This window comes from Engystomops pustulosus, chromosome 9, assembly GCF_040894005.1.
Source record: "Engystomops pustulosus chromosome 9, aEngPut4.maternal, whole genome shotgun sequence".
Classification (NCBI taxonomy): domain Eukaryota; kingdom Metazoa; phylum Chordata; class Amphibia; order Anura; family Leptodactylidae; genus Engystomops; species Engystomops pustulosus.
Genome location: NC_092419.1, coordinates 74,676,206 through 74,820,384, shown reverse-complemented (window position 1 = coordinate 74,820,384; position 144,179 = coordinate 74,676,206). Strand labels below are relative to the sequence as shown.

The 144,179-nt window shown below is 44.7% G+C and overlaps 1 protein-coding gene across 4 annotated transcripts; it reads left to right on the top strand.

Moving 5' to 3' along the window:
• The first annotated feature begins 56,031 nt into the window (after positions 1–56,031).
• KLF8 (KLF transcription factor 8) lies at positions 56,032–125,614 on the top strand. Of its 4 annotated transcripts, none has more exons than XM_072123898.1 (7): positions 56,032–56,520; positions 91,306–91,819; positions 100,159–100,206; positions 100,811–100,924; positions 103,583–103,682; positions 117,528–117,670; positions 124,895–125,614. In XM_072123898.1, exons 1-7 carry the CDS (start codon positions 56,500–56,502, stop codon positions 125,074–125,076), a joined length of 1,122 nt encoding a protein of 373 aa, XP_071979999.1. In that variant the 5' UTR covers positions 56,032–56,499; the 3' UTR covers positions 125,077–125,614. The 4 variants fall into 4 exon arrangements, with proteins under 4 accessions (XP_071979999.1, XP_071979996.1, XP_071979997.1 ...); XM_072123895.1 differs by lacking the exon at positions 56,032–56,520 and adding an exon at positions 56,530–56,614; XM_072123899.1 differs by lacking the exon at positions 56,032–56,520 and adding an exon at positions 56,728–57,243.
• The last annotated feature ends 18,565 nt before the right edge of the window (positions 125,615–144,179 follow it).

The following is a 144,179-nucleotide window of genomic DNA, read 5'->3' as shown; positions in this document are numbered from 1 at the left end:
GCGGCGGCCGCCCCTCGGTATTCGGTACCCAGCCGCCACTACTTTTCCCGATGTGCCGTCCCAGCCCTGCACCAGCACGTGTCAGACAACATAATCCGTGCCCTGACCAACGCCGTTTCTGACAAGGTCCACCTGACCACGGACACGTGGACGAGTGCTGCCGGGCAGGGCCACTATATATCGCTGACGGCACATTGGGTTAACTTGGTGGAGGCTGGGACCGAGTCTGACCCTGCGGCTGGTCATATACTGCCGACGCCGAGGATTGCGGGGCCTACCTCGGTCCAGGTGTTTCAGGCCTACTATGCCTCCTCCTCCTCCCACCCCTCCTCCACCTCCTCCTCCGAACGACCGTCCGTGGGCATGGCGCCATCAGTCGGTAGCTCTAGGCACAGCAGCAGTGCCGTCGCTAAGCAGGCGGTGCTCAAACTGCTGAGCCTAGGTGATAAAAAGCACACCGCCCAAGAGCTATTACAGGGCATTCCACATCAAACTTGTTAACTTTGTCGCCACCGTGCTGTGTAAGCCACAAAATATACTGGAAAACTTTTTTCATTTACGGATATTATTTCAGCGCTTCTTGCGCAGATGTTTACATTCCCCTCACCCGCCATATCCCAAACTTATAAGAACGCTACTACACTTGATCTTATACAAAAGGTTCTTAGAAGTGCTGTTTGGGGAGTAGCCTAGAGACAGGGGCTTGGATTGGCGAAAGCTCGCCTGGCAGCGGAGCGCCAGCTCCATGCCAAGATCCAACTAACATAGTTTTAACTGCAGCACCTTTAATCTACTACTAGTTCACTGCCTCCATACATGGTCCCCTTATCAAACGAGCTGTGTCAGGCAGAATTTTGGATTGTTTTCATGGCTTCCATGTTAACTTTGTCGCCACCCTGCTGTGTAATCCACAAAATATACTGCCAAACTTTTATCATGTACCGATATTATTTGAGCGCTTCTTGCTCACCTCCTTTGGTTCCTCTCTGCCACCCATTGGTTTGAAGCCTGAGTCCATTTAGGGTATGTTGCCATGACACTCTCTAGCCTGCCGCTGCTGCCGCTGCCGCTGCCTCTGCATGCCGTCCCCTATAGTGTCAGGGTCAATTATTTGATGTTTTAGATGCTATCTAGCCTCATTCGGTCACTCTGTCATGGCCATGCTGTTGCCCATAATTTTGGCATAATGGTGCGATTAAGCAGCCTCAGAGGCATCCATGCATGCTGCCCCTGCTGTTTCCTGTCCATTTCCGTGGTGTTTCCATCCTTTTCTGAGGTTCCCAGGTGTTTGGCCAAGCTTCCCTGTGCAGAGCCTTGGTCCCCTTGAAAAATGCTCGAGTCTCCCATTGACTTCAATGGGGCTCGTTACTCGAAACGAGCACTCGAGCATCGGGAAAAGTTCGTCTCGAATAACGAGTACCCGAGCATTTTAGTGCTCGCTCATCTCTAATAGCAAGTAATATAAACAAGATATATGATCAGGAGGAAGCTATATCTTATAAGAAAATGCAAGATCCCAAAAAGATGGAACCCTGTCACATACAAAAAAACCTAATCGTAGGCAACACATATGAAAAAATTTCATGAAAAAATGCACTGGAAACATTTGTCATGTAGCACCAAATAACAGTTCTTTATTGAAGTTCATGTATATACACAAAAACATCAACTGGACATAACACAGTTAAAGGCAACAAGAAAAGTGGTTTGCAAAAAAGAGACAGAGTGGAGCACTAATAGTAGTATTTACCCAATATTTTGAAAATATACCAATACAAATGCCAATTAATTCAATTCAAATAGCTAATTTATTAGAACTTAAAAAAATATATATAAAAATATATAAAAAAAAGGGGTTTATACCAATTGAAAAGTCCAAATAACGTGTTTCGGGTCGCAGACCCTTTATCAAATTCAGGACATAAATAAATCAATGCATAAATACAGAGAGATAGAGAGATATTTATAATAGAGTGTAAGACCTTTACTTACAATTAGAGGCTGTGGTGAAGTGTAAGAATGGCGCCAAAAGGGAAATTGGCGCACCATCGGCAATTGGCGGGTAGCGCATGTGCAGTCCCGCAACAGATACCGGAGATACCTGGGGGCAGGCTGAGGTGGCTGTATACTACTGGGGGCAGGCTGTATACTACCAGGGGCAGGCTGTATACTACCGGGGGCAGGCTGTATACTACTGGGGGCAGGCTGTATACTACCGGGGGCAGGCTGTATACTACTGGGGGCAAGCTGTATACTACTGGGGGCAAGCTGTATACTACTGGGGGCTAGCTGTATACTACATGGGGCTAGCTGTATACTACATGGGGCTTGCTGTATACTACATGGGGCTGGCTGTATACTACTGGGGGCAAGATGGGGTGGCTGTATACTACTGGGGGCAGGCTGTATACTACTGGGGGCAGGCTGGGGTGGCTGTATACTACTGGGGGCAGGCTGTATAGTATATTAATACTAAAATTAATTAATTAAAAATGCATATGCCATCAATAGGAATAAATGAATATACAAATAGATAAGTAAAAAAATGGGGATGAGGTACATAATGGATTGTATTATAAAATGTATACATCATAACTTGCAGCCACTAAGTATTAAAAATCTTATGTTTAAACTCAAGATGAAGATAGGGTGTATAAAGGCAGGGTACCTGGTGGCTTTATATTGTATCAGAATTAGGTGTATAGACTTTGATATAAAATCATATAACAATATATAGATAAATAAATAAATAAATAGCAAACTGTAAAGAATATATATATATATATATATATATATATATATATATATATATATATCTGAGAAGAATAACATGATTATAATGTACAAATGGGATACATTAGTGCATTAAAGGGGTATTCTGGGAATATGAATGTCTGACACAAAAACCCATGATGCTATAAATAAATGAATATAACAATACTCAATGTTATTAGTCACAAAACGGAGCTTAAATCATTTGATTTTATGATTTACAAAATTTATGGCCTCTGTAAAGTAGGTGGAGTTATCACTAAGATGGCTGCCACTGGAAACTACAAGTTCCATGATCCTTTAGTTCTCAGTAACTCCTCCTCCCTCTTATCCTCTGCTCACGGTGATAATATAACAGGTTTTATTGCTCTGTTACCATAGTAATGATGTGTAACTGCCATCACCAAAACACTGTCCATACTGGATACACTTCAACCAACCGACTACAGCCAAACCTAGTGGTGATCACTATATTTTGTCTTTCTCTCAAAAGTAGGATAGTACGTCCTATATATTGGAGTTTGCACCTGCATTCAATTAGATATATAATGTATTTGGAACTGCAATTTAAAAAGTTTTTTATGGGAAACACTTCTTTAGTGACAGGGGAAGTAAAGTTCATTTGTCTGTGTGTTATTGACTCACAACATTTACACCTATTGTGTCCACATCTGAAGCTACCTAAGGGAAAAAGGTTGATTTCACGTTCTTAGCGGCTTCTACTGGTCGAAGCCGACTTGGTGCTAGGATGTTTTTTAAGGTTTCGGATCTCCTGAAGATTAGTTGTGGTTTTTTGGGTATGGATTCTCTTAAGTATGGATCATGCATCCCAATGTTTACTTAGAATAGTCCGAATTTATTGTCAGTTGAAAAAGTTGTAATAAAATTAACATTGCATGGGTTAATCTCTTTATTTTTGTCTCTTGGGAGTATACATGTTTCTTGCGTTAACGAACCTGCTTTTTTAACTGCTGTCTGGATAAGAGAAGACGGGTATTTTTTAGCTCTAAAACGTTTAGTTCACAGTTAACACAGTTAAAAACATTTAAAAGGGGATACAAACCAACTGCACCCATATTCAAAATCCCAGTAGGGCCCTGGCACCTGATAATGTCAGAAAGTCCTACTAAAGAGCACTTAACACCCCAAGAACACTGTCTAATATCCAAAAATGAAACACTTGCAGAGAGTGTGTAGCAGATGTGTATGCAGTACAAGTGTACCTATGCAGGAGAATACAGCACCAAGAATATAAGGTGAAATGTTCAACACTCTAAATGGCAATACTGGCACTGAGCTGTAAGCAACCAGTTAACTGCATATGCCTAAAAAACTGGTGATGATGCTGCCGACCAACGGGAGTAGTAAACAACAGCTCATGGAGGTTTAACCAATTGATGCGCAGTGTGAGGAAAGGAGCCCGAAAAGCACCCCGCTCTCAGGTTTGCCCAAGGGGTACCCTTCCTCAGGGGTGCCCAAGAGATGCAGTGCCCGCATTTAAATACCTGCGGGATGGATCACTAACACAGTACAGGTGTGCATGTGTCATGGCAGTGCCCTAGCTGGCCACGCCGAGGACAGGAAACAGCTTGAGGCGGTGGGACGTCATTTCATGCGCGCTACATTCCTATGTATATATAAATGAGAAAATTTTAGGGGTGATGGGTGCCTATATGAGCCCTATCTAGTATTCCTCATGAGTGGTACACTTGAATAAGTTAATAAATGGTGATGACCTATGCCCATTAGATTCTCGTGAACATGAAAATTAAAAAAAAAATAATAATTATATACTTAAATCCATGTGCTTAAGCCAGTGTCTATAGAAAATATAAATGGTAAATATATGTATATAGGGGGGGAGTGGCTAGCAGTCAACATGGCCAGACGTGCCTGAGAGCACTCCGCACAGAGAGAGCTAAGTGACCGGTGGGAGAATCGGAGCAGCGGGCGAGGGGAGCCGGAGCTTGAGGCCTGCAGTACAACTGCGGAGCAGAGCCTGACCGGAAGCTGCATTACATCGCGGCGGACACTGCACACAGGAGTTGAGTGGCGCTGAGCAGGAGCCAGGAGCGAGAGGGTGTAGAGGAGGCACTGCAGCACCAGCAGAGGCGCTTGGGGATAACCCGTTAAGCGGGAGAGCGCAGCACAGGCATACTGAGCGTAGCGCCTGCCATCTGAAGAGGCCGGAAACCGCGCCACAACACAGCACCCACCTTGTGCAAAGCACAGCAGCATTCACTGATTCAGATACTGAGTGAACCGCATAAAAACCCCTGAAATATTAGGCAACTTAGCTCAGGGTGACAGTGCACATTTGCACATATACTGATATACAGACTCTTGGCAGTAGCCTTGACATCGTATACAATGAGCCCCCCAAAAGCAAATGCGGCTGAAAGACTGCAAGAATTTTCACGCACCGAGCAGGGGGAAACATCCCACACCCCACAACCGCAGCGTGCGACTCAGACCAGAAGCAAACAAAGCTCAAGTGGCCAAACGGCTAATGATGAGGACACAGAAGAACCTACTTTAAAACAAGTTACGTCTCAGGTCCTGGCTACCATTGACGCCTGTAAAAGCTCTCTTACTGGGAAGCTAGACGAAGTCTGAGTGGATGTCAGCCTGCTTAGGCAAGACCTGCAAAACCTGAGGGAGAGAGTACATAATGCGGAGGAGAGGATATCTCAAATTGAGGATAGAAATGCTAATGTATCCAGAACAATTACCACTCTAAAATCAGACTCTGAGGCCCTGAGGCAGAAAGCGGATGACATGGAAAACCACCTACGCCGCAACAATATAAGAGTCATTGGACTTCCAGAGCATACTGAGGGTCGCTCTCCTGAAGCTTATGTGGAGAGATGGATAAAGGAACTATTTCCAGAGGTACACTTTTCCGCAGTATATGCGGTTGAAAGGGCGCACAGAGTCCCTGCCAGAGTCCCGCCTCTGGGAGCCCCTCCAAGACCACTGCTTGCTAGATTTCTGAACAGCAGAGACCGGGATCTCATCCTGCAGCATGCCCGCAAAAAGTCTGACATTAGAGTGGACAATGCAAGGATATCTATTTTCTCGGACTTTTCGCTGGAGTTGCAGAAGAAGAGAGCGACGTTTATGGACGTTAAGAGAAGACTCCGGGACAAGAACCTCCCATACCCTGCACGCCTCAGGGTGGTGGACGGCGACAGAGTATTGTTGTTCGTGACCCTGAGTGAAGCCAATGATTGGCTAGAACAGCATAGAAGATCTCCACCCCGCTGATGAGACTCTCTAATATCCTTTATGCTACTTATCAGACCATAGAATCACACTTGTGATCCATTCAATGCATTCTTTGTTAAACCGAAGTTTGGGGGGGAAACCTAATGGGATTTAAGTGTAACATTTGTTGACTGCTCTTAGACGCCTTTGTGTAATACTCGGTCCCCCGAGAACACTTGACAAACAAAGGGGTCCACGGGAAGGAGTGCATACTACATGCCTATGTTACACACTATGAGGCATGAGTATCCCTTTTTGCTGGCCGAACATGCTCCGATCAGCCCCATTCTAGGAGAGCAGCAGATTAGCTGTGTCCAGAGTGGTGGAAGAGAGAGAGCATACACGTCAATCATAGGATCCGCAGATATAATCCCACATATACAGGACGTAAAATACCTTCCCAGGGGAATATCTGACCACTCACCTGTGACATGTGTCAAATATAAAGACCTGAAAAATATAAAGACCTTCTAGCACCTCGTTTACTAAAAATGTATGCTGACTCATTTGAGGACAGGGCACTGCCTCCTTCTCCTAACAAAGCCACAATAGTATTGATCCTTAAGCCTGGGAAGGAGCCCACAGACTGGGGTTGCTACCGTCTCATAGCATTGCTTAACAAAATACTAACTAGGATCCTTGCTACAAGGTTAAATACTGTAATCCTGGCATTGATCCACCCAGACCAATGCGGATTCATGCCTGGTAAATCCACGTTGGATAATATAAGGAGAGTACAAGTAGCAGCTCAGATAGGGCAAGTGACAGGCAGTGGTCGGGCCCTGGCCTCCCTAGACACGGCCAAGGCATTCGACTCCATTGAATGGGCCTTCCTCAAACAATGTTTAAGCAGATTTGGTCCAAGGTTTGCTACATGGATTGGTATCCTATATGCTTCCCCAGTCAGTAGGCTCTTAATCAACGGGGAGTTATCGACTCAATTTGCCTTACACAGGGGAACTCGACAGGGCTGCCCTCTTTCTCCGTTACTATTTGCCTTGGCAATAGAGGCATTGAGGCTCATACAGGATACAACCTTTCGGGGCATACGGGCAGGAGAGAGGGAGGACCGAGTTGGCCTTTATGCCGACGACATGGTGCTATTTATGACGGATGCAAGGGTTACACTGCCGCGTGCTATTTCCCTCATAAATGAATTTGGAAAATACTCTGGACTTCAGGTAAATTGGTCCAAATCGGTGTTCATGCCACTAGGGACAGCCCCATGGACAGAACCAGATGTATTCGAAAGACTGAAGGTGGTTTCTGATTTTACCTATCTAGGGGTCACTATATTCAAGACATACCAAAACACAAGCAAAAGGGTAACGGATCCGCTTCTATCATTCGTCAGAGACAAATGTAAACATTACCACTCTCAACACCCGGGAGAATTAATTTAGTAAAACTTATAATTCTCCCAAAATGCTTATACCTTTTACAGCATGCTGCGGTCCCGATCCCGAAAAGGTTCTTTAAAGCATTACACTCCCTCATAGGCACCTTTATATGGGGGACGTCTAGAGCTAAGTTAAGCCTCACCACGCTACAACGTCCCAAAGATGAGGGGGGAATGGCTCTTCCAGATCTATACCTCTACTATATTGCGGGCCAACTTAAGTATCTTAGTCACTGGGTCATGGAGCAAACATTGCCAAATGGGACCTCTGGGCACACATGGTCTACGGTGGGTGTTGGTACCTAACCCTAACCTTGATCTCCCTCTGCTCCCACTTCACAGATTAGCTAGACAAGTCTGGCAGTATAGCAGAGACTCCATTATGGAATAACTCCACGCTACCTCATCTACAACAATTGGAGGGGGGCCCCCTCTGGGAGAGCAAGGGAGTTCGCACACTAGCGGACTTGTATAACACAAACATACTACATTCATTCCAAGAACTGCAGCAGAAATTTGACTTAGGAAGAAATTTCTTCTATAGATACTTACAACTGCGACATGCACTAGAGTCTCAGTTCCCTCCGCCCCGAACACCTATATCCTCATTCCCATTAATGGGAATCTGTAGGACGCAGGGTCCTAGAGGTATTATATCCGTCTTATACACCCATCTCACTCAAGGGAAGATGAGTAGTAATAAATTACCGGTACTGATAGATGGAAGACACTTATACCATCCTTAGAGGACGAGTCCATTGATGATTTACTAGCTTCTCACACCAAAGTATCCCCATCAGTAAACAATAAAATGATACAGTTATATTTCACTCACCAGGCTTACTTGACACCGGTGCGCATGGCAAGGATGGGCCGGATTCCCACTGCCTGCCACAGATGCTGTGAGCTGGGGGCAGACTTCTGGCCCTGCCCACCGATACACAAGTTTTGGAATGATATCACCAACTTCTTATCCACACTAATGCGTATCCCCATCTTCAAATCCCCTGAAGGATGCTTATTGGGCCTACTTTCTGAAGAAGATTGGTCTCTTTACCAAATTATATTCCTAAGGGAAACTTTATGCATAGCCCTAAGATGGTATGATCCTAATGTCCCAAACTTAAATATGTGGAAAACCCAAATTAATCAAATCTTATCCTACGAAAAACTGGTATATAAAAACCGCAAGCAACCTGACAAGTTCGACCGTATCTGGGAAGGCTGGTGTGAGTCAGGGGAAACTAATTACTCTGTACGTAGACTTAGACGTAGACTTAGACAGGAGCTCAGAGATATTACCGATATGACTTAATATGATATTAAGCGATATGAGTGAACTATACTCTGCGGTAGCAGAATACCCCATCCCATCATTGCAATGGGGCTAAGGCGGAATAATAACCAAATACGAGGGAAATGGAAAAAGAGAATCCAGAGCTAGGAGAAGGGAGAAAAAAAAAACAATGGAGGGTGCTGACGTGTTATCCATCTCAAGTTACTTAACAGTTACAACCTGAAAGGTTGAGTTTAATTTAGACCTTGCTTTTGCCTGTTTTATATATGTTCACTAACCTATGTCATAGTATAGTTACATAAAGAATTGAAACGAGTCATTGCTCAGATGTATGTAAGAATCGTATCTTTATTCAACAAGACTCAATGGGGGTCATTTACTAAGGGCCCGATTCGCGTTTTCCCGACGTGTTACCCGAATATTTCCGATTTGCGCCGCTTGTACATGAATTGCCCCGGGTTTTTGGCGCACGGCGATCGGATTGTGGCGCATCGGGGCCGGCATGCGCGCGACAGAAATCGGGGGGGCGTGGCCGAACGAAAACCCGACGTATTCGGAAAAACCGCCGCATTTAAAAACCGAAAATGTGTCGCTTGGGGAGCGCTTACCTTCACCTTCTATGGGATGGTGCATTCCGGGGCGTTAAGATTATTTTCGGCGCTGCAGCGCCACCTGGTGGACGGCGGAGGAACTACCATCTTAAATCCCAGCCGGACCCGAATCCTGTGCAGAGAACGCGCCGCTGGATCGCGAATGGGCCGGGTAAGTAAATGTGCCCCAATGTATAACATGCAATGCAATATCCAACTTCGACTGCTGTACACATACGTTGATATAATTAATGCACGATAATTGTATGCAGTGAACATGTTTATTAATAAAACCAGTTTAAAAACATATATACATATATGTATATATATAAGCCAAATAATTATTCCCAAGGCCTTTATGTGGGCAAATCAAACTCCGAGGAGAGACACATTTATCCCAAAGAAAAAATCCTCGGATGGCAAGCCTTGCATAAGATATTTACAAACTGTTGCAAAAGAACTAAGGTATCCTAAAAAGTGATCCACAACTTGAAATACACATTCCCCCAGAGCCCAGGATGATTGCTAGACGGGTCAAAAACTTACGTGACTGCCTAACTAGTTATCATTTTCAGCGACCTACCCGTTCACTAGGACATGGACAAAGATTGCTTGGGTCATACCCATGTAGAGATTGCACGGTATGCCCTTTGGTCTTTCAGAATCCAGCACATCTATAGAATATTCCACTTTGATCCTATATTAACTGCCGGACACGAAACATCATATATGGCCTAGTGTGTCCATGCCCAAAATTATGGGCCAAAATTGTGGGCCAAACTGGTCAGGAATTACACAAAAGAGTTCAAAAGCATATTTTCACAATCTAAAATGCCAAACAAGGGAAGAATGAAATTAGTTTTCCAAGGTGTTAAATGGAAAACAATACCTCCTTTTGCTACCTTGAAAGGCAGCCCCCTTAACATCAAGTATGACCTACAAGAAGTCTAAAAACATGATGTGGGATTAAGCCAAACCAGTATATCTATTCCACAAGGGAAGATTTGCATAGCTCCGCCCCCTTCTTGGAAGCCGAGCAAAGCAATTCTCCCTGGAATTACTTCACACCTCCAGAGCAAGCCTGAAAGAAGCCATGGCCTCTTCAAGCAAAGCCACCGCAACAAAGAAGCAAAAGAAGACCAAGCACACCCATGAAGAGAGGATGGAAGAGGAACCCCAGGCCCCAGCAGCTGCTTCTACCCCTGAAGCCTCCTCCTCTGAGCAGCAGCCACCAGCGGCTAAGCAGACCAGCCAGGAGCCCCCCAAGCTCCCGCCCTACATGAGGGACACGGTGGCGTTGCGACTGAAGGAGGTAGACGTAAGGGTGCCGGACATGACCAAGGAACTGTTCTGCAAGAAAATGCTGCTGGACCAGGGGGTGAAAGTCTTGGACATCTTCGGAATCCAGGCCATGGTCACCGGACTCTTCTACGTGACGTTCATCTTGGTGAACGTCTGCAGAAGGTACTGGGAAGCGATCAAGCGGCCCCGGACTCTCCCTTCTCCAACTTTGTCGGCAACTGCTTGCTGCAGAGGGAAGAGAGGAAGATTACGGTGTCCATGTGGAACCTGCGGACCCCCGGAAGCGACATCAACACCCTCCTCTCGAGGTACTGCATAGTGGTGAAGGAACCGACCTAGATCCTGAACTGCTACGGCCTCTGGATGGGTAAGTGGACGGCGACCCTCCGGCTCCTGCCAGACCCGGAAGCCAAGGACGGACTCAAGCACCTGTCCCAGTCCTTCACGCTGGGGAACTCCTACGGCCTGATTTACTACCCGGACATGCCGCGGACCTGCCGGAAATGCGGACAAGAAGGGCACGTGATCAAGGCCTGCAGAGAGGAGGCATGCAAGAACTGCCGGGTGATGGGTCACGTCTTTAAGGATTGCCCGAGAAGAACCACATGTAACCTCTGCGGACTAGCTGGACATCTCTACAAGGATTGTTCAGAGAGGAAAAGGACCTGGGCAGACGTAGCTGCACTGGCTCTGGCCAAGGGCTTTGAAGCTCGGACGCCCGCTGTGTCGACACCTCAGCCCAGGAAGAAGGCGTCAAAGAATGCAAACAAGCAGTCAGAGGCGTCAAAACCCAAGTCTGGTAAGACAAAGATGGTGACACCTTCCACCTCCCAACCCTCCCTGACCTCCCATAACATTTCCTCCCACCTCTCCCCAGCTGAGAATGCCACCCTCCCTCTAGCAAGCATCTCCTTTGGAGAGGCGGCACTAATGACCTCCTCCCCCGCTACCTCTTCTCTTGCCATGACAGAGACAAACTTCCCCTACCTCCCCCAAGCCCTTGTCTCCGACCCTGTCTCCCTAGAGCCAAGGCGAAGGAAGAGGAAACAGAGGGACAGCCCCGTCAGCGACTCCACCAGCAAGAAACTGCTGGAGGAGGCGACGGAGCCACCCCAGGAGGCCGAACAGGACGCAGAGAAGGAGGAGCTCTTCGAGGAGCTGGAAGCCGGTTTCAGGGAACACGGCCCCCTCTCCAGCTCCATCGACCTGACTGCGGAGGAACAGCATCTGGACGAGGTGCTGGAGAACCTCAAAAAGGTTCCGGACAAAACTGAAGGCAAGCAGCCCGACCGGACAGGTAACTAAGGGGGTATCGTCCCAACCTAACCCGACTTCTGGTCGTCGACGGCTCCTGGGCGGGTGAGCCCATGCAGCTCATCAGCGTGTACGCTTCCCCTGACAGGGGTGAGCGACTGGAGCTTTTCCAGAATCTCAGTCTGCAACTCGCCACCACTATGGCGGTAGTGTTGGCCAGCGATTTCAACTGCGTCATAGAGGAAGAGTGGCACAAGCTGGACGCCACGTCCAAACTGCTGATAGAGGTAGTGACGGAAGCATCCCTGAGGGACTCCGTTCTAGGATTGACTTTGTGTTCACCTCCAAGGTGATCAGGCAGTGCGGGTCCTCCACGGTCCCCTGCTTCTTCTCCGACCACAGGGCCCTGCAGGTAAGGTGCGCCCTGGGCCACGGGTTCCCGCCGGCCTGGGCTCCTGGAAGCGGAACTGCACCCTGCTGGCTGAGGAGGGAGTGCAGGCGGAGCTGAGAGACATCTACATGGTCCTGAGAAACAACAAATGTTTATTTGAAACCGTAAGCAAATGGTGGGAATATGCTAAAGTTGAAATCCGTTCTTTCTTTCAGGACAAAGGCAGGCGGCAGGCGGCCGCGGCCAAGAGAGGCCTCAGAGACCTCCAGCGTTAGTTGAGATCCTTGCAGGACCTCCAGCGCTGCGACTGGGACATCAGAGAGGAGCTGGAGGACACCAAGAAGGGCCAGAAGAGGCACTTTGAGGAGGAATCCAGGCGAATCATCTTTCTTGCCAAAGTGGACAACCTGGAGAAGGGTGAGAAGTGTAACTCTTTCTTTTTCAGGAAAGTCCACGCCGGCCACACGCCCCTGAACGAACTACGAGATGAAAGCGGATGCATGCAGAGGGGGAAGAGCGCCGTCATGGGAGTCGTCAGCGACTTCTACGGCGACCTCTACTCCCGCAAGCTCATGGACGACAAAGCCGCCGAGAGGTTCCTGTCAGGTATCGCTAACACCCTCGATCCTGCACGTGCCGAGGCCACGGACGCCCCTCTGACGGCGGCTGAACTGCTCTCTGCCGCTAAATCCCTCAGACCCGGCAGGACTCCGGGCAGTGACGGTCTCCCAGCCGAGCTCTACGTAGCGCTGGGGGACCTCATCTGCCCGGACCTGCTGGAGCTCTACGAGAAGATGGTGGTGGAGGGCAGGATGTTGCCGTCCCTGAGGCAAGGACTGATCACGGTCTTGTACAAGCACAAGGGAGAGAGATGCGACCTGAAGAACTGGCATCCCATCTCTCTGCTCAACGTGGACTAAAAGATCCTGGCCAAGGTGCTCGCCAACAGGCTGAAGGGAGTCATTGGAGAGATCGTTCACCCGGACCAGACCTGCGGCATCCCGGGCCGCCGGATCGCGAACAACCTGGCCCTGGTGAGGGACACCCTGCACTACGTCGAAAGCCGCCACGTCCGCGCGGCCCTTGTCAGCCTGGACCAGGAGAAGGCCTTCAACCGCTTCTCTCACCGCTTCATGAGCCAGGCCCTGCGCAGGTTCGGGTTGGGTATGACGTTCTGCTTGTACGTTGACCTAATGTACCTTGATATCCACAGCTCGGTGTTGGTGAACGGCTGGAAGACTGACCTGTGCTTTCGGGGGTCAGGCAAGGCTGCCCTCTTTCACCCCTTCTTTTTGTTTGCATTATAGAGCTGTTCACAGAGTCTATCAGAGGGATCAGAGGGATCACCGCACCGGGACCCAGACGCGACGAGGTCAAGTGCTCGCTGTACATGGACGACGTGACAGTCTTCTGCTCCGGCCGGAGCTCGGTGATGGCGCTCGTCCAGACCTGCGAGGAGTTCGGACAGGCTTCGGGGGCAAAAGTCAACTGAAGGAAGTCGGAGGCCATGCTTTTCGGAGACTGGCAGCTTGCTTCTTCTGCCCCCTTCACTATTCAGCAGGACTTCATGAAGGTTCTGGGAGTCTGGTTTGGGAAGGAAGGCGCAGCCCTGAAGACCTTGCAAGAACGCTTGGCCAAAGTCAACACCAGAGTCACCCTGTGGAGCCTCAGACAGCTCTCCTTGGAGGAGAAGACGCTCGTCCTGCGTAAAGAGATGCTGCCCATACTACAGTACACGGCTCAGGCATGGCCGCCCCCGGACCCTATCTGCAGGGCTGTTACCAGGACCGTTTTTCATTTTGTTTGGGGCTCAAAGATGGACCGGGTCAAGCGAGCGGTCATGTTCAAGGAGCCAAGCAAGGAGGGCAAAGGTGTCCCCGACATCTCCACTTTGTTCTGGATCTTCGTTGTTTGTGACTGCGTGCACAGGACCCTGAGGAACTCTGCAAGATCTGCGGGAAAGTCCATGTCCCATTTTTTCCTCCTGCCCCTCTGGAGGGGGCTCTGCTGGGACAAGTGGGACAGCTTCACATATGTCTGAAGACTGAGCAACACCCCCTATTGCCCCAGGTGCCCCTGGATGGAGGAGACTCCTCTGCACCTGTTTTGAAGGTGCCCCTTTGCCCAGAGCCTGTTCAAAACTCTGTTCCAAGGAGCTCCATGACGCACCATGTGGTGCTTTATGGGCTGTTCCAGGGCACTCATGCCATAGAGCAGTGGTGGCAGACCTATGGCACGGGTGCCTGAGGTGGCACCCGGAGCCCTTTCTGTGGGCACCCAGGCCTTCACCCCAACACAGAGTTTGCCAGCTACGACTCAAGGCTTTCTCCTTTGATCCAATACAGCCCAGGACGTGCCTTTTAAAGCAACATCCTTGGCTGCCAGGACTACAGGAGAAGCGAGAAGGTATGGATAGAGATGGATTGTCATTGAAGCTACTGCTCTGGGGCCCCTGATTCTCTCTCTTCAGGGGTCCCTGGAGGGAAGCTACAATCCAAATTTCTCCATCTTCTTTCTATTGTAATGGTGAATTCAGAAGGCCAATACGATTAAAAGCTGTGTTACAGTAAGAAGCAATAAATAACTGCTTAAATTGTCATGTTGGCACTTTGCGACATATACAAGGGTTTTGGTTGAAGCTTGAACACTCTGTCTCCGAAAGGTTTGCCATCACTGCCATAAAGGATATCCAGGCAGCCTGGATCCTTATAAATTTCTATAAGGATGCCATCTGGTATGCCAGGAGACTCTTCACTTAGCACAAGATTGCTACAGGCTTGCCCTCAACAGCCTGCTGGATTATTCACTAGCAGGGAGACAAGAAGGAGAGACTCCACTCACGAAGCTTCTACCCTCTGCAAAGGTTTACTGAGTGGCAGCAAAGACAACACTGTAGTACTAAGCAGGAATCTATGTCTTATCTGTGAGGTCACAGTAAGAACAAGCCAAGCTAGCACCTAACTGGATTTGGATGCATTGCTGTGAGCTAGGCACGCCTCGCTCAAGGAGAATCCAGACAGAAGCCGTTTTTTTGGACTTTACAAGACATCTACGCTTTGCACAAGTTCAGGACTTTTGTATGAAATGCTGGACTTTGCTTAGATTAGGTGTGTTAGGAGTTACAGGCTGTGTTTATCTGGCAAACGCCAGGAAACACTCACTTTTCACTTGATTTGGACTTTTGCAGGGGACTGTGGGCCATGCATACATTAACCAGGAAGTGTACTTTTGCTAGGTTCCCTTCCTTATTTTTCCCCTTCTGTTTCTGTCTTTCAATAAAGCTGCAGGCAATTGTTACCCCCACCCTCTCCCCTTTTCACCCCACACCCTTTTCCGTTTTTACACTTTGTCGTCGCCGTAATTGAAATGCAATGCGTTTTTAGTTAGGTCAATTGACCGAGCAGTGTGCTAGTATAATGGTGCAACACCCTCGCCGATGCAATGGCGAGGTAGGGTTTGCGAATACGTCCCACCTGCATGTAATCCCATTACATTACATGGTCCTTATAGGACATAGCGGTATTGCAGTGGTGAATCCTGCCTGGCAAGGCAGAGGTTAAGTATTTTGTATAATGCAAGATGCTGTTGTCCAATGATATGTGTTACATCCTGTGCTTTGTGAGCTGAGATGTGATTGGAGGAGCAGCCACCACCTGACCAAAGGGAGGTAATAAAACCTCTGGCCAGGAATGTTCTGGAGGATTATTCTAGTGTGGAATCCTAGGAGAATCAGTGAGTGATTGAGTAATCTCTGTCTAGCCCATACCAGAGCAGGAAGAGCCTAGCCCCTGCCTCTGAAGAGTGGAGTATTAGACTAGAGTTAGTGTAGTGAGGAAAAGGGGTATCATCTTACCTTTAAAGGTGATACCTGAAGCCCTACAGGACAAGCTGAAGCTTCCTACCAGGACACAGCTGCCCCCCAGCCTGCCCTCTACATCCAGGCTGGTGAACTATCTCCTGAGGCTCCCTCCAATTCACATCTCAGCACTCCATCTACCTGTTAAAGGCACGTTGCTGCGGTTCCTGCCGGTTCAAATAAAGAACTGTAAGTTGTTTTCTTCAACTTCTGTCTCCGTCTGGTCCCTGCTAATACGGCTGCCTTCATCACCGGCACCCTGTCCATCACACAGAGACTCACACTCGGGACATTAAGGGGTTGCCCCAGGGAGATCCGCTATAGCAGCCTCTCCCTCATCATTTCTTGCCAACACCACCCTGCTGGAGACCTGCCAGGCTGTAGGACAGCCCTCCGGTTCCCCCGTACCAAGCACCGTGACAATAGCGTGCTTAGGCCGCAACCGCCAGCCACTCCGGTACCGCGGGCCCCGGCTGTCACCAGGCCTCACCTCAAGGGCTAGGCCCCGGTGGGGGATGTTGCAAGTGGCGTCACGAACAGGATATTCACTTCTGTGCCTTATCCTGGCACTAAAGACTGTACTTTATTATTAAAAAGACTGTGCTGCCTAACCCTGCTGCCATCCGGGTTTAGGCCCAAGTATTTGTGTGTTTCTACATTGAACTTTATACTGCTGCCACGTGCTGTCGAGCGCCGCTCCAGCACTCAAGAGGTTAATTCCTGCAAGAACTGTGTCAGCTCTGCTACATCCGGCGCTGCTGCGCCTGAAGCATTTACCTAAGAGGCGTGTGGCGCAGCAAGTATTTCAAGCCCGCCAAATCTTCACTGGCGGGAACTCCAGAGGCGTCACTAGGCTCCGCCCCCTGCGCGAGTGGCGCGAAGCACCGTGGAGGAGGAGCTGGAGCGTGTGTGGCCGGCAACGAAGAGGGTTAATCGGCCATCTTGGATTTCGGCGCAGGCCGTGCCTGAAGCCTGCCAGCAGTGTGCGCCTCATCCGGAGGTCCGGCGTACGTGTCCTGCAACCAGAGAACACCGCGGAGCATCACTGAGCCCTGCTGCCTGCCGGACATCGGGAACGGAGACTTTCGTGCACCAGAGCTGTCCTGTCACCGCGGCTGATCCTGAGTGAGTACCGCTGGGGAAGTTAAAAGGGGGTAGAGATTGTTTCCGACGCTAGGTTATTGGCTCACCTCCCAGGGAATAGTGACTGTGTCTTAAAGTGCCCACGTCCCATTCTAGCCATCGCCCATAGCAACGGACATTGTGTAACCCTACAGACTTCCCTCAGCTAGGCCAGTCATGTCCGCCCAGGACGAAGATACGGGACTGGCGCAAGTCCCGTCCCCTGGTCCCTCCTCAGGGTACCGGAGCATGTTAAGTCCTCCAGAGAGTCCTTTCAGCCCTGCTACAACTAGTGTCCCTGGGACTCCCACCATGATGCCTCTGACTATGCTCTACTATCCGGGGGCCCCCTGGTTACCCCACTACGAGGGAGAATCACACACTCTCTCTGAATTCAGAGACAAATTGTTAGCCACCTTCGCCCTGTGTCCGTTTACAGAGGAACAGAAAGTGGGCATCCTCATCGGGCAGTTGAAAGGACCCGCTCTCCGGGAAGTTAAGTCTTGGCCCCGAGAACAGTGTCAGAATGTGGTCCAGATTCTTGATAGGCTACGCAATACCTTTGACAAGTGTACTGTCTCCGAGTTGAAGCAGAAATTCTTCGGGAAAAGACAGAAGCCCCAAGAGTCCCTCCGAGACTTTGCCCTCTCCCTACAGGAGACATGGAAGGCCATCACTTGCCTTGAGCCCAAAGACGCTGAAACCTCTGATCAAACCTTAAGGGAACAATTTATTAATGGACTTGTTGATAGAAATCAAAGGTGTCAACTAAAGATCATCTCTTCTCAACATGCCCAGGCCTCTTTCCTTGAGTTTAAGGAAATTGCCATTGACATATTAGGAGACCGACCACCTACTGGACCGCAGAAAGAGCCTGAATCCGTGGAAATGGAAGAATCTGCTCTCGCTTGCCATCCCATGCAGTCAGCATCACCTACTCCTGCGGCTATGGAAGTTACTGGCATAACAGGACCGGTCCCTAATCTGGCGGACACCCTGCATCAAATTCTCGATCGGTTGACCCAGTTGGAAGTAACTGTCTCCGCTATGAGGAGGAAACCTCCAGAGAACCCGGTACGGTCAGCTACTCCTCGTGAATCTCCGACTAAACAGCGCCCAAAAGAAGCGAAGTCGTTAAGCACCTGGAGTCAGAAGAAACCCCGTCAGCGGTGCAGCTACTGCCATAAATATGGGCATGAAGAGAATGACTGTCGTCAGTTAAACGACAAACCCTTGGAGCTAAGGGACGACCTCCAAGGGAAGAACTTGTAAGTCCCCGAGATGCTAACTGGATGCCCAGGTTCGTGGGGACTCGCCCCATGGTTCATGTAACCATCAATGGAGTTACCCTACCGGCCTTAATTGATACCGGCTCTCAAGTGACCACCCTCCGGAGTGCTGCCTTCGAGGAATGCCGAGGAAAAGCATCCTTAATCCAGCCTCCCAAGGCTTACTTGAACATTATTGCTACGAACGGAAAACCCGTACCCATCCGCGGCTACTGGGAGCCCACGCTAACCATTGGAGACACTGAGTTAACCAGACAGGGCGTAGTGGTGACACGTGTGCCCGAAAACGGTAACTTCTCCCTGGTACTGGGTACCAATGTCCTCCGCAACTGCTACCCTGAAGTGCTGAAGGCTCTCCACGACTCCCTGCCAACAGTGCCCAATGGTTCCCGGAAGGTAATTCAGGAGACTATGCAGGTTCTAGCGGCGCAACAGAAGTTTGCTGGCCCTAATGGAGAAATCTGCAGAGCCCGGATCAAGGATCCCCAACCTGTCCGCCTTCAACCTGGGACTGAGACGCTAGTATGGTGTCGAGCCTGCATGGGCGTCCAAGGTCAAGACTACCAGGCGATAGTAGAACCTCTACCAGCTGATGAAGACCTGCCCATTCTAGCCGCCAGGAGCCTAGTCACTGTATCCCGAGGACAAGTACCCATTCGATTACTAAATGTGGGAGACTCCCCAGTGGATCTGAGAAAGTACCAAGCCGTAGCCACTCTCTTCAGTGTCCATCCTGAAGACTTGGTGGAAACCTCTCTGTCTGCCTCCCAACAGTTGGAAGTGAAGCCAGGTGCTGAAGATGAGCCTGCCGAGCAATCCTGGTGGCTTGAGCTCAATATTGGAGATGACGATTTTACTCCTGCAGACCAAGTACAAGGTGTCCTGGATGTCGTTATGAAGCACCACCAGGCCTTCAGCAAACACCCACTGGATTTTGGGCAGACTACTCTGATCCAACACACCATCCCTACTGGCTCTCATCCTCCTATCAAGGAACGGTACCGGCCCATCCCTCCAGCCCGCTACCAAGAGGTGAAAAAGCTGGTACAAGAGATGAAGACAGCCAACGTTATCCGGGAGAGTCACAGCCCATGGGCTGCCCCGCTGGTCCTTGTGAAGAAGAAGGATGGAACCCTTCGATTCTGTGTTGACTATAGGAAGATCAACAATATCACCCACAAGGACGCCTATCCTCTGCCTCGAATCGAGGAATCCCTCGCAGCCCTAGGGTCAGCTGCCTACTTCTCTACCCTGGACCTGACCAGTGGCTACTGGCAAGTGGCCATGGCACCGGAAGACAGAGAGAAGACGGCTTTCACCACCCCAATGGGCTTGTTCGAGTTCAACAACATGCCGTTTGGGCTATGCAACGCCCCAGGCACATTTCAACGGCTGATGGAGAGATGTTTGGGTCATCGCAACTTCGAGACCGTCCTGCTATATTTGGACGACATCATCATCTACTCCAAGACTTATGAAGACCACCTCCACCATCTGGCGGAAGTCTTCCAAATCCTGACCCAACATGGGTTGAAGGTCAAGCCAGCCAAGTGCCACCTGCTACAACCTAGCGTCAAGTACCTGGGACATGTGGTGAGCGCTCATGGAATTGAGCCAGATCCAGAGAAGATTGCAGCTGTCCACGACTGGCCTACCCCATCAACCGTACGGGACATCAAAAGCTTCCTGGGATTTGCCAGTTACTACAGGCGTTTCATCCCGAAGTTTGCCCAGCTGGCGGCTCCCCTGCAAGAGCTTCTAAGGGGCCTGCCAAAAGAGAGCCAACGTTCCCGAGTATCCATTGAGTGGACGGCCGAACGAGAAGCTGCCTTCCAGATGCTCAAGCAACGGCTGACTGAACCTCCGGTGTTGGGATATCCAGACTATAGTCTGCCTTTCACCCTATACACTGATGCCAGCAAGCAAGGTCTAGGGGCGGTATTATCCCAGCTCCAAAACGGAACTGAAAGGGTCATAGCCTACGCCAGCCGTTCCCTCCGAGAACCGGAGCAAAACGACCAGAACTATAGTTCCTTCAAGTTGGAGTTTCTGGCGTTAGTCTGGGCTGTGACCGAAAAGTTCAAGGACTATCTAGCTGCATCATCTTTCACTGTCTTCACAGACAATAATCCTTTGGCGCATCTGAAAACCGCACGTCTTGGAGCACTGGAACAACGGTGGGCCTCCAGACTTGCCAATTTCAGCTTTACCATCAAGTACCGGGCTGGTAAGACCAATGACAACGCCGACGCTCTGTCCCGTCTCCCTGACCAGTGGGAGGGACCCTCCACGGATGCTCAGTGGGAAGATGTCGAGATGCCAGCATTCTATGCCCGGTTTGTGCGTCAAGATGCCCAGAGAGTTTACTCCCTACCGACAGAGGCAGCGCCAGCTACTCCTCAAGAAGAGTCAGAGCCCCCTGCGGAAAAGGACCTCTGGATGAGTCTTCAGGCTGATAGCCGTGCCATAGGAGAAGTAATGGACTATCTCTCTAGTGGGCGAGTGCCTGAAAGAATCCGGCGCAGAAGAGCTGATGGAGAACTGTCTCAATTGTGGCGCCAGAGAAAGACTCTGAGCATGCACCAGGGTCTGTTAAAGAGAAGAACTCTGGACCCTATCACTTATGACCGGCTGTACCAGATTGTGATTCCCAGGAGGGACGCCAAGATAGTACTGGAAATGTACCATGACCAGTCCGGACACTTTGGCGCTCAGAAGACTGAAGCCACCCTCCGAAGGCGATTCTTCTGGGTCAACATGAAGTCCGACATTGAAGCCTGGTGTCGAGAATGCCCAGCCTGCGCCATCGCTCGAGGAGAGCGACACAATCAAAGGGCCCCTCTACGTCCCATTGTGAGCCAACGGCCCTTGGAGATCCTGGCATTGGACCACGTGAAGTTGGAGCCCAGCAGATCCGGTCACAGTTATGCTCTTACGATCATCGACCACTATACCAAATTTGTGGTTGCAGTACCTGTCAGAGACCTGTCTGCAAGGACCACCGCAGCGGCCCTGTGGAAGAGCTTCATCCTCCCCTATGGCTGTCCAGACCAGATCCTTACAGACCAAGGAACAGCATTTGAGTCCCAAGTCTTCCAGGAGCTGTGCACTCTATATGGCTGCAAGAAGCTGAGGACCACAGCCTATCATCCCCAAGGCAACGGGCTGTGTGAAAAGATGAACCAGACTCTAATCAATATGCTGAGGACTCTGACCCCTGCAAAAAGGGCTGACTGGCCAAAACTGTTGCCCGAATTAGTGTACCTGTACAACAATACCAATCATTGCTCCACAGGGTACACCCCGTACTATCTGATGTTCGGGAGACACGGACATCTCCCTGCGGATATGACCTGGGACATGGAGTCCCCTGATTCCCAGTCTTTACTCCCCCAGACTGACTGGGTTCACGAACACCAGAGGCGCCTGGCGGATGCCAGAGAAGTTGTGGATCTGCGGTTAGAAGAGGCCCGGGAGAAACAAAAAAGGGACTTTGATCGTAATGCCTGTGCTGAGCCTTTTGCCCCAGGAGATCGAGTGTGGCTGCGCAACAACCATCCCACCAGTAAGCTAGATGGGCGTTGGGAGCGTGAGCCATACCTAGTTAGGGACAGTCTCTCCCCTGAAGTCTACGAGATTTCAAGAGGAGACCGTCCACCACTCCGGGTACATAGGAACCGGCTGAAGAGATGTCTTCGTCCTTTTGCCCCTATGTCTACACCTCTCACCTCGACCCCCAACTTACAGACCTCCTTGTGTTCACCTACCCCCAGTTTCTTGGAACTTGTGACTGTGCCTCAATTCTGTTTTGTTTCCACTCCAGTAAGAGGTACCTCGGAGAGACCATCATCCCCACCGCAGTCTCCAATACTGCTGCCTGTGGAGGATGATCCGGCTCCAGTGTCTGCAACCCCTGAAGCATCAGAGGCAGCTGAGACTCCGACTCCAGCACCTGACTCAGAGGAGGACGATGAGGAGGTTGTTATCTTCTCCAGGCCGGAACTTCGAAGGTCTCAAAGGGAGACAAAAGGTAAAGCTCCTGCGTACCTGCAGGAGTATCAGCTGGTGTCACGCAGAAGCAGGAGGCAGGTACGTTTTTCTGACACCGAAGTACTTACCACCGAAGAAGATGCAGAGTAACCCCTGAAGGGCTGTAGCCCACTTCAGGTACTGTACATATTGTATATTTCTGTCCTTTCCCTAAAGAGCCAGAGACTTTCCTGAGACTCTTACCCTTATGTATCTCAGTCAAGAGATTATACACTGTCATGTGCTATGATAGCACCCCTTCCTCTGCCACAGCAGAGATTCTTACCCAAAGGACTCTGTCCCTCTCCAAAAAGAGGAGACCCTTTGCTTCTTCATTGCACTTTTCCCCCACATCAAGGGCTGTACCCAGAAGATGGACTTTGTCATTAGAGACCTTCTGAGAGACTTTTGCCAAATACTCCAGGGAAAAGTTGCTATGTCTATTGACTTATTATTTTGCACTTAATGCCTTCCTTTTTAGGTATGGACATTCTGTTTGCACTTTTTATGCCTTTTCTTTGCAGGAAAGAGACATTTACTATCGTGCTACCCTGAGTAGCCTATCCACCTCTGTAACGTTTGCAATGTTATAAGATGTGTACCCATTGGGCTGCTAAGCCAATGTGATTTTGCCAAACGTTTGCACACTGTCATATCTGCCAGTAGTCTGCATTAACCCTTTCATAGGCTTTTCAGGTTGTAGAGTGGCTGTGTCGGACCGTCTCTATGTAGTACAATGTTTTATTGTGTCACATATGCCAATGTATGCATATATACACTATATAATTGCCGCCAGGGAAGAAGTGTTGATAAAACAAATATACAGGCCTTGGTGCAAGGAGTGGATTACAGGACATGACACCACACCTTTCCTACTGTACAGTTCGGTTTAATGGCGTCAGCGACCAACTGTCATACAGCTACATGTTTTTTTGTCTTAGTCCGACACCAACCCAGGTGCCTGTCTCCAGGACCATGGGCGGTTTGTCCCTACACCTCACATAGCCTGCACTTCCCAGAAGTGTCCTTAGCCCCCTCTGTGCCCCAAAACCATCTGTAGTCGAGCCGAGGGCGGCTCTTTCAATTGCCCCCGGGGTATGCAACACCCTCGCCGATGCAATGGCGAGGTAGGGTTTGCGAATACGTCCCACCTGCATGTAATCCCATTACATTACATGGTCCTTATAGGACATAGCGGTATTGCAGTGGTGAATCCTGCCTGGCAAGGCAGAGGTTAAGTATTTTGTATAATGCAAGATGCTGTTGTCCAATGATATGTGTTACATCCTGTGCTTTGTGAGCTGAGATGTGATTGGAGGAGCAGCCACCACCTGACCAAAGGGAGGTAATAAAACCTCTGGCCAGGAATGTTCTGGAGGATTATTCTAGTGTGGAATCCTAGGAGAATCAGTGAGTGAGTGAGTAATCTCTGTCTAGCCCATACCAGAGCAGGAAGAGCCTAGCCCCTGCCTCTGAAGAGTGGAGTATTAGACTAGAGTTAGTGTAGTGAGGAAAAGGGGTATCATCTTACCTTTAAAGGTGATACCTGAAGCCCTACAGGACAAGCTGAAGCTTCCTACCAGGACACAGCTGCCCCCCAGCCTGCCCTCTACATCCAGGCTGGTGAACTATCTCCTGAGGCTCCCTCCAATTCACATCTCAGCACTCCATCTACCTGTTAAAGGCACGTTGCTGCGGTTCCTGCCGGTTCAAATAAAGAACTGTAAGTTGTTTTCTTCAACTTCTGTCTCCGTCTGGTCCCTGCTAATACGGCTGCCTTCATCACCGGCACCCTGTCCATCACACAGAGACTCACACTCAGGACATTAAGGGGTTGCCCCAGGGAGATCCGCTATAGCAGCCTCTCCCTCATCATTTCTTGCCAACACCACCCTGCTGGAGACCTGCCAGGCTGTAGGACAGCCCTCCGGTTCCCCCGTACCAAGCACCGTGACAATAGCGTGCTTAGGCCGCAACCGCCAGCCACTCCGGTACCGCGGGCCCTGGCTGTCACCAGGCCTCACCTCAAGGGCTAGGCCCCGGTGGGGGATGTTGCAATGGTTTCATGACATAGTTAAGGATTACACTCCTGTGTGCTGTAAACACTATGGGGGTCATTTACTAAGGGCCCAATTCACGTTTTCCCGACGTGTTACCTCAATATTTCCGATTTGCGCCGATTGTACCGGAATTGCCCCGGGATTTTGGTGCACGCAATCAGATTGTGGCACATCGGCGCTGGCATGCGCATGACGGAAATGGGGGTGTGTGGCCGAACGAAAACCCGACGTAGTCGGAAAAACTGCCGCATTTAAAAACCGAAAATGTGTCGCTTGGGACACGCTTACCTTCACTTGGTCCAGCTCGGTGTATTGAAGTGCGTTCAGATGCTTTTCAGCGCAGCAGCTCCACCTGGTGGGCGGCGGAGGAACTACCTTCATAAATCCCGGCCGGACCCGAATCCAGCGCAGAGAACGCACCGCTGGATCGCGAATGGGCCGGGTAAGTAAATCTGCCCCCATGTATGAATTTTAGTGTATTATATAATTTGTGTTGCAGTCTATTCTGTGATACAGTATAAGCTTTATGTCTGTGCAAGTGCATGTAAACTTTGACTTATGCTCATTAAAGACTCCTGGTTTTACATATATTGTTTGTACTAATTGGGGTATTATCTAGCATGAATATTTTCAATTTATACTTTGTATAGACACTGGCTTAAGCACATGAAATTAATTAACAAATTTTTATCAATTTTTATGTTCATAAGAATCTATTGGGCATAGGTCATCACCATTTATTAACTTATTCATATAAGTGTACTACTCACGAGGAATACTAGATAGGCTTCTTATAGGCACTCATCACCCCTAAGGAAGGGAACCCCTTGAGCAAACCTGAGGTAGGGGTGCTTATCGGGCTCATATCCCCACACTGCACATCATTTGGGTATACTTCCATGCAGGGGTGCACCTAGCCTTTCTGCTGCCTGAAGCGAACTATAGAAAAACGACCCCCCCCCCTTTTACATGTAAAATATCAAGGAGTGTCAGGACCAGACCCAATCATATTGGTTGAATGTGAAAATACAGCAATGCAAAATACATAGAGCTTCCCTCCATGTACTATATAATACACACAGCGAGCTACCACAAAGAACAATATACATAAAACAATCCGCCATATAATATAAAATCAATACAGCGTGCCGCCATATATCATATAATACATACAGCATGCCACCATATACCATATAATACATACAGCGTGCCGCCATATACCATATACTACATACAGCGTGCCACCATATACCATACAATACATACAGCATGCCTCCATATACCCTACTATGCATACAGCGTGCCGCCATATAGCATATAATACCTACAGCGTGCTGCCATATACCATATAATACATACAGTGTGCCGCCATATACCATATAATACATACAGCGTGCCGGCATATAGCATATAATACCTACAGTGTGCTGCCATATACCATACAATACACACAGCGTGCCGCCATATACCATATACTACATACAGTGTGCCGCCATATACCATATAATACATACAGTGTGCCGCCATATACCATATAATACATACAGCGTGCCGCCATATACCATATAATACATACAGTGTGCTGTTATATACCATATAATGCATACAGTGTGCCCCCATATACCATATACTACATACAGCGTGCCGCCATATAGCATATAATACATACAGCATGCCTCCATATACCCTACTATGCATACAGCGTGCCGCCATATAGCATATAATACCTACAGCGTACTGCCATATACCATATAATACATACAGCGTGCCACTAAACTATATAATACATACAGCGTGCCCCAATATACCATATAATAGATAAAGCGTGCCACCATATAATACATACAGCGTGCCACCATATACCATATAATACATACAGCCTGCCCCCATATACCTTATAATACATACAGTGTGCCGCCATATACCATATAAAACATATAGCGTACCGCCATATAGTGTATTTTACATGGTGACACACTGAATGTACACACATACATACAGAATATATATATATATATATATACACACTCACCGGCCACTTTATTAGGTACATGGTAGTAACGGGTTGGACCCCCTTTTGCCTTCAGAACTGCCTCAATTCTTCGTGGCATAGATTCAACAAGGTGCTGGAAGCATTCCTCAGAGATTTTGGTCCATATTGACATGATGGCATCACACAGTTGCCGCAGATTTGTCGGCTGCACATCCATGATGCGGATCTCCCGTTCCACCACATCCCAAAGATGCTCTATTGGATTGAGATCTGGTGACTGTGGAGGCCATTTGAGTACAGTGAACTCATTGTCATGTTCAAGAAACCAGTCTGAGATGATTATAGCTTTATGACATGGCGCATTATCCTGCTGAAAGTAGCCATCAGATGTTGGGTACATTGTGGTCATAAAGGGATGGACATCGTCAGCAACAATACTCAGGTAGGTTGTGGCGTTGCAACGATGCTCAATTGGTACCAAGGGGCCCAAAGAGTGCCCAGAAAATATTCCCCACACCATGACACCACCACCACCAGCCTGAACCGTTGATACAAGGCAGGATGGATCCATGCTTTTATGTTGTTGACGCCAAATTCTGACCCTACCATCCGAATGTCGCAGCAAAAATCAAGACTCATCAGACCAGGCAACGTTTTTCCAATCTTCTAGTGTCCAATTTCGATGAGCTTGTGCAAATTGTAGCCTCAGTTTCCTGTTCTTAGCTGAAAGGAGTGGCACCCGGTGTAGTCTTCTGCTGCTGTAGCCCATCTGCCTCAAAGTTCGGCGTTCGACCAGCGTGGACATTGGGCTGGGGCGGGGAGTGGTACTTGTGCCGGGGCGGTGGATGAGTAGGGTGGGAAGTGTAGGGTGGCGCGCAGGGGGACGTTTCTGTGGGCGCGCCGCCCTACACTTGTGCCGGCCGCGCTCGTGTTGAATGGATGGGCTGTGGGGGGAAGTGTCGGCCCGCGCGTAGGTACACGTGCCGCCCACGGGCAGGTGGATGTGATGGGTGGAGAAATGTGCGGGGGGTCGGGGAGATGTACCGACGCCGCCCCCTAGTGTTGCAAGAAGCGCGCCGCCTGAGGCGAGAATCTCAACTCGCCTCATGGCAGGTGCACCCTTGCCTCTATGAGCTGTTGATTACTACTCCCGTTGGTCGGCAGCATCTTCACCAGTTTTTTAGGCATATACAGTTGATTGGTTGCTTACAGCTCAGTGCCAGTATTGCCATTTAGAGTGTTGAACATTTCACCTTATATTCTTGGTGCTGTATTCTCCTGCATAGATACACTTGTACTGCATACACATCTGCTACACATTCTCTGCAAGTGTTTGATACATTTTTGTATATTAGACAGTGTTCTTGGGGTGTTAAGTGCTCTTTAGTAGGACTTTCTGACATTATCAGGTGCCAGGGCCCTACTGTGATTTTGAATGTGGGGTGAGCTGGTGACGGAGCATATTTTCGTTATTGTCATAAACCGCTGTATTGTGGTTTAAACACCTTTTAATCTTTATATGTGAAGCAGCTTCGGCGCACCAAGCGCACGATCTACATAGGAAGTGCCGGAGAACCGGTGACGTCACTCGCGCACGGTCGCATGCATGGTACGCCGAAGCTGCTTTGCACATATAGTTTAAAAAGTGTTTAAATACAATGGTTTATGACAATAACGAAAATATGCTCCGGCAGTAGCTCACCCTGAACTGGTGCTCGGTATTTGAAGCTTACAACTACAATTTCACGTGGTAGGTTTCCTTTAATGTAATGTCTCCTGCAAAGTCCCCCTGTAATGGAATGCCCCCTGCAGAGCCCCCTTTCAATGTATTGTTCACAGCTGAGACCCCCTTTAATGTTATGTGCCCTGCAGAGCCCTCCAACTTTAATGATATGTTCCCTGTAGAGCCCTCAGCTTTAATGTTATGTGCACTGCAGAGTTGTTTTTGCATTTTCATTTTTCACTCCCCACCTTCAAAAATCTATAACTTTTTTATTTTTCCTTGTGTGAGGGCTTGTTTGCTGCATAACAAATTACACTTCATAGTGATTGTATTTAATATTCCATGCTGTGTACTGGGAAGCGGGAAAAAAATTCCAAATGCAATGAAACTGGTGAAAAAATGCATTTGCACCGTTTTCTTGTGTGGTTTTCTTGATTTCTCCAGATGGAGACAGTGCCCCTCGTCTTTTGATTTGATTTAATCTGGAACAACTTACCACCATATTTTTTGTATGGACCATTCATATATTTATATAAATTAATCATGTCCCCTCGTAGTGGTCTCTTTTCCAGACTAAATAAATCTAGTTGTTTTAATCTTTCCTCATAACTAAGACCCCCTATACCTCTTATCATTTTTGTGGCTCAACGTTGAACCCTCTCCAGCTCCAGGGCATCCTTTTTATGGACCGGTGCCCAAAACTGGACAGCATATTCCAGGTGTGGCCGAACCAGTGCCTTGTATAGTGGTAATATTACATCCCTATCACGAGAGTCCATACCACTTTTGATACATGACAAGATCCTACTGGCTTTAGAGGCAGCTGATTGCATGATGTTATTCAATTTATGATCTACTAGTACCCCAGGTCCTTCTTAACAAGGGACTCTCCCAGATTTTTTCTCCCAAGGACATATTTTGTCATTGGATTATTAGCCCCCAGGTGCATAAGCTTACATTTATCCACATTAAACCTCATTTGCCAAGTGGATGAACAAACATTCCCAGCCTGACCTAACTGTTCTATCCCCACAAATCCTGTAGACATCAGACACTGCTAATACAGGGTTACCTGTGCTGTCAATGTTAAAGAAGTTCATTGCCTGCACCAACCGTAGGTAAAGTCTCCTACCCTGGGGGTATCCTGGTCACCCCTATAGATAGAGTGATAGTCATGGTTGGGGTGTCCCTGAAAATACAGTCAGTCAAAAGACTGCATGAAGAATAAGTTTGCAATAGAAAGAGTCGAAGCATGTTGGCTTCCCTCTAGTTTCACAGATGTGGTGCTGGTCAGCAGGACTTGGAAAGGACCGCTGTAGCGAGGCTCCAGACTCTTTCTCTCTGGTATCTCATTACCACCACGTAGTCTCCAGGCTTCAGGTTATGCGTCCTGAGGTCTCTGTCTGGATCTGAAAAAGGAATCAGAAACACTTTTGCCGACTTTTTTCAAGGCCTGGCTCAACTGTATGGCATGTTCCACCTGGTTTCCTGCCATCAGCTATAGGGTCTGTTGAAAGTAAGGGCCTTCTGTGGGGCCTTTACCACCTTACCCGGGTTGTGGCGGGTACAGACTATAAAGCCACTCACTACAGTCACTTCAGTCATGTCTCCTCCCCGCAGTTGAAGCACGCCCCCTTGATCTGGGCTAGTCAAGGACCGGAAGTGTTGTTAGAGTCACTTTAGCAGCGGTCTGTGAAACTACCGATCCTGGTCTCTGTTTCCTCCTGGCTGTCCCTCTGTACATCAAGTCTGGCAGAGATGTCTCTAGTCCATTAACATTGGTCTCCGCTTTATCTCGCTTAGACATATGGGATTCTCTTAACTATCTATAAACTTCTGGCCAGACTCCAACGTCTCAACAAAATCCAGGTACACTTATGTTAGTTTTTGGTCATAAAGGAATAAAAGTCAGTCATAGGCTCTGTAATACAGTTGGGGGGCACATTGTAATGAGTGGGTTAAAACGAGACAGCCACGGGTCTTCGGAAGACCTGAGGCTGTCATTGCAACCGATCGCCGCCCCGTGATGACGTCACGAGGGGAAACGATCTTCGCCAAGATGGGAGCCACCAATTTTCTGCAGCCTCTGGCGATGGACGGGGGTTGTTTAACCCCCTTAAGGATACAGCCTGTTTGTAAGTTAAGGCTCCGTCCTTTTTTTTAAATTTGACCTGTGTCTCGTCCTGTGGACATAATCACTTTCTTTTTTGGGGGGCAACAATTCGAGAATTTAGGAAAAATTTGAAAAAAATGACATATTTCAAAGTTTCAAATGTTCTACCTTTTGTGCAAAAAGGCAAATCACAATTTTTTTTTTTGTAGAAACCTTTTGCCATTGGTCTTCATTTTATTTCCATAATTTGTTTTACGTTTTGTGGCTTAACCCTTTCAGGACCTGGCCCTTTTTTGTTTTTTCATTTTCATTTTTTACTCCCCATGATCAAAAATCCATAACTTTTTTATTTTTCCATGTACAGAGCTGTGTGACGGCTTATTTTCTGCGTAACAAATTGCACTTCATAAAGATGGTATTAAATATTCCATGCCGTGTACTAGGAAGCGGGAAAAAAATTCCAAATGCAGTGAAATTGGTAAAAAAATGCATTTGTGCCGCCTTCTTGTGGGCTTGGATCTTATGGATTTCACTGTGCGCCCCAAATGACATGTCTACTTTATTCTTTGGGTCGGTACGATTACGGGGATACCAAATTTGTATAGGTTTTATAATGTTTTCATACATTTAAAAAAATTAAAGCCTCCTGTACAAAAATTTTTTGGGGGATTTTGCCATCTTCTGGCGCTAATAACTTTTTTATACTTTGGTGTACTGAGCTGTGGGTGGTGTAGTTTTTTGCGGATTTTGGTGACATTTACAATGTTATCAATTTTAGGACTGATCGACCTTGTGATCACTTTTTATAGAATTTTTTAATTTTTTTAAATGACAAAAAAAGTGCCATTTTCGACTTTGGGCGCGATTTTCCGTTACGGGATTAAACGCAGTGAAAAACCGTTATCATATTTTGATAGATCGGGCATTTTCGGACGCGGCGATACCTAATGTGTTTATGATTTTTACTGTTTATTTATATCAGTTCTAGGGAAAGGGGGGTGATTTGAGTTTTTAGGGGGTTTTTTTATAATTTTTTTTTTTTAACTTTTTTTTATTTTTATTTTTAGTACTTTTCAGACTCCCTAGGGTACTTTAACCCTAGGGGGTCTGCACGATCCTATCATATACTGCCATACTACAGTATGGCAGTATATGGGGATTTTACTACTCATACATTACAATGTGCTGATAGCACATTGTAATGCATGGGTTAACCTGAAGTAGCCTCGGGTCTTCGCGAGACCCGAGGTTACCATGGCGACGGATCGCCGCTCCCCGATGACGTCACGGGGAGCGGCGATCCTCGAAAAGATCCATCCTTTTGATCGAGGTGAAAACACCCGCGATCGGTGCTAGCACCGATCGCGGGTGTTACCGGTAAGCCTTTGCTGCAATATGCAGCAAAGACTTACCGGCTATGGAGAGGGCTCAGCGCGTGAGCCCTCTCCATGCACCCGCGGCCGACCCGTGACGTGCTATTACGTCACGGGTCGTGAAAGGGTTAAAGCTCAGCCCATTTATTGGATTCTGACTTGCATCGCTTTATATGGTTATAACTTTTGAAGACTGTTGCTTATCAAAACGATTCTGAGATTGTTTTTTCCCCACATATTGTACTTCATTTTAGTGGTAAATGTCGGCTGCTAAGTTTTGCGTTTATTTACAAAAAAAAAAGAAAAAATGATGAATTTTTTAAAAATGTTGCCATTTTCCAAATCATTGCGTTTTCAGGCAGATAGATTTAACATCTAAATAATTAGGTGAATAACATTTCCCATTTGTCTACTTTACATTTTCATAATTTTTGAAATGTCTGGATAATTTATTTTGACGTCACACGGCTTACAAATTAGAATATCACTTTCCCGGATTTTCAGAATTAACTATTTTGGGGATAAATACAGTTTTGAATTAAATTTTACAAACTTAGCATCAAAACCCCCTAAATAACCAACCCATTTTCAAATCTGCACCCCCCCCCCAAACGATCAGAAACAGCTTTTAGGAGATCTTCATAGCAATTGAATCAAAATGGAGGTGAAATTTTGACGGTTATACGTTCATTTAGCCCTAAAATTTACACATTTCCAAAAGAGAAAACCCACCATACAATTTGTTCTGCAATTTCTCCCGAGTACAGAGACCCCCCACATGTGGCCGTTACTTGTTTTATGGGCGCACAGCGAGGCGCAGAAGGGAAGGTGCGCCCTGCAGCTTCCAGGATTTTAGTTTCCTCATTGGCGCCTTTTGTAGGCTATAAAATTTTAGCTTTTGCGTTATTGGGGCCATGTGACAAGAAAAGTAGATAATTTTTCCAGTTTTACCATTTTAGGGTTGGTTTCCCCTACTGTTGAAAATTTAGGAACTCTGAGGGCAGGAGTAGAAAAGCATCAATTCTGTACTAGATTTTTTTACTTTTTTGGTGTTCACCGTAAAGCCTAATAATCATGTTATCTTTATTCTATAGGTCGATACGATTACAAGGATACCAGACATGAATATTTTTTCTTACGTTTTACTGAATTTGTCAAATAAAACCCTAATGTGGGAAAAATCTATAATTTTTGTATTGCCGTCTTCCAAGTGGCATAACATTTTTACTTTTTTGGCTACGGAGCTGGTTGATGTCTTTTTTTTTTGCGGCACATGTTGGCCTTTGTACCAGTATCATTCTGGAGTACATATGTTTTCTATCACTTTTTATTGCATTTTTTGTCAGATTGATTGGGTAAAAATCATAATTTTTGGAGGGTTTATAACAGTTTTTTTTAACGGAGTCCATCGCGCGGGTTCAATAATTATTTAGGGTTATTCTACGGGTTGTTACGGATGCGGTGATACTATATATGTGGGGTTTGTTTTATGATTTAGACTTTTTTTTGCTGTTATATGTCTCTTTATATGTTATGGGGCTTATGGGCATTTTTATTGATTTCTTACTTTATTTTTTTATTGAATAACCTTTTTTTACACTTTTTTCACCATGGGACGTGAACAAGCAATCACCTGATTGCTTGTTCATGATAATACTCTGCAATACTGATGTATTGCAGGGTATTAGCAGTGTCAGCCTGTGCACATGCATAGGCTGACACTCTGGCTGTAAGATGACGTAGCTGACCCTGAGGTACCAGTACAATAGAAACCCCCAAGTAGTGACCCCATTTTGGAAAGGGCACCCTCAAAGAATGTATGTAGGGTTGTATTAGCATTTTAACCCCTAAGATTCTGGCTCAAATGTAATACCAACTGAATAGTGCAGAGTAAAAATTGTATTGCAATTTATCAAAAATGCCATGGTATTGACAAAAGCATTTTGCCCAACTCATGGCACTGGGGAAAAACAATACAAGGTTGCTGCATAGTGCCCTGCAATCGTGCCTTTTAAGTTTTTGCCCTAGCAGCGACTTAGGGAGACCTCTCTGATTTCTGCGTACAGTCCGGCATGCCGCAGTTTTTCTGGAAGTGAGGCACTTGAACAGGGTGGTGCTGGTGTAGAAATTGTCCAGGTAGAGGTGGTAGCCCTGGTCCAGCAGTGGGTGCACCAAATTCCACACTATCTTCCCTGTAACACCCAGGAAGGGGGGGGGGGGCATTCTGGGGGCACAATATTGGAGCCCTTCACTTCATATACCATGAACTTGTAGGTACTTTCGCACAGCTTATACATCTTCATGCAATACCTTGCCCTCTTATTGGGCGGAATTGATGTCTCCCTTTAAATTGTACCAGGGACTCGTCTATGCTCACATGTTTGGTACATCTTCTTAGGCCGCGGTCACACGTACCACTGGGCGTCCGTCATAACGCGACGCTAGCGCACAGGGGGAGGTCCTTGGCCCGAATGCACATGCTTTTCCAGGTAAACGCATGCGATTGATAAGCCGATCGCATGCGTTTCTCTGGAAACGCATGTGCGTTCGGGCCGAGGACCGCCCCCTGTGCGCTAGCGTCGCGTTAGGAACGGACGCCTAGCAGCCCGTGTGACCGCGGCCCTAGACATTGCACACACAAAAAAAACAATAAGAATGTGCCTCAGAAAAAAAAACTAGAGAACGTACACCAGAAAAATGAGATGATGTGCACCAACTACCGGCACACAAAAAAATTATGAAATAATGTGCACTAAACCACACGGACAAGCTGCAAAGATGGCACACACACAAAAAAAAAATAATAATGCGCACCAAAGTACACGGACAAGCCGCACAGATGGTACGTTTTTTGCTGCGTTTCTGATGCATTCCAAAGGCTTCAGCCTTGATCACATGCTGAGGTTACATTGCGTTTTAGCAAATGCAGTGGAAACACAATATAAACTTAGCATGTGATCAAGGCTGAAGACTTTGGTATGTGTCAAAAACGCATTGTGTGAACGTGCCCTGAGGGCGCGTTCACACGTTGCGTTTTGGTTGCGTTTTCATTGCGTTTGAAACGCATATACAACAGCTGATGTGAGGTAATTTGCCTAATTACATTACCGTTTACGTTTTTAAACGCAATGTTAACGCATGTGTTAACATCACGTTTACGATGCGTTTTGTAAACGGAAATGTTAGCAGCGATGTAATTAGGCAAATCACCTCTCCTCAGCTGTTGTGTATGCCTTTCAAATGCAATGAAAACGCGACCAAAATGCAACGTGTGAACGCGCCCTTAGGGTACATTCACACGGCGGTGTGTCCTCCCTTCCCCTACATGTAACTCTCTGCTGACTGAGGGCTCCACAGGGAGGAAACATCAATAAATTACTGCCACTTATATCACAGAGTGTAAAATGTCAGTGTATGTTGGAGCACATGTGTGAATAAATGTGTGTGAACAACAATGTATTTATATGGTTATGTGCAGGGCCGATTCTAGCATATTTGCTGCCTGAGGCGAATATTAACCCCTTAAGGACGCAGCCATTTTGTAGCTTAAGGCTCATCCCGATTTTTTGGATTCTGACCTGCGTCGCTTTATATGGTTATAACTTTTGAACACTGTTACTTATCAAAACGATTCTGAGATTGTTTTTTCCCCACATGTTGTACTTCATTTTAGTGGTAAATTCTGGCAGATAAGTTTTGCGTTTATTTACAAAAAAAAGAAAATTTTTTGAAAAATTTGCCATTTTCGAAATTCTAAATCATTGCGTTTTCAGGCAGATAGATTTACCACCTAAATAAGTTGCTGAATAACATTTCCCATTTGTCTACTTTACATTTTCATAATTTCTGAAATATCTGGATAATTTATTTTGATGTCACGCGGCTTACAAATAGAATATCGCTTTTCCGGATTTTCAGAATTGACTATTTTGGGGATAAATACAGTTTTGAATGAAATTTTACATATTTAGCATCAAAACCCCCCATATAACCAACTCAATTTCAAATCTGCACCCCTCAAGCTATCAGAAACAGATTTTACGAAGATTGTTAACCCCTTGAGATCTTCATAGTAATTGAATCAAAATGGAGGTGAAATTTAGAATGGTCATATTGTTCCCTTATACGTTCATTTAGCCCTAAAATTTACACATTTCCAAAATATAAAAAGAGAAAACCCACCATACAATTTGTTCTGCAATTTCTCCTGAGTGCAGCGACCCCCCACGTGTGGCTGTGATTTGTTTTATGGGGGCACAGCGAGGTGCAGAAGGGAAGGAGGGCGCTGCAGCTGCCAGGATTTTAGTTTCCTCATTGGCCCCTTTTGAAGGCTATAAATTTTCGCTTTTTCGTTATTGGGGCCATGTGACGGCATTTTTTTTGCGGGATGAGATGCTTTTTCCATTGTTACCATTTTGGGGTTGGTATCACCTATTGTTGAAAATTTAGGAACTTTTTTTGAGGGCAGGAGTAGAAAAGCATCAATTCTGTACTGGATTTTTTACTTTTTTTTTTTTGGTGTTCACCGTATAGACTAATAATCATGTTATCTTTATTCTATGGGTTGATACGATTACGGGGATACCAGACATGAATATATTTTCTTACGTTTTACTAAATTTGTCAAACAAAACCCTAATGTGGGGAAAAATCTATCATTTATGTATTGCCATCTTCCAAGTGGCATAACATTGTTACTTTTTTGGCTACGGAGCTGGTTGATGGCTTGTTTTTTGCGGGACATGTTGTACTTTGCACCAGTATCATGTCTGAGTACATATGGTTTTTTGATCGCATTTTATAGCATTTTTTGTGGGATTGAAAAGGTAAAAATCATAATTTTTGGAGGGTTTATAACAGTTTTTTTTTACGGCGTTTATCGTGGGGGTTCAATAATGATTTACTTTTATTCTACGGGTTGTTACGGACGCGGTGATACTATATATGTGGGGTTTGTGTTATGATTTAGACTTTTTTTGAGTTATATGTCTCTTTATATGTTTTGGGGGTTTGGGGCATTTTTAGTGATTTATGACTTTATTTTTTTATTGAATAACTTTTTTTTTTACTTTTTCACTTTTATACCATGGGATATGAACAAGCAATCTTCTGATTGCTTCTTCATGATAATATTCTGCAATACTCATGTATTGCAGAGTATTATCAGTGTCAGCCTATGCACTTGCATAGGCTGGCACTGTGCCAGTAAGATGACGTCACAGACGCCATCTTACTGGCAATTCTTGCAAGTAACTCTGGGGTCCAGATCGGACCCCAGAGTTGCTATAGCAACGATCGGCGCCCCCCGAAAACGGTTCGGGGGGGCCGATCGTGGGGGAAAGACCCCCCAGATGCTTGTTAGATGCCGCGGTCGCGCTGACCGCGGCATTTAACGGGTTAAGCACCCGCGATCGGAGACAACTCCGATCGCGGGTGTTACACTGGGGTGCCGGCTATTAGTTACAGCCGGCACCCCGTGTTTCCCGATGCCGGTTCGGCTCTGATCCAGAGCCGAGCCGGCATAAGCGCCGTGGCGGATATATCCGCCACTGAGCGCTAAGTCACTGCGCTCCGTTAAAATGCTGCCCCCCTACCCCCGCTCCCTGTTTAGTAAATGCTGAAAACTTTACTAACAATTAACATCCCCACAGACAGCGCACTGACACTGTGACTGACTGCAGGTTCTGAGAGTCATTAGTGGCATCTAGTACCTTATAGATGACAATCTCTTCCATCAGGAGGACTTTATTACCTATCACTGCTGAGTTCACGGCCAGATATATTCAGCTCCGTGCAGCATATCCACCCGGCGTCCCTAAAAATACCACAGTCACTTACGGTATAAAGTCTCCTGGATAACAACACTGCACTCCTAAATAATATATACCCCTCACAACACAACTGACCGCACTCTCCCCATATATAACACATTGCTTCATATATACTTATATATATATATACCGTATATTCCAGCGTATAAGGCGACCTGGTGTATAAGATGACCCCCCTACTTTCCTGTTTAAAATATAGAGTTTAAGATATATTCGCCGTATAAGACTACCCCTTTTCCAATGCATACAAAACACCGGTAAAAATTTAAAAAAAAACAGATTTGAATTTAACATGGTCCTTTTTTTAACCCCTTAATGACCGCCCTTTCGGGATTCTACGTCGGTCATTAAGGGTACTTCTTCTGACGCGACGCCTTTCTACGGCGCAGCGTCAGAAGAAGATTTCGGGACATCGGGTCAGTATAGTGCCGGTGTCGGGCTGTGATATCACAGCCCAGACCCGGCACTAACACCCGGGATCGGAAAAACTCCGATCCCGGGTGTTTAACCCCTTACACGCCGCGGTCAAGCATGACCGCGGCGTGCAAGTGTGTCCCCCGTGGATCGGACCCCCCGGTGTGCTTACCGGGGGATCCGATCCCTCCTGCCGCTGCCCCGGGTCCCGACGAGTGACTCGAGGCTGTCGGCTCCTCTTCTCACCGGGTCCTGGCAGGACCCGGCTGTAAGTAACTGAGCATGCGCAGCATGCTCAGTTACTTACACTATACACTGCAATACAAGTGTATTGCAGTGTAGAGGCTTGAATAAGTGATCGGATGATCGCTTATTCAAGCCAAAATGTGGAAAATATTTGAAAGTAAAAAAAAAAAGATTAACTCATTTTATAATAATAATTAAATAAATAAAATAAAGTCCCATAATCTCCCCAGTTACACATATAATGCAAATACAGTATATAAAACACAAAAACACATGAAAAATGTGTATCACCGCGTCAGTATTAATCTGTACAATAAATCTAAATCAATATTGAACCCGCTCGGTGAACGATGAAAAAAAAAACTACGAAAAACTTCCCGTAATATACAATTTTTCATCAAACACCATCACAAAAAATGTTCTAAAAAGTGATCAAAAAAAGCTACGTTCCTTAATATGATACGACTGAAAAGAACAACTCTTTTCGCAAAAAATAAGCCCTCAACCAGGTCTGACAACATAAAAATACAGAAGTTATGGCAATAAAAAGTTGTCAATAGTAAAAACAATGCGATATTCTCCAATATTGGTTTTGCTCAGGAAAATTGAGCAAAGATAAGAAAAACTATATAAATGAGGTATCACCGCAATCGTAGTGAACCAGAGAATAAAGATAAAATATTATTTTTACACTACGGTGAGCGGGGGAAAAAAAATGCTAAAAATCCAAAATAAAAATTGATGATTTTGTTTGTGTCCCCCTTGAAATAGTTAATAAAATCTCATGAATAAGCTATAGACCCCCTAAATGAATTATCTATACATTGTATCTCATTCCGTAAAAAATAAGCCCTCATATGTTTGCATTACCAAAAAAAATAAAAATGTATAGGTAGTACAATGTGACAATACAAATCTGCAGTGAATGGCGCCTCCATTCATTCTATACTTGGCTGTGCGCCCGTACAGAAGGTTACCACCAAATATGTGGTATCAGTACACTCTGGAGGAATTGGGCATCAAGCGTTGCAGTGCGTTTCATCATTTAATTTATTCTGAAACTGTCAGTTTGGCCTAAATGAATGTATTTTCCAAAAAAATTCCATAGTTTCTAAATCGCAGGTCCATATTGTTTTAACCCATGTGAAACACTTAAAGGGTTAATGGACTTAATAGAAGTTGTTTTACATACGTTGAGGGGTGAAGTTTCTATAGTGGCGTAATTTATGGGGTTTTACTATTATTTAGGCCTTTCAAAGTCACTTGGAAGCTGAGTTGTCCCTCAAAATGTGAGTTTTGGGGATTTTCATGAAAATGAGAAAAATGGCACCTAAAGTTCTGCGCCTCATAACATCCTAGAAAAGTGAGAGGATGCATAAAATATCATCCCAACATAAAGCAGACATTACGTAAATGTAATTTATCAAGCTTTTTGGGTAGTTTTACTTCCTGTCTGGAAAGCAGAACATTTCAAACTTGGAAAATGAAGAATTTTCACAAACTTTTGCCAAATTTTCACTTTTTTTCAGAACGAATCGCAAAACATATCACTTAAATTTTATAACTAACATGAAGTACAATGTGTCACGAGAAAACATTCTCAAAATCACCGGGATATGTTAAAGCGTTCCGAAGTTATAACCAATTATCGTGAGACATGTCAGATTTGAAAAATCGAGTCTGGTCATTGAGCTGAAAACTAGTGTCGGTGATAAGGGGTTAATTTAAATTCTTATGACATGCAGGTATATAGCAGGAAAACTGTCGCTCATAAACATAAGACATACAACAACAACATTACCATCGTCCATTTTACTGTAAATGTTACCATACTGTACCTTAAATTTTTATTTGATTAAATATTCCATGCCATGTACTCAGAAGCGGAAAAAAAATTCCAAATGCAATAAAAATGGTGAAAAAAAGCATTTGCGCCATTTTCTTGTGGGCTTGGATATTACGTCTTTCACTGACCGCCCCAAATTACAGGTCTACTTTATTCTTTGGGTCGGTACGATTAAGGGGATACCAAATTTGTATAGGTTTTATAATGTTTTCATACATTTACAAAAATTAAAACCTCCTGTACAAAAATTATTTTTTTGATTTTGCCAACTTCTAGCGCTAATAACTTTTTTATACGGAGCTGTGGGTGGTGTCATTTTTTGCGAAATTTGATAATATTTTCAATGATATCATTTTTAGGACTGTACGACCTTTTTATCACTTTTTATAGATTTTTTTATATTTTTCAAAATGGCAAAAAAGTGCCATTTTCGACTTTGGGCGCTATTTTCCGTTACGGAGTTAAACGCATTGAAAAAACGTTATCATATTTCGATAGATCGGGCATTTTCGGACGCGTCGATACCTGATGTGTTTATGATTTTTACTGTTTATTTATATTTATGTCAGTTCTGGGGAAAGGGGGGTGATTTGAAATTTTAGGGTTTTTTATTATCATTTTTTTTTTTTAACTTTTTTTATTTTTATTTATACTATTTTTCAGACCCCCTAGGGTACTTTAACCCTAAGTTGTCTGATCGATCCTACCATATAGTATGGCAGTATATGGGGATTTTCCTCATTCATTACAATGTGCTATCAGCACATTGTAATGAAGGGGTTAAAACGAAATAGCCTCGGGTCGTCGGAAGACCCGAGGCTACCATGGAGACGAATCGCCGCCCCGATGACGTCACGGGGAGCGGCGATCCCAGGTAAGATGGCGCCCATGTGCCGCTATCTTTTTGAGGCTGCCGGCAGCTTTGCCGGCAGCCTACGCTGTGAAAACGCCCGCGATCGGTGCTAGCAATATGCAGCAAAGACTTACCGGCTATGGAGAGGGCTCAGCCCGTGAGCCCTCTCCATGCAGCGCGACCCGACCGCCGCCGTGAATACACGGCGGGCGGGATTACCGGCGTATAAGACGACCCCAGAGAAGACAGAAGATTTTTCTGTCTTCAAAAGTCGTCTTATACGCCGGAATATACGGTATATATATATATATATATATATATATATATATATATTGTGAGACACTGAAGGGGTTAACTGTGGCGGTATGTTTCCCCTAGGTTTTCATACTATGCGAGGCCTGAGTGCTGAGGTTGTGTTGTCCAGCACCTTGGACACAGGTGGTGGGAACAGCCTAATCAGTCTGCATAAAGCTGCTCAGCAGAGCTGAGAGTGTGGTCTCTCTGAAAGGAGGCCGGAGAGCACACAGCCCTGACCTCTGTGCCTGGAGCAGCGACTTATTTTATGTACTAGTGGTGAGTTAGAGAAACTCTGTTTAGTTAGCACCCTGACGGGTAGGATTTTGTTTGTTTAATGCCTGAATGTAAAGGCTGTTTTATTTTGCTGCTGCAATAAACGCAGGCGAGACCTGTTTTGGACTGTACCTTGGTGTCACTGTCTTGAACTGCATCACAAAACCCCGCTACCACGGTCTCTACTGGGCCAAATCTCCCACATATGGTGGAGGATGCGGGCAGTTCAAAAGACACACACCTGAAAGGCTCGCTACATCCTGCAACATTGCATGGGTGAAAGCAGCAGGCAAATTGCAGGATAAATCCAAGATGGAGGACTTTATTAAGGCCATGCTCCAGCAGCAGGAGGAGAGATCCCGCCAGCAGCAGGAAGAGTCCCAGGCTAATCGGCAGCTGCAGCAAGCCATGCTCCAGCAACAACAGGAAAAGTCCCAAGCTAATCGACAGCTGCAGCAAGCCATGCTTCAGCAGCAGGAGGAGAGGTCCCGCCAGCAGCAGGAAGAGTCCCGAGCCATGTTCCAGCTGATGATGGAAAAGTTTTCCGGCATTATGGCAGCACCGCAAGCAACGGCTACTGAGGGGTCCCATACTGGTTTGCAAGGGTATCCGGTTGTCCAGCATTCCGCACGGGCTGCAGTGCAGAAGGCTTTACAAAAGATGACGGCGACCGACGATGTGGAGGCGTATCTCACTGTGTTCGAGCGAGTAGCTGAGCGAGAGGAGTTACCAGCTGAGCAGTGGGCAGAGGTCCTGGCACCGTTCCTGACAGGCGAATCGCAGAAGGCTTACTACGACCTGAGTGAAACAGAGGCCCGTGAGTACCCCCAGCTAAAGGCGGAGATTCTGGCTCGTCTTGGGGTCACCATACAAGTTTCTTCCAGCCGGGTCCACCAGTGGGCTTACTCAGAAAAACTACCCCCGCGCTCCCAAATGCATGACCTGATCCATCTTGTCCGGAAGTGGCTACAACCCGAGGACTGCACCCTAGCACAGATGGTCGAGAGAGTGGTTCTCGACAAGTTCACCCGTTCTCTGCCCTCTCGGCTCCAGCGATGGGTTGGACAGGCCGGTCCCACAAATGCTGAGGAACTTGTGTCCCTAGTAGAGAGATATCGGGCTACGGAGGATCTTCTACTTATCTCTCCCACACGAAGCAGTGCCAGTGACAAGGCCACTAAACCATCTGGTAAGACTGCTACTGCAGAAAAAGGGAAACAGGTCAGGTTGGGAGGGGGTCCACTGGGGGGCTTGGATACACAGAAACCCAGTGAGGCTCGTGACAGAGGTCATAGCCGTATCCAGTGCTGGCGATGCCATGAAATGGGCCATATTGCTGCCAACTGTCCCCTGTCAGTGGAGCCAATGGACTGCAACCAGACCCGGCGAATGGGGGGAACTTTGGTTGATCCTGGACTGTACAGTGGGCGTAAAGTGGGAGTGTTATGTATACATGGGGACACTCGTGAATATCCCACTGCCGTCATCAACCTACATACACCTTGTGGTACTATCACCCATGAAGTGGGGGTGGTGGGGGCCCTGTTTCATGAGGCTATTATCGGCAGAGACTTACCGGTGTTTTGGGACCTCTGGAGACAAACACCCTCCTCAGGTGCTATTACAGATAATGGACATTGGATATGCCCGGCCTCGGCCCCTGAACCCTTCGAGGCCAATGTGCCCACACCAGCAGTAGGGGTGACCCCAGGTCCTAGCTGGTGAGGTCGAGGGTCACGAGGAAGGGGCCGACATGCTGGACCTTGAGATTTCCCGTGAAAATTTTGGGGCTGCACAGCTACAGGACCCTACCTTATTTAAAGCACGGGAGAATGTTAAAGTGATAAATGGGGTACTCTAAATACCAGGGGCTGACAAAATATACCCCCGAATGGTGATTGTTGGGGAACTGTTGTACAGGGTTGACCAGATACGGGGTGAGGAGGTTGAGCAACTTGTAGTACCCCAATCTCACCGTAGGCTGGTGCTAGATTTGGCACATAAACATGTGCTGGGAGGGCACTTAGGTGCTGAGAAGACCCGAGAGAGAATCCTGCAGAGATTTTTCTGGCCTGGGGTATGGGAGGAGGTAAACCGGTATTGTAGCTCCTGCCCTGAGTGTCAACTTACTGCCCCGTTGTCCCACTTCAGGAGTCCTCTGGTCCCATTACTAATCATAGAGGTGCCGTTTGAACGGATTGCAATGGATTTGGTTGGCCCCATAGTCAAATCCACAAGGGGGCACCAGTACATCCTGGTTATCCTGGACTATGCTACGCGGTATCCAGAGGCGATTCCATTAAGGAACACCTCCTCCAAAAATATTGCTAGGGAGCTGTTCCAGGTATTCTCCCGCACAGGCCTCCCCAAGGAAATCTTGACTGACCAGGGTAGCCCATTCATGTCTAGAGTAATGAAGGAGATGTGTAAATTACTGCAGGTTAAACAGCTCCGCACCTCTGTATATCACCCCCAGACAGATGGCCTGGTCGAGCGGTTTAACAAGACTTTGAAGGGGATGCTAAAGAAGGTGGTCAGCAAAGATGGGAAGGACTGGGATTGTTTGTTGCCTTATCTGATGTTTGCCATACGTGAGGTACCCCAGTCTTCCACAGGTTTCTCACCCTTTGAGCTATTATATGGCCGTTCCCCATGTGGACTCCTGGACATAGCTAAGGAGACCTGGGAACAGGAGAGGACCCCCCACCGTAGTGTGATTGAACACGTCTCCCTTATGCAGGACCGCATAGCGGCAGTAATGCCCCTTGTAAAGGAGCACATGACAAGGGCACAAGAGGCCCAGTCTAGGGTCTACAATAGATCAGCCAGACTCAGGACCTTTAACCCAGGCAACAGAGTGTTAGTTCTTGTGCCCACCGTAGAGAGTAAGTTCTTGGCGAAATGGCAAGGTCCATATGAGGTCATGGAGAAAATAGGGGAGGTTAACTACAAGGTATATCAGCCGGGGAGGAGGAAACCCGAACAGATATACCACGTGAACCTCCTAAAGCCATGAAGGGAAAGAGAGTCCCTGATAGCCGTGGGTGTAGGAAAAGCGTCTGTCCCCAAGAAGGTGACACCCGATGTAGGTGTACCCGATGCCAAGGTGCCTGAAGTACGGATCTCAGAGTCCCTCTCCAGGGCCGAGATTCAGGAAGCGAAGGAGTTTGTGCTCCGAAACGTTGATGTGTTCTCTAAGTTACCGGGTCGTACTTCAGTCATCAAGCATGACATCATAACCGAACCCCACATCCAGGTACACCAAAAACCCTACCGGGTCCCTGAAGCGCGCCGGCAAGCCATAACCGAAGAAGTCAGGCAGATGTTAGACCTGGGGTTATCGAGGAGTCTAAAAGTGACTGGTCGAGTCCTATTGTGTTGATTCCCAAGCCTGATGGTTCCCTACGGTTCTGCAATGACTTTAGGAAGTTGAACGAGGTATCCAAATTTGATTCTTACCCTATGCCTAGGGTTGACGAGTTGATAGAACGACTTGGACAGGCTAGGTTCTTCTCCACCCTTGACCTGACGAAAGGGTATTGGCAGGTACCCCTTACTGACAGGGCTAGAGAGAAGACAGCTTTTGTTACTCCTGATGGGCTATTTCAGTATGTGGTACTCCCCTTTGGGCTACATGGGGCTCCCGCCACATTCCAGAGGTTAATGGATCTCGTGCTAAAACCTCACCGGAGATATGCCTCGGTCTACCTGGATGACATCATAGTCTATAGTAACGATTGGGAGAGTCATCTAGCCAAGGTACAAGCAGTGATAGACTCCCTGAGGGCAGCAGGGTTGACAGCGAACCCCCAAAAATGTGCGCTTGGTCTGGAAGAAGCCCGTTACCTGGGGTACCGTATTGGGCGAGGTGTCAACAAACCCCAAGTAAATAAAGTGGAGGCGATACAGCAGTGGCCACGACCTGTGAGCAAGAAGCAAGTGAGGGCTTTCCTAGGCATAGTGGGCTATTATCGCCGATTTATTCCCGATTTTGCGACAATAGCGGCACCCCTGACTGACCTGACCAAGGGTAGCGGGTCGGTAATGGTAAAGTGGAGTGAAGAGGCTGAGGGGGCGTTTCAGCGACTTAAGACGGTTTTGTGTGAGGGACCGGTACTGATCACCCCTAACTTCACCAAAACCTTTATTGTGCAGACTGACGCTTCTGACGTGGGCTTAGGGGCTGTCCTGTCCCAAGTAGTGGAGGGTGAGGAACATCCCGTGACATTCCTGAGCCGCAAGCTCACACCCCCTGAGAAGAACTATAGTATAGTTGAGAGGGAGTGCTTGGCGATCAAATGGGCTCTGGAATCCCTGAGGTATTACTTGATAGGGCGACAGTTTAGCTATTAACCGATCACTCTCCCCTCACCTGGATGAGTCAGGCTAAAGAGAGGAACGCCAGGGTCACAAGGTGGTTCCTAATGTTACAAAATTTCAAGTTCACGGTAGAACATCGAGCAGGAAAGCTGCATGGGAATGCTGATGCCCTGTCTCGTACCCACTGTCTGATGGCCAAAAGTGTTCGCCCTCACAGGGTCAAACAGAGGGGGTATGTGAGACACTGAAGGGGTTAACTGTGGATGGGCGGTATGTTTCCCCTAGGTTTTCATACTATGCGAAGCCTGGGTGCTGAGGTTGTGTTGTCCAGCACCTTGGACACAGGTGGTGGGAACAGCCTAATCAGTCTGCATAAAGCTGCTCAGCAGAGCTGAGAGTGTTGTCTCTCTGAAAGGAGGCTGGAGAGCACACAGCCCTGACCTCTGTGCCTGGAGCAGCGACTTATTTTATGTACTAGTGGTAAGTTAGAGAAACTCTGTTTAGTTAGCACCCTGACGGGTAGGATTTTGTTTGTTTAATGCCTGAATGTAAAGGCTGTTTTATTTTGCTGCTGCAATAAACGCAGGCTAGACCTGTTTTGGACTGTACCTTGGTGTCACTGTCTTGAACTGCATCACAAAACCCCGCTACCACGGTCTCTACTGGGCCAAATCTCCCAATATATATATATATATATATATATATATATATATATATATATACACACACACACATATATATATACATTCTACTGGAATTATAGCAGGTACAGCACATCAATATACAACACTCCCTAATTTATTAATACAGACCCTCTAACATTTGTTTTACATGATGCAAAGTAATCTATTGTGTTCTATCACTAATATATCCCACCCTGTTATTATGTTACATATGATTTTAAATACAGTGCTCCCCTGACCAATGTAAACATATAGCACCCAATAATGCATATATACTGTATATATATAATAATGTCTTTATTTTTATAAAGCCCTGCTCTCATATATTTAAAGTCCTTGTTATTCACCCACATATACAGCCCCCAGCTTACTAATATACTGTATCCCATATACAGCCCCCCAAGCTTAGTAATATACTGTATCCCATATACAGCCCCCCCAAGCTTAGTAATATACTGTATCCCATATACAGCCCCCACAGCATAGTAATATACTGTAACCCATATACAGCCCCCACAGCATAGTAATATACTGTATCCCATATACAGCCCCCACAGCTTAGTAATATACTGTATCCCATATACAGCCTCCCCCAGCTTACTAATATACTGTATCCCATAGACAGCCCCCCCCCCCAAGCTTAGTAATATACTGTATCCCATATACAGCCCCCAGCTTAGTAATATACTGTATCCCATATACAGCCCCCCCAAGCTTAGTAATATACTGTACCCCATATACAGCCTCCCAGCTTAGTAATATACTGTACCCCATATACAGCCTCCCAGCTTAGTAATATACTGTATCCCATATACAGCCTCCCAGCTTAGTAATATACTGTATCCCATATACAGCCCCAGCTTAGTGATATACTGTATCCCATATACAGTCCCCCAGCTTACTAATATACTGTATCCCATATACAGCCCTCCCAGCTCAGTAATATACTGTATCCCATATACAGCCCCCCAGCTTAGTAATATACTGTATCCCATATACAGCCCTCCCAGCTCAGTAATATACTGTATCCCATATACAGCCCCCCAGCTCAGTAATATACTGTATCCCATATACAGCCCCCCAGCTTAGTAATATACTGTACCCGATATAAAGCCCCCCAGCCTAGTAATATACTGTATACCCCCAGCTGAAATCTGGCCCCATATAAATATATATAGCCCCCCCCCCCCCAGGAAAAAAAGAATATGGCCCCATATAATATATACAGACCCCCCAGGGAAAAAAGAATCTAGCCCCATATAATATATACAGCCCCTCCCCCCCAAAGTATTTAACGATTCTGGACCCTTATAACATACACAGTATAAAACAATTCTGGTCCCATATAAAATGCACAGAACCCCCTCCCCCACAGTATAAAAGGATTCTGGCCCCTCATAGAATAAATAGCTACCCCCCCCCCCAAAGTATAAAACGATTCTTGCCCTTATAACATACACAGCAACCCCCCCCCCCCCCTTCCCAGTAAAAAAAGCGATTATGGCCAAATATAAGTGATACAAAAATCAACTGTGTGAATACACCCTTAGCCTACATTCACACAACTGTTGGGGTCGTATATATATATACAGTGTATATATATATATATATATATATATATATATACACACACACACAAGTCCCACATAGGCTGGCAATGGGCGCACAGAGCGGTACGGTGAGGAGCTGTGGGTGGTGTAATTTTTTTATGACTTTTTGACTAGGACTGTGCGACCTTTGAAAAAATTTTTCAAAATGGCAAAAAAGTGCCATTTTCGACTTTGGGCGCTATTTTCTGTTACGGGGTTAACGCAGTGAAAAACGTAATTATATTTTGATAGATAGGGCGCGTCGGGAAGGGGTTAAGAACTACCAAGCTGAAAAATTTCCTGTATTAACCCTGTCATCTTGCCTTGCAGAAAGCAACATGGCAGGAATATTAGGAGAATATTCCTTTCATGTGGCTTTCTGCATTGGAAAGGGTTAATATGGCATTGCAAGGGTGGTAAAGGACAACATTTACCACCCTTGCAATGCCATATTAACCCTTTCCAATGCAGAAAGCCACATGAAAGGAATATTCTCCTCATATTCCTGCAGTGCAAGTTGACAGGGTTAATATAGAAATCGAACCCTATCCACTGGGCTGCTGCCTGGTGTGTCTAAGACTGGTTATAGGCATTCCAGTCAAAGGCACACCAGGCCGACATAGGCCTGCTTAGCAGTTTCCTACCTCAAAGGCCGGGAGCTGGTCGAAGCAGGTGCGGGGCGGTCCTCAGCTGTCCTCTCTCCTCTGGCGCGCGAACTTCTGGAGCCAGAGGAAGTCAGGGCGGGCCGCGGGACCGCGGAGGCACACCTGGGGGGCGAAGACTAAGCGCAGCGGTTTACTGCTGCGCAAACGCCGGCAACACCGCCCACGACACAGCGGTATTGCCAGCGGCAAGGCAACGCGAGGTGAGCGGTGATCGTTCCGAACGCCGCTCTCTGAACGGAGCTGCAAAATGCCGCCTGAGGCGGGATTTTCATCCCGCCTCATGGCAGAAGCGGCCCTGGTTATGTGTATGTAACCTGAAGTTGTTGGTTTTGGAGATCAGATATTAACCCATTGCCATTGACTGGCGTATTACCGGTAGTACTTCTGCAGGAGGCATGGGGAGTATGGAGAGGGGTCACAGAAAGAGCGTTCTCCATACAGCAGGGGTAAGTATTGCAGCTAACACCCCAGATTGGTGCTGGCACCGATCAGGGGTGTCAACCCATACCTTTGCTGCAATTTTGACGGAGAATGTCGCTCCCACTGATGTGATCGTGTAGCAACAATATGTCTCCATGACAGTCTGAAGTTAATTTATGTCATTTATGCAGATCTGTAACAGCGTGTCAGTGGTAGGAAATAAAGTAAATGAAAAAAAAAAAAAGATTAAATCACTTTCCCTAGAGCAGATATAGAATAAACAAAAAAATCACAAACATGTTAGATATGCCAGCTTTCCAGGAGCACATTGATCATACAATGGCACTAAGTGAGCCAGCATATGATAATGCCCCTGCTGCCTGGCAGTCACCGCATCTATCAGGAGGCTCACCGCACAGCTGCTGGGGTTCTTTTACGCCAGGTCTGACCTGGTGTAGAATAGCCACAGCCACAGCCATGATAATGCCCCTGCTGCCTGGCAGTCACCGCATCTATCAGGAGGCTCACCGCACAGCTGCTGGGGTTCTTTTACGCCAGGTCTGACCTGGTGTAGAATAGCCACAGCCACAGCCATAGCCTTAAGCAATGCTCCCGCCCTATTCACGTTTGAAAGAAATAGTTGTGAATTTTTAAAGTGGGAAAAAAGGGGACATTTTGTCCCTCATCATGAAAGGTTGGAAGGTATGACCTCCCTTCACTAATAACATCTGTGGCCTCCGTTCACTAATAACATATTCAGCCTCCCCTCACTGATAACATGTCCAGCAGCGGCCTCCCCTTACTATTAACATGTCCAGCAGCGGCCTCCCCTCACTAATAACATGTCCAGCACCGGCCTCCCCTCACTAATAACATGTCCAGCACCGGCCTCCCCACACTAATAACATGTCCAGTAGCGGCCTCCCCTCACTAATAACATGTCCAGCACCGGCCTCCCCTCACTAATAACATGTCCAGCACCGGCCTCCCCACACTAATAACATGTCCAGTAGCGGCCTCCCCTCACTAATAACATGTCCAGCAGCGGCCACCCCTCACTAATAACATGTCCAGTAGCAGCCTCCCCTCACCAATAACATGTCCTAGAAGCGGCCTTCCCACACTAATAACATGTCCCAGAAGCGGTCTCCCCTGACTAATAACATGTCCAGCAGCGGCCTCCCCTCACTAATAACATGTCCAGCACCGGCCTCCCCTCACTAATAACATGTCCAGCACCGGCCTCCCCACACTAATAACATGTCCAGTAGCGGCCTCCCCTCACTAATAACATGTCCAGCAGCGGCCTCCCCTCACTAATAACATGTCCAGTAGCAGCCTCCCCTCACCAATAACATGTCCTAGAAGCGGCCTTCCCACACTAATAACATGTCCCAGAAGCGGTCTCCCCTGACTAATAACATGTCCAGCAGCGGCCTCCCCTCACTAATAACATAACCCAGGAGCGGACTCACCTCACTAATAACACGTCGCAGCTGTGGCCTCCCTTCACTAATAACATGTCCCAGCAGCGGCCTCCCCTTACTAATAACATGTCCAGCAATGGCCTCCCCTCATTAAAAACCATGTCCCATGAGCGGCCTCCCCTGACTAATAACATGTCTAGTAGCGACCTCCCCTCACTAAAAACATGTCCAGCAGTGACCTTCCCTCACTAATAACATGTCCAGCAGCGGTCTCCTCTCACTAATATCATGTCCCAGAAGCAGCCTCCCCTGACTAATAACATGTCCCAGCTGTGGCCTCCCTTCACTAATAACATGTCCAAGCAGCGGCCTCACCTCACTAATAACATGTCTAGCAGCGGCCTCCCCTCACTAATAACATGTCTAGCAGTGGCCTCCCCTCACTAATAACATGTCCAGCATTGACCTCCCCTCACTAAAAACATGTCCAGCAGTGGCCTCCCCTCACTAATAACATGTCCAGCAGCAGCCTCTCCTCACTAATAACATGTCCAGCAGCGGCCTCTCCTCACTAATAACATGTCCAGAAGTGGCCTCCCTTCACAGGAGGAGGACAGAGGACAGTGTTGGCTGGCGGACAGTAGAAGGCTGGAGGACAGGAGAAGGCTGGAGGATAGAAGACAGGGGGGCTAGAAGACAGGAGGAGGAGGCTGTAGGTCAGAAAGATGCTGGAGGAGGCTGTGGGACAGGAGTAGGATGCTGAAGGAGGAGGATGCTAAAGGAGAAGGTCTGACCTGGTGTAGAATAGCCACAGCCACAGCCATGATAATGCCCCTGCTGCCTGGCAGTCACCGCATCTATCAGGAGGCTCACCGCACAGCTGCTGGGGTTCTTTTACGCCAGGTCTGACCTGGTGTAGAATAGCCACAGCCACAGCCACAGCCTTAAGCAATGCTCCCGCCCTATTCACGTTTGAAAGAAATAGTTGTGAATTTTTAAAGTGGGAAAAAAGGGGACATTTTGTCCCTCATCATGAAAGGTTGGAAGGTATGACCTCCCTTCACTAATAACATCTGTGGCCTCCGTTCACTAATAACATATTCAGCCTCCCCTCACTGATAACATGTCCAGCAGCCAGGGGTGTACCAAGCCTGTCTGCTGCCTGAGGCGAGCCATAGAGAGACGCCCCCCCCCCCCCGCCAATATATGTGATATATCAGGGAGTGTCAGGACCAGATCCATCATATTGGTTTGGTGTAAAAATAAAGCAATGCAAAATGCATACAGCGGGTATAAAATGCATATAGCGTACCGCCATGTAGTATAAAATGCATACCGCGTACCGCCATATAGTATAAAATGCATACAGCGTACCGCCATGTGGTATAAAATGCATACAGCTTATCACCATGTGGTATAAAATGCATACAGCGTATCGCCATGTACTATAAAATGCATACAGCGTACCGTCATGTACTATAAAATGCATACAGCATACCGCCATGTAGTATAAAATACATACAGCATATTGCCATGTAGTATAAAATGCATCCAGAGTACAGCCATGTAGTATAAAATGCATCCAGCGTATCACCATGTAGTATAAAATGCATACAGTGTGCCACCATGTAGTATAAAATGCATACAGCTTATCACCATGTGGTATAAAATGCATACAGCGTACCACCATGTAGTATAAAATGCATACAGCGTACCACCATGTAGTATAAAATGCATACAGCGTACCACCATGTAGTATAAAATGCATACAGCGTATCACCATGTAGTATAAAATGCAAACAGCGTACCGCCGTGTAGTATAAAATGCATACAGCGTGCCACCAAGTAGTATAAAATGCATCCAGCGTGCCGCCATGTAGTATAAAATGCATCCAGCGTGCCACCAAGTAGTATAAAATAGATACAGTGTACCACCAAGTAGTATAAAATGCATACAGAATACCACCATGTAGTACAAATGCTGCATATACATACAGCATATATACACATAAACAAACAGTAGATACAGCATATACACACACAAACATATATACACATATACATATATACACACACATATATACACACACACACATATAACATATATATATACACACACACACACATATAACATATATATATATACACACACACATATTACATACATATATATATACACACATATATATATATACACACATATTACATATATATATATATATATATATATATATATATATATACACACACATATATATATATACACACATTACATATATATATACACACACATTACATATATATATACACACACATATATATATATATATATACACACACATATATATATATATATATATATACACACACATATATATATATATATATATATATACACACACATATATATATATATACACACACATATATATCTATGCACACACACATATATATATATATATATACACACATATTACACATATATAAACACATATTACACATATATAAACACATGTTACACATATATATATACATATTACACATATATATACACATGTTACACATATATATACATATTACACACACATATACATATTACACACACATATATATATATAAATATGTAAATATAAAGTAACCTTACCTGTTCTTGGAAAGTTCGGGGCCTTGTCCTGCAGCGGCGGTGGCGCAGTGCAGGAGCCGGGAGCGGGTAGGTCGAGAGCCAGGAGCGGGGAAGGGGGGGGGGGGGGGCGTGAGCGGGGGTTCAGACGGGATGGAGGGGGAGCCGAGAGCCTTGAGGGGGGGGAGAGCGGTAACGGAGCCTGGAACTTGAGCGGGGGCGGGGGAAGCAGGGAGCCTGGAGGGAGGAGGGGAGACATGAGCGCAGCGGGGTTGAGAAGGGAATGGAGGGGGAGCCGGGAGCGGAGTTATGGGCGGGACCGAAAGTATACGGGGAGTGGGGGAGTTTGATGCAGGCAGGGGGGCGAAAGCTCGGTGCCGGCGGCGTCGGGGGGCGGGCGCAAGGTGCCGGCAGCGTTGGGTTGCAAGGTGGGCTGCAACGCGGTCCCGTCCGGCGTGCGGCCCGGGAGCTCAGTGCCGGCCGGTGCCGCCCCCTCGTTGAGCAGGAGGCGCGCCGCCTGAGACGAGATGCTCAACTCGCCTCATGGCAGGTGCGCCCCTGCCAGCAGCGGCCTCCCCTTACTATTAACATGTCCAGCAGCGGCCTCCCCTCACTAATAACATGTCCAGCACCGGCCTCCCCTCACTAATAACATGTCCAGCACCGGCCTCCCCACACTAATAACATGTCCAGTAGCGGCCTCCCCTCACTAATAACATGTCCAGCAGCGGCCTCCCCTCACTAATAACATGTCCAGTAGCAGCCTCCCCTCACCAATAACATGTCCTAGAAGCGGCCTTCCCACACTAATAACATGTCCCAGAAGCGGTCTCCCCTGACTAATAACATGTCCAGCAGCGGCCTCCCCTCACTAATAACATAACCCAGGAGCGGACTCACCTCACTAATAACACGTCGCAGCTGTGGCCTCCCTTCACTAATAACATGTCCCAGCAGCGGCCTCCCCTTACTAATAACATGTCCAGCAATGGCCTCCCCTCATTAAAAACCATGTCCCATGAGCGGCCTCCCCTGACTAATAACATGTCTAGTAGCGACCTCCCCTCACTAAAAACATGTCCAGCAGTGACCTTCCCTCACTAATAACATGTCCAGCAGCGGTCTCCTCTCACTAATATCATGTCCCAGAAGCAGCCTCCCCTGACTAATAACATGTCCCAGCTGTGGCCTCCCTTCACTAATAACATGTCCAAGCAGCGGACCTCACTAATAACATGTCTAGCAGCGGCCTCCCCTCACTAATAACATGTCTAGCAGTGGCCTCCCCTCACTAATAACATGTCCAGCATTGACCTCCCCTCACTAAAAACATGTCCAGCAGTGGCCTCCCCTCACTAATAACATGTCCAGCAGCAGCCTCTCCTCACTAATAACATGTCCAGCAGCGGCCTCTCCTCACTAATAACATGTCCAGAAGTGGCCTCCCTTCACAGGAGGAGGACAGAGGACAGTGTTGGCTGGCGGACAGTAGAAGGCTGGAGGACAGGAGAAGGCTGGAGGATAGAAGACAGGGGGGGCTAGAAGACAGGAGGAGGAGGCTGTAGGTCAGAAAGATGCTGGAGGAGGCTGTGGGACAGGAGTAGGATGCTGAAGGAGGAGGATGCTAAAGGAGAAGGAAGCTGGAGGACAGGAGGAAGATAGAGGGAGGAAGATAGAGAACAGAGGGGCCTTACAGACAGGAGGAAGATGGAGGACAGGGGGCTGGAGGACAGGAGGAGGCTGGGGGACAGTAGGCCACAGGATTAAGAGGTTGGAGGACGGGGGCTACAGGAGGAGGCTGTGGGACAGGAAGAGAATAGAGGATAGGAGGAAGCTGGGGGACAGGAGGAGGAGGTTGGGGGACAGGAGGAGAATAGAGTACAGAGGGCCTGGAAGACAGGAGGATGCTGGAGCAGGCTAGGGGACAAGAGGAGGGGCTGGAGGAAAGGAGGAGGAGAATAGAGAACAGAGGGGCTGGAGGACAGGAGGAGGCTGGGGGACAGGAGGAGGATGCTGGAGGAGGAGGAAAACAGGAGGAGGCTGGAGGATGGGAGGAGGTGGCTGGAGGACATGGGTCACAGGAAGAGGTTGGAGGACAGGGGCCGCAGGAGGATGCTGGAGAACAGGACAAGGATGGAGGACAGGAAGCTACAGGAGGAGGATGGAGGACAGGAGGCTACAGGAGGAGGCTGGAGGACAGGAGGAGGATGGAGGACAGGAAGCTACAGGAGGAGGATGGAGGACAGGAGGCTACAGGAGGAGGATGGAGGACAGGAGGTTACAGGAGGAGGATGGAGGACAGGAAGCTACAGGATGAGACTGGAGAACAGGTGACTACAGGAGGAGGTGTGGTTTAGAAAAAGGGGGAGGGGATTTTTGTCCCTCTTTCTCTCGCCCAAAAGTTGGGAGATATGGGTTTGCATATATACAACCTGTTTACAATGGATTGCATTTCAGGTAGTGTATATAGGCAAATTTAATTAGGTGAACTTTTTTTCAGATTTGCACCATTCAGGAAATTTCATGGAAACTGCCTCAATTACATTAAGTTCCAAGTATTTTATTATATCCTCTTTTTTTCATCAAAATGCTGCATGAATTAGTCAGTGTAGGACAATTTTGATCATAAGAAGTTTACATAGACAACCGCATGCCTGCTGCAAAGCACTAGCTCAGTGCGCTCCCTTGCAGTGAGGACTGACTGACAAGCCGAGGGTGGGGTGGCAGGGTGTGGTTAGGGTTAGGGCAACTGGGAAGGAGAAGATGACTGTGAGGAAACAGTAAGAAGGAAAAGAAGCAAGTAAAGGGACATCTGCAGCGAATACTGCGGGGGCACAATAGCGGATCGTCAATTCCCGCAGCAAGGACTATTAGGGACACAGGACCACACCCCTGAACACACCCACCAAGCGGAGCCCATCTCAGCGAAACCACAGCGGGCAACATGAGCACAGCTAACAACTCAAGAGATAGCACCAAGGCTTCGACTCAACTGCGCCTATAGATTGTATACATTGCATGAAGCTGGGCCCCACCCCATAAACACACCCAGTATGTACTGAGGAGGAGGGGGGCGAGACAAAAACCAGAGGAGGCAGCTCTGCACAGCGAGCGCGATTCTGCACATTCCCAGGGCAATCCCAGTAATCCGGGACCACAGCCGCTGTGTGTAAGGGCAGCGGGCGATGCATCCGGAGACACAGACGGTAAGTACACATTGGTCGGCTCATGGCTCTGCGGCTATGGCGGTTAGTGCGGCTGAGGGTGGCCATTGAGAAGAGGGGCCCATGTGCATTACAGGTGATTAACACTGGGATTCCGTGCGACAACCTATGATTTGTGCGCGACTGCCTGTTACTGCACTAGACTCCATCTTGCTGCTTCTTAAAGGCACAGCGCACTTGAGAGGAGGGACTAGTGGCCATAGCACGTTAAGGAGTGGTTAATCGATCGCAACATCCCCTATATAGGCAGCTGGGCTCAGTGTTGTGTTTCCACTCTAGGGTGTTAGTATTCTCACTCTTTTAACACAAGGATGCATTAATTATTGGTTGTAGCTTGCTTGTCACCCTCCATAGTGGGCATTCTGTTCCAGTGGATGCTCCCTGACCTCTTGATGTGGGCTTCTGTTGTTCATGTATTCATCTTCTGGTTGTACATGGTAGTTTTATTCGTGAGAAAGTGTAACACCCGTGGAAGGTGTGATAAGACACAAATGGCATCTTTTACACATATCGTGCTCAGGTGGTAATATGCTAAAGGAATATGTCATGAATATGGAAAACCCCCTGAGGCTGGGGTAAGAAAAAAAAAAACATACAAGCACCACTACTTCCATTTTTTTGGCTTGCGTCTGACCATACCAGTGGGGTTCTCAATGAGTGACCTCCCTTGACCAGGGGACATAACAGGAAGAGGAAGTGAGGCTGGTAAGTATGTGCTCATTTTTTGCCAGGCTACATATTTGTTAAAGCTCTTTTCAAGAAGTGACATTGAGCGGTGACAAGGGGTTGTCAGTCATTTAAAATATTTGATATATATGGGGGAGGGGTGTTTAAAAATAACTTCTCCTCACTCCGGTTCACTCGTGGCGCTGTCCATCAATGCTGAATCTTTGTTTACAGAGGCTGGCAGTACCGTCCCGACCATTGTCATGTGCCTGCTACAGCTTACAACTAAGGCTACATTCACACGCTGCTCGCCCCTGCCCGTCTCCATAGACATAACACGGGGCCATAATACGGGGAAAGATAGGGCATTGCCGGCCTATGGGGGACGTATATACGGCCGCAAGCTTGCGGCCTTATATACGTCCCCCAACGGTCGTGTAAATGTAGCCTAAGGCTGTAGCTGGCGCGCAGCAGTATTCAGTACAGTACTGCCAGTCTCTGCAAACAGAGTCTCGGCATTGACGGGTGGCACCGAAAGTAATCAGGAACAAGGAGAAAGGATTATATTCTGCATAATATTTTTAAGGCCTCTTGCACATGAAAATAGGTTGGGGACTTGTACAGGTCTTTGTTTCAATGACTGGGTAACAGCTGCTGAAGCTAGTCCTGTGGGACATCATTCAGGCCAGGAAGGGATATCCCAGGGTGACTATATACTACCGTATATAATCGAGTATAAGCCAAGCTTTTCAGCACAAAAATGTGGCTGCCTTGATACATCAAGTTACTCACCAAATGGAACATGGTGTTGCTCAAGTAAAAGGGCAAAAGCGATGTCCTTGTCCCCATGAATTGTGGTCAGAACACCAGCACCCTCACCCCTGTACTACCACTACTCCCACCAATCCACACTGCATCCTACAATAAATACATTTATGGATTTGATCTGTCAGATCAGGTGCTGAGACCGTACAGCACCCTACGGAAAATGAAGATGTGGTACAAAAACGTTGGCTGTGGACATTGTACAGATGATGCTATACAACTCTTACGTGCTGTTCCAATGTGCATGTCTGCTCTATCATTTCTTCATTTTCGAGAGAGGCAGATATTAGGAAACTAAAATTCGGACAAGAATGACAGGGCCTCAGTACCTCTGGATTAGATGTCCCCCTTGTTTTGCCAGGACAGCATTTTCCTGTTGAATTCTGCTGCTACTAAAGGAAGGATTCAGAAAAGATTCTGTTCCAAAAGGTGGGGCTAGGAACTGTATACTACTAAAAAATATCAGGGGTTATGGGTATAAAACATTTATTTAATTCTTAAAGGTTGAACTTGATGGACTTGCGTCTTTTTCCAGTCTTATATACTATGATACGAGGGCTGCGAGAACTCCAGAGTGACAACATTTTAGTTGGTCCCCGGTATATTCCGCCTCCTTATACGCAACGCATTCATAATTTACGTCAAAGTTTTGTTGTGAATTCATTTCGGTAAAAGGAATTATTGAAACAACTGTTGGGTCAAATTGCTCCCTTTACCCCTATGCCTCTTTCCCTTCTGAGCATACCCATTCAAAATTTTATATGCACACATGAGGCCAGAGGTCGCATTAACGCCTCACCACGCGTCATAGACCCGTGATGAGGCGCCATTACCCCCCAAAATAATTGCCATGTGTAAAGTTACGCTTGGCAATTATTCCCTGTAGCGCGCAGGCTGAGCGGTTCGGCGCGCGCTGCAAAAGAGGTAAATGTCTGTAGCGCAATCACAGCGCGCGCCGGGCCGCTCAGCGGGACAGGTGACACAGTGATCTGTGTCAGCAGCGCTCCGGAGCGAGAGCGCAGGCCCCGGGAGACCTGTGGACAGCGGGGCTGCTGCTCCCTGTCCTGCTCCATCTCCCTACCTGCCCGTGGCTGCCTTTATTTATGTGATCCCGACGGGACTTAAGGCCGGGTGAGTGTGTGCAGTGTTATGTGTGCTGTGTGAGTGTAGCGTGTGTGCGCGCTGTGTGTGTGCGTTTAGTGTCGTGTAGTGTGCGCTGTGTATTACCGAAATCTTCATACTCCTCCTCGGGTAAAAATACTCCTCAAAAATGGTGAGAGGAGTATTTTTACCCTTCTGGAAAAATGTTAGTGCGACCTCTGCATGAGGCAATTCTGCATATTTAGGATGAATAGTTTTACGCATGTTTGGGGGTTGTTTCATCTGTAATCCCTTGTCGCTTAGGAGTAAAAGTGACTTTTTTGGGTAAAATTTTCATCTTTTTCCTTTTAGGGGCCTAATTGAATCAAATACACATATTACACTTTTCTAAATTCTCCATGGAGTATACTTTCCAAACTGGTGTCACTTGTTTGTACCACTAGGGCTCTCCAAATGCATCCTGACAGGTGTAAAGAATTTCTGTCAAATTTTGCTTCTAAAAGGAAAACATCCTATTTTCCTTTTTGTGCCCTACTGCGTACCCATATAACATTTTTATATGCATGTTTGGGGCAATTCTAGACTTGGGAGCTAATTGAATCAAAAACCTGTTGGGGTGTTTGCAAATGCACAAACGACACCTTGCTGAATTATCCAAGGGGTGTACTTTCTAAAATGGTGTCACATGTTGGGGTTCTCCTCTTTTTTACTTTACCGCCCAGGCTCTCTAAATGTAAACTTTTTCAGCCAAATTTGTTCTCTAAAATCTAAACAATGCTCTTTCACTTCCAAGTGCCCCCCTGAGCCCGTACAGCAATGCACAGTGACAAAATGGGTATTGACAAACTCTTCAGGAATCGCACTAAGCATTGTAAAATATATTTTCCATTTTAATCCATTGTGAAGATGCAAATTTTAGTGTTCAATGAATATATTGTTAGATAAAATTTCACTTCCATTTATTTTTCATGCTCATATGGTTAACAAACTTCCCAAACGTTGTTTTGAATATTTTGAGGGGTGCAGTTTCTAAAATGGTGTCATTTTGGGGGGGTTTCTGTCATGTAGACCATATAAAGTCACTTCAAACTAAATTGACCCTCCAAAAATAGGTTTTGTTGATTTTTGGGAAAAAATTTTTTTGCCAAATTTCTGTTTTTCATAAATAAATATTAAACTTATTGCTTAACCTATTGGCGCTCAGCGTCCGATATATTGGACGCAGCGCTGATGCTGGTTCAGCTCAAGATCTGAGCCGAACCGGCATGGGAAAACACGGGGTGCTGGCTATAACTAATAGCCGACACCCCAGTGTTACACCCGCGGCCGAAGGGGGCTCCTATCTCGGGTGTTTAACCCGTTAAATTCTGCGGTCAGCACGACCGTGGCATTTAACATGCCTCTGGGGGATCTTTCCCCCACGATCGCCCCCCCGCCCCATTGAGTTGCTATGGCAACTCTGGGGTCCAATCTGGACCCCAGAGCTGCCTGTAGGCACTGCCTGAAAGATGGCATCTCTGACGTAATCTTAAAGGCACAGTGTCAGCCTATGCATATGCATAGGCTGATACTGCTAATACCCTGCAATACATGAGTATTGAAAAGTATTATCATCAAGATGATTGCTTGTTCATGTCCCATGGTGGAAATAAAAAAGGTTATTCAATAAAAAATAAAGTAATCAATAAAAATGCCCATAATCCCCATAACATATAAAGAGACATATAACACTAAAAAAAAGTCTAAATCATAACATAAACCCCACATATATAGTATCACTGCCTCCGTAACAACCGGTAGAATAAAAGTGAATAATTATTGAACCCGCACGGTGAACATCGTTAAAAAAAAAAAAAAAGCCTATTAAAAATCCGGCAAAAATTATGATTTTTACCCATTGAATTCCATAAAAAAAAAAACATATGTACTCCAGAATTGTACTGTTGCAAAGTACAACTTGTCCTGTAAAAAACAAGCCATCAACCAGCTCTGTAGCAAACAAAGTTAAAATGTAATGCCACTTGGAAGATGGCAATGCAAAAATGATAGATTTTTTTTCCCCACATTAGGTTTTATTTGGCAAATTTAGTAAAATGTAAGAAAAAATATTCATGTCTGGTATTCCCGTACTGACCCACAGAATAAAGATTACATGATTATTAGGCTATACGGTGAACACGAAATACGGCTATACGGTGAAAAATTTTTTTAAAAAAATTCAGTACAGAATTGATGCTTTTCTACTCCTGCCCTCAAAAAATATTCCTAAATTTTCAACAATGGGGGATACCAACCCCAAAATGGTAACAATGGAAAAAGCATCTCATCCTGCAAAAAAAAATGCCATCACATGGCCCCAATAACGAAAAAGCTAAAATGTTATAGCCTACAAAAGGAAACTTGAGGAAACTAAAATCCTGGCAGCTACAGGTCCCTCCTTCCCTTCTGCGCCTCGCTGTGCGCCCATAAAACAAGTAACGGCCACATGTGGGGGGTCTCTGTACTCGGGAGAAATTGCATAACAAATTGTATGGTGGGTTTTCTCTTTATCTTTTGGAAATGTGTAAATTTGAAGGCTAAATGAACATATAACCGGCACAATTTGACCATTCTAAATTTCACCTCCATTTTGATGTAATTACTATGAAGATCTCAAGGGGTTAACAATCTTCCTAAAAGCTGTTTCTGATAGTTTGAGGGGTGCAGATTTGAAAATGGGTTGATTATATATGGGGTTTTTGATGTTAAATATGTAAATTTTCATTCAAAACGGGATTTATCCCCAAAATGGTCAATTCTGAAAATACGGAAAATCGATGTTTGATTTGTAAGCCGCATGACGTATAAAATAAATTATCCAGACATTTAAAAAATTATAAAAATGTAAAGTAGACATATGGGAAATGTTATTCAGCAACTTATTTAGGTGGTAAATCTATCTGCCTGAAAATGCAATGATTTTGAATTCTAAAAAATGGCAAAAAAAATCTTTTTTTTTTTTTTTTGTAAAAAAACGCAAAACTCATCAGCCAAAATTTACCATCAAAATGAAGTACAACATGTGGGGGAAAAAAACAATCTCAGAATCACTTTGATAAGTAACAGTGTTCAAAAGTTATAACCTTATAAAGTGACGCAAGTCAGAAGCTAGCAATCTCTAAAGAAATATAAACATAAGATCACGGTGGTGCATCTAAATGACCCAAGGAGAGGCCTTGGGGAGTGGTCCACCGATCGCACTTTTATCGGATTTTGAAGTTTTTGGGATTTGCGCCGATATATATATATATATATATATATATATATACACACTACTGGAGATGGAGTGAAAGGAGAATATTGGAGGGAGATCTGTATCTGTATAGGAGACTAGTGTGAGGGTCATATGATCCCCATAGAGTCCAGTTTTTATACTGATGACAGCCCACTTGAATCCTACGAATATCAGGGTTATTATAGATGGTAGTCGCTAGGTTTTTCATAACATACAGCAGCAAAGATCAGGGGCACCTCTGATGCGTGCCATTTGGTATTACAATCAGATTGGAGAGAAACCCATTGGTTCTTACTATGGTTGAGGGGTGACCTAATATTTTATCCAATGCCTAACTGCTTCAGAGCCGCCTCCATAAATCCCCAATGGACCCGGTTGAATGCCTTCTTCGCATCTATGGAGAGGAGGCAAAAGTGATTGGTTGGTGGAAATTGCACTAGGGAGCCTATCCACTAGTATCTTAAAGAAGAGCTTCATGTCTATGTTTAGAAGGGAGATGAGTTTGTAACTGGAAGGGAGGAAGTGATCTTTGTTGGGTTTTGAAAGCGTTGCCGATGGAATACAACATCGTAAGATATAGCGTTAAATACCTTAGCCATGAAGAGCCTAAAGAGTTTATAAAACGTCCAGGGGAAATCCATCTGCATCTGGGCTTTTACCGGCCAGGAACTTGTTTTTTCTTTTTCCACGCGTAAGTATCTAGCTTTGGGAGATTAGTGCCTGAAAGCTTGTGCTTTTCTCCCCTGTGTCATAGGGGTCGGTGCCTTTTTGCCATTTTAATCTGCTGGGTATAAGTGATTCCTTCCTTTGGGTGGAGAAAACGAGATAGACGTCTTGTTTGAGAACTTGAACTTTTAAATCTCATACGCTGTGAGAGATATTTTTTATTCAATAAGTGGTGTATCAAGTCACTAACTACTACCTAGTCTGTATAAATGGAGAAATGGATGATACATTGAGGAACAAGTAAATTGAGGCATGGTTGTAGTGAACAGTGTTGCCAATAGAGGCAGCAGGGCTCCAAGAGAGAACTCTTAGGAAAAATGGGTCAATATGGCTATGAGAGTCGAGTGTGTGGGAATAATATAAACAATCTTTAACTCTGGGGTACAGTATTCACCATATATCAAACAATTGGAGATTATGTAAATCTCATTTGAGGGATCTCCCCTCAACAATCTTCCTATTCTGCCCCTATTCTCTGCAATATTCAGCTGGTCAGCTAGATATTGGAGCTGGAAGGAGTGAGTCTTGAGCAATGAGCATGCAATTGTTCCTGAGGTCTCGTAAGAAGCCTCCACAACTGTAAATCCATTTTGGAGTTGAGGCACTTCCTCTCGTACCTCATCCAGTTTGATGCTATATGATTGTTTCAGGTGCACCACATAGCATTGCATATCTTCTCTTGTGAGTATTGCTTTTAGGTGGGATTTAAGGGTGCGTATTTCTGATGAGGCCTCTAGCATCTGAATAAGTAAGGACTATTGAGGTGGAAAAGTCCAGAAAACTGTCAGACGAGGGCTGAGGTGGTGATTACTTGGGAGACCATGGATGGAACTCTATCACCATTGGGGACAATGGTGCACCCCTCAGTTGGGGGATGTGGCCTAGGGATGCAGCTGGACGACACTGTTTATTTTGAATCTGTGGGGCCCCAAAAGGCAGGCTGGGGAGAAGTGGAGACAGAGCTTGGAGGGTTGGATAAGCTTGCCATTGCCAGGGGGTTCCCCTACAGGTTCCTTTGGTTGTAGATGAGGGCTAGCCCTACCAGTCTGGAGAAATAACATGAAATGCCAGGCCCACAATGTAGTTCCCTCGGTCCAAGAGATAGCTAGGTACTGGAATGGACACTGATTAGCAGGCTTCCCATGGGAGCCGTGGAGAGTCCAAATGGGCTGGATCAGGCTACGTAGAATTTTTCTGATTTATGCAGGCAAGGGCAAATTGGAGTCGCGTTTAGGAGAGGAAGTGGGCGTCAAACGATTCAGTGCAGTTTTATATTTCCCAGGGCTTTAGATGACGCAGTCTAGTCTATGTAGTCAAGGGGTAAGGGGCAGTTGCGCACAGTACATCTGTTGACATATCTCTTCCGTGTGGTCTTCAGCAGCGAGCCGGAGGTGGTTCTTGGTGGATTTGTAGACTGAGTAAGCAGAGGGCTTCCAGCTGTCTCGGTGAAGGCTTCCGCTCCCCTCTATTTAGCGCTGGAGACACGGGATCTGGATTTACTAAGAGCGTTAGTGGAGAGGCTACGAGGGAATACTTTATAGGCATAAACTGGGGCAATATTCTCAAAGACAAAAGCACCCAAAAAAAGGGACTTTTTCACAAATATTCTAAGAAAGCCTGGGAGAAACACATACCATATGGGAAAAAGCATAAGAGAAACAAGAAAAAGCCAATGTGGTTAACTAGCCTTGTAAGGAGAGCAATAAGCGTTAAAGGTGTTAAAACACCTTAAAGAAGGTAGCGATGAGGCACACAGTATTATAAAAAGAAAAATCCTGCAAAAAGCAGATAAAGGCTGCAAAAATAGAGACAAATAGAGAAAATTATTGCCAGGGAGAGCAAAAATATTTAAATAAGTATTTAAATAAGAAACTAAAAACAGAGACTGTGGGCCCACTTAGGAATAACATGGGGGTCATGGTGGAAGGAGATGAGGAAAGGGCCAATCTACTAAATGTCGCCTTCTCGACTGTCTCTACCCAGATAGATCCCCTGGTAGAAGACCTGTGAGTTCTTCTGTTCTGGGGAAAATGTTTGAGGGGTTTGTTAGGGAGTATCTCGCTGTATATAACCATTTTTGTTTTTAAAGTTTATTATCATTTATAGTCAGAAATGGAAAATATCTAAGTTTCATACATATACAAGTACAAATAAAGTTCTCATAGGCAAAACAGAGATTCATTACTTCAGAAACAGTGGATTACACATGGTAATATACCTAGTTGTTACAATAACAATTATGCACTGCTAAGCTAGCTTAAAGGGAACCTGTCACCAGGAGAGCCATTTTTAGCACTCCCCCAGTCCCTACAGAGCATTGTACATGCACTGCCAAAGTGTTTTTGTATAAAAAATAGGTTTTACAGAAAAAAAGATATGTTATATTGTACCTTTCATTAGCATCTACTGTGTGACTAGGCAATTGCCTTTTGGGAGGGGCTGGAAAGGAGCAGTTTCCCCCCACCCTTGGGATTCAGCTACTCCATGTGACCTTTTCAAATATATAAAAACACCCATCACTAAATCCCGAGTGAGGGGAGTTATTCATATATTTGAAAAGGTCACATGTCTCCCAAGGATGGGGGGGAGCTGCTCCTTTCCAGCCCCTCCCAATTGGCAACTGCCTAGTCACACAGCAGATGCTAATGAAAGGTATTAGAAATTCAAATATATATAAGCCGAGTTTTTCAGCACAAAAAATGTGCTGAAAAACGTCCCCTCGGCTTATACACGAGTCATACAGTCATACACGAGTCATAAAAAATATTTTAAAAATAATAAATCGGGGCGGCGATTGGTTGCCGTGGTAGCCTTGGGTCTTTGTCTGACCCAAGGCTGAATGGCTTCTGCCTATACATTATAATGGCAGTGGCTCATTGTAATGTATAGTGTGCAGAATGCCATATACTGCAATACAGTTGCATTGCAGTATATGGTAGGAATGATCTGACCATCTAGGGTTAATGTACCCTAGATGGTCTAAGAAATTGTGAAAAAAAAAAAGAAAAAAAAAAGTTTAAAAAATGTAAAAAAAATTATAAAATATTAAAAGTTCAAATCACCGCCTTTCCTTAGAACTGATATAAAATGTAATAAACCGTAAAAGTCACACACATTAGGTATCGCCGCATCCCAAAAAATCTATCAAAATATAAAAACGGTTATAACCGACGATGACCTCCGAGAAACGGGAAATGGCGCCCATTACACCTTTTTACATGGCATAAAAAATTTAATAAAAATGATCAAAATGCCTAACATTCCTCTAAATGGTAGCAATGAAAATGTCGGCTCATTTCGCAAAAAATGACACCACCCGCAGCTCCGTACCCCAAAGTATGAAAAAGTTATTAGTTGCCAGAAGATGACAACATTTTTCTTTCTTTTTTGTACACATTCATTTTATTTTTGAAAATGTAATAAAACGCAATAAAACCTGTATAAATTTGGTATCACCACGATCGCACCGAAGCAAAGAATAAAGTAGAGGTGTTATTTGGAGCGCAGAGTAAAAGTTGTAAAAACTGTAAATATCTCAATCCTAACCTCCACCAAAAAATCCTATACGGTATCTTCTTAAACTCGTCTAAATATGAATTAAACCACAATGGAGTATCCTGATAAAAGCCCCTAACCTGCAATATCTTTTTGAAAAGCTTCCATGACTTGGTCATTGTGTTCACTAGTATCTTCCCTTTATATGGTGCCTCTGTCAAAGTGAACTTTCCAGTAACTCAAAAATTGTCTCTGTTTTGAACCAATTTAACTAACAAACTATTATTCCTCCAATTCACCAGTCTGTCCATTTAGTAGTACCCCTGAAAGAAGGGGAGACCCAATCCCCCTTCCCCAACCGGGCTGTATAGGTATTCCATCTTAATTCACACCCTCTTCCTTCTCCAGATAAGTTTAAGTATAGCTTCAATTAATCAGAAGAAAGAATCTTCTGGTCAAATTGGCGCAGCAGATAGTACGTACAGTATCTAGGGAAGGAGGACCATCTTAATCAAGCAATCCTGTCTGCTCTGGAGAGAGGTAGCCCTATCCAGCCACCAATTCTGCTCTTAAGGTGCTCAACAAGTGGGTCCAAGTTCTTGCTGTGAACTTTGCTTAGATTATTAGAAACCTCTATTCTATGTAACCGTCATTCTGAACAAAAAAAAAAACTAAAATACATAATTCTGCTCCAGGTGTCCCTAGGAATCATTCCTCAAAATATTTTGCCTCTCAGTCCTCATTTAGTATATTTTAGTCCCATAACAACCAGGGTTTCCAGCTCTCAAACTGCAATCAGCAAGATGGAGGGGCGGCGCCTGCCTCATCACAAGTGCATGGTGCTGACCAATGACACCAGAGCTATCTGTGTATATCCTAGCTAGTCATATCTATCTATCTATCTAGCTATCTATCTCTCGTATAACTATCTATCTATATATACATCTTCTATTTATCATCTGTCTGTCTATGTAACACTCCAGCATAGCACACGAGGACACAGCATGAAGACTTGGAGATTGTCTCCTACCACTTCCTTGTGTGAGTTGATGGGGGAGCTGCAGGTTCTGTCTGTGTGGATTTTTAGCTTAAACACAAGTGAAGGGGAAGCTGAGGGATAGAGTTTAGATTTAGGTGTTTGGTTGCTACATTAGTGAGGGCTTCTCCCTGCACATGACTGCTGCAGCACTGAGCCATGAGGTAATCAGCTGTGAGCCATGAGGTAATCAGCTGTATGCAGGGAGGGGGATGGGGGCATGTCTCCTGTTCTGTAGTCTCAGCTTCTTTCTGAAGACAGAATGTCCATAGTAACAGCTATCTGAGCAGTCACTGCCATCTAGGGAAGTCAGTAGAATACAAGAGGAAGGAGCAAGATGCGGATAACTAATCCAATTGCAAAAGGGCTTAAAATTACCTGCCCTAAGTTTTTTGAAATGACGGTTACACTTTAAGTGCCAAGGGCTCAATGTATAGAGCGAATAAGGGTGGCAGGGGAAACCCTTGTATAGTACATCTAGACAGTGGGAACAGGTCTGATTCAGTATCCCCAACAGGCCCTGGAGATAAATATCTTCCGCATGATTCCAAAGCAAGCTTAAGTTCATCCATAGAAATGGGGCATTTAGGATTCTCCTGTTATCTGCGGAAATGTAATGCTGTCTAGGTACCTCATGATATCGCCTTCACTCTTACTTTGCTTGGATAAATACAGCCCCTCATAAAAACTTTTTTGGTGATGGAGGAACACCTCAGGATCTTTTGATATCATACCATTTCCTCCTCTTATTGAAGTAATAGACCTCTTGTTCCCAGTGCTTTGTATCGTACCCACCAAGTATTTACGCAAACTGATTCTGTGCGCGGCAAAGGACTTGTGCTGGACATTTTGTTGCAAAAAATAATGTAGCTTTTCTTTAGCTTCTTTCAATGTACATAACCTTATTACCCAGCATCAGCATGGGTTTATGAGGGATCGGTCCTGTCAGACGAATTGGCTTCTACGAGAAAGTAAGTCCCAGACTGGATCTAGGGGAGGCTGGAGATCTGGATCTTTCCAAGGCATTTGACGTACCGCATAAAAGGTTGGTACATAAAATGAGACTGCTGGGACTAGGGGAAAATCTGTCTATTTGGATAAGTAATTGGCTTAGTTTTGCACATTTTCAGATTGGGTTGACGTTACTATTGGAGTGCCACAGGGGTCAGTATTGAGGCCACTTCTTTTTAATATTTTTTTGTTACTGGCCTTGTAGTGGGTTTACACAGTCAAGTTTCAATATTTGCTGATGATACTAAGCTGTGTAAAGTAATAAATACTGAGGTTGATAGTTTAGCTTTCAGGGGGATTTGTGGAATCTAGAGGAATGGGTGAGAAATGGTTGATGAGGTTTAATGTAGATAAATATATGTATTTTATAATATAAAGTTTCCTGTTTTTTCATTTCCATTTTTCACTCCCCACCTTCAAAAATCTATAACTTTTTATTTTTACACGTAAAGAGCTGTGTGACGGCTTGTTTTCTGTGTAACAAATTGCACTTCATAGTGATGGTATTGAATATTCCATGCCATGTACTGGGAAACGGGAAGAAATTCCAAATGCAGTGAAAATAGTGAAAAAATGCCTTTGCAACCATTTTTTTGTGGGCTTGGATTTTAGGCTTTCACTGTGTGCCCCAAATGATATGTCCACTTTATTCTTTGGGTTGGTATGATCATGGACATACCATATTTGTATAGGTTTTATAATGTTTTCATACATTTACTAACATCAAAACTTCCCGTACAAAATTTTATTTTGCCATCTTCTGGCGCTAATAACTTTCTCATTCTTCGTTGTACGGAGCTGTGGGTGGTGTAATTTTTTCTGACTTTTGATGAAGTTTCCAATGTTATCCTTTTTAGGACTGTACGACATTTTGATTACTTTTTATAGATTTTTTTTTGTGTTTTTCAAAATGGCAAAAAAGTGGCATTTTCGACTTTGGGAGCTATTTTCCGTTATGGGTTGAATGCAGTGAAAAACCGTTATTATATTTTTATCTTGCATTTTCGGACATGTCGATACCTAATGTGTTTATGATTTTTACTGTTTATTTATATTTAAATAAGTTCTAGGGAAAGGGGGTTGATTTGAATTTTTAGGTAAAAAAAAACCTAAAAATTCTAATTTTTTTTTTTTTTAAACTTAAATATATGATCATGTTGTACCCTGGGACAAAATACAACAGTAAAAAAAAAAGTTAAAAGTAAAAAAAACTATTAAAAAAATTATTAAAAAGAATAAAAGCCCCCTGAAGTCCCATCAGTAATCAAATAAAACATAAAACTGAGAATCACCAAAATAAACACAACATATAGGTTATTACCATGTCCGTAACAACCCGTACAAAACACTGAACGGTGTAAAGAAAAACACAACAAAAGAGTACAAATATTATAAAATTTTCACATCTGACCTCATAAAAAGCGCAGAAAAAGTGATCAAAAAGTAACATTTAGCCCGACTTGATACCAAGGAAAAGTACAGCTTGTCCGGCAAAAAATAAGTTCAAACACCGCTCTGTAAACAAAAAATTATAAATGTTTTGTCAATTTTTACATTGCGATGCAAAAACAAGCAAATTTCTCACAAAATAAGTTTACCATTAAAAGCTATATAAATGGAGTATCACTGTAATCGTGATGACCCATAGAATAAAGATAACACATTATTTTTATGGTATGGTGAACGTCCAGGAAAAAAGATGCTAAAAACCATAAACAAGAGTGAATGATTTTTTTTTAACCACCAATAAAGAGTTAATAAAATCTGATTATTAGCTATTGAACCCTGAGGTCCACCTGAAAAGTGGACCTCCTCTACAATAAAAATAATCCCCCATTTTATAGCCTGTACAATTCTGCTCTGGACAGCTCCTTGCGCTCTACGCCTGGTCGTGTGCCCATACAGCAGTCACCACCGCATCCTCTTCCTCGGGAGAAATTGGGTATCAAACTTTGTGGAGTATTTCATCATTTAATACTTTGTGACGGTTTAATGTTTGGCCAAAATTAATACATTGTTTAAAAAAAAATTATAGCTTGTAAATTACACCTCCATTTTTGTTTTAAACCCCCCCGGTGAAACATCTAAAGGGTTAACACACTTCTTAAAGGAAACCTACCACTTTAAAATGACCCTTCTGACCCACAAATACCTTAAGCTAGCTCAGGATGAGCTGATGCCGGACCATATTTTCAATTAAACCAGAAACCGCTGCATTTGTACAAAAATGATTTTCTTGTGGTAGTAAAATCTCCCTTCGGCGCTTCTGTAAGCGTCATACGGCGCGCACCCCACCCCGGACCCTGCTCCGCGATCACGCTCTCTTCAGCGCCGCTCCCGTCACTAATTTTGCTGTGCCCGAGAGCCGGTGACGTCACCGAGCTCTCGGGCACACTAGCGCATGCGCACCACCTCCTCCCGGTGCGTCGCGGCCGGATCCCATGCGCGAAGTCCCGAAGCCTCGTAGTATCGCGAGGCTTCGGAGAGAAGACCGTGGGGGTGAGCGAACATTAAAAAAACACTATGCTCGGCGCTCCCACCAACGAAAGGGGGGGTTCCCTCCACTGCCACTACGAGGCTTCGGGACTTCGCCCATGCGCAATGGGATCCGGCCGCGACGCGCCGGGAGGAGGTGGTGCGCATGCGCTAGTGTGCCCGAGAGCTCGGTGACGTCATCGGCTCTCGGGCTCAGCAAAATTAGTGATGGGAGCGGCGCTGACGAGAGCGTGATCGCGGAGCAGGGTCCGGGGTGCGCGCCGTATGACGCTTACAGAAGAGCCGAAGGGAGATTTTACTACCACAAGAAAATCATTTTTGTACAAATACAGCGGTTTCTGGTTTAATTGAAAATATGGTCCGGCATCAGCTCATCCTGAGCTAGCTTAAGGTATTTGTGGGTCAGAAGGGTCATTTTAAAGTGGTAGGTTTCCTTTAAGTTTAATTTTTCACACATTGAAGGGTGCAATTTCTAATATGGCATAACTTACAGGGTTTTACTGCTATTCAGGCCTCACAAAGTCACTTAAAGCTCAGCCGATGCCTCTAAATAAAGGTTTTGGCGATTTTCATAATAATGAGAAAAATTGCACCCACAATGCTGAACCTCCAACCAACCTAAAAAAGAGAGGATGCATAAAACCCTATGTCGATACAAAGCATACATTCAGGAAATGTTAGGTATAAAGTTACTTGGCTGCTATGACTATCTGCCTGAAAAGCAGAAAATTTAGAACTTTAAAAATGAATGAGTTTTAGAGATTTTTTCCAAATTTAAATTTTTTTCGTAACTAAACACAAAAGATGCCACCAAACTTTTTCTATTACTTTGCAGTACAATGTGTGATGAGAAAACCATCTCAAAATCCCCTGGATATGTTAAAGCATTACAAAGGAATAACATCCTATAATGACACGGGAAATTTTAAAAATCGGCCTGGTCTTAAAGCCCTAAAATGGCTTAGACCCGAAGGGGTTAAAGGGTTGTCCACTTTCAACAAATAATTGATATGGCTTGAATAAGGAAAAGTTCTACAATTTTCCAATATCCTTTCTGTGTCATTCCTCACGGTTTTTTAAGATCTCTTCTTACTGCCATTCTATATAGGAAGCTTCATAGTTTACTTCCAGCAGATACAAACTAATATAGAGGAAATCTCGTTTGTTTTTGCATCGCCATCTTTTCGGAGATGTAACTTTAATATTTTTTTGTTGGCAAAGCTAGTTTAGGGCTTATTTTTTACGTGTTGAGTTGTCCTTTCAATTGGTACCATTTTGGCGCACATAACTTTTTTTGATCACTTTTTAGAACATTTTTGTGAAGAGATTTTATAAAATATGTACATTTTTGGCGGGTTTTTTGTGTTTTGTTTTTACGGCGTTCACCAAGCGGGCCCAATAATGTTTGAGTTATTGTACGGATTGTTACGGACGTGGCGTAACCAAATATGTGGGGTTTTTTGGCGATTTTTAAGTTTTTTTTTTTTTTTTTACTTTATTACATTTGTATAGGGAATGTTTGTGTTTAGGGGACTTTATTTAATTCTTTTTATTAAAAATGTTTTTAATGTTTTGAACAGTTTTTATTCACTTTTACAGGTTAGCTTGAACAAGGGATCCGCTGATCGCTTGTTCAAGCTATTCTCCACCTTACACAGTGTAATACAGAGGCTAAGTGTGTTACAGCCAGGTCCTGTCAGAAGGCAGGGACCCGGCACCAGGAAGCAGATCGCGCAGCCCCAGGCGCTGGCAGTCCCGGGGCTGCGATCGAAACCACGGACCCCCCCGGTAAGTCCCGAGGGGGGGGGTGTCCGATTCTTGTGATATGCCCCTCCGATTCTCCGCGGGTGTTAGAGGCGGGTGTCGGCTATAATATATAGCCGGCACCCGCAGGCTCTATCCCTGGCTCTGTTCAGCAAGTTTGACGTAATGGTACTGCATTTTGCGGGAACGCACCTCCCGCGATGCAGTACTATTACGTCAAATGTCGGGAAGGGGTTAATGTTCGCTTCGGTAAAAGAAAATGTCCTTTTCTTTGAAAAATAAGCACATTTCTAAGTGCCACCAAACTTTTAAATGGTCATGTATATCATTCCATTTTCAAATCAGCACCCCACAAACTATTAGAAACAGCTTTTAGGTTTGCCCTTTGAGATCTTTATAGGGAACCTGCCATTTATAAGGAACCTGTCTTTAGAGGGAACCTGTCATCAGAAGCCCTTTTTCTGGCTCCCTCATGTCCCCATAAAGAATTGTGTGCACGTTGTCAAAGATGGTAAAACTGTCTATTTCTGTAAAAAATATTAGTTGGATCAAAGTATACCTTTCTGTATGCAGAGCTGTATCCCTTGTCCCCAGTGAGCGGCCAGCAAGGAATGGTTCCCCCCACCCTTGGGAAATCGCTCTGTCATGCAACTATTATTAAATAAAATAAACATCCCATGTTTCCCATATCTCTTCACCCCTCTTGCCACCCCCTCAGGACATCATACATGTATGCCCCACTTATCAATGGCCCCTCCCATGGGACTAGGGACACAGCTCTGCATACAGAAAGGTTGGCTTTGATCCCGACATCCCACAGATTCTGACGTACGAAAGCATTTAGTGGAATGTATATTAGCAGGCCAAAATACATTATTAGTAGAGATGAGCGAGCACTAAAATGCTCGAGTGCTCGTTATTCGAGACGAACTTTTCCAGATGCTCGAGTGCTCGTCTCGAATAACGAGCCCCATTGAAGTCAATGGGAGACTCGAGCATTTTTCAAAGGGACCATGGTTCGGGAATAAAATGTGTTAATTTATTGAAAAAGAATGTCTTCTGATAAGTTAGCAGATGTATGCAAACATCTGCAATCTATTCTTCACTGTTCCGCGCGTATATTATCTCCCTACAAGTTAGCAGATGTGAAGAACAGTGAAGAATAGATTGCAGATGTTCGGCACATCTGCTTACTTGTCGGGAGATACGCTGTCTCCGTGCCCCGCTGTCTCCGTGCCCCGCTGTCTCCGTGCCCCGCTGTCTCCGTGCCCCGCTGTCTCCGTGCCCCGCTGTCTCCGTGCCCCGCTGTCTCCGTGCCCCGCTGTCTCCGTGCCCCGCTGTCTCCGTGCCCCGCTGTCTCCGTGCCCCGCTGTCTCCGTGCCCCGCTGTCTCCGTGCCCCGCTGTCTCTGTGCCCCGCTGTCTCTGTGCCCCGCTGTCTCCGTGCCCCGCTGTCTCCGTGCCCCGCTGTCTCTGTGCCCCGCTGTCTCTGTGCCCCGCTGTCTCTGTGCCCCGCTGTCTCTGTGCCCCGCTGTCTCTGTGCCCTGATGTCTCCATGCCCCACTGTCTCCGTGCCCTGATGTCTCCGTGCCGCTCCGTGCCGCTCCCCGATGTCTCCGTGCAACGATGTCTCCGTGCGGCTCCCCGCCGCTCCCCGATGTCTCCGTGCCCCGATGTCTCCGTGCCCCGATGTCTCCGTGCCGCTCCGTGCCGCTGCCTGATGTCTCCATGCTGCCGCTGCCCCATGTCTCCGTGCTGCCGCTGCCCCATGTCTTCGTGCTGCCGCTGCCCCATGTCTCCGTGCTGCTCCCCGGTGTCTCTGTGCTGCTCCCCGGTGTCTCTGTGCTGGTCCTCGTTGTCTCTGTCCTGCTCACCGTGTTCTGCAATGTATTCTTCACACATATATATTGTTCTTCACATACTATTTTGTTCGCACCGTTCCGCGCGTATCTTCCGACAAGTAAGCAGATGTGCCGAACATCTGTAATCTATTCTTCACTGTGTTTTTCACTGTGTTTTTCACTTAAATGATCCTGTGTTCACTGTGTTCACTGTTTTTATTCTATTCTTCATTGTTCTTCACTGTGTTTTTTTAATTAAATGCTCGATCTCGAGCAGGGGAAATACTCGTCCGAGCAACGAGCAGTTTCGAGTACCTTAATACTCGAACGAGCATCAAGCTCGGACGAGTATACTCGCTCATCTCTAATTATTAGCCTTTTCATAGACCTCATCTGTATTGGCAAGTTTGTCTACAATATCAGCACTGGAATGCCCTCTTCAGTGCAGAAATTGTTGTTGTTTTGGGTATAGTGCAGTGTGTGCCACAAATGTGTCATGTGTGTGTGTGCAAGAAATGTGTCTTGGATACTTCTTAAATACCCTCGAAAGCGGTTTGCACTGAAAAGAACATGCAAAGTCTAAAAACTGGCCCTTAGTAAATGTGTGTCACCAATTGGAATGTCTTTGCCCAGTATTAACTCAACCTTCAGGTCTGTACAGATTTCAAGCACATGTGTGACAGTCCCAAAACCAGTTTTAAACTCAATCCATACAGTGTTACCAGTCCCTGGTTCGCTCTTCAGAAATGTTGAGATGTCTGGATGCACTCTATTAGGCTACATTAACACGACCTTTCTGGAGTCCCCATAGACGGCAATAGGTGCAAGGAGTGATATGGTACCGCACACGGGAAAAAGTTTGAACATGTGGCCTACCACCCTATGGAGAGGGTAGGGGTCACCCCTCCTCCTCCCAGACGGGCATACGTCCATGTGAATGTAGCCTACAGGGGGTGATATCGATGCAGAATTGGATACTCACATTGAAAGCTTGGTCCTGTTGATGGCACTTTGTGCACGACCGCACACTGCCATGAAGATGGGCAGAGCTACTAGCTGCTCCATCCTGCAGCTGCTCCGGTCACATGACATGACTACAGGTGCAGATATCCCATTATATACTAGAGTATAAGCAGAGTTTTTACCCTTAACGCTCTGGGCCGTAGCTCTACGGCGCAGAGGTATAAGAAGTGTATGAAGAGGGCTCACGGGCTGAGTGCTCTTCATACAAAGGTGGGGTTTTTTGCATTTTGCAGAAAACCCCCACCGCTAATAACCGCGGTCAGTGCTTGCACCGATCGCGGCTATTAACCCTCTCAACGCCGCCGGCAAAGTCGCCGAACGTCATTGCCATGGTAGCCTCGGGTCTTCTTTTGACACGAGGCTACATGGCTTCTGAAAATTCGTTACAATGAGCCAGTGGCTCATTGTAATGAATGACCTGCAAAAATGCCATATATTGCAATACAGAAGTATTGCAGTATATGGTAGGAGTGATCTGACCATCTAGGGTTAATGTACCCTAGATGGTCCAAAAAATAGTGGAAAAAAAATAGAAAAAAAAAAGTTTAAAAAATAAAAAAAAATTAATAAAATATAAAAAATTCAAATCACCCCCCTTTCCCTACAACTGATATAAAACATAATAAACAGTAAAAATCACAAACATATTAGGTATCGCCGCGTCCCAAAATGCCCGATCTATCAAAATATAAAAACGGTTGCGGCCGGCGGTGACCTCCGAGACGGGAAATGGCGCCCAGATGTCCGAAATGTGACTTTTGCACCTTTTTAGATCACATAAAAAATGAAATAAAAAATGATCAAAATGTCGCACAGACCTCAAAATGGTAGCAATGAAAACGTCGTCTCATTTCGCAAAAAGTGACACCTCACACATCTCCGTGTGCCAAAGTAAGAAAAAGTTATTAGCTTCAGAAGATGACAACATTTTTTTTTTCATATGCACCAAGAAAAAGGGACGTGTTATAGGTACTAATACTGTACACGATGGCAAATCCAAATAGAAAATCTTTATTTGTGTTTACATAAATATACATACAAACCACACGTGTATACCAAAAACAATTAAAAACAATTAAAAAGCACCATCCAGTGCTGAGTCTCAAAGAATAGCAACAAGACAAGATAATGTGCAGGAATAATAAGTGCTTGTTGCTATGGGCAACCCTAAAGAATCTAATGCAAGCAAAATGAGCAATAGGGTTGCTAACCAACGTACCCTACACAGTATCAGTGACCAGTATATAGCTGGGAGGTATATGAAATAGGCAATATAACTGTGTGAATGAATCACAGAATAAATATACCAAACACTGAAAAGATAAATGAAAAAATATCACCGGAAGTAGGGTAGATGGGGCTGGCTCCCCACGCGTTCCGCCACCGAGCCTGGTGGCTTCCTCAGGGGTATGTGAAATTTTTTTTTTCTTTTTTGTACACATTCGTTTAATTTTTGAAAATGTATTAAAACACAATAAAACCTATATAAATTTGGTATCACCGCGATAGCACTGAACCAAAGAATAAAGTAGGCGTGTTATTTGGAGCAAAGAGTGAAAGTCGTAAAAACTGAGCACACAAGTACGTGGTGACACACGTGCGGTTTTTTTTCAATTTTTCCACATTTGGATTTTTTTTTCAGCTTCGCAGTACACGGCATGTTAAAATAAATAACATTACGGGAAAGTAAAATTTGTTACGCACAAAATAAGCCCTCACATAGGTCTGTACACGTAAAAATGAAAAAGTTATGGATTTTTGAAGTTGGAGAGCGGGAAATGAGCGGAAAAACCCTGCGTCCTTAAGGGGTTAAGCGCAAAAAATGTGCTGGAAAAACGAAACTCTGCTTATACTTATAGATAAAAAAATAAATAAAATCAATCATCACTTTTCCGACGTCCCCCGTAGATCATTGTGTGTGTGCCCTGGGAGCGATAGGCCCTGTGTGATGGTGTATCTCGCTGGCTGGCTATATACTGGGGGGCAGCAGCTGGTTGGCTATAAATATTGGGGGCAGAAGTCTGGCTATATGCTGGCAGGATGCAGGCTATATACTGAAGACTAGCTATATATATAATATTGGAGTCAGGAGCAAGCTATATACTGGGGGCAGGGGGCTGGCAGGCTTCATTTTGGGGGAGATGGGGCTGACAAGTTATATACTGGGGGCATAGGCAGGCGGGCTATATACTGGGAGCATTAACAGGTAGGCTGGCTAGCTATTTACTGGGAGGAGTCTGTGGCCAATTCATTTCCCACCCTAGAGTTATACTCTGGTCAATAGTTTTTCCCAGTTTTTTGTCTTAAAATTAGGTAACCCAGCCTACACTTTGGTCGGCTTAGATTCAAGTATTTTCGTAATTAAAAAGTAAAAAAAATTGACCCCAGCTTGTTTCTTGAACCTGCCTGCCACCACCCTCTGTCTGTGTCCTCTGGGCCAGCTACTATCTATACTGGGACCACCAATGATCTCAGTGAAGTCCAGATCCCTTTATAGGGGTATCGGAGAGGTCCAGGGATAACACCTATAGGGTATATTCACACGGCAGTATGCCCCCCACTGAAAATACATTTCACCACGCAAAAAAAATTCCTTACTATGACCCCACTAACAGAAAAACAAAAGTTTTATAACCTATAAAAGGGTGTCAATGGGGAAACTAAAATCCACTATATTCTATAGGCAGAACTGTTCCTCCTTCCCTTCTGCACCTCGCTGTGCGCCCATACAACATGTAACTTCCACATGTGGGGTGTCTCCGTACTCGGGAGGAAAAGGAAAACATAACGTTGAGATGTAGGAAATGTTAGTAAGTAACTTATTTAGTTTTTGTTTTTAAATTTTTTTTAATTGGATTTATAATTTGTCTCCGCTTGTAAAGCGTCAAGCAAATAAACATTTAACAGTTATTGTGTTATTACATGAACAGAATACAGAGGCATAACATGTAGCCTATACATAGAGGCTAACACATTTATTACAAAGTTGACATCCTAACCAGTGCATCAACACTAATTGTGTATGTATGTCTTTTATAGTTTGAATGAAGGAGGATGAAAAAGAATCATTGTAATCTCTGGGGTTTAGGTGATAGTGTGTGCGTTTGGGGTGTGTGGGGCAAGGAAGGATCATGTGTTTGAGATCCACCCCAGAATAACAGGAATTCCGCACTGCACTCTTGACCTTGTATTGGGGGGGTAGAAATGGTCAGGGGGTGGGGGGGAAGGGGGAACATGGCTCAATTCTGTAAGGTGGCCTCTGCCATGTGTGTGTAGGATAAAAGAACCCTCTCCCCGTTCCTCCTAGGTATCCTTTACACTGTCTTGAGTTGAAAAAAAAGAACCAAGGGGCCCATAGTTTTTTTTACAGTCACTATGTTTCCTTCTGTCATAAGCACTTAACTCTTCCAGTCTTGCTAGCTGTGCAGTTTTACTTATCCATTGTCCTGTAGAGAACGCCAGAGGAGCAGGATTAGGGATTTGACCATTAACCATAAGGAGGCCAGACTGTACTGGGTTGTTTTTTAGCTGTTTGTTCGAGGTGATGTTAACGAAGAGAAGTTTGGTGAGTCTGGACAAATTTTCTGGCGGATGGATTCAACTTCAGACCAATAGGGTTTTATTTTGTCACAGTCCCACCAAATGTGAGCGTAGGACACTATCTGTTTTGCATCTTCAGCACCAGGGAGGGAGCACCAACTGGGGGGACTCAAGCCCGACCTGTGGAAACCAAAGACCTTGCACAACCTCATCCAGATTCCGGTCTCAGGAGTCTGCTTACCTCATTGTCCGCAGTGGTCCTGGGGGTTCACTACTCCAAATCCTGACCACATGCCTCCCAGTAGATAGGTAGTCCCAGCACATACCCCCAGTACATAGGAAGCCACAGCACATGCCTCCCAGTATATAGGTAGCCCCAGCACATCCCCCCGTTATATGGGTAGCCACAGCACTTGTCCCCCAGTATATAAGAAGGCACAGCACCCCCCCCCCCCCAGTATATAGCTAGCACCAGCACATACTCCCATTAGATAGGTAGCCCCAGCATATACTCCCAGTAGATGGGTAGCTATAGCACCTACTCCCAGTAGACAGGTAGCCACAGCACCTACGCTATTCTCTTTGACCCAGGCTTAGACGATGGCAGCGATGGTGCCTGGGTCATACAAAGGACATAGGCAGCGATAACATCACTGCCTGTGTCCAGTGATCAGTCTGAGACACACAGCAGCCTTCGCTATTTATTTAAGATCTGTCTGAGAGCCAGATGCAGCCAACAAAAGAGCCATATCTGGCTCCTGAGCCAAAGGTTCCCTACTCCTGCAATAACGCCTCACCAAGTGCACCTGCACTGTACTGCGCCTGCACCTGCCCTGGACACTGCAGGGCGTCATCATTGCTTTTCAGCTCTCTCTGGCCTCTGGAGCTGATTTTGACGTCACCACCTACCAGCTAATCCCATATAGTCTTGTAGACAGCCCATCCGACTAGTAGCTGAATTGATACTTCACAAATAGAGATGAGCGAACATACTCGTCCGAGCTTGATGCTCGTTCGAGCATTAGCGTACTCGAAACTGCTCGTTGCTCGGACGAATACTTCGCCCGCTCGAGAAAATGGCATCTCCCGCCGTTTTGCTTTTTGGCGGCCAGAAACAGAGCCAATCACAAGCCAAGAGACTCTGCACTCCACCCAGCATGACGTGGTACCCTTACACGTCGATAGCAGTGGTTGGCTGGCCAGATCAGGTGACCCTGGAATAGCCTAGCCCCTGCCTGCGCTGCTCGGATCATTCTGTGTCTGGATGCCGCTAGGGAGAGAGCTGCTGCTGGTCAGGGAAAGCGTTAGGGTGTTCTATTAGAATAGTGTTAGGCAGGAGTGATTCTACAAGAACCCAACAGCCCTTCTTAGGGCTACAATAACGTTATACTTTTTTTTTTTTTTATTTGCTTGTGGCTGGGCTTGCTGGCACTAGTAGTGCAGCTAGTACCATATTGTGGGGGGACTTGCTACCGTTGTGTTTAGCTCTTAGTGACACACATATCCACCTCAAACACCGAAGTGGGACAATTTATTAGGGGTTTGAGTAGAATTAGGCAGAGTCTGCTGATTTTTTTTTTTTTTTTTTACCTTTATTTCCTTTTATAGCTCAAACTCATCTTGCAAAGCACAAAATCCAGTTGTGTGCTGTCAGTGTAGGTTAGAAACTAGCCATAGCAATAGGATAGCATCGTTTTGTAAAAAAAAAAATAAAATAAAAAAATAAACACAATTTTTTTTTTTTTTTCAAGTTTACACTTTAATTTGGAAAATGTTTAACCCGAGGGCTAGGGGTAGAGGACGAGGGCGTGGACGTGGGCGTCCAACTACTGCAGGGGTCAGAGGCCGTGGTCCTGGGCGGGGTGAGACACCACCTGCTGATGGGGGAGCAGGGGAACGCCGCAGAGGTACACTCCCTAGGTTTATCATGTCTCAAGTTACTGGGACTCGTGGTAGAGCACTGTTGAGGCCAGAACAGTGCGAAGAGGTGATGTCGTGGATTGCGGACAATGCTTCTAGCCATTTGTCCACCAGTCAGTCTTCCACGCAGTCCACCCATGTCACCGAAATCGGCACTCCTCCAGCTCCTCCACCTCAGCCTCCTTCTCCCCAGTCTGCCCCCTCCCACCAAAATTTGGCATTTGAACCGGCATACTCTGAGGAACTGTTTTCTGGACCCTTCCCACAGTCACAAACCACTTGTCCTGCTGCTGCTGAGCTATTTTCCGATGCCCAGGTTTTCCACCAGTCGCAGTCTGTGGGTGATGATGCCATTATTCACGTAGTGGAAGAAGTGTGTAAAGAGGTGTCGGACGATGAGGAGACACGGTTGTCAGACAGTGGTGAAGTTGTTGTCAGGGCAGGAAGTCCGAGGGGGGAGCAGACTGAGGGATCGGAGGATGATGAGGTGACACACCCAAGCTGGGTTGATAGGCCGGGTGAACACAGTGCTTCTGAGACGGAGGCGAGTCCTATAGCAGAGCAGGTTGGAAGAGGCAGTGGTGGGGCCAGACGGAGAGGCAGGGCCAGAGCTGGTGCATCAGCGCCAAATGTTGCCCGTAGTCAAGCTCCCGTGGCGAGGGCTAGATTTTCAGAAGTCTGGAGGTTCTTTAAAGAAACACCGGATGACCGACGGACTGTGGTGTGCAACCTTTGCCAAACCAGGATCAGCAGGGGTTCCACCACTACTAGCTTAAATACCACCAGTATGCACAGGCATCTGAATGCTAAACACCCCACTCAATGGCACCAAGCCCGTTCACCTCCGGCCGGGCACACCACTGCTCCTTCCCCTGTGTCATCTGCTAGTCAGCCCCCTGCCCAGGACCCCGGCCCAAACACCTCCCGTGCGAAAACCCCATCTTCGCCTCCACGATCCTCCACAGCATCCACCAGCGTTCAGCTCTCCATACCCCAGACGCTGAAGCGCAAAAGGAGGTATAGCGCAACCCACCCACACGCCCAAGCCCTCAACGTCCACATCTCCAAGTTGCTTAGCCTGGAGATGCTGCCCTATAGGCTGGTAGAGACCGAGGCCTTTCGAAGCCTCATGGCGGCCGCCCCTCGGTATTCGGTCCCCAGCCGCCACTACTTTTCCCGATGTGCCGTCCCAGCCCTGCACAAGCACGTGTCAGAGAACATCATCCGTGCCCTGACCAACGCCGTTTCTGACAAGGTCCACCTGACCACGGACACGTGGACGAGTGCTGCTGGGCAGGGCCACTATATATCGCTGACGGCACATTGGGTTAACTTGGTGGAGGCTGGGACCGAGTCTGACCCTGGGGCTGGTCATATATTGCGGGGCCTACCTCTGTCCAGGTCTCAAAGGCCTACTATGCCTCCTCCTCCTCCCACCCCTCCTCCACCTCCTCCTCTGAATTACCATCCGTGGGCATGGCGCCATCAGTCGGTAGCTCTAGGCACAGCAGCAGTGCCATCGCTAAGCGACAGCAGGCGGTGCTCAAACTGCTGAGCCTAGGCAATAAAAGGCACACCGCCCAAGAGTTATTACAGGGCATCACGGCGCAGACTGATCTGTGGCTGGCACCGCTGAACCTGAAGCCAGGCATGGTTGTGTGTGACAACGGCCGTAACCTGGTGGCAGCTCTGCAACTCAGCAGACTGACACATGTGCCATGCCTGGCCCATGTGTTAAATCTCATAGTTCAGCGTTTCCTGAAGACATACCCCAATCTGTCTGATTTGCTCACGAAGGTGTGCCGCATCTGTGCGCATTTCAGGAAGTCCAGCACAGATGCTGCCACTCTCAGGGCAGCGCAGCGCCGCCTACAACTGCCCGCTCACTGACTGTTGTGCGACGTGCCCACGAGGTGGAATTCAACACTAACCATGTTATCCAGAGTTTACCAGCAGCGCAGATCGATAGTAGATTGCCAGATGTCAACTTCCACCAGAACTGGTAGTCAGGTCAGTCAGCTTCCTCAAGTCTACAATGAGGAGTGGATGTGGATGTCTGATATCTGTCAGGTGCTGAGTAACTTTGAGGAGTCAACACAGATGGTCAGTGGTGATGCCGCCATCATCAGCCTCACCATCCCGCTGCTTGGCCTGTTGAAAAACTCTCTGGTCAGCATGAAGTCGGAAGCTTTGCGCTCGTCACAAGAGACGGGGAAAGAAGATTCCCTTGTTGATAGCCAAAGCACCCTTAGGTCTGTTTCTCAGCGCATATCGGAGTAGGTGGAGGAGGATGAGGAGGAAGAGGAGGAGAATGTTGGCGAGACAGAAGAGGGGACCATTGTTGAGTCCTTCACTGTTCAGCGTGTATGGGCAGAAGAAGAGGAGTTGGAGGAGGAGGAAATGGACAGTCAGGCCAGTGAGGGGAGTGAATTCTTGCACGTTGGGACTCTGGCGCATATGGCAGATTTCATGCTAAGCTGCCTATCCCGTGACCCTCGCGTTCAAAGAATTTATTCCAGCACCGATTACTGGGTATTCACTCTCCTGGACCCACGGTACAAGTAAAATGTTTCCACTCTCATCCCTGGAGAGGAAAGGAGTGTGAGAATGTATGAATACCAGCAGGCCCTGGTGCACAAGCTGAAACAGTATTTCCCTTCTGACAGCGCTAGCGGCAGAGGGCGTACTTCTGCGGGACAAGTAGCGAGGGAGAGTAGGCGACCAGGCAGCTTGTCCAGCACTGGCAGGGGTACGCTTTACAAGGCCTTTGCCAGTTTTATGTCACCCCAGCAAGACACTGTCACCTGTCCCCAGTCTCGGCAGAGTAGGGCTGATCTTTACAGAAAGATGGTGAGGGAGTACGTAGCTGACCATACCATCGTCCTAAATGATCACACCGCTCCCTACAACTACTGGGTTTCAAAGCTGGACATGTGGCACGAACTGGCGCTGTACGCCTTGGAGGTTCTTGCCTGCCCTGCCGCTAGCGTGTTGTCCGAGCGGGTTTTCAGTGCAGCTGGTGGCATCATCACCGATAAGCGTACACGCCTGTCGACTGACAGCGCTGACAGGCTGACGCTTATCAAGATGAATAAAGCCTGGATTTCTCAGGATTTCCATTCTCCACCAGGTGAAAGAAGCTGAACCTGAATAATGTATGCACTCCTCCTCCTCATTGTCCTCCTTCTCCTCCTCTTTGTACACTAAAGCAGAGGAAACTGGCAATTTTTTTAGTACTCTATGTATTTAATTTTTCTGGAGGGCCAACTACCCTGTCTTCTGTTTTAAACAATTTTTGGGAGTGCCACATATAGGCACTCAATCTATGTAATTTTTCTGGAGGACCAGCTACCTGCTCCTCTGGTTTGAAAACTTTTTTGGACTGCCACATACAGGCACTATCCAAATTAAATTGTCTCCATAGCAGCCTCCACACGTCGTCTTTTTAGCTGCCTTCACACGTTGTCTCCATTGCTACCTCCACACGTCATCGCCATAGCTGCCTCCAAAAGTAGTCCATATAGCTGCTTCCATACATGGTCCCCTTATCAAACGAGCTATGTCAGGCAGAATTTTGGATTTTTTCATGGCTTCCATGTTAACTTTGTCGCCACCCTGCTGTGTAATCCACAAAATATACTGGCAAACTTTTATCATTTACCAATATTATTTCAGCGCTTCTTGCGCATCTGTTTACATTCCCCTCACCCGCCAGAACCCAAACTTATAAGAACGCTACTACACTTGATCTTATAAAAAGGGTTCTTAGAAGTGCTGTTTGGGGAGTAGCCTAGAGACAGGGGCTTGGATTGGCGAAAACTCGCCTGGCAGCGGAGCGCCAGCTCCATCCCAAGATCCAATTAACATAGTTTTAACTGCAGCACCTTTAATCTACTACTAGTTCACTGCCTCCATACATGGTCCCCTTATCAAACGAGCTGTGTCAGGCAGAATTTTGGGTTGTTTTCATGGCTTCCACATCAAACTTGTTAACTTTGTCGCCACCCTGCTGTGTAATCCACAAAATATACTGGCAAACTTTTATCATTTACCGATATTATTTGAGCGCTTCTTGCTCACCTCCTTTGGTTCCTCTCTGCCACCCATTGGTTTTAAGCCTGAGTCCATTTGGGGTATGTTGCCAAGACACTCTCTAGCCTGCCGCTGCTGCCGCTGCCTCTGCATAGTCCCCTATAGTGTCGGGGTCAATTATTGGATGTTTTAGATGCTATCTAGCCTCATTCGGTCACTCTGTCATTGCCATGCTGTTGCCCATACTTTTGGCATAATGGTGTGATTAAGCAGCCTCAGAGGCATCCATGCATGCTGCCCCTGCTGTTTCCTGTCCATTTCCGTGGTGTTTCCATCCTTTTCTGAGGTTCCCAGGTGCTTGGCCAAGCTTCCCTGTGCAGACCCTTGGTCCCCTTGAAAAATGCTCGAGTCTCCCATTGACTTCAATGGGGCTCATTATTCGAGACGAGCACTCGAGCATCGGGAAAAGTTCGTCTCGAATAACGAGTACCCGAGCATTTTAGTGCTCGCTCATCTCTATTCACAAACAAATCACGTTAAAAAAAGTGGCGTATGAGAGAAGATCTGCTTATATTAACATAAAATCTGCACATCAATTTCTCCTGCATGTTTTTTCCCATAGAAATCCATTGATTTACGGGACTGTCTAATTATAATTTAGGCTCAATACACAGTACGGAAGATGTAAATTGTTCAAGTAATCACACGCTCAAAGTTTTCTGATGCAGCCTTTTTTCGTTGAGCCCTCCGTGAGCCCTCTCATGAGTACATTTAAGAAAATAGTCTCCGTGAAAATACCCTTTTAAGATGAGATTGACAGAAGTCAATTGCTACCAATGTGACTGCCCCAAAGGTTAGTAAGAAGATTTGGTTCTTACAGTTCGGTTGAGGCAATTTATGCTAGTTATGCTAGTCTTTTTCCCTTTTGTTGTAATAGGGTTCCTCAGGCTCACTGACTTGGTAGTGGCTTATAATGTCCTGGGTTTAGAATATTTTTAGCCCTCTCTTATTTACAGGGTCCCTGGTCAGGGGTGATGGAAAGTTTCTGGACTTGCTGCCTTGATGGATGTGTAGCAGTACTCTAGATCGAATGGTATGTCTCTATCCTTATGTTGCACTGAGGTCTGTGCCTGTCACTTTGCTGGCTGTTTAAGGGTAGGTACGGTTGCATATGTTTCCCTAGCTTGTGGGTCTCTTAACTCTGGGTTTGCCCCTTTCATCTTGGGGAAGAGGGTATAGGCTGTCCAGCATTCTTGGTTTATGGTACTGCGAGGGGGGAATGTGGGCAACGTCCCTCAACCCACCTGTGGGAACATGTTGAGTCCAGTATGGTTCTGGATTTGCGTACCTCCGGTGGGTTGAGGGGGCCCGCGTAAGTGCTAGATGGCCATTGGGAGCTGGTGGGTACTCAGGGCCTTTTCTGGTCTGCAGGCCAAAGTTGTCCTGGATCAGGTGGTATCCATGTACCTCCAGTATGTGGAGGGGTCCGGTTGAATGCTGGGCCGCTGCGCATCGCTGGGACCTGGTGGGAACTCGAGGCCCTGGCTTTTTAGGCCTGTAGGCGCAGATGTTCTGGAGCGGTGGTTTGCTGGTAATCTGCCGTGCTCGGCTCGTGTTCATGCCCGAGAGGGCTAGTGCTGGTAGTTTGTAGTTTGTAGCTCTGAGGATGTGCCTCCTGCTGTTTTGGTGGTAAGACGCACTCCTGTAAGTACCGTATTTTTTGCCCTATAGGGCGCACCGGACTATAAGGCGCATTAGTCCGATGCGCCTTTATATATGGAATTATTACATATATAAGGCGCATCGGACTATAAGGCGCGGGGTCCGGGGGCGTGGCGGAGGTCCGGGGGCGGAGCGGAGACCCGACGCGGCGCCGAGACGCGACGTGGAACGCGGGGAAGGTGAGGGGGAGGTGGAGGAGGGCAGCGGACCCTACTTACATAGGTCCCCGCTACCGGAGACAGCAGATCTCCAGCGGGAACTGCAGACCACGCGGCAGAAGTTGTTCGTGCCGCGTGGTCTGCAGTTCCCGCTGGAGATCTCCGGTAGCGGGGACCTATGTAAGTAGGGTCCGCTGCCCAGCGCCATACATAGGGCGCACCGGACTATAAGGCGCACTTTGGATTTCCACGGAAATCCAATGCTTTTAAGTGCGCCTTATAGTCCGGAAAATATGGTAACTTATTTAGGTGGTAAATCTATCAGTCTCTGAAGCAGATGATTTTGAAAATGACAAGTTTTTCAAAATATTTGACAATTTTTTTTAAAAATAAATACGCAAAATATATCAACTAAATTTTACAACTAACATGATTACAAAAAGAGGCTGAACCGCAATGTACAAACTGGCTATGTCTTGAAGGGGTTAAATGCAAGATACTGGAGCTGGTTAGTGATCACATACGTTTGTATGAAAATGCACATGCAATTAGTTTGAGCACTGCACACGGGGGTTTGCCTTTAGTTTTTAAACCCAAGGCAAATGAAGTGTGAACACAGGCTCAAGATCAATGTCCTGCACTTTCTTTATTTCCCATTTTGGAGGTTAATAGGTAAAGTAACTTATTGAGCAACATCCCTTCTATATTTAGTAGTGAATATGAATCTGCATAAGCTACCTATTCTAAAACTGTAGTGGTTCTTCATATGAAGCATAAATCTTGAAATAATGTGTATAGAAATACATAAAGAAATTTATATAGAGAAAACTGCGTGTATGTGTTTATAATATATTCCACACAGTTTTCTTGGCTCATACACACCCATCCCACCCTAGGAGGAGGGGGGTTTGAAAGAATGATAGAGGGTGTGTAAGAAGCAGGCGTTCCCAGTCCATTTAAACAAGTCAACCCCACCCTGGGTGTGCCTGGCTTCAGCTCTCCCAGATCCCTTAAGAGTCACAGCACAAAATAAACAGACAGGTTTTTCAATAGGCAAGAATTCTTTACTTTATCTCCAGCCATTTTGCTGCTTAAAAATCATGAAACGCTTTATATATGCTTAGAAATGTGCTCCTCTTATAACTGGTGCACTTCACTTCTTTTAGGAGAAAGTTGCAAACTGTCCTTTTTGTCTTTGTTCTCTTAGTACACTTTAACCTACACTTTAGCTGTTGTATGCATTTTGCTGTAACACCTGCTCAGGATTAGAACAGAATACCGTGGGGGAACATTTATCATACGCTGGCACTTTTTGCAAAGGCGTATGATGAAAGTCAAAGCCCTTTGGGTGATGCCACACGTGGCATTTCTGGTCCATTTTACAGCATGCGTTTTCAGTCCATTTAAAAACGCATGCAAATCAAATCTGTTTTTCACCGCTTTTCCCAATTTATTATATTCATAGATAAACAGGTTCTAGACAGCCAAATGCTGAAAACGCATGCTCTAAAATGACCAAAACTGGTCATCTACACTGGCGTACATTACCACTGACCATTCATGGTGTATTTACACTTGGTGTTTACATTTTTGTTACTAAGGGCGCTGTCACAAGGGACGTTTATTTCTGCGTTTGCAAATGCAGAGCAAACCACGTCCATCGGCCGCAGCCCGATCAAAATCGCCGTTTCTATGGAAATGCCTGCGATCGGGACTGAGCCGCCGGTGTTTTGCAAGTAATGTCCCGTGTGACAGTGCCCTAAGGCTGCATTCACAGTTTTCTGGTGGAGAAAGCTTGCAAATATCCCCTTCTTTACCCTTCTTTACTAGTTTCCAACCCCACATACCACTTTAGGGTGTCCAGTAGTCATGTGGGCGTCAACACCCTGGCCTGATACATTTACTAACAGAAAACCATTGGAGACTATAGCAGGAATCTTTTAGGCCACAGTCTCGCTTAATTCTGGCGGCACGTGTGACCTGGTCTAAGCACAACTCCATAAAGCAGAGAAAATGAGGGGCACTATCCCTTTTACAAACTCCTGCATACACCACTGTGGTCTCTCTTTTCTGTACAGATATTCCAAGTAATGTGGTGCTAGACCATAGAAACCAAAGAAAAAACATGGCACTCACTATTGAGACTTAATCTCTATTTCATTTATTTAAAAGCATCAGCAGCATGCAGAGTGGGAGCAGGGGGCAGCTGGGATGAGTGTCGGCAGTCTTGCACTATAATAAGCACTTTATCGAGCTTGATAAAGCGCTTGGTACTGCACAAAACTGTTGTTGCTCTGTACAGCTACCCCCTGCTCCCGCCCGACATGCCTGCCGATACTTTTAAAGAAATGAAATCTGAAATCTTAAAGGGAACCTGTCACTTGGACCTTATTTTCACTAAAGGCAGGTTGTAGAAGCTTATTACACCTGCAGTGCAAACATGCCTTTCTGCCTTTTCTAAGCATTTGCATTACAATATAATTGTGTGTTATAACTCACTCTTGCACCATGACTAAATCCTGGGTAGTCACAGGGACTGGACTTTGGTTTGGATGCATTTCAAAAAACATGTGTCTTGTCTGTGTTACTCACTCCTCAGAGAGCTTGGCCCCCACCTTTGTGCTCCTGTATAGCTCCACCTCCTGCTCCTTCTCAGAGGTCACAGCCTGGTCAGCCTGACATCAGTGGGGGAGGGAGGAGCTGTACCGGAGCACAAACATGGAGGCAGCCTGCAGCTCAGACAAGTCACATGTTTTTTAAATGCATCCAAACCAAAGCCCAGCCCCTGTGACAACCCCATGATTTTGTCAGGATGCAAGAGTAAGTTATAACACACAATTATATTGTAATGCAAATGCTTAGAAAAGGCAGAGAGGCATTTTTGCACTGCAGGTGTGATGGGCTTTTACAATCTGTCTTCAGTGAAAATGAAGTTCCTGGTGGCAGGTTCCCTTTAATAGTGAGTGCCACGTTTTTGTTGCTCACTTTTGAAGACCTGGTCTAAGCATCCACAGGCGGGCATGTGGATTTTTAAGATCGTTAAGGTGTTAAAATGCAGTTTTAATAAATTCCCCCAATACGTTAAAATTGTGTTTGTAAACAAATTGTTAAAGAATGTTAACCCAGCATAAATGCAAAGCATTTTGTAAACAGAAATATTTGACACGCTGTAATGAGGCAAATCTGCTCTCCTCAGCTGTTGTATTGAGTTTTAAAATGCAGTGTAAACGCCACGTGTGGCTGCATCATAATGGTTTTTGGATTGCCCTGCCAGATTGCATATGCTTTTTATGGAAATGCATGCAGTAAGTAATCAGCACCAATGTCGTGCATTGTTTAAATGCCCCTTGGTGTTTGTGTGGCATTTGCAACGCAGACGCCACATTGCTTTCACCCATTATGACCCACATCTGTTTTTGGCTTCAACAATTGCATCAGAAAACCTAACCAAGTGAACGCACCATGACAAACCACTTTTGATTCAGTTTTGAAGCTGAGTCAAAGCGCACGGGGACGTGCAATAGCTTTATCGCATATGTGTTCCTATGTAAACACGCATGCGATAGTTAGCCAGCACCCGGTGTAATGAAGCCGTGGCACGATCTCGTGCGCTTTGATTCAGTATCATTTGTATCATATATGGTACAGGCGGTCCCCTACTTAAGGACACCCGACTTACAGACAACCCATAGTTACAGACAGACCCCTCTGACTTCTGGTGAAGGTTTTTGAATGCTTTACTATAGTCCCAGATTGAAATAATCAGCTGTAAAGTGTCTGTAATGAAGCTATATTGATAATTCTTGGTCCCAGTACAGCAAAAATTGTTTAAACTCCAATTGTCACTGGGGCAAAATTTTTTTTGTCTGGATCTACAATGATAAAATATACAGTTTCGACTTACATACAAATTCAACTTAAGAACAAACCTCCAGACCCTATCTTGTACGTAACCCGGGGACTGCCTGTATTTGTAAAGACAATGCAAATATGACATGTGAGCGCACCCGAGTGCACGTTTTTGGTATGTTGACTATACTTGATTTTTATTCATTTATTTTTTTAATTATATATATCTTCACGTTTTACTTTCTTTTTTTTTTAAGTAATTTTGTTCTCTTCCCAATTTTTATCTTCAGGCCTACAACTCTTCTCTACTCATGTCATCCCATTGCAAAATCGGCACAGAGACCTCTGCTCCTTCTCTCCTAAGTGACATCAAGATGGAGCCACCTGAACAACTTTTAGACAATGATTGCAATATGGCACAGGCTGAACCTGTTGACCTCTCTCTACATAAAGCTAAGACCTCTCTTCGCAGATCTCAGAGTCCTCCTTCTACAACTTCCACATCACCCACTACAGTCCTTTCTGCACCTCCTTCAGTGATCTCATTGACTGGCTTAGGTTCAGCAGTACCTGCTGTACTTTCCCCTGGTTCAATTTTGGCATCAACGCAAGGAAGTGGTGGGCAACAGATCCTTCATGTCATTCACACTATCCCTTCAGTAAATTTGCCTAGTAAAATGGGAAGTTTGCAAACCATTCCTGTTGTAGTACAATCATTGCCTGTCGTATATGCAGCACTACCCACAGACGGTGTTACTGCAGCTATCACTGTTCCACTAATAGGAGCTGATGGAAAAATAACAGGTGAGTACATGCTTAAAATTACAACATATATGATTTTTGGGATTTATGGGATGTAGAACAGCTTAACCTATTATCTTGCTTTCTCTTGTATCTGTGGGGTTGTTTACGGATAGGGACTGAATGAGGGGAGGGGCTGCTGCCTCTGGCTGGGTGTCATAGGCTTCCCAACTTGGTAAACTTGGAGGCCTTGATAAGGCCTTCAGCTGCCACAGCAGCCACACATCATCCTATGACATTCCTTCCATCTGCCTGTCCTTTTCTGCCATGATCATCATCACCAAGATGTTAAAGGGAATCTGTCATCACATTTTCACAAATACAGCTAGTATTAGTTAATATGGCTCTATAGAAACCTAACGGACACCCTTCTTTTAGCTAAAATATTTCCCTTACATCCCCATAAAATGTTTCCCTTACATCCCCATAAATCTTATCTTTACCTGGCATCAGAAGGGGAGTGTCCTGCTCACCTGGCCCCTCCCATTTTCTCCTCAATGCCTCTTCTCAGCATGAGATGTGACCAGCATGGCATCATCTAAGGTCCTGTTACATTTGCAGCGTCTACCCTATGTATGTATCTGATAATAATTCTTTATTTATAAAGCGCACACAGATTACGCAGCGCTGCACAAAGCATGTCAAATTGGTCCCTGTCCCCATGGGGCTCACAATCTAAACAACCTAACAGTATGTTTTGGAATGTGGGAGGAAACCAGAGTACCCGGAGGAAACCCACGCAAACACGGAGAGAACATACAAACTCTTTGCAGATGTTGACCTGGGTGGGATTTGAACCGTGCCGCCCTATCAACTTAAATCACAGCAGCCTCCATGGACTTCTACTTCACCCCATATTCCATGGAGGATGGTTTTATGTGATCAGATGAAGTCTCTATTTAATATGGGATAATTTGCATACCAAAAATAAATTGGTATGTATATGTATATATATCAGCACAGACCAAAAGTTTGGATGAGAGGGTGTGTCCAAAGAGTTTTCTTTATTTTCATGAATATAAAAATTGTTGATTCACACTGAAGGCATCAGAACTATGAATTAACACATGTGGATCTATATACTTAACAAAACGCTGTGAAACGACTGAAAATATGTTTTTCAAAGTAGCCACCTTTTGCTTTAATTACTACTTTGCACATTCTTGGTATTGTCTTGATGAGCTTCAAGAGGTAGTCACCTGAAATGGTGAGTTGCCAGAGATACTTTGCACTTGTTGGGCATTTTGCCTTCACTCTGCGGTCCAGCTCACCCCAAACCATCTCGGTTGGGTTCAGGACTGGGGACTGAGGAGGCCAGGCCATCTGGCATAGCACCCCATCACTCTCCTTCTTGGTCAAATAGCCCTTACACAGCCTGGAGGTGTGTTTGGGGCCATTGTCCTGTTGAAATAATAAAATAAATGATGATTCAACTAAACGCAAACCGGATGGAATAGCATGCCGTTGCAAGATGTTATGGTAATCATGCTGGTTCAGTATACCTTAAATTTTTAAATAAATCCCTGAAAAATCCAACAAATCCACACCTGCTCCTCCATGCTTCACAGTGGGAACCAGGCATGTAATTGACAATATGGATCGAAATTTGCTGCTCTTGGAGCACAAACGCTCTCTAGCAGCTAGTTGGGTAACATGTAGAAGGCGGTAGAGGGAAGAGTTGCAGGGAGTCTAGTCCTGATCTGGTGCACCCCAATAAGTTTGCCAGTCTGGCGGATGAGGGAGATTTCAGCTCTGGGGTAGCAATGCTGCAGCAGGGCATGGCCTCTAGCAACCAGGGGACTGTCTGCTCCAGTAAGAATGGTAATGGGAGCACAGGCAAGGTCAGACAGGTGCTGGTAGTGGGAGATTCGATTATTAGGGGAACAGACCGGGCAATTTGTCACAAAGACCGTGCATACCAAACAGTGTGTTGTTTGCCGGGTGCTCGGGTTCGGCATGTTGCGGATCGGGTTTACAGATTACTGGGAGGGGCTGGTGAGGAACCAACGGTCATGGTCAACATTGGCACCAATGACAAAGTAAGAGGTTGGTGGAAGGTCCTTAAAAATGATTTCAGGAATTTGGGACGTAAGCTCAGGGCAAGGACCTCAAAGGTAGTTTTCTCCGAAATGCTACCTGCATCACCTGCCACACCAGAAAGGCAGCGGGAGATCAGGGAGGTAAATAAGTGGCACAAAAGTGGGTGTAGGAAGGAGGGCTTTGGGTTCATGGAGAACTGGGCCGACTTTGCTGTCAGCTACAGGCTCTACAGTAGGGATGAGCGGCACCTCAATGGGGATGGTGCACCTGTTTTGGCGGGAAAATGTCTAAAAGGTTGCAGGAGTGTCTAAACTAGAGACATGGGGGGAGGGAGGGAAACTATACTTGTGCAGGGCAAATAGACAGTGTAGATAGAGAGCTGGGAAGAGTCATAGTCCATGGGGGAGGAAGGGGGCTGGAATAAGATTGGGGAATAAGGACAAAAGGAATAGGGAAAACCATATAAAATGCATGTACACAAATGCCGGAAACCTCAAGAACAAAATGGAGGAACTGAAACTCTTAATGTTGGAGCGGAAATATGATATAGTGCAGTGATGGCGAACCTTTTAGATACTTAGTGCCCAAACTAAAACCAAAACCCACTTTTATGTTGCGAAGTACCAACATGACAATTTGAGCAGTAACCTATTGATCTCTGCTGTATCACAAGTTTCAATCGTATTGGCGTCCAGAGGACACTAATACAATGGAAAGCAGGAGACATTTGGATTGCTGATTCCCTCCAGGGTCCCCTGAAGAGGAAGCAGGAGCTTCAATTATAATCCATCTCTGTGAACACCTTCTGGCCTCTCCTGTAGTCCTGGTAGCCAAGTAGGTGTCACTTTAAAATAGCACTGAGCATGGCACGTCCTGGGCTGTCTTGGACTGCAGGAAGAAGCCTTGAGTCCTATCTGGTGAATTCTGCGCTGTGTGCCCACAGAAAGGGCTACGAGTGCCACCTCTGGCACCCGTGCCATAGGTTCGCCACCACTGCTATAGTGGGTATCAGCGAGACATTGCTGGACAGTAGCTATGACTGGGCTGATGCTATAGATGGTTATAGTCTTTTTAGAAATTATTGTATAAATAAAAAAGGGGGAGGGGTTTGTTTATATGTGAAATCTTGCCTCAAACCTGTCCTGCCAGATGACATCGGTGACACAAATGTGGATAAAATATTACTAGGGGTTTGTTATAAGGCTCCAAATATAATGGAGACAGTAGAGGAACTGCTGATAAGTCAAATGGATGCGGCTTCAAAGCATGGTGAATGTACTTGTGGGGGACTTCAATTACCCAGATATTGACTGGGGGTCCAGAATCCTGCAGGTCCTTCAAAGGTAGCAGGTTTTTGTCAACAACAAAAGACAATTACCTGTCGCAACTAGTTCTGGATCCAACAAGAGGGGGGGCACTGCTGGACCTTATCTTAACCAACAGACCTGACACGGTATCAAAATAACAGGTTGGGAGGAACCTGGGAAATAGTAAAAATAATATCATTGATTTTGTATTACGCTTTGCTAAGAGCGTTAATGCAGGGGCAACGAACACTCTAAAGTTCAGGAAGGCAAATTTACAGCAACCTGGTGAATACTGTAGGTTATAAAAGCATATAATAGATGGTGTCTTCCTCTCGAGGAAAAGCAGCTTGCGGTGGCTGTGTAGTCACGGGGTAACCACGTCCAAAGGTGAGACCCGTTTAATAGTAGAATCCAATGTGCAGCAAGCAAGGACAGTCCACTCTAGAAGCGCACCTTCCTGAAGTCAAAACATTCTTTTATTTTTTTTTTTGTTACCAAAGGTATATAAAAGGTGTATAAAAACGTGTTTCGTCATTGAACTAATGCCTTCATCAGGTTAAAACCAATATAAATACAACAAGGGTTTTGTAACAAAAAAATAAAGAATGTTTTGACTTCGGGAAGATGCGCTTCTAGAGTGGACTGTCCTTGCTAGCTGCACTTTGGATTCTAGGATTATAGAGCGAAAAATAAATCCTGTAAAAAGCAGATAGAAGCCGTAAAAATAGGAGAGCAGGGAGAGCAAAAATAATTATTTTTCAAGTATATAAATGATAAGAAACTAAAAAAAGAGTGTGCGCCCTCTGAGGAATAAACCAGGGGTCATGGTGGACTGTCACCCTGGTGGATGACATGATGAGGAATGATGTAATTTATCTTTGGAATGTCAACAGTTTAACCCAGGAAGAGGTACGGCATGAACTATGTACCTTGATAGACAGACTGTTATTTTTAATATTTGAAGATTCCCTGAGGACTGGTTATGTTCCACGGTACTGGAGCATAGAAAATGTTGTAACAATATACGAAGAAGGATCAAAAAGCAATCCTGGAAACTACAGACCTGTGAGTCTAACTTCTTTTGTGGGGAAAATATTTGAGGGGTTTGTTAGAGATGCTATCCTGGAGTATGTCATGGTACATAACCTTATAACCCAGTATCAGCATGCTGGGACTAGGGGAAATCTGTGTATTTCGTCATTAATGGCACATTTTCAGATTGGGTTGACGTTACCAGTGGAGTGCCACAAGGCTCAGTATTGGGGCCACTTCTTTTTAATATTGTTATTAATGACCTCCTAGTGGGTTTACACAGTCAAGTTTCAATATTTGCAGATGATACTAAGCTGTGTAAAGTAATTAATACTGAGGTCGATAGTTTAGCATTACAGAGGGATTTGTGGAAGCTTGAGGAGTGGGCAGAGAAATGGTTGATGAGGTATAATGTAGATACATGTAAAGTAATGCACTTGGGCCGTGGAAACAAATAGTATAATTTATGTTCTAAACAGTCAATTACTTGGTAAAACTGGAGCACCAGTTCTGGGCACCAGTGTATGTAAAGGACATAGTAGAGCTGGAACGGGTGCAGAGGAAAGCAACCAAGATTATTAGGGGAATGGGTGGGAATAGAATTCAATGAAAGATTACAAAATTTGGAATTATTCAGTTTAGAAAATGACGACTGAGAGGAGACCTCATTACAATGCAAATACAAATACCTGAACGGGACGTACAAAGATCTCTCCAAAGATCTTTTTATACCTAGGCCTGTGACCAGGACAAGGGGGCATCCTCTACGCCTAGAGGAGAGGCGATTCTACCATCAACCTAGACAAAGGTTCTTTACTGTAAGAGCAGTGAGACTATGGAACTCTCTGCCGCAGGAGGTTGTTATGGCGGACTCTATGTACATGTTCAAGAGAGGCCTCAATGCCTTTCTGGAGAGAAAAAATATCACGGGTTATGGGGAAAAAACACTTATTTAATTCTTAAAGGTTGGACTTGATGGACTTGCGTCTTTTTCCAGCCTTCTATATTATGATACTATGTAGAGTCCATTCGTAGATGGCATGTAGAGTCTGCGTAGCACAAAGGCATGATGGTTGGAACAAAGATCTCAAATTTGGACTCTTCAGACCAAAGCACATTTCCACTGGTCTAATGACCATTCCTTGTGTTCTTTAGCCCAAACAAGTCTCTTGTGCTTGTTGCCTGTCCTTAGCAGTGGTTTCCTAACAGTTATTTTACCATGAAGGTTGCTCCACACAGTCTCCTTTTAACAGTTGTTGTAGAGATGTGTCTGTGGCTAGAACTCTGGGTGACAGTGACATTTTTTTGGACTGACAGACCTTAATTTCTTAAAGTAATAATGTAGGTATACCCGTGTGAAGGGAAAGTGGCAGCGGTTTCTTAACAAATCTCTGCAGTCTAGCAGAGCATATGTAGTTTTTATTGCAATTGCGATGCAACATGTTTCAGCTCCGTATCGGAGCTTTCATCAGGCATAGTAAAATCGTGAAATAACATCTCTCAAAAGGATTGTCTAAAACCCAGCGAACAAACCCTGAAGAACTGGTTAGCCTTCGAAAGGGTCACTAAACTTCATAACTACTTTTGACAAAGGAAATAATGAAATGGGAGCCATTTTGGGTAAACATTGGGACATTTTACTCAAAGACCCTTTACTACATGATATGCTTTCCAATCAAGCGGCAAAAAAGGTTTAGGAAGTCTACCACAATCAAAAACTTGATCGCTCCCAGTAAATTAAAATCCGGAAACACCATAAGTCCCGATAACATCTCCCCGGGGTATTTAGATGCAACCACAAATTATGTCTTTGTTGAGGGATAATTAACCATGGGACAAAAACCTTTTCGTCAAGGACTACGAAAGAAACATTGTATATCAAAAGTAAATTATACTGTTCCTCCCATTTTGTGATATAACTGGTGGATTGTGTATGTGGTAAGCAATATGTGGGTCACACATTGCAATCCCTAAAGATGAGAATGAATGGTCATCGTTTCAAAACCAAAATTGGTTTCCTCAAGCAGAGCCTTTCCAAACACCTTTTGGAGTTCTTTTGGATCTACAAATTGAGCACACTGACTCCAAACAGTCTGAACGAAGCCATAGAATCTGTTTGAGATGGGTCTTATCTATGTAAACACTCTCCTATACCTTTGTAGATTGTCTGTTACCCCTTGGCCGCATTCTTCCATATCCCTGTCAATTGCTGGCTGGGCTTGATCCAAAGCTTTCATCCTGCGCAATGCTTTCTGGAGCTGAAATGCATTGCATCGCAATTGCAATAAAAACTACATACGGTGTACAAGACTTCAGAGAAAGAAACTGGAGCGCCCTTCGCACAGGTATACACTGCATCTACCTCGGCGACATGGATTCCTGGATCTGCTCGAGACAAGGACGTTTGTGTGGAGGGGCTGCCATTGCATATGCTTAAGGCTAAAACTCATCTGGCCACTGGTGAGAGTTCTACTGTAAATTTCTACTTCTACTTTGTACTTGACTATATTACACTAGGGTTGAGCCTTTTGTTTTGTGCTTGTCCCCCGATGGTTTGACACACGGACACCTCGGTTACCACCTCTTCTACTTAAAGCAATAATGGTCACTTGTTTTTCTTTATTTAGCTGCTTTTTTCTATCTATAATACAAATTGTAACTGCTACTCAGCTGTGTATCCTCCTGACTTCTGCACAACACAACTGATAACCCCAACCCCATTTATAAGGCAAGAAATCCCACTTATTAAACACCTGTCAACACCTGTGATGTGAAAACCTTTTTCTGGTGACTACCTCTTGAAGCTCATCAAGAGAATGCCAAGAGTGTGCGAAGCAGTAATCAAAGCAAAAGGTGGCTATGTTGAGGAACCAAGAATATAAGACGTATTTTCAGTTGTTTCACACTTTTTTGTTAAGTATATAATTCCACATGTGCTAATTCATAGTTTTGATCCCTTCAGTGTGAATCTACAATTTTTTTTAGTCAGGAAAATACAGAAAGAGAAGTTGAGAAGTTGTGTCCAAACTTTTGGTCTGCACTGTGTATGTATATGTACTTTTTTCTTCTTACAGATATACAGTATTCTATGATTTATTTTTATTATTTTTTCATAGATTATTACTTGCAAATCCCTGGCTGATGGGTAGAAGGTTAGAAGCATGTCAGAAGTGACATCATGCGCATGATTGCTGCTGTGGTCACAGGAGGGAGAGCAGTGTATTTTTCTGTAACCCCAATTGCTACAAAAGTAGTGGAGAACCGCAATTGTTGAGAATATTATCATGTGACGTGTGACCGTAACATTATATGCAGGTGGCTAAGTGCTTAGTAGTTTGCCGGAGCCATGGTCTTCTGTTAAACTAACACTAATGTCTGTAAGAAATGTTCTCAAAAACACTTATTATTCTGTTTTGGTGTTGTGCATTCAAATGTAAAAGGTTACTTTTGAGAATGCGTGTGCTCCTACCCTGCATATTTTGTTAATAAATAAATTGGTTTGAAAAGTGGCCATATTTGATGATCAAATAGAATTGTGTTTTATTAGAATTGTTGTAGCTTAGCTGTTGAGTATTTTGAATATGATAATATAATGTGCCCCCTGCTGGTGACTAACATTAGAACAGGTTTACTTCTATTGGTAATCATCGTCCCACCTAATTACTTGAAAAGACCTTTTTCTCCCCTTTCATCATATCTTTTTACCCCAGTCTTTACATTCAATGGGTATTACCTTATTTAGCTATTGCCTTCGGTCAGAAAATTCCTGGTACTCTTCTCGGGTCATGTGATTCAATGTGACTGATAAAAATAACATGGATTTGTACATCTGTGGTCTTCCAGCTGATGGTCTATACTTTAAAGACTACACAGAGTGGAGCGCAAACACCATCACAAAATACAAGATTCTTTCATAGAACAATAATGTAGTTCTGGTTTTTTTTATTTATTTATTTTTTTTAGATTTTGTAGGAGAATATAATCTGAAGGGTTATTACTGTTCCCCAGCAGGTATGGATGTTATTATGTAGTTGCTTAATAATAATAATTATCTATGTAGCTCACACAGATTATGCAGCGCTGTACAAAGCATGACAAATTGGTTCCTGTCCCCATGGGGCTCACAATCTAAACAACCTACCAGTATGTTTTGGAGTGTGGGAGGAAACCGGAGTACCCGGAGGAAACCTACGCAAACACGGAGAGAACATACAAACTCTTTGCAGATGTTGACCTGGGTGGGTCTCGGACCCAGGACCCCTGCGCTGCAAAGCAGAAGTGCTACCCATTCAGCCACCGGGCTGCCCCTATGTGATTCTCTCCAGATGCATCATGAGTAGCAAAGTTGACAGAGCAGAGATGGCAAATTATAATATAGTTTTGACTGCAAGGACCCTCCATGGCTGGTAGAGTGGGGTCCCAAGCCCCTTAACTTCCTTGTTACGCCGAAATGAAATGAAAACTTGTCCTGTACTCAATTGACTTCAAAGAGACCTGCAACAAGGCTCACAGGGTTGCAAATGGCGATTTGTGGATAAATGTAATATATTGGAAAATCCCTTTTATCACATAATTTTATCATATTTGTGTTTGTATTATTATATTTTTTCAATAGGAGGGTCACCTGGTATAATGATACAATCACCAGCATCTGAAGTAGAAGATTCAGATTCAAGGACTGATCAATTACCGTGTGATCTTGGACAAGTTGACTCATCCCATAATTCAGGTTTCTTTCCTTTTTAAAATAATTTTTAACTTGACGACAAACTTTTATTGACTCTTTTTATTAGGTATCTAATGTTTCCCTACATATATTTAACGATACTGTGATAATTACTGGACCTCTTCTTTTTATGTTGTGATGTTATTTTCAACCCCTTCCCAACATGTGGCTACTATGGCACATCTTTAGGCTGGGTGTATAAAGAGTTCTCAAAGGCAGAGCATTTTGCAGAAAACCGCTTTCAGTAAAGCATGCATGCCATCTTGGGCTTGATCGTCGTCATCGGTCTATGCTACGCTATGCAATGCTATGTTTCCTGCCCTGTCATGCAGTTTGACAGCTAAGCATCTGTTGTAGATCACTAGAAAAACTTCCATATTCTGCAATACAGCAGTATTACAGTGTATGGTAGAAGTGATCAATCAGACCCCAAAAGTTAAAGTACTTTTGAGGGTCTAAAAAATAGTAAAAAAAAAAAACAAAAGCTTAAAGTGTAACCGTCATTCTGAGCAAAAAAAAAAACTAACATAAATTATTCTGCTCCAGGTGTCCCTGGGAAATATTCCCTAAAGTATTTTGCCTCTCGGTCCTCATTTAGTACCTCTTTTGGCCCATAGCAACCATGGTTTCCAGCTCTCAAAAAACCTACAATCAGCAAGATGGAGGGGCGGAGCCTGCCTCCTGTCACCTCATCACAAGCGCCTGCCGCTGACCAATGACACCGTATCCATCCATCTCATATCTATCTACTTAGCCCATATCTATCTATCTGTCTCTCATATCTATCTGTGTATATCCTATATATCTATCTAATACTTCAACACTGCACATGAGGGCACAGCTTGCAGACTTGGAGAGTCTCTTCTGCCACTTCCCTGTGTGAGGTGATGGGAGGAGGGGGGCTGCAGTTTGTGTCTGTGTGGATTATTTGTGTGTACACAAGTGTAGGGAAAGCTGAGGAGAGATAAGAGTTTAGGTGCTTGGTCACTACATTAGTGAGGGCTTCTCCCTGCACATGACTGACTGCTGGGACAGTGAGACATGAGGTAATCAGCTGATTGGAGGGAGAGAGATGGGGGCGTGTCTCTCCCTCCGTAGTCTTAGCTACTTTATGAAGACGGGATGAGCTTAGCAACAGACATATGTGAGATTGCTGACATTTAGTGGAAGTCTGCAGAATACAAGAGAAAGGAACAAGATTTGGGTAACTAATTCAATTGCAAAAGTGCTTAAAATTACCTGCCCTACAACATATCAAAAGTTTTTTGAAATGACGGTTACACTTTAAATCACCTTGCTTTCCTGAGAACTGATATAAAATAAACAAAAAATCATGAACCTGTCATGTATCCCTATATCCCAAAAGTTCTGATCCATAAAAACAGTTATTCCCAGCAGTGAACCCATTTACAAAAAATAGCACTTAAATGTCTGAACCGACACTTTTTTGCCATTTCCCAACTCCCACTTTCCCAAAAATTGTACAGTTGTTTGTACAGTTTGCAAAATGGGGGGTGCCAATGGCACGAAGGATGGTCCTACGAAGGATCTTATGGCTGCCTACAGAAGATGCCTTTCAGAATGCATAGGCTAACTAATGTAATAAGCTGCAATAAATCAGTGCACACATTTTTGTCCCACACTGGGACAAAATAAAACGGTTAAAAAAATAAATAAATTACAAATAAAAAAATAAAAGCCTCAATTCCCCATTCCAATGTAAAGGAGTGATATAATACTAAAAAAAGTCCCTCAAAAACCAAGCCATGAAACAGCTCCATAAACAAAAAAATGAATTGTTATGCCACTTAGAACATGGTGAATTTCTCATTAAATGCAAATTCTCTTCAAAACAAGTCAACCATCAAAATAAATAGTTTATTCACATAATCATTGTGACCCATAGAATAAAGATAACATATTATTTCTATAGTATGGTGAACGGCCAACAAAGAAAAAGGTAAAAACTCTAAACCAGAATGAATCATTTTGTTATCCCCACCAAGAAAGAGTTATAGATGAAATATCAATTCGCTACTCAATCCCCCTAAATGATGCACATATTTTAACCTGTAAAATGTAACAATGCACATCTGCTGATTTGTGCTCCTTCCATTCTATGCCCTGCCGTGTGTCCACTATACTGCAGTTTATCAATATATATGGGATATTAGCATACTCCTTACAAATTGGGTATCAAACTTTGTGGAGCTTTTTCATTCAATTAATTACGAATGTTTACTTTGTGGGCCACAATTAATGTATTGACCACAAAAATTACACATTGTAAATTCTACCTTCATTTTGTTTTAACCCCTCTGAAACACCCAAAGGGTTAACAATCGTGAGTTTTACTATAATTTAGACCTCACCAAAAAAGGGAAACAAAATTGTAAAAAGCATGAAGTAACACTTTATTAGGTCAATTAAAACACATACATTTAAAAAGACAGCTACACAAAAAAAGTCCAATGGTCAAATACCGTATATACTCGAGTATAAGCCGAGTTTTTCAGCACAGTGGACAGTACATTAAAACTCAAACTCGACTTGTACTAGAATAGTGGTGTGAACTCAGCCTTTCAGGTTTCTTAATACACTGCAGATAAAGTTTAAGGAAATATGAAATTAATATGTGCTTGGTCTCTTTTATTTATTTAGGAATAGCAGATCCAGATTCATTGTCTCCAGTTGAGATTAACAGTGACAGCGATGATAGCCTTGTGGAAACTTCCTCCTCTTTCCAGGATACAACACACAGGTGAGAAAAAATGTTCAATTTAATCCAGTACAGGCTGGAGCAAAAGCTTTCAGCATTATACCATTCAAAAGTTGAGGCAAACCACTATTTATGTTGAAACAATATTTGTGTTACAGGCAAAGTATCGAATGCAAGCATTCTGTAAAATATTTACCATATTATGGCAAAGCACAAAATAAATGTAATTTTATTTGTATGTGGCTGAAACAAGTTATTGTAGATTAGCTCCCTTTTAACCCCTTTAGGGTGCTTGTAGATTAGCTCCCTTTTAACCCCTTTAGGATGCACCCAATTTGTGGCTTTAGGCTCCTTCCCCCAACCCCCGTTTTTTTTTTTTTTGGCAAACAGATGTGTCAAGTTACATCATGGGATGCACCAAAGCTTGAGAGCCGCAAATTTAAGACCTAAAGACCCTCCACCTTCGCAAGATGATGCCTTAACTTTAAGCCCTGCTGCATTTTTTTCTTTAAGGCTACAAGCATAAACACTCATAAAAACATACAATTGCCCACTAAAAAGATTAGAATATACATACAATACATACACAAAGAGTTGTCAAATAAAAAGGGAATTAAAATAATAACCATACTGATTAAATAGTAGCAGATATCCACACTGTGAGACCTCACTTAGAAACTCTCTTAGGTGCCCTCCAGGTGGCGTTGGAGTCTCGGGACCACTAACATAGGGGGTTTCTTGGGATTGCTAATTTAAACCCACTATGTTTTTGTACTACCATCCCCCACAGCTTGTGATTTCACTGAGAATGGGATGTTTACTTGCTAATGAAACCGCCTCTCTCGGTGAGACACATTTTTCTTAGTTGAGTTGTTATTAAGCACCGTAACCCTGGATAGGAGGGTGGAACAATTGCGCCATTATCTCAAATTCACAGGGCACCTTGTTACCTTTCACCCCATACCAGACATACCAGTCTATGTCCAGGAATAGGGCTGTTATTTGATTTAGTGGGGTTCCTGGAGTCCCACCTTCTCAAGATTTGCAAGAATGATGTACAAATAAAACTGAAATTACAGAATTATATTTAACTAAATTTGGCTAATAAAACCCTTATGTGGGGAAAAATCTATCATTTTTGCATCGCCGTCTTCCAAGTGGTGTGTAGCGATAAGAGAGAGGGAAGGGTAGAGAAGGGCGGGGGCTGCTGCGGACCCTGTGCTACGCAGGAGTACCTGCGGTCTAGGTAGTGATAAGACAGAAAAGTCCAAAGAAATACACAGGTAGATATGTACGCGCTGCCACTACAGCTAAAAATGTAATATAGAGGTAAACTCCAAAAGCGTTTAGGAAGTTTTTTTAATATAAAGTTTATTTTTTTCAATGGCGGACAACGCGTATTGTCCTCTTCATCAGATCCATAAGCATATTACACTAAAAAGACATCGAACAAGATAGGGGGTAGGGGAGGTGGTACAAATAAATAGAGTAAATAAATATATATATGTAAAAAATTCATGAATACGTACAAACAGAGTATAAATAGAGTGAATAAATATGTACAAAAATACAATAATATGTACAAAAATTCTTAAATTACATAAAATTCAGCAAAATGCATAGAGCCTTATAAAATTTCAGCAACTTTGTAATATATGTATCTAATCATACATAAGTGGTAAAATACATAGTGATGATGCTAGACAAATCTGGAAGGTGTGGCTGTCATGGATGACAAAAGGTAAGGGCTGGAATGATTAGGTATAGACAATGAGGCTTACCTGAATATAATGCTTTGGGGTATATCAGAGAGGAGTACTGTTTGAAAAGTGTTGCAATCCTGCGTGGGATAAGGGAAATGGAATAAATGAATGGAATGGGGGAGGGGCGGGCTAAGTGGAAACGAAGGGTTAAACGTACCTGCAGAGTGATTGAGCAGGGTATAGGGGCAGCGCCACTGGTTACTGGCAGGATAAATAACTGTAGGTAGTGAAGGATGATGGTAATAAGTAGGAGTGTAAGGAAGGAGATGAAGGGAGAGCGAGGGGATGGGGGTCCGGGTGGACCGGTACTTACAGTAGTCCGGGGGACGTGTGCGCTGCTCGCTGCAATGCAATAGCAGTGCGGGGAATACGCTGGGGTTTCAAAATGGCGCCCAAAAGTGGCGCATGCGCGGAGCGCCCGATTTTTGGCGCATGCGCAGTGATCCTTGTGGAATAGAGCCTAGAATAGATGGCGGTGGGGAGAGGGTGGGGAACGGGGAGGTGTAGGGGGATATGAGCAGGATGCATAGAAAGGGAATAAGGGGTATAGGGCAGCGTATATGTGGTGGGTATATGGGTGAAAAGTACATAAAGAGAGGCAAATACAATGTATACATTAAGGCTGATGTTTAGATGGTAAAAATAGTTATAACAGCAATATACATATAGCTACCCTTTCAGCATCAATATGATAAAATAGATTTGTTAAGGACAGTGGTAATATTAAAAATTCATGATAAAACAACATAATACTGTGATGGAAGATGAACAAAACCGTAACGAAGGGAGACATGTAGAACAATATAAAGTATAAAACAACAAAATTAATAAATAAATGAATAGATACATAGATGAATAGACGATGACATAGATACTGGGCTATGGTGGCCGTGAGAAGTCCATAGGCACAAATCATGGGTCAGTCTCTGGATCCGGTATGTAGATGCAGGGATCCTATAAGTAGATGATATGCTTTTCTGGTGGGAGTTGTCTTCAGACGCGTTCTAGAGATTCGTTGAGACCGTTGGGGGACAGGGTGTTCAGTTTGAAAATCCAAAAGTTTTCTCGTTCTTCGGGATTCTCTCGATGGGGATCAGAGACAGGCTACAGAAATCCCTATCGTGGTGATTGAGACAGTGTCTAGAGACACTATGAAGTAGAAAGCCCGCCTTGGCCTTGCTGCGGTGGGTATTCATGTGTTCCCTGAGTGTTTGAGATGTCCTGCCCACATACTGTAAGGTGCAGGAGCATTCAAGGAGATATATAACAAAGTCAGAATTGCAATTGATGAATGAATTAATAGGGAAGGTTTCTTTAGTGGTATTGGATGTAAAGGTCTGTGTAGAAGGATATCACAGGTTTTACATTTTGACACCCCACACTTGAAAGCCCCTTTTAGTTCGGGGAAAAGGCTGGTTGTAGTTTTGGTGGCAGATTTCTTACAGAGTTTGGAGGGTGCTAGAAGGTTTTTTAGCGTGGGCGCTCTTCTGAAGGACCTCCTTGTACACCAATATTTCTAGGAATTCAGGCCATCCAAGAGACCCTCTCAGCAGACATCCTAATGCCACCTGAACAAACTGAATTCATTCTAAACAGCATCCGATTCATTCTTGATCATAACACCTTTTCGTTCGGATCCAGCATATATAAACAAATTAAGGGGACAGCCATGGGCACCACATTTGCTCCCAGTTACGCGTCTGAAGACAACTCCCTCCAGAAAAGCATATCATCTCCTTATAGGATCCCTGCATCTACATACCGGATCCAGAGACTGACCCATGATTTGTGCCTATGGACTTCTCACGGCCACCATAGCCCAGTATCTATGTCATCGTCTATTCATCTATGTATCTATTCATTTATTTATTAATTTTGTTGTTTTATACTTTATATTGTTCTACATGTCTCCCTTCGTTACTGTTTTGTTCATCTTCCATCACAGTATTATGTTGTTTTATCATGAATTTTTAATATTACCACTGTCCTTAACAAATCTATTTTATCATATTGATCATATTGATCATACTATATGTATATTGCTGTTATAACTATTTTTACCATCTAAACATCAGCCTTAATGTATACATTGTATTTGCCTCTCTTTATGTACTTTTCACCCATATACCCACCAATATACACTGCCCTATACCCCTTATTCCCTTTCTATGCATCCTGCTCATATCCCCCTACACCTCCCCGTTCCCCACCCTCTCCCCACCGCCATCTATTCTAGGCTCTATTCCACAAGCGTACCCCAGCGTATTCCCCGCACTGCTATTGCATTGCAGCGAGCAGCGCACACGTCCCCCGGACTACTGTAAGTACCGGTCCACCCGGACCCCCATCCCCTCGCTCTCCCTTCATCTCCTTCCTTACACCCCTACTTATTACCATCATCCTTCACTACCTACAGTTATTTATCCTGCCAGTAACCAGTGGCGCTGCCCCTATACCCTGCTTCATCACTCTGCAGGTACGTTTAACCCTTTGTTTCCACTTAGCCCCTCCCCCATTCCATTCATTTATTCCATTTCCCTTATCCCACGCAGGATTGCAACACTTTTCAAACAGTACTCCTCTCTGATATACCCCAAAGCATTATATTCAGCTAAGCCTCATTGTCTATACCTAATCATTCCAGCCCTTACCTTTTGTCATCCATGACAGCCACACCTTCCAGATTTGTCTAGCATCATCACTATGTATTTTACCACTTATGTATGATTAGATACATATATTACAAAGAATTTTGCTGAAATTTTATAAGGTTCTATGCATTTTGCTAAATTTTATGTAATTTAAGAATTTTTGTACATATTATTGTATTTTTGTACATATTTATTCACTCTATTTATACTCTGTTTGTACGTATTCATGAATTTTTTTACATATATATATATATATATTTATTGACTCTATTTATTTGTACCACCTCCCCTACCCCCTATCTTGTTCGATGTCTTTTTAGTGTAATATGCTTATGGACCTGATGAAGAGGACAATACGTCCTTGAAACGCATCGTCCGCCATTGAAAAAAATAAACTTTGTATAAAAAAAACTTCCTAAACGCTTTTGGAGTTTACCTCTATATTACATTTTTAGCTGTAGGGGCAGCGCGTACATATCTACCTGTGTATTTCTTTGGACTTTTCTGTCTCATCACTACCTACCAATTAGACCGCAGGTATTCCTGCGTGCCACAGGGTCCGCAGCAGCCCCCGCCCTTCTCTACCCTTCCCTCCATATCTTATCTTCACAATCATATCTCTATATACCCCCAAAAACTATTACTCTCCCCCCCCCCCCAAGGCGCCTTGTGTCCCCACAATACTATATTCCAAGTGGTGTAACATTTTTAATTTTCGGCTATTGATTGATGGCTTGTTTTTTGCAGGACGTGTTGTACTTTGCAACAGTATCATTCTGCTTTTTTTGTGGTATTAAATGGGTAAAAATCATAATTTTTGGCAGGTTTTTAAAAGGTTCATCGTACAGGTTCAATAATTATTTACTTTTATTCTACGGGTTGTTACGGACGCGGTGAGACTATATGTGTGGGGTTTGTGTTATGATTTTGACTTTTTTTGTGCATTATATGTTTCTTTATATGTTTTGGGCCATTTTTTATTGATTTATTTTTTAGTGAATAACTTTTTTTTTTTTTTACTTTTTTCTTACTTCGACCATGGGACATGAACAAGAAATCATCATAAGCTGACAATGTGCTTTAAGATGACGTCATAGATGCCATCTTACAGGCACTGCCTGCAGGGACCCCAGGGCTGCTATAGGAACGATCAGTGCCCCCTGAAGACACCAGGGGGGGGGTCGTGGGGCAGAGACCCCTGGCAGGCAATTTAAATAGTCACGCTGACTGCAACATTTAACAGCTTTAACACCTGCGATCTGAGCCCACTCCGACCGCTGTTGTTACTCAGGGATGTCAGCGGTAGATTACTGCTGACACCCTGCGTCTCCCAATCCCAGCTCGGCTCAGGTGCAGAGCCGAACCGGCAGTGGCTTAGCGCCGTGCTTGTAGCGCAGTACTAGTATGGCATTCAGCACTAAGGGGTTCAAGTGTATTATGGAGTTTAGACATGGGTACTATCAAGCAATTTTGAATCAAATTTTATATTAATAAATGCATAAAAATTTACTTTGGCAAAAAAATGTGGCCAATACAGAAAATTTTCTTCACACCCCCAAATTGTAATAGATGAATGTATAGAGTTCATTGATACCTTTGCAGCAAAGACTTACCGGCTATGGAGAGGGCTCGTCCCGCGAGCCCTCTCCATGTACCGGGACCCGACATGTGACGTACTATTACATCACATGTTGGTAAGGGGTTAATAACGGGTCCAGCACCGGCCTCCTCTTATTAATAACATGTCCAGCAGCGGCCTCCCCTTACTATTAAAATGCCCCTAGCGGCCTTCCTTCCCTAATAAAATACCCCTAGCGCCCTCCCTTTACTACAAAAATACCCCTAGCGGCCCTCCCTTTACTACTAAAATACCCCTGGCGGCCTCCCTTTACTACTAAAATACCCCTGGCGCCCTCCCTTTACTACTAAAATACCCCTGGCGCCCTCCCTTTACTACTAAAATACCCCAAGCACCCTCCCTTTACTACTAAAATACCCCAAACGCCCTCCCTTTACTACTAAAATACCCCAAACGCCCTCCCTCTACTACTAAAATACCCCAAGCGCCCTCCCTTTACTACTAAAATACCCCAAGCGCCCTCCCTTTACTACTAAAATACCCCAAGCGCCCTCCCTTTACTACTAAAATACCCCAAGCGCCCTCCCTTTACTACTAAAATACCCCAAGCGCCCTCCCTTTACTACTAAAATACCCCAAGCGCCCTCCCTTTACTACTAAAATACCCCAAGCGCCCTCCCTTTAAATATAATATAATAATAAACTTATATACTTACCCAGTGATGTCTTCTTCCCTGTAGCTTTACTGCAGGTCTGACGATAATGGCGACTCGGCTCCTCCAGGTTGCACCGTGCGCCTCGGGTCATGTGACTGACGTGACCTGACGTCAGGTCGCCTCAGTCACGTGACGAGCAGCGCACATTGCAGCCTGGAGGAGTTGCAGACGGTGGGCGGACCAACGCAGCGCCGGACAGGTAAGCAGGGGGCAGAAACACAGGGATGGGGGCGGGACATTAACGCAGGGGTAGCAATTACACAGGGGCAGCACATTACACAGGGAGGGGGGCGGACAGCGGGCGCTGGGCGGCCGCGTGTCACCAAAAATGACTACGCGTGTAAGTGCTGACACGCGTGTCATAGGTTCGCCATCACTGCCCTAAGGCATAACCCCTGGACACAAAGCCATATCTCTGCTGCCCCTACCCTCATACCTATTACCCTGTTTGCCCCGGTTTCCCCTGTCTAGTGTCTATGTATTGTTTGTAACATGTTAATTGCAATATTGTTTAGGGTCCTCTTTGTTGTTGTTCCTTGATTCCTATGTCTCTAGAATGCTTTGGTATTATAATGCATCTAATGACTTCACTCTGGACATACAGGTTCCTACTTGCATAATGTGATAGTGGTTACTCATTTCACCTGTTAATTTCCATTGAACCATAAAATGTTTTATGGGTACGCAGTCGGGCTCAAAAGGGAAAAAGGGGTGTTGACCTTTTCAAAGGCAAATTTGACAGAAATCCTTTACATATGACAGGATGCATTTGGAGAGCCCTAGTGGTACCAAAACAGAGGGGAACCCCAACAAGTGTCACCATTTTGGAAAGTACAACCCTTAGAGAATTTAGCAAGCTGTAATATGTGTATTTTCCCATACAGGAGTTTGATTAGGCAGCCTTTCATAGCCTAATTAGGCTAATTAGGCGTGTACGACCTTGGTGGGTAACGAATCCCAAGGAAAAAGCCTGCACATTTTATTCCGCTCCCCATGGTACCCACACCCACATTGACTACTTCTTTGGTCGTAGGATTTGGATGTCTCCAATGTGAGGTGCGGAGGTGGGTACCATCTCCTGGTTGGATCATGCCCCTCTGATTCTCGACTTAAGGGAGGAGTACACTTACTCACGCGCTTGCCATTGGCGATTGAATGAGGCCTTGCTGAAAATCCTGCATGTTCGGGAGGAGCTATCCGCATCCCTCTCAGAATACTTTCGGTTCAATATAGACTCAGTACCCACTCAGCGTTGTGGGAAGCGCATAAAGCGGTTATGTGGGTTTATTGTATAGAGCAGGGGGCGATATCCAAAAGGGACAGGATGCATCAAGAAAGGAACATGTGCATGGCAATTAGATTACTGGAGACTGATATGGTAGAAAGTCCCACCACGGGTCGGTTGAGACGATTGGTAGAACTTAGGGAAACATGGCGGGAACTCCAACTTAAACAGGGGGAAAAGATGCTGATATACTCAAAGCAACGTTATTATGATAAATGGAACAAATCCCATACACTACTTTCAAGACAGACAGGAGTCTCAAACGCCACATGTCATTAGGGGCTCTCAAGGATCTATGACCCAAGGGCCATAGCGGATCAGTTCCAGGCATAATATGCTAAATTATATGTCTTTCTTGATTCCCTCTCCTTGGTGGGGGACATAGAGAAAGACCTGACACAGTTTTTGCTCTCCTGCTCTCTCTCCCTAGGCTCTCCACAGGTCCAATCCTTAAATGAACCTATATCACATGATTAACAAGCTTCCCAACAGCAAAGCCCCAGGGCCAGACGGCCTGACATATTTATACTATCAGGTCCTACTCCCTCATATGAATCGCCTGTTTAACACCTTCCTAGAAGGGGAACCTCCACCCTTACCCACTCATATATCACCATGATTCCCAAACCGGGTAAAGATGCAGCAGAATGCGCCAATTACAGGCCCATTGCCCAATTACTGACTTTAAGATCTTCACCAAAATGCTTCCCCTACTCCCCCAGATGATACACATTGATCAAGTAGGTTTTATACCATGTCGCCAAGGGGGTGGTGTGGTGTGGGGAGACAGAGGAACAGGCGCTTAGATGCGGATAAAGCCTTTGATAGGCAGGGGTTCCCATTATCCCCTCTTTTGTTTGTGCTATGCATAGAACCTGTGTCCAAGTACAATGAGTTTGTAAAAGAAGTAATGTTTTCTATTGCTGACTGTGACTGCAGAGTGACTAAGCAGACCTACAGATCTTCTGTTGGCCATTGTAGGCCCTTACTTTGACTTGTAAACATGAATGTGTGAAAAATGTATGAAACTTTATATTCTCAATAAAAATACAGTTAAATAAATTATAAAAAAAAATGTATGGGTGCACAGTAGAGGGAAAGAGGGATGCTTGCCTTAAATAAGCCAAATTTGAAATACTTCACTTGTGTCAGGATGCATTTGGAGGTAGTATAAAACATTCCTTGGGGAATTTAGCATGGTGTAATATGTGGTATAGTGTAATAAAATGAGCATTTTCAACATACAGGTGGTTTCCACCAGGAGGCAGGGACCCGGCTTCAGGAAGAGATCGCGCAGCCCCAAGGCACTGGGCTGTTAGCGGAGGATCGGACCCCCCAGTAAGTGGCGCGTGGGGTCGGGGAGATCCACGTCAAAAGCGCCTAACAACGGCTGGTTATGTAATGAAGCTCTGCTTGACCTTTTTTCCTGCCTTCCTACCCTAGCCTTCATAGCCTTTAGTGTGGAGAGCGATTAAGGCCTCCACCCTCTGGGGAGGACTGTAGCAGCGTTTTACACCGCATTTATTGGTGCAATTGGTGCTGATACCTCACTGCCGCCACACGGATGAGTGAGTGTCTGAGTAATGAGATCCGAGTATGAGGAATACTATTATATCAGCTGTTTATTATGATGTTTTGCAATGTGAGTGATAGACAACTTAGTAAACCAGTAAACCAAATCGCTCTCAGATGGGATTTTAAGCTAAAGGGGTTGTCCGAGTTCTAAAAAAAAAACTCAGGGAGGCCGGGAGGGCGCTGCTTAAAAAATAAAGTCCTAATTACCTTCCGGTGCCCTCCAGCACTCAGCTTCCAGTCGGACCCGACAACCTTCTGGCCCGCATTCACAATGCTGTGAATAGGGACGGATAGACGTGGCCGGCCGGAAGCTGAATCCAGCGCTTCTCCGGCAGCCATGTTATTTACATGGCGCCCGGACCGGAGCGACATCAGCGCTGGATACCGGAGGGCACCGGAAGGTAAGTAGGACTTTATTTTTTTAAGCAGCGCCCTCCCGGTCTCCCTGAGTTTTTTTTTTTTTTAAGAACTCGGACAACCCCTTTAAGCAATTCAGCCAAACCCTCTAGGACTTGAGCCAGCACAGAGGCTTGGTTCAGGTCATAAGATGGAGAAATGAATACTGGTGATGATGAGGTAGAGCCCACAGAGCTATGAGAAAGAGGCTGTGGTGTGCTCATCCCCTCTGGGGACTGTGTGGCTATACAAACCCGGGGAGATATGGAAGGAGAGTACAACTCCAATATACTGGTTTTGGAGTCCCCCACAAGCTGCAGAGGGGAAAGTAGCTTACTCGCTGCCAGCCGGTCTTGTTTCCTGGACTCTGTAGGTCCTAGATGACCTCCACAGTGGTATCCAAGGCCTGGGTAGTGATACCGCTCCCTTCTGAGCGGAGGGGGCCTGACAAGCCGGGAACCATCATTTCCCGTGTGTCGGGTCTCTAGCATAAGTCTCTGGGGGCTGGGCTCTGCTCACCCGCAGAGGGGTAGGTGGGGAGCGGTGTATGAGTCCCCAGTTCTTGCTCTCCAGGGGAGGGAGTCTGTGGACCTCTGCCTGAATAACATGGGTGTGAGTGGGGCCACTCTGTAGTGTGGGTGACCCGGCAGGAGGTCCCTGCCGATCTGCAAGTCAAATCCGCTCAGGGTCTGAGTCAGTGGCTGCCCGGGGTAGGGGAGGTCTTCTGTCCTGCAGAGTTCTCCGGCCCCACGCCCAGATGATGAGCGACCTGTGTTCCCTCCGCCATACCTTGCCTCTTTGGTCAGTCCTGTGGAGAAGTCTGGGAGAGGAGCTGCATGGTCTTCTTCTCTGTAGCAGGAGAGACAGCCGGGGTCTGCGAAGTACTCTACTTACGTGGCGGTCATTTTCCCTGGACCTGGGAGCTTGTCGCTGGAAGCAGTCTGTGCCGACTTTCCACCTCCTCCCATTTCCGGTGTGCAATCACCCGCTTCGGAAGAGGGAGAAGTACCGTTGAGGCTGGGCGCCGCCATTTTGGTGCCAGATGTCCTTGGTGTGGTGGCTTAGTTGAGGCAAGGCGTCAAATCTTTGCCGATGCCCCTCATCGACACTCGAGCTTTGGGTCTTAGGGGACTCTGTGCCTCCTTCCTCCTCTGTGGAGCCATGTAGAGCCCGGTAAGAAAGCTGTGTCATGCTTTAGGACACAGGAAGGCCTAGGTTAGGACAGGAGGTAATGTGAGGCACGTCTGCTCGCCTCCATAGCCAGGCCAGGCCCCCTCCACATTCTTTTTTAATACAATATAAAAAGAACATGGATCACACTTATGATATTGTTAATGAATAATATGTAATATTTCAAAAACCCTGATAATACTTAATCAAAGTCACTCGTGAACTATAAAACCCAATTCATTCATAAAACCCACTATTGCATCTAAAGTACCACATAGTTACTTCTATCCTATCACAGTCCATATACAGTTACTCAAATATCTTCTCTGGCTGACATTTTTTATTGGCCTATTAGAATCCTTTATGGCCGACACACCCACCTCTCCTTTATATCAACATATATAAGGTATATTTAAGCCTATCATACCTTCTCCCATGTTCTACCAATCACTATGCCTAGCGGAACTTTTAGGTTACCCTGCCCACACCCCCACTGACTGCCCCTCCGATCAGCCAATCAACCCTCACCAATATACTACAACCTCCCAACCAGAGATATAGAAACAGGATCAATTCTATCCCCACCGAACCATGATTCCTGTGCGCGGCACTGTACAGCTCCGTGCGGCCACTGCTGTTTATGGGGGAAGAATGTAATGCAAGCGTACGGCCGTACATACGTCCCCCATACTGTCGTGTGAATATGGCCTAATTTACAGTCAATATTTAACTCACCAGGTGCCAATATGCCCAACTTATAAATCCCTCCCTCTTACTTAGTTTACAATGCACAAAACTTTTATTTCAACCTTCATTATTTCCACCTAATTTATTTCTTTATATAACGATTTGTAAGTAAATCTCTTAACCCCTTCCCGACATGTGACGTAATAGTACTAAACATAACAGAACTTCGGATGCATGGAGAGGGCTCACGGGCTGAGCCCTCTCCATAGCCGGTAACATTGGCTGCATATTGCAGCAAGCGCTTACCGATAACACCCGTGATCAGTGCTAGCACCGATCATTGGTGTTAACCTGTCCTTTGGGGAGTTAAAAATGGACACGCATGGACGAAGATCGCTGCTCCCCGTGACGTCATCAAGGGGTGGCGATCGGTCACCATGACAGCCTCGGTTCTTCCAAAGACCTGAGGCTGTCTAGTTTTAACCCTTGATTACAAAGTGCGATAAGCACATTGTAATGAATGAGGAGGAAAATCCCCATATTATAATAATAATTCTTCACAATCTAATCAACCTACCAGTATGTTTTGGAGTGTGGGAGAAAACCGAGGACCTGGAGGAAACCCATGCAAACACGGAGAGAACAAAAATTAAAATCACCCCCTTTCCCGAGAACTGAAATAAACAGCAAAAATCATAAACACATTAGGTCCGAAAATGCCCGATCTATCAAAATATAAGTTTTTCACTGCGTTTAAACCCATAACAGAAAATAGCGTCCAATAAAACGTGATCAAAAGGTCATACAGTCCTAAAAATGGTAGCATTCAAAACTTCATCAAAAGTCGCAAAAAATTACACCACTCACAGCTCTGTACACCAAGTTATTAGCGCCAGAATATGGCAAAATTAAAAAAATAAATAAAAATTTTATGCAGGTTTTAATTCTTGTAAATGTACGAAAAAATAATAAAACCTATACACATTTGTTATCCCTGTGATTGTACCAACCCAAAGAATAGAGTAGACATGTTATTTAGGGCACACAGTGAAATCCGTAAAATCCAACCCCACAAGAAAACAGCGTAAATGCATTTTTCCACCAATTTCCCTGCATATGCAAATAAAAAAGATTTTTGAAGGTGGGGTGTGAAAAATGTAAAAGCAAAAATGAAAAAGTGCCTTGGTGGGAAAGAGGTTAAAGAAGGGTTTAGCCCATCTAAAACACTTATCTAATAATCTGTCTGTCTGATTTTCAACATCCTCGTTATTCATACAGTTCTTCTCTGACCTTTTAAATTGACCCCTCGGTATGTTATTAATCTACAGTCTATGGTAGCAACTGTTAAACTGAATGGAACTATTTTTTTTATCAACTTGCTTAAAATAATTCCTACTCATAAGTTTACACCCTTCCCGCCCAATAGTGCTCCAGTGAGCCCTCTTCATGCACCCTCACCTGATGCACGCTGTAATAGTACGGGAAAGAGTTAAATGACAATATCTTTGGTAAAGCTTTAAATGTCAAAACAATTTCTACTTGATTGGATAGTTTTATTAATTGCATATTTTCTTCAGCCAATAAATGACTACAAATGTGAAAAAATGAGCCTTTTTGTCATTTTTCTGATTTTAAAGTTTTTTTTAATCAGTAGTAAAACTGAATAAACTCTTTAACAAAATAAGTACTGCATCATTCCATCACCCTTTCCACACCCTTTACCTTTTTTCAGCTACAAGTGCAGAGGGTGCTTGTACTTCAACAATTCTGCAAACTGTAAGCGATTACTTTCCTGAAGCTTCTTCTACAATTTGCCTTTAGCTGGCAGGCTGGTGGGGGGCACATTTAAAATGCCCATATCTTCTGAACCTTAGAACATAGAACCACAATTCAGGTGTCATATAAAATCGGATCTCCCCTTTAATATGATATCTGGGCTGTGTATGGATGCATCACTGAACCGGAGATATCCAATTAAATGTTACAATCGGAACTCTCAGAAATAGAAAGCTGTATATAAAAATCTAAAGTTTTTACTACAATTAAATTGCTGCTTTTCAACTAGGTCCCGCCTCATCCGGTTGCAACACAGTGGTACAGGGTCTCCAGATCTAAGAAAAAGAAGAGTTCATCAGTGTGATTTTGAAGGATGCAATAAAGTATATACCAAGAGTTCACACCTAAAAGCCCATAGGAGGATTCACACAGGTATATTTATGTATTTTAAACTCTCTAAAAATCTGATTAATGAAAAATTGGTGCTGATTTTTAATTGCAATAATGTGACCACTTTGTACACTCTAACCCCTTCATCCCTATACACTTCATCACCAGCCTTCCTCCACATGACCTGTAGATTTTTCCATTTATTCATACTATTTTACAATTGAAAAGATTTATAGCTGTTAGAGAATATAAAACTAAATTATTCACAACATGGAGGGTTTCCAGTATAGAAAAACTTACAGTATAAGAAAATTTGGGTGATCATTGTTTTTGAACAACAGAATTATTGTATAATGAAGAGATACCTGAGTGAAGTTGCCCTCCCCCCCCACCTTGTTCAAATCTAACAAAATTGGTACTAAACGTTTGTGCTACGTTCATGCTTTGTTTGTGCAGCAGAAATTTTCATTTATGTCGCTATATTTTTTTAAGATATTAATAAAAGTTTCCAGAGGTCAACCGGCCCCCCACATTACCCGAATCAAACAAAACTGGTGCCAAACAATTCACCATAATTCACCTTAAGCAGATCAGATTCCTGAAGAAATTAATGAAAAAATTCCATAAGGTACAGAGAGGGAATTTTTTTTACTGGGGGACTTTAATATATCCCCAGATGATGTTTTGGATGTCAGCAGTGTCGCAAGAGATCCCGACCAATACTCAATTCTTGGATACACTCTGAGGGTCTATTTGACCTGTCCATATGCATGAATGCATAGTCTAGGGACTGTCTTTCTATCCTGCAAGACATACCGTATGTACTTGAGTATAAGTCAAGTCAAGACCCCTAATTTTAACACAAAAAAAATTGGAAAAACCTTTTGAGTATAAGCCGAGGGTGGGAAATGCATTGGTCGTCACAGCCCCCTGTGGTATATAGACAGCAAGCCCCTTGTGGTATATAGCCAGCCAGCCCCTTGTGGTATATAGCCAGCCAGCCTCCTGTAGTATATAGCCAGCCCCTTGTGGTATATAGCTAGCCAGCTCTTTGTGGTATATAGCCAGCCCCCTGTGATAGCCTGCCAGCCCCTTCCCCCAATATAATGCCTGTAGGAAAAAAACAAACCGTGTACTCGCCTTACGACGCAACCCCTCCCCATTATCACTTCCCTCAGAACCATCCAGTACATTTCTCACAACAAGCCATCAAACTAATGGCTGACAAAGAAAGGAACCGACTGGCTAAAACTACAATCCCCATCCTACTCTCCGAAGGGGAGGTACAGTCCAAAATTAATAGACGACTACTTAAAAAAAAAATTACACTTGCCGTCTCTCACAGAGGAGTAGAACACATTACTCAACTCTCCTTTTACTTCGGAGGGAGTTTATAAGGTGAATAAATCCTCAAAGAAACAAAAAGCCCCAGGCACCGATGGTTTTATGAATGAATACAATCAAATATTTGATTGATAACTGCTGGTACCATACTTGGTCCGCACATTCGCAAAGGCCGCTGAGGAGCGAAATCTCCCAGAAGAGAAGCTACAGGCGACGTTGGTCACCATAGCCAAACCGGGCAAATCAAACTATACCCCAGCAAATTTTTGCCAAACTCTTTATTGAATTGCGACACCAAACTGTTTGGCAAACTTCTAGCAGAATGCCTCCCCATAATTCTACCCACATTAGTTCATAACAACCATGTAGACTTCACTAAAGGAAGGCAATCCTCAGACGGCACACGTAGAATGGTGTCGCTGCTGTCCGCTATGACCGGCTCTCGAACGCCTTCCCTGCTTCTCATTTTAGATGCAGAGTAGGCATTCGACAGGATCAACTGGCAGTTTACATTTTCCGCCCTACAGAAAATGATCTGAAGAGCTATACAAGCCTTGCATAGTAAACCCTAAGCCAGAGTCTTGACAAATGGGGCAGTATCAGAAAAAATCTGTATCACAAATGGAACAAGACATGGATGCCCCTGTCCCCCTAATATTTAAATTAGTAATAGAGCTATTTGCAGAAGCAATTAAGTCTAACCCAAACATCTTGCGAGTAAGTGCAGGGTACAACAACATAAAATCGGTTTATATGCCGATGACACTATCCTCCTGATCAGGCTTTTGGGGAGGTTTCATTCTATAAAATAAATGAGAGTACTGTATATACTCGAGTATAAGCCGACCCGAGTATAAGCCAAAACCCCTAATTTTACCAAAAAAAACTGGGAAAACCTATTGACTCGAGTATAAGCCGAGGGTGGGAAATGCATTGGTCACAGACCCCCCCCCCCCCCCCAGTATATAGCCAGCACTTGGAAGTATATAGCCAGCCCCCTATAATATACAGCCTGCCCCCTGCAATATACAGCCTGCCCAGCTTGCTCCCAGTAGTATACAGCCTGCCCCCAGTAGTATACAGCCTGCACCCAGTAGTATACAGCCACCCCAGCCTACCTCCAGTAGTATACAGCCAGTCCCCAGTAGTATACAGCCACCCCAGCCTGCCCCCAGTAGTATACAGTGTGCCCCCAGTAGTATACAGCCACCCCAGCCTGCCCGCAGTAGTATACAGCGTGCCCCCAGTAGTATACAGCCACCCCAGCCTGCCCCCCAGTAGTATACAGCCTGCCCCAAGTAATATACAGCGTGCTCCCTTTCCTTAATAATATATAAAAGCAAATGTTACATTTAATCTGGAAAGAATCTAAGCCCAAGATTGTTGCCTCAATACTGTACCAGCCAAAAGATAAAGTAGAGATGGGGGTCCCATACTTAATCTGGTACTACTACTCTTTTCATACATTCCAGTTGGCGAGAAATTGAACAGGGACTAGCCGGAAGTAAACCCCTTATACATATGCTTATGGCTCACTCCATACCCACCCCTTCCACAGACCCCGACCATCGGGGCAGACATTTCTAGTTGGAGGTTCCTTCTCTCTAGACCTAGACAGCAAGCAAACACTACCCCCTTAAAGAGAACCCGTCATGCAAAATAACCCCCCTAAACTAAATATATTTTCATAAACTGCCATTAGAGAGCATTGCCTCTATCCCTTCATTGTCCCTCTACATGCCTGTAAACTTAAGCAATGAGGTCCTAAAGCTGTATGCAAATGACCTTTGACCTTTGAAATGTCCAATGAAGCATTAGCATATTCAAGCTGTCCACCTTATTCATGAGTGGGAGGTACAGCCACAACCCCAGTGCTTGACTGACAGCCTGTATAATGATATGAGGCTATATAATGGTGTGAGGCTGTATAATGATGTGCTTCCTGGTGCTGGCGCCCCCTGCAGTCTGTGTGTGTATAGGAGAGATACAACAGCTCTAGGCTGCAGCCATGTTATAGCAGAACATGTCAGGTACTTGTGTAGCTGATGTCTGTGTCTCTCACATGTCAGCAGATGCAGCACACACAATAGCAATGCTTTACTATACATTACACACAGACATGAGCAGGGGGAGGAGAGGGGAGGGGTAACAGGGGTGACATCACTGCCTCTGACCATGTGACCAGCCTCATTTACATAATAAAGAATAGATGATTTTATAATGATTAATGTATGAAATAACTACCGTATATAATGGCTGGGATGGGATCCTTGTGAGCTGCTCCAACAGGTAGTAGTGACAGGACAAGTGACACAGACCTGATGACAGGTGTCCTTTAAACCTCCTGATCTAGTTATTGGCACATTCTTCATCCACAATCCCCGTACAAAAAGTGAAGGACAAAGGTATCACGGTCGTAGGTGATCTGGCAGTAGACGGAAAGGTCAAGAGCATGGCAGACATTATGAAAGAATTTGACATCTCACCCACAATGACCATCCAAGTAGAACAATTAAGAGTTAGTGAGTTTGAGAAGGCGCAGACCTCAGGGGGGAGGGGATTCTGTAATTTTAGGTCACTCGGTTGAACTTGATGGACAAGTGTCTTTTTTCAACCGTATAAACTATGAAACTATGAAACCCACAACATGCAAAACCCACCATCCCAATATGTTTTCTTATCTTTTTGATGAGAAGTTTAGGGGCTTTAGTAGCACAAGAGCAATCTATGTAGCAATGTCAGGGGAGGGGGTCTTCAAAAGAGCTCTTATCCTGAGGAAACCCTTAAATGGTTCAATAAGGCCTCCAGATGCGCAAATTTGACTGAAGTTCAGTCCAAAGTCCTCACCCGATGGTACTATAGCAACAATTTTTACAGGGTCCAGATAGATGTTGGTGTTACTCTGGGCATAGAGGATCCCTGATCCACATTTTCTGGGAATGCCCGACCCTACAACCTTTTTGGAGAGAAACCTTTGAAATCATTTAGTTAATGCTTGAAACGAACAGGCACTAGCCATCTTGCTACTGAATATTAAGATGATCCCTCACAAGAATAGGGAGTTGGTACGCCACATTCTCCAGGCTGCTAAGGTTTGGTTGCTAGAGCTTGGAAATTTCTTTCCCACCATATCCCCCCCCCCCCCCCCCCAACCAAAAGTGCTCTAATGGACATGTTGAACCTGCATTGCCTGAGAGCAAATACCTTTTCATATTGGCTAAGAAATATGACAGCATGCAATGTGAGATTGGTGGCTAAGGAGAAGGACAGTTGACAGGAATGACAGCTACATTTTGCCCAGTTACAGGTAATAAGAGGCTATGAGTTTTTTAAAAAAGTTCTGTAAAACAGCATTGATGAATGCGTAATTGTAAAGTTACCTTGATGACATTGCTGATGAATAAAAATTATTTAAAAAAAAAAGTCACCCCACTTGATTTGTGTAAAGTTGACCTCTCGAAACTATTATGAATATCCTATTTATGATGGCGGCACAAACGAAAATTTCTGCTGCAGAAACCACCACAAACATTTGACACCAATTTTGTAAGATTTGAACAAGGTGAGAGGCCAACTTAACTTAGGTTTAAAGGTAATCTACCATCAGGATCAAGGATTATAAACCAAATACACTTACATGCTGGTTTGTGCCCCCTTTATTAGGATCTGCTCTTCTTTTAACTTCTTATGCCCTTGATTTATAAGAAAATATGCTTTAAAAATTATGCAAACGAGCCTGAGGGGCTCCAGGCTCCAGTAACTTCTATGGAGCATGGAGCCTCTCAGGCTCATTTTGAAGCCTTCTTTTGTAAAATCCTAAGGCATAAAAAGCTTAAATAATAGTGGATCCTAATAAAAGGGCACGCACCAGCATGTAAATGTACTTGGTTTATAATCCATAATCCTGATGGTAGATGTCCTTTAAAAGATGAGTGGTTAGACAAAGTTACATAGCAATGTGGAGTTTGTAAGCATAAACTTATAATGGAAGAAATATGTTGATAAATGATTTTTCTCTAGGTGCTTGGCGGACATAACATACCTTGTCACTTGATCACTATCCACGTTTAGGCTACATTTACACAAAAGGCACGCTGGCGAGGAGAAAGAATAATTGCTGCTCACCCCTCCCCTCTTCATAGGAAACTGTGTCACACAAAAAAAACAACACATGACTTGTCTGTGCTGCAGACTGTTTAGCTGTTCTCCTTCTCAGGAACAGAGGTCATAGCCTGGTGAGATGACATCAGTGGGGGAGGAAGGATCTGTAGAGAACAAAAGTGGGGGCCAATAGCTGAGGAGTGAGCAGACAAGTCACTTGTTGCTTTTTGAAATGCATCCAAACCAAAGCCAACCCCTGGGACTAAACAGATGACTTTTTCAGGAAGCACAGCAAGTTAAAACACACAATTATATTGTAAATCAAATATTTAGAGAAGGCAGAAAGACACATTTGCTCTTCAGGTGTACTGGGCTTCTACAAACTGTCTTTTTTACATTAGTGAATTTGTGATTCTGGAGTCAATGTTCTTCTCTGCTTCATCTTCCACTTCAAAGTGATTCTCCAGCTGTCATGTGCATGGATGGTTCCATGGACATCACAGCGGTGTTTCACTGTTCTTTACCTAGCTGGTATGGCCAAAAGCCGTCAAACAAGGGGGGGACCTGGCTGTCATCCCGCTAACTGAAGGGCATTTCTAGGTGTAAAGATCTGGGGCTTGTGCAAAAAACATGGACATTGCTTTTTCTTTTGACATGAGCAGTACTCACACTCCGATGTCACCGCAGAATGTAAGCATACACAGTATATGTACAGTATTTATGTATGTATTTAACTCCTTGCTGTAAACAGACTTAATAGTATGCCAACGTGTGGCAAGGGGTATCTCCACAAACCGGGTTTTATCTGCATATTGACACTGTTAACCCTTGTTCAAAAATGCCATATGTTGCTATACTGCAGAATATTATCAATCAGACTGCCTAGGGTAAATGTACCTTAGGGGGGGTAAAAAAAACTGAATATATATAAGAGTAAACATCATAAACCTACCTGGTATTAACGTTTATTTATGGTGGTGAAAAATAGTGCCAAAATATAAGAAACACCAATTATTTGTCCTTTTCCAAAAATTGAAATAAATACCTTTTATAATGAAAAATAAGGTGCAAAATATTAAAATCAAGTGGATTTATTCATACCACAGTGCTGTCTTTTTGTTTTTACCAACTCGCACATTTGATGGCCAATGTGCATGTCTGGGACCTGCATGTTATATTGCTGACGCACCATGGCTATTGGTGTAGTGAGCTGAATGCCCGGGATGTAAAAGACCAAGCAGATCCTATTCCGGCACGTGTTTGTGGCCCAAGCAGTCATTGGCTGTGAGCAATGCTAATGAGGGATGACTCACAAACAAGTGATCATGACCCATTGTTTGTGGCCCTTAAATAGCACATGTTCGTCTGCATGTGGCCATATACTGTAACATGAAGTTTGCAATCTAGACTTAATGGTAATTGGTAATTTCAGCTGAAACACAGAACGTGTCAGAAAAGAGCAGAAAAAAATCTCTACTTTATCAGTACAATTCCTCGTATTCCCCAGTTGGCATATACAAACCAAGCACCCCAACAACTACTGTGAAAGTTTTGTTAGGCCTAACCACTAGGCATGTGTAAGAGAAGTGCTTCAAGACAGCTCTGGCCTCAAATATTATTATTCTTTTTTTTGGGGATATCTTATTCCTTCTTGGTACACAATATTTTGCCCATGGTGCACAGATTTTCTTCTTCCTACACAAAACAGAGGGTACACGCCCATATATATATATATATATATATATATACAAAAAAAAAACACATTTTGACATAAGATTCCAGCATGCCCACTTTAACAATTTTTATTTCTTGTTTTATTAGGAGAAAAGCCGTATAAATGTACATGGGAAGGCTGTACGTGGAAGTTTGCAAGATCAGACGAGTTGACCCGACATTTTCGAAAGCATACAGGCATTAAGCCTTTCATTTGTACTGACTGTGACAGAACCTTCTCGCGCTCAGATCATTTGGCTCTTCACCGTAGGAGGCACATAATGATGTGAGAATGTTTTAAGGACATGCTGTGGCATGATGGGACTGAAGGAAACATCAATATTTCATTTATTTTAAATTCATTGCATTATTTGCTCAGAATTTTACACCAGTATCTCTTTCAGCATCTGTTTCTCACCTTTCTTTTCAACATCTTATTTTTTGTCATGTACATCTTTCTTTTGATGTAGTATTTTCTGCTCTGGTTGTCTTTTTATTTATTTGTATACTGAAAATCCTTTCCTCTCCAGTCATATTCTACAATAGTAAGCACAGTACTGAAGAGACAATTTTTACTCCACCAGCATCTTGTTTTCCCCTTTTCCTTCTGAAATAACACATTCCTGCATCCCCACTTTACGAAGTGAATATAAACTTTATCTAAAGTTATGTGATGCAGGAGGAATTGCAGCACTGCTTGTCTGTTCTTGCCTAAATAAGCTGGATGATTTACTTTCTAACTGAGGATTGGCAGAATTTGTTCTTGTAAAGAAATTTGTTTTTGTACATCAGTTTGTGTGCAGAAAATGCTAATACTATATCTAACATGCCACTGTTTATGGTCACTTTTTAAATAGAGACTGCATTTTCCCTTGTATCGTGGGGAAACCCCTTTAAATAAGTTAGGTCCCCTGCTGATCAGAGAGGGGCTCAGTGATGAGATCCCCCACAGATCACTAGATCATAGAACGAGGTGTCCGATGTACCTCCGTCTGAACCCTTCTCTCTCCGGAGGTGCCGGGCTGTCCCATTCATCTCTGATTGGTTGCAGAGCGCTGTACTGTATGCGCGACTGGCTGCTCCGTTCACCTTGGTGAGCGAGAGAGGGGTCTGTTGGAGGTACCTCAGACTTCCCGTTTTCTTGATTTGTGGGGGGTCTCTTCATTCTTATCAACTGCAAAATGTATGCTTATATCCCTGAGAATATTAGTGTGAATAATATAAAAAAAATTATATATATACAGTATTTCCATGGCAGACTAAAAAACACAGAACTGTTAAAGCTACACATGAGAATTTTGGAGGATGAGCTCATGTGCCCCTGCTAAGTGTTTTGTGTGTATATATGGTTATATATGTTATTATATATGTCTATATGTTATTTTACTTATTTGTATGCACACACAAGATTCACATTATAAATAATGTATTATTCTAATCGGATTACTCCAAGGGTTTTCCAGTTTTATGCCCATCATATGTTACATTTAAAGGGAATGCATCCTATATTTGATTTAAGGTTCATTAATTAAAAATAAGGGGAATAATAATGGCCATATTAAGACACATGTGAAAACTGTAATCAATGTATATTTACTAAATCTGGCATGCATTTTGTAGATCATCTGAAACAGAAATCTGCAGCAGTACCTCGGTTATCTGATGGAGATTTACTAGCAGGTTTGCATGAATTAGCATTACTATAATTTAATATGGCTAATTCACAACTAGTAGGTGCAGACTTCTAAAATATTAGTGCAGTCATTTACTCCATAGTTATATATACAGAACATGAGGATATACTGCTCAATAGGTGGGATTTATCATTAAAGCATTACTGTGGAGTTGTTTTTACCAAATTCTCATATGCGATTCCCCAATTTAAAAACAAACAGAAGGATGCCCTTATTGTGTTGCTCACCGTTTTCTTTCCAACATTATGGCATTTTTTTTTTTTGTTCTAAAAGAACTCTTACTTCCCAAACCTAGTCAATCTAAATTAATCTAATCCAGTTCACTAAACTGTGCCGTAGAGATTCAACCATGTCAAAATAGTGCTGGGAATCTTTTTCTTCTGATTTGGTTTTAATCCCACATCATGACATTCCTAAAAGTCATGCTCGGTGTTAAGGGACTGATTTTCAATGTAGCAAAAAGAGGCATTGTTTTCTTTTGTCCCATCTTGGAAAATGTATTTGCATATTGGACGAAAAATCTTTCTCACAAATGGCGAAGAGTGCAGAGGCCTGTATCTCCCCTACAGCTGAGCCCAATTTAGTCTTCCCACAGATCCCATGAAACCTTGTGTTTTCTCGTTGAAGGGACTGAAAGAGAACAGGGTAGATGTTGTACCTCACATTTTTGTGTCCACAGCACTGAACACACTGAGCACAGCTGTTAGCTTCACAGACTTTCCTTCTACCACTGGAGGTATAGTGTTACAACCTGTGCAGCTGCAGCACAGAGGGGCTCTGGTAACACCCCCCCAGAGCCAATCTAGTTCATTAGCATGATTTTAAAAGTTCATTTTAGAAGGAAGTATGTTATGGATAACACACATGAGAAGGTTACCACAGTCGCAGTGCCTGGATCTCTGAGTAAGTACCCCCGGTTTATCATGCTTGATTTTGATACTAAATTTTCTTTAATTATAAATTCTCCGCATTGAGCAGTATTTCTTCCTGTAAAAAAAAAACAATTGGGATTCTTTTTTTTTTTTTTTTTTTTTTTAACTGAACTTTTTGTACAACAGATTTATCCTAGCAGCTTAGACATCTTGATTAATGGGGATTACAAGGTGTTAATGTCTGCATTGGATTTGAGATTATATGATAAAAAGCTGCAATTTTTCTTAAGCCAGGACGGAACTGGATCGATTTTTGTAGCTATTTTTAACAAAATTGGTGATTAAGCTCGCACGTGTCGGAAAAAGTTGCATATTGTTTCTCAAATCATCAAGAAAACTGCCATTTGTATTCCAGATAACTGATCTACCACTATACATTCCTCTGTTTCAATTGTTAATTTTTTTCCAGCTCTCTTCCTTCTGTCAGTACATGGGGCATCATAGTTTACATCCATTTTTTAATAATGATATCATTGAGAGCAATTATTAGTACGAAATGGCAGTAATAGTAACAGTATTGGTAACAACAATAGAAATATCCCATTTGTGAAAATATTAGGTCTAAGTTTTCAACATTTGAATACAATAATGTTTCCATTTGGTGACAACCTGTCAGCAGAAAGTTACCTAATAATCCACTACCAGTATCATGTCAAGCAGCTAAACACCTTTCAAATTATGTTTCTTTCATGACCCAGAAAATCTACATTGAAGTGGGATGTCAAGTCATTGTATAAAGCCAAGGAGGCAGGGAGTTGAACACTGAAGTCAAGCTCTCTCTTCCTTAGAAAACCCTTTTCACTGTAATTTCTAGTTTTGCCTCCAGAGACATCACTAACCAGATCTCCTGAAGTCAGATGCATGATTTCAATCCCAGTGGAGTAGGCGTTCAGAGCCCCCCACCTTGACTTTATCTTGCCCACACCAGATCACAATGTAGTGCTCCCAGACTGCGAGTTGACGGTCATTCACTGAACTGGGAGCGATGTGCAGCAGCGCGGCCGCAAAACATTGTTCCCAGCCAGGCAGGGACAGTCAGCTTGCAGCGACAACCCTACCCTGACCACTGCTTCCCAGTCCCTGGTATGTGAGTGCCAGGGACTCCCAGCTAGAGACAGTCAGTTCCCCATGACCACACAGTGCACACCTCCCAGACCGGTGCCTACTACCTTGCTATTGTCTAAAATGCAGTTGCTCCTGGATGGTGCAATGTCACGGAAAGGGGCGTAGCCTCCTGGGAAAGTATAGAGAAGAGAGAACTCTTCAAATCTGTACACATGTGTATGGCGGTTAGAGGGCCTGACAGGAAAGGATGATGCTGTAAGGTCAGTGGACCATATAAAGTATTGGAATTCCATTGATCATTCTTAAACTAAACTAAGCATAATAAGATGTGCCAAATATCTTTGTGTGGCTGTTTTCCAACAATTATATACCGTACCTGCTATGTGCAGGTGTTGATTTTATGCTGTAATTTTATGCAATTTCTAGTTTGATTTATAGAACTTCTTCAAGCCTTTGCTTAATCCTACTTGTTTCAATAAAACCACATCTGCTTTTCTAGCTGCTTTTAAACAGTAGCTAAAAAAGTTGAAACTAGTAAATGTTTCAAATAATATTACATATGTGATGTGTTGTAATTTGCAACTATTTTGTGATGCAAATGGATTAGTAGTTTTTTTTATATATTACATTTGGATTATAAAATTAATTTAAAAAGCCACTTTAAGAGGGTTGTCCAACAAACCAATTGCAATTTGGGTGGAGTTTATATTGTATGGCTACCTATAGATGAAAGTGTTCTTTTCACAGGTTGGTCCCATGGTCCATTGTTAGCAACTTGTATGTCATTGGCAGGTGAGGTCTGCTCACTTGCTGTTGAGACCAGAGGGGGACTGCTGGAGCTACAGTTAGGAATAGAACCTGCTCCATAATTTATGGCCTGGGCAGTTTGCTCACATGGTTGTTGGTGTGAGGCCATAGAAAGGTATGTGCAAGCTGTCCAAAATGCACATTCTTATAAATGAGGTGGTAATCCGTTTCTGACCTAGTTCAATTGAGGAGTAACATGTTGACTGGACAAATGCTATAGTGCTTCTTAAAAAAAAAAGCACTCTTGAAAGGAACACATGGGAAATAAAAATGGTATAATCTAGCAGGTTTTTTGTTACAGTTGAATTGCCTCATTAGCCTGGCAGTCCTTTGAATGCCTTGTAGGGCTCATGTACATTGACATGTTCCATCTGGGTAACGAGAACGGACTTGTACCAATCATTTGAAACAAATATGCGATTGGTACAATGCCCTCCCTGATCTGAATGAATTCCATTTCAAATCGTAATCTGACCAGAAGCCTGTGTGTGTTTAGCCTCTGTCTCATGTCCTGCTTGCTTCTTCCCACTAACAATGAGGTCTGATTTGAAATTTAAAGTCTTAATAGCAAGATAGAATTGTGCTACTCATTTTATTATGAGAGGAAGGAGCATAGGATGAGCCTTTTAAGGTGAGAAAGGGCACTTGCATCTGATTTAGTTTTTTTCACCTTTCTAATTGTATATGAAATATTTCTTAAATAGATTCTGCAGTAAAAAATAGAACAAACTTTTAAAGACCTTTTCAGTTAGGTGCAGCATATCATGCAGGATAACTAACAACATAATCCAGATGATCTACTTGCTTACTATTATAATTCATTACTAGAATTTAGTTTTCCCTTTAAAAATAAGTAACTTGGTACTGCCTCTGAAAATAACTCAAAGATATCCTCTCAGCTCTCTTAGGCCTCATGCATACAACTGATTTAGCCCCTGTTTGTGGCTAACTCACAGCACACATACATTTCTATTGTGCATTGTCACTCAATTATAGACCAGAGGCCGGGCTCTTGTCCATTGACAGACAGAATAAATTCCCCGTTTGCAGCCCCCCTCATGCATACAATCATGAGCTAGAGGCTTTATATTGTCTATTAAGTACGGTAGTTGTGTTCTAAATAAGTTGACAATTCTGTTATTTACCTTATATTTTATTTTTATAAATATGTATAAAATGACAATATAACATACAAAGGGGACAGTAATAACTGAGTTGTCAATTTAAAAATTAAAAATATGCATCCTAATATAAGATGTGCCAGGGTTTCATATTATAGGGCAGTAGTGGCGAACCTATGGTACGGGTGCTAGAGGTGGCACTCAGAGCCCTTTCTGTGGGCACCCAGGCCTTCACCCCAACACAGAGTTTACCAACTAGGCTTTGTCCTGTGATCCAATAAAGCTCAGAAAGTGCCATGCTTGGCACTTTTTTAAAACGACATCCTTGGCTGCCATAGGAGGACTATAGGAGGAGCGAGAAGGTGTGGATAGAGATGGATTGCCATTGGAGCTCCTGCTCTGGGTCCCCTAATTCTCTCTCTTCAGGGGACCCTGGAGGGAAGCAACAGTCCAAATTTCTCCATCTTTCTATTGTATTAGTGAATTCAGGAGACCAAAACAATTAAAACCTGCGCTACAGCAGGAAGCAATAAGTTACTGCTTAAATTATCATGTTGGCACTTTGCGACGTATAAGTAGGTTTTGGTTGTAGCTTGGGCACTCTTTCTCCGAAAGGTTCGCCATCACTGTTGTAGGGAATACAAATATTTACTAAAAACATCAAGAGATGGCTCTTAAAGGAGTTGACCACTTTACCTCATGAGTTTTGTAAGGCTACATGCACATAATTGTGCGATGATCTGGAAGCACCAAAACAAGGCCACCATAGAGGTATATGGCAACTGGTGACGGTGTGGTGAGCACACTGTTTCACTGCACTGAGTTAGCTGGACATGCTATCTCCCCCCGTATTGCGGCAAATCCAGCCTTGATTTGCAGTGGGCCACACTCTGTCTATTAACATAGACTGACAGAATCCCCCCGCTTGCATTTTCTATCTTTTGCTGGATTGAGGCAAATCCTGCCCAGAAGCCTCTTGTATTTTACCTCATCAGCCAAACATTCCTAACCCAATTAACTGTGGCAGGATATTAGTTACACACACATTACAAAAAACATGAGGTAAAGTGTCCAAATCTACTACTGAAGTATAGTACTGAAGTATAGTACTGAAGTATAGTACAAATAAACTACATATACTCGCCTATACGCCTCTTCACCTTGACCCCGTCACTGGTCTTCTTTAATCTTGACAGGGATCGCCTGAAAGAGAGTTATAGAAAGCAGCCTGGAGCACGGGGATGCAATGCTGGGGGAGTGAAAGTATCTATAATTAGCATCCCGGAGGGCTGGACATCTTTTTTTCAGGCAATCCTGGGGTGTCCAGATTAAATAAGACCAACAAGCTGAGTCTCGCCCCCACCTCCACCAACTCCTGAGTCATTATTTAGGTTTATAGGTTTCAAACCCTTAATGAAAAGTGTCGGAACATTTAAGTGCAACTCCCCAATAAAAATACATTTGTGTTTTATATAATTTTTCTTCTTACCTTAAAAATGAGCAATTCTTTAATTTACTCTAATTGGCAGGTGTTTAGCTGCTAGTGGAGGTTTAACCATGTTGCCCCTAGCTAATCTCCATTTGCCATGGTAAAACCATATAGGACAGCTAGAGATGGGAGGAGGACTGTTTGGAAGGGCTGTAGGAGAGGATTGCAAGAAAATAAAAGCTTGAGTGATGTCACAAGCATGTCACTCATCACATGCTTCAGGTCGGCCATTTACAAACATGCTGTCTTGAAGTATATGAATGCTCTCTGGCTTCTGGCACTTTAGCTGATCATCACAACCTGGAAGTGCTGCCCATTTCAGGAATAGCTGAATATGATTTTATAAGAAGGCTGGATGGCTAGGTAGAAGCCAGCAGCATGTATCAGGTTTTATTGGTATTGTTGTCAAAGGCTCTCTCCAGCTTTCCTACAACTATTTTTTGTCAGTAGTTTTACGCTTTAATTTCACACTGTAAACATGTGACCCTACAAATGCCTTTATTTTCTTCTTTTGGCCTTCTATCAGAAACTGTTAACTTGGGGGATACCAAAAGAAAGGGACACTTTTGCAGAACACTTTACTGTGACAAGGCTCTGCCAAATTTGGAAGTTTGATAATAGTGATAAAAGGATGGAATTATGGTTAGGCCTTTTGACACTGAACATTGTTTTATAGATTAAACTATGTGATAAACAAATTGTCCTTTCTTTTGGTCATTATTAATATTTATCAATTACAACTCAACTTAAAAACAAAATTATGTATTATATTCCAAATTTACAATATTGCTATACACAGTAGAATACAAATATAAAATTCTGTGTTCACAGAAAGATTTGGTGACAGAAATGTGACATAAGTGTTAAATAAATAGTAAGTTTTTAAAAACATATCATTAAAGTTCAACCAAGGAAGGGAACACAATGTAATATGTAATGATATAACTATCCATGTTATTTTGATGTAAAAAGGCATCTAGACCTTTTTTGAAGCTCTCTGCTGTCCCCGCTGTGAACGGCTCCTGAAGCAGGCTGTTCCACAGATTCAGAGTTGTATGCATGGGGTGTTTACCTGTTCCATGAGACAATGTTTGTTCACATGGCTCCGCTGTAGCCCTGCTAAGCTGATCTGCTCCCGATTGGCCGTGTTGCAGTGGGTAGAAGGACTGCTTGTCTTGATACTGACCTCCTTGTCTTGAAAGCTCCCTCTTGGTTTGAGGCGAAACCTGTGGTGCTTGGCTCAGGCCAGACTTGGTGCTGGGGATGGTGCTCTCGGTCCATAGGTGGATCAGCACTACCCTGTCACATATATATAATATAACTTTATATTAGCTGCAGTACATGGAGGGTAAAAGACCTGCAATGAGGTCTTGATCATGTGGCTTTTGTGTGGGAGGAGCAGCACAGGAAGATACAGGGCAGGCGGAGAATGTAGGGTGCAGGGCAGTGTGGCATGAATATAATGTGGGGAGCAGAGTTACATGGATGTTATATAGGGGTTCAACATGACATGAATGTTATGTAAGGGTGCAGTGTGACGTTGATGTAATGTGGGGTGCAATGTGACATGGATGTGGGGTGGAGGGTGACATGGATGTAATGTGAGGGTGCAGGGTGACATGGTAACTTTTTAGGTGTCTAAGTCTTCAGAGCCAAGTTCTCATCTGGTAGAAGCCGAAACATCCTCCACATAGAAGAAAGAGAAATCCTCTGGCCAGAGACGCGTCATGTGTGTGAGTTGCTGGAGTTACAGTAAGTGCTGATATTACACATCACCCAATACACAACACTGAGCTTGGTTTTGGTTCTGTTTTTATGTATTATACAAGTCTGTGTGTATATATATATATATATCTATGGGGCACATGTATCATTTGTTTTCCTTTGTGACTTCTTAACCCCATAAGTTGCAGGTTTTTTTGCTCATTTCTCACTCTCCACCTTCAAAAATCATTTTCATTTTTCTGTGTACAGAGCTGTGTGAGGGCTTATTTAGTGTGTAACATATTTTACTTCTCCGTGGCATTATTTATTATTCCATGCACTGGAAGCTGGAAAAAAATTCCAAATGTGGAAAAATTGGGAAAAAAACTGCATTTGCACATTCTTATGGGCTCAATTTTTACAGCTTTCACTGTGCACTCCAAATAACACCTCTGCTTTATTCTTTGGTTCGGTACAATCACAATGATACCAAATTTATACAGGTTTTGTGTTTTAATTATAAAAATTTAAACGAATGTGTACGAAAAGCATAAATCTTTTGACGCTAATAACTTTTTCATACTATGGTGTACGGAGCTGCGTGAGGAGGTATTTTTTTGCAAAATGAGCTGACATTTTCATTGCTACCATTTTGAGGACTGTGCAACATTTTGATCACTTTTTATTCCTTTTTTATGTGATGTAAAATGGTGTAAAAGTCGTGTTTCGAACATTTGAGTGCTATTTTCTGCTATGTGGGTCACCGCCGGCAATAACAGTTTTTATATTTTGATCGGGCATTTTGAGATGCAGCAAAACCTATTATGTCTGTGACTTTTACTGTTTATTACAAGTTCTAGGGAAAGGGGGGTGATTTGAACTTTAAGGTTTTTTACTTTTTCTTTTTTTTAAATTATTTTTAGACCCTCTTGGGTTCCTACCATATACTGCACTACTACTGTATTTCAGTATATGGTATTTTTACACAGTATACATTACAATGAGACACAGTATACGTTACAATGAGCCACTGGCTTATTGTAACGAATGTGCAGAAAGGGGGGGGGGGCGGCCGAGACCGGGCCTGCTGTCAGACAGAGGTCCGCATCTGACCCCTGCAATGCTCCTCCCCCCTGTTCTGGTCAGTATGCTGTATCATGGGGGCCTGCGGCTGTCACAATCCAAAATAACAACTAGTGTTTAGCTGGACCTCAGCTCCGCCCCTTTGTCTCCTATCAGATGGTGGGATCCGACCTGGAAGAAGCCGGATCAGTCCCACTTGTCATTTGCTGCTCTCCCCTTCCACACTGACTTCCACATACCTCACCAGTGCGGTCTGCGTCATGGAGATCCGACGCAGGCGCGTGTAATGACACTTCATTCTGCATTACGTCTGCTGAGGTCTATCACCCGGCATGTGACCCCACAGATGCCTCATCAGACGGCGCCTGCGCTGGATCTCTTAGTAGTTGAAAAAAGACAAGGAACGCAAGGGATTAGATGAGAAAGGGATTCAGGGGAAACAATTCTATATAACATAACCATCAATGTTATTTAGGTGTAAAAAGGCATCTAGACCCTTCTTGAAGTTCTCTGTTGTCCCTTCTGTGACCAGCGGCTGAGGCAGCCTATTCCACATTTACCGTTCTCATAGTAAAAAATCCCTGTCGCCTCCGGTGATTAAACCTTGATTTCTCCAGACGGAGACAGTGCCCCTCGTCTTTTGATTTGATTTAATCTGAAACAACTTACCACCATATTTTTTGTATGGACCATTCATATATTTAAATAAATTAATCATGTCCCCTCGTAGTCGTCTCTTTTCCAGACTAAATTAATCTAGTTGTTTTAATCTTTCCTCATAACTAAGAACCTCCATACCCCTTATCATTTTTGTGGCTCTACGTTGAACCCTCTCCAGCTCCAGGGCATCCTTTTTATGGACCGGTGCCCAGAACTGGACAACATATTCCAGGTGAGGCCGAACCAATGCCTTGTATAGTGGTAATATTACATTCCTATCCCGAGAGTCCATACCAGCTTTAGAGGCAGCTGATTGACATTGCATGCTGTTATTCAATTTATAATCTACTAGTACCCCCAGGTCCTTCTCAACAAGGGACTCTCCCAGATTTACTCCCCCAAGGACATATTTTGCCTTTGTATTATTGGCCCCCAGGTGCATAACCTTACATTTATCCACATTAAACCTCATTTGCCAAGTGGATGACCAAACATTCAGTTTGTCCAAGTCACCCTGCAGCCTATGAACATCCTCCATAGACTGTATTATACTACACAGTTTGGTGTGATCTGCAAAAATAGACACAGCGCTATTAATTCCTACCTCTATATCATTAATAAATATATTAAATAGTAGTGTGCCAAGCACAGAACCTTGGGGTAATCCAATCGCAAATGATTTCTGCCAAACCAATAGCCCTAATTTTACCCATCAGCTGCTCCTTCATCCAGGCACCTGCTCACCTCTTCATAGAAGCAGATCAGGTTAGTTTGACGTCTTCTATCCTTGGTAAACCCATGCTGGCTGTCACTTATTATACTATTTGATGTCACATACTCCAGTATGTAGTCTTTTACTAACCCTTCCAATATTTTCCCCACAATGTAAGTTAAGCTTACAGGCCTGTAATTGCCTGGTGGGGTTCTAGAGCCCTTTTTATATACTGGCACCACATTTGCCTTGCGCCAGTCACTTGGCACCACACCAGACATTACGGAATCCCTGAAGATTTTAGACAGTGGTACAGCAATAACAGAACTGAGTTCTTTAACCCCTTAAGGACGCAGCCATTTTACAGCTTAAGGCTCAGTCCCATTTTTTAGATTCTGACCTGCGTCTCTTTATATGGTTATAACTTTTGAACACTGTTACTTATCAAAGCGATTCTGAGATTGTGTTTTTTCCCCACATGTTGTACTTCATTTTAGTGGTAAATTTTGGCTGATAAGTTTTGCGTTTATTTACAAAAAAAAGAAAAAAATGATGAATTTTTAGAAAAATTTGCCATTTTCGAAATTCAAAATCACCGCGTTTTCAGGCAGATCGATTTACCACCTAAATAACTTGCAGAATAACATTTCCCATTTGTCTACTTTACATTTTCATAATTTTTGAAATGTTTGGATAATTTATTTTGACGTCACGCGGCCTACAAATCGAATAGCGATTTTCCGTATTTTCAGAATTGACTATTTTGGGGATAAATACTGTTTGAAATCAAATTTTAGATATTTATCAACAAAAACCCCCTATATAACCAACCCATTTTCAAATCTGCACCCCTCAAACTATCAGAAACAGCATTTACAAAGATTGTTAACCCCTTGAGATCTTCATAGTAATTGAATCAAAATGGCGGTGAAATTTAGAATGGTCAAATTTTGTCGGTTATACGTTCATTTAGCCCTAAAATTTACACATTTCCAAAAGATAAAAAGAGAAAACTCACCATAAAATTTGTTCTACAATTTCTCCTGAGTGCAGGGACCCCCCACATGTGGACATTACTTGTGTTATGGGGGCACAGCGAGGCGCAGAAGGGAAGGAGCACCCTGCAGCTGCCAGGATTTTAGTTTTCTCGTTGCCCCCTTTTGAAGGCTATAAAATTTTCGCTTTTCCGTTATATGGGTCATGTGACTGCATTTTTTTTGCGGGATGAGATGCTCTTTCCAGTGTTACCATTTTGGGGTTGGTATCACCTATTGCTGAAAATTTAGGAACTTTTTTTGAGGTCATGAGTAGAAAATCATCAATTCTGTACTGGATTTTTTACTTTTTTTTTTTTCGTGTTCACCGTATAGCCTAATAATCATGTTATCTTTATTCTATGGGTCGATACGATTACGGGGATACCAGACGTGAATATTTTTTCTTATGTTTTACTAAATTTGCCAAATAAAACCCTAATGTGGGGAAAAATCTATCATTTTTGCATCGCCGTCTTCCAAGTGGCATAACATTGTTACGTTTTTGGCTACAGAGCTGGTTAATGGCTTGTTTTTTGCGGGACATGTTGTTCTTTGCAACAATATCATTCTGGAGTACATATGTTTTGTTGATTACTTTTTATTGCATTTTTAGTGGGATATAATAGGTAAAAATTAGAGATGAGCGAGCACTAAAATGCTCGGGTACTCGTTATTCGAGACAAACTTTTCCCGATGCTCGAGTGCTCGTCTCGAATAACGAGCCCCATTGAAGTCAAAGGGAGACTCGAGCATTTTTCAAGGGGACCAAGGGTCTGCACAGGGAAGCTTGGCCAAACACCTGGGAACCTCAGAAAAGGATGGAAACACCACGGAAATGGACAGGAAACAGCAGGGGCAGCATGCATGGATGCCTCTGAGGCTGCTTAATCGCACCATTATGCCAAAATTATGGGCAACAGCATGGCCATGACAGAGTGACCGAATGAGGCTAGATAGCATCTAAAACATGCAATAATTGACCCTGACACTATAGGGGACGGCATGCAGAGGCAGCGGCAGCAGTGGCAGGCTAGAGAGTCTCATGGCGACACCCTAAATGGACTCAGGTTTCACCAAAGGAGGTGAAATGATTTCCTATGTGAACAAAAGGTTGACGGTATATTTAGTCGATAACACAGCATGGTGGCGACATAGTGACCAAGTTCCATAACGTATCTGGTGAAACACCCTAAAAATGGGCCTGACACAGCTCTTTTGATAAGGGGACAACATGTGGAGGCAGCCATGAAGACGACTTCCATGATTAAGAGCGACAGTATGGGGCATCCATATTGCACTGCTATGATTGCAACTTCAGGTCTCCAGCATGGCGGCGACAGATGGGCCGAGTTCCACTATGTATCTGGTGAAACACCTGAAAATTCTGCCTGACACAGCTCGTTTGATAAGGGGACGATGTATGAAGGCAGTGAACTAGTAGTAGATTAAAGGTGCTGCAGTTAAAACTATGTTAGTTGGATCTTGGGATGGAGCTGGCGCTCCGCTGCCAGGCGAGCTTTCGCCAATCCAAGCCCCTGTCTCTAGGCTACTCCCCAAACAGCACTTCTAAGAACCCTTTGTATAAGATCAAGTGTAGTAGCGTTCTTATAAGTTTAGGATATGGCGGGTGAGGGGAATGTAAACAGATGCGCAAGAAGCGCTGAAATAATATTGGTAAATGATAAAAGTTTGCCAGTATATTTTGTGGATTACACAGCAGGGTGGCGACAAAGTTAACAAGTTTGATGTGGAAGCCATGAAAACAACCCAAAATTCTGCCTGACACAGCTCGTTTGATAAGGGGACGATGTATGGAGGCAGTGAACTAGTAGTAGATTAAAGGTGCTGCAGTTAAAACTATGTTAGTTGGATCTTGGGATGGAGCTGGCGCTCCGCTGCCAGGCGAGCTTTCGCCAATCCAAGCCCCTGTCTCTAGGCTACTCCCCAAACAGCACTTCTAAGAACCCTTTGTATAAGATCAAGTGTAGTAGCGTTCTTATAAGTTTAGGATATGGCGGGTGAGGGGAATGTAAACAGATGCACAAGAAGCGCTGAAATAATATCGGTAAATGATAAAAGTTTGCCAGTATATTTTGTGGATTACACAGCAGGGTGGCGACAAAGTTAACAATTTTGATTTGAAATCCATGAAAACAACCCAAATTTCTGCCTGACACACCTCGTTTGATAAGGGGACGATGTATGGAGGCAGCTATATGGACGACTTTTGGAGGTAGCAATGGAGACAACGTGTGGAGGCTGCTCTGGAGACAATTTAATTTGGATAGTGCCTGTATGTGGCAGTCCAAAAAAGTTTTCAAACCAGAGGAGCAGGTAGGTGGCCCTCCAGAAAAATTGAATAGATTGAGTGCCTGTATGTGGCAGTCCCAAAAATTGTTTAAAACAGAGGACCGGGTAGGTGGCCCTCCAGAAAAATTAAATGCATAAAGTACTATAGCTAGAGCCAGTGGGCCCTGTCAAAATAGCCAGTTTCCTTTGCTTTAGTGTACAAAGAGGAGGAGAAGGAGGAAAATGAGGAGGAGGAGTGCATAAATTATTCAGGTTGAGCTTCCTTCACCTGGTGGAGATTGGAAATTATGAGAAATCCAGGCTTTATTCATCTTAATAAGCGTCAGCCTGTCAGCGCTGTCAGTCGACAGGCGTGTACGCTTATCGGTGATGATGCCACCAGCTGCACTGAAAACCCGCTCGGACAACACGCTAGCGGCAGGGCAGGCAAGAACCTCCAAGGCGTACAGCGCCAGTTCGTGCCACATGTCCAGCTTTGAAACCCAGTAGTTGTAGGGAGCTGTGTGATCATTTAGGACGATGGTATGGTCAGCTACGTACTCCCTCACCATCTTTCTGTAAAGATCAGCCCTACTCTGCCGAGACTGGGGACAGGTGACAGTGTCTTGCTGGGGTGACATAAAGCTGGCAAAAGCCTTGTAAAGCGTACCCTTGCCAGTGCTGGACAAGCTGCCTGCTCGCCTACTCTCCCTCGCTACTTGTCCCGCAGAACTACGCACTCTGCCGCTAGCGCTGTCAGAAGGGAAATACTGTTTCAGCTTGTGCACCAGGGCCTGCTGGTATTCATGCATTCTCACACTCCTTTTCTCTCCAGGGATGAGAGTGGAAAGATTTTGCTTGTACCTTGGGTCCAGGAGAGTGAATACCCTGTAATCGGTGCTGGAATAAATTCTTTGAACGCGAGGGTCACGGGATAGGCAGCCTAGCATGAAATCTGCCATATGCGCCAGAGTACCAACGCGCAAGAATTCACTCCCCTCACTGGCCTGACTGTCCATTTCCTCCAACTCCTCTTCTTCTGCCCATACACGCTGAACAGTGAAGGACTGAACAATGGTCCCCTCTTGTGTCTCGCCAACATTCTCCTCCTCTTCCTCCTCATCCTCCTCCACTTCCACCTCCTCCGATATGCGCTGAGAAACAGACCTGAGGGTGCTTTGGCTATCAACAAGGGAATCTTCTTCCCCCGTCTCTTGTGACGAGCGCAAAGCTTCCGACTTCATGCTGATCAGAGAGTTTTTCAACAGGCCAAGCAGTGGGATGGTGAGGCTGATGATGGCGGCATTGCCACTGACCATCTGTGTTGACTCCTCGAAGTTACTCAGCACCTGACAGATATCAGAAATCCACGTCCACTCCTCATTGTAGACTTGAGGAAGCTGACTGACCTGACTACCAGTTCTGGTGGAAGTGGACATCTGGCAGTCTACAATCGCTCTGCGCTGCTGGTAAACTCTGGATAACATGGTTAATGTTGAATTCCACCTCGTGGGCACGTCGCACAACAGTCGGTGAGCGGGCAGTTGGAGGCGGCGCTGCGCTGCCCTGAGAGTGGCAGCATCTGTGCTGGACTTCCTGAAATGCGCACAGATGCGGCGCACCTTCGTGAGCAATTCAGACAGATTGGGGTATGTCTTGAGGAAACGCTGAACTATCAGATTTAACACATGGGCCAGGCATGGCACATGTGTCAGTCTGCCGAGTTGCAGAGCCGCCACCAGGTTACGGCCGTTGTCACACACAACCATGCCTGGCTTCAGGTTCAGCGGTGCCAGCCACAGATCAGTCTGCGCCGTGATGCCCTGTAATAGTTCTTGGGCGGTGTGCCTTTTATCGCCTAGGCTCAGCAGTTTGAGCACCGCCTGCTGTCACTTAGCGACGGCACTGCTGCTGTGCCTAGAGCTACCGACTGATGGCGCCATGCCCACGGATGGTAGTTCGGAGGAGGAGGAGGGGTGGGAGAAGGAGGAGGCATAGTAGGACTGAAAGACCTGGACCGAGGTAGGCCCCGCAATCCTCGGCGTCGGCAGTATATGACCAGCCGCAGGGTCAGACTCGGTCCCAGCCTCCACCAAGTTAACCCAATGTGCCGTCAGCGATATATAGTGGCCCTGCCCGGCAGCACTCGTCCACGTGTCCGTGGTCAGGTGGACCTTGTCAGAAACGGCGTTGGTCAGGGCACGGATGATGTTGTCTGACACGTGCTGGTGCAGGGCTGGGACGGCACATCGGGAAAAGTAGTGGTGGCTGGGGACCGAATACCGAGGGGCGGCCGCCGCCATGAGGTTGCGAAAGGCCTCGGTCTCTACTAGCCTATAGGGCAGCATCTCCAGGCTAAGCAATCTGGAGATGTGGACATTAAGGGCTTGGGCGTGCGGGTGGGTTGCACTATATTTCCGTTTCCGCTCCAGCGTCTGGGGTATGGAGAGCTGAACGCTGGTGGATGCTGTGGAGGATCGTGGAGGCGACGATGGGGTTTTTGTGCCAGGGTCCTGGGCAGGGGGCTGACTATCAGCTGACACAGGGGAAGGAGCAGTGGTGTGCACGGCCGGAGGTGAACGGGCTTGGTGCCACTGAGTGGGGTATTTAGCATTCATATGCCTGCGCATACTGGTGGTAGTTAAGCTAGTAGTGGTGGAACCCCTGCTGATCCTGGTTTGGCAAAGGTTGCACACCACAGTCCGTCGGTCATCCGGTGTTTCCTTAAAGAACCTCCAGACTTCTGAAAATGTAGCCCTCGCCACGGGAGCCCTCGCCACAGGAGCTTCACTACGTGACACATTTGGCGCTGATGCACCTGCTCTGGCCCTGCCTCTCCGTCTGGCCCCACCACTGCCTCTTCCAACCTGTTCTGGTCGAGGACTCTCCTCCGTCTCAGAAGCACTGTGTTCACCCGGCCTGTCAACCCAGCTTGGGTCTGTCACCTCATCATCCTCCGGTCCCTCAGTCTGCTCCCCCCTCGGACTTCCTGCCCTGACAACAACTTCACCACTGTCTGACAACCGTGTCTCCTCATCGTCGGACACCTCTTTACACACTTCTTCCACTACGTCAAGAAGGTCATCATCACCCACAGACTGCGACTGGTGGAAAACCTGGGCATCGGAAAATTGCTCAGCAGCAACCGGACAAGTGGTTTGTGACTGTGGGAAGGGTCCAGAAAACTGTTCCTCAGAGTATGCAGGTTCAAATGCCAAATTTTCCTGGGAGGGGGCAGACTGGGGGGGAGGAGGCTGAGGTGCAGGAGCTGGAGGAGTGCCGATTTCGGTGACATGGGTGGACTGCATGGAAGACTGACTGGTGGACAAATTGCTCGAAGCATTGTCGGCAATCCACGACATCACCTGTTCGCACTGTTCTGGCCTCAACAGTGCTCTACCACGAGTCCCAGTAACTTCAGACATGAACCTAGGGAGTGTAGCTCTGCGGCGTTCCCCTGCTCCCTCATCAGCAGGTGGTGTCTCACCCCGCCCAGGACCACGGCCTCTGACCCCTGCAGTAGTTGGACGCCCACGTCCCCGCCCTCGTCCTCTACCCCTAGCCCTCGGGTTAAACATTTAGAAAATGAAAGTTATAACTTTAATTTTTTTTTTACTTTTTTTTGTGTTTTTTAGTTTTTAAAACCAAACGATGCTATCCTATTGCTATGGCTATTTTCTAGCCAAGTATGAAATCACACTGCTATGCCAGATGAGATGACGCTGAGTTACGAAAAAATAAACGTAAAATAAAAAGGAAATGGCAGACTGTGCCTAATTGAAATCAAACCCCTAATAAATTTTCCCACTTCGGCCTTTGCGATGGATATGTGCGTCACTAAGCGCTAAACACAACGGTCGCAAGTCTCACTACAAATTCCTCACAATATGGTAGTAGATGCACTACAGCAAGGACAGCCACCAGCAGATCAACCAGAAATTAAATATATATAACGCTATTGTAGGCCTAAGTAAGCCGTTTGGATTCTCCTATGGCTATTTTCTAGCCAAGTATGAAAGCACACTGCTATGCCAGATGAGATGACGCTGAGTTATTAAAAAAATAAACGTAAAATAAAAAGAAACTGGCAGACTCTGCCTAATTGAAATCAAACCCCTAATAAATTTTCCCACTTTGGTCTTTGCGATGGATATGTGCGTCACTAAGCGCTAAACACAACGGTCGCAAGTCTCACTACAAATTCCTCACAATATGGTAGTAGATGCACTACAGCAAGGACAGCCACCAGCAGATCAACCAGAAATAAAATATATAACGCTATTGTAGGCCTAAGTAAGCCGTTTGGATTCTCCTATGGCTATTTTCTAGCCAAGTATGAAAGCACACTGCTATGCCAGATGAGATGACGCTGAGTTACGAAAAAATAAACGTAAAATAAAAAGGAAATGGCAGACTGTGCCTAATTGAAATCAAACCCCTAATAAATTTTCCCACTTCGGTCTTTGCGATGGATATGTGCGTCAGTAAGCGCTAAACACAACAGTCGCAAGTCTCACTACAAATTCCTCACAATATGGTAGTAGATGCACTACAGCAAGGACAGCCACCAGCAGATCAACCAGAAATAAAATACATATAACGCTATTGTAGGCCTAAGTAAGCCGTTTGGATTCTCCTATGACTATTTTCTAGCCAAGTATGAAAGCACACTGCTATGCCAGATGAGATGACGCTGAGTTATGAAAAAATAAACGTAAAATAAAAAGTAAATGGCAGACTGTGCCTAATTGAAATCAAACCCCTAATAAATTTTCCCACTTTGGTGTTTGAGGTGGATAT

Coding starts and splice junctions, on each gene's coding strand:
- KLF8 (XM_072123895.1), top strand. CDS start 56,543: ATGGCTCTGCGGCTATGGCGGTTAGTGCGGCTGAGGGTGGCCATTGAG. Junction 100,925..103,582: donor TGACTCATCCCATAATTCAG/GTTTCTTTCCTT, acceptor TTATTTATTTAG/GAATAGCAGATCCAGATTCA. Junction 117,671..124,894: donor CCATAGGAGGATTCACACAG/GTATATTTATGT, acceptor TTGTTTTATTAG/GAGAAAAGCCGTATAAATGT.